This window comes from Grus americana, chromosome 4 (assembly GCF_028858705.1).
Source record: "Grus americana isolate bGruAme1 chromosome 4, bGruAme1.mat, whole genome shotgun sequence".
In the NCBI taxonomy this organism is placed as follows: domain Eukaryota; kingdom Metazoa; phylum Chordata; class Aves; order Gruiformes; family Gruidae; genus Grus; species Grus americana.
In genome coordinates, this window is record NC_072855.1 from 19234617 (window position 1) to 19378795 (window position 144179).

The window sequence follows — 144179 nt, forward strand, 5'->3', positions numbered from 1 at the left end:
AGATGGAAGTTTGTCATGCCTGTGATTGTGCCAAGCTAATAGTTTTCAAAAGTTAAGTCTTCCATATAAAACAAATTTTACATCTGTATTCATAGATACCACCACTTTATCTCCTCCTCCATCTTCCCAAATCTCCATATTCAACCAATCTTGGAAGCAGAGAAGGTATATAAACCTCATTTAAACTAAAACCTATAAACCTAATTTACACTAAAACCAAACTCCCACAACAGAACAGGTCCCCCTGTTTTTGAAAGCAGGGATTAAAAATCCACAGGGTGTTTGTTTAAACTAGCAGCTTTCTTCATGTTTTGTATGTTAATCTTGAACTACAGGAACAAAAGTATTTCTCACAGATGCCTATGCTATTAATCTCTAAGATCCAGAAACTGTGACCCAAAAAAGCCAACCAAAAAACACTGAACAAAACTGATCAGTTTCCTCCGAGATGTGAAAAAGGAGCAATACAAGACATAAGAAACAGCTTCAGCAAGCAGCACAGTGTAATACAGAACTGGTTAAAATGGAATAAAATAAAAATGAAAGAACTTAACAGAAAGTAATTGTTTCTTCCTCCCAACACCTGAAGTATTTCTTAACCTGTAGAAATTTTCAATAATTAGCATTTAAGGTGTTCTGATAACACATTACCTATGAACAACTAGTAATATAGGGAGCTCTTCATTCAGTAAAAGGGAAAATACTTGCACCTTCACATCTTAATCGTACCTTCAAGCAACAATTGTTTGCATGTGTGAATTTTGTGTGCAGATGTTCATAGAAACAATGAAGAAGTTCCTTTTGAAAACTTATCTTTTTGGTTATGAAAGACACTTTCTTCAGAGAGGTCTGTCTAATCAGAAGTGACTTGTATTTTCTACGTGTTTTTTAATGCATTCCCTAAGATTAGTTAACACCACTCTGACACAAAGCCTTTCTGCTACCCTATACCTGTGGGTGTCACTTGTATCACACACCATGAGGCATCACAGTTGCTGGAGATATTTTCCTCACCTGTTCCACCATAAACACTTGTTTTAGCTCTCAACTTGAGAGCTGTCAAGCTGGCTCTAATGATTTATCACATATGCTTCAGTCATCTCCTTTTACTAACACTCTGAACTTTTTTCCCACCACCATCCTTATCCTTGGTATCACCACCAAAACATGTTTAGCCATAAACCAGGGTGTGCTTACAGCCTTCTTCCTCCAACCTGTGACGCTTGCTTTTCAGTCTGCTTTTGTCCCTATCATGAATGGACAAATATACTGACTTTTATCACAGTGACAACCAGCACTAACTACTGCTGTTTCTAGTCACTACCTTTTTTTTTTTTTTTGTGGTAGAAAGCAAACTATTCTCAAAAAAGGCTGTTCCCACCTCAGTTTGCATTATCTACTCCCCTTACGTATCTGATTAATGACTGTAGTCACTTTCTCACTGTTCCACCAACAGGCAAAAATGAGGTTTTGTGTGGTGGTTTTTTCCATTGAAGTGATTTAAGTGGCTTTTCATGCAAAGTTTAATTACAACTCTGAAAATAAGCTTGCTTTACACTATTAGGAAAGAACATATGAAAAAGCTTGAAGATTGTTTCCAATTTTCTTATAACATATTGTACTTAACCCCACTTTTTCAGAGTCTAATAACCCATCTTCCAACTTTTAGTTACATAAATTCTTTCATTTACAATTCTTCATGAGAAACACAGGAGATGAGTGTATTCTTCAGTATTTGTCAAGACTATCTGAGAATAATGGCTTAATTTGTCATCATCTGAGCAAAAGCACTTGTTAGATTAAAAGCGAATGTAGCTATGTTCATAGCTGTAAGTGAAATACGCATGTTTATTGGTGTGGTGATTTAAGAAATATTTTTACATTAATAAACCCTGTATGTACCAAGGCTATTCATAATTTATTAGGTACTTAGCAAAGAGCTTATTTTTTTTTTAATCTCTTCAAAACTTAAGGCAAGCTATCAGGTTATGGAGAAGTATTACATGTAGAATTAATTTTAAAGGCATTTTTAAGATCATCTTCAAGAAAGACTAAATATATGTTCAATTCCAAACCCGTGCAAGTTCTAAAAGCAAAGAGCAAGCAGATGCTAAAGGATAACTGATCTTAGCCCAAGTCCCTAGCATACCATGTTCAGATAATAAGAAATAATCTATGGACTGTTTTGACATTTTTCCATATTATATATGGATTGTATTTTTCTAGATCTATAATTTTAAAGGAACCACAAAGTAGGCTTAAGTTATTTGCATTAGTACATATATTTGTTACTATAAAAAACCAGCACAGTATATATTCCTGATAAAATATAATTTAAAAATGTCTGGGTTTGGGGCTACAAACTACACGTGAAGGAACCTCAGTGATTATATTGCTGCTAGTTGTGTAATACAGAAACTCGGCTCAGAGATGAGTGCTTCTCTTAGCACATGCCCTTACTGTCTGCAATTCAGTTTTCATTCAATCTATCACTAAATCAAGGGTGACAGACCTTCAGCATCTGGAATGGAACAGGATCAAGTCACTAGTTTTGACTTCTAGGTCCAAAATGTATTTTTGCTACCAAGAGGAACCCCCCCACACACCAAATAACAACCCACATACAGGGGTTTTTTTGCAATTACAAAGCAGTGAGTTAAGATGCTTAAATATCTTGTCAAATAGCTTAAAATGTAAATATTTTATTGATACTTGGACATTTGTTTTAAATTATTTGATAATACTATAAATTCCTTTTTTTTCTTTTGAGCATCTATCCATACAGTAGCTGTATGGTTACAAGCTAAAAAGCTACCTATCTTGAAGCCAGTAAAATTGAATAGCAATCAAAGCTTGAGTTACACATTTGTCAAAGTGTTGTTTTAAGAATTCTTAAATGGCAACTACTCACAAGAAGCAAAAATAGAACCCAAATCCTAACAACACTGTCCTACTGGAGTAGTTGGATAGTCTGCACTAATCTTGGATGTGTTGTACAAACTGATTAGTAGAGGGTGCCGTAAATTTGGCAAGCAATAATTAAGCATCTCTCATGTTATAAATTATTTAACACAACATTTGCGTACTGAGAATGTTAGACCTCTATCTGTATTAAAACAGATACACTTAACTAAAACACTCAACTGTGACAAGTCTGAATTAGGTAACCACGTAGCCAAGTACATACAATGCAGTTCCATTTGTTGCTTAAAAGTTGAGTTGTGCTATCAGTACTAGATCATACAGAACCATTTTTTGCTATTTATAACACGTGGTTTTTAGCGCAATGGCCATCAGTACTGGAAACAGATAAAGCCCCAAGCGTTACTCTGCAACTACAACCTCAAATTTGTCACAGCAGCAGGATGACACAAAGTATGATCTTGTTTACACTGAAGTGTCAACAATTTAAGTTTAGAAAACTATAGTCATAATTGACAAATAATTGATTCTATAATATTTCATTTTACATAAAATATTTTGACCTTGATTCTAATTTTTGTCATTATACTGCAATTAAATTTGAGTTTAACTACAATGTTTATTTTTCAAGGTTTACATTATTGTAAAAGATTGCATGTTTTAGCTATTTCTACTGCAGGAATTCACATGCTTTTTAAAACTGATAACCTTATTAATATAGCTCTGCTACTGAAACTCTTTTTTTAAACACAGATGCTGTATAGTATTGGAGAAATTATTCTGCACATTGTCACATATAGGTGAGTAAAAGTGAACTTGCAACTCAAAACACTCTCTCAAAAGGCAGCTTCCACAGTGACACTGAACCAAAAGACCCTGATTTTGCACACTCATCATGCTCTTAACAGATTATCCCGTTACCACCTATCAAAATACCCGCGCTATTATTCTTCCACACTGTTACAAATGAACAAGTTTTCACAGATATGTACTGATGACCTTTGCAAATCAGCACCTGTGAACATTCATAACCTTCTCAACTGAAATAATTAAAAAAATTAAAAAAACATCCCAGTCAGGTAATTATGAGGGCAAAATAGAATATTATCCAAAAACATTACCAAGTAAACTAAAACTGTGCAAGTGCATTAAAATAAGCCACAGCCATCTGAAAATACAACTAGCTTGTGCAGCAAGACAATGATTTTGGAGTAAACAAGGTGCCTGTATACTAAAAATCTCTTTAAAGTGTAGCTTCTTCATTTCAAACAAATTCTAGGCCTTATACAAATAATTGATCTATTTGTATTGTCTACTTCAGACACCAAATATTTTCTTTAGTAATTGGAACTCCTAAGTTTCAGATACTGAAGTAGTAAAATCAAGATGACCTTCAGTGCAACAATCTTTAAAAGACCCAACAAGTGCAACATGGGGCTGCTGGGGAAAATACTATTTATTATACATTTAAATACAAATTTGAAATGTGTTGTGGACACATCTGCAGGGCTACAGGTAAAAAGTAAAAATGTACAAAGTTATGTTCTGCACCTCTCAAGATTGACACTTCGAAAAAATTCACAAAATACCAAAAGTTCATCTTCATAAGAACAGCGAAGACAATAATGCATACGATCTTTTGCTTGGCAGATTATCTTTGTTCCTCCCTGCATAAAGTACCTAGAGTTTGTAAACAGTCTTTTAAGAGTGTTAATAGCTTTAAGGAATGTGTAATCACAGTTCATATGGATTCATCCCGCAATGAATTATAATGCTACACAGTAGTTTCGTGTTTCCACAACCCAGTTCTAATATTACCAGTACTGTCGGCTGTGAGCAAAGGCCCATCCTGTCCACTGCTTTTAAGTGGTCCATTCTGAACAGCTAAATTTAAGCCATAAGATTTTTGTTGATTTTCGAGTTCAACCGCTATTGGTTTCCTCAGAATATCTTTTTTGTTGTTGGTAGCTATTGTTTTTTCAGTATTTCTGCTACTTTTTGGAAGTGTACTGCAAGCATCACTGCTGTCTTGTTGGGATTGGTTATACTGACGTTCTCTGTATGCCAAATAGGCTCTTCGGCTCCTTGAATGCCCTTCACCGTTGCTTTGTCGACTTTTAGGTAAGCCGTTTTGCACACTTCCTTCCACACTTGTGGGAACATCATACGCATATTCCCTCAATACTGCAAGCCTGCTAGCACGGTGTCCCTTGCTTCTATTCTTATGATGCCGACTTGGGTGTCCATTTGTCCGAAACTGTACCTCTAAGGGAGCTACATGCATTTTGATATCATTATCCACTGAATGTTCAGTAAGGCTGTTATCAAGTTGAGGACCTGTGTTCAATGGCAGAGAAGCAGGGTGGCACTGAGCTGCTGCAGCTTGTAAGTTAGTTAGTTTACAGCCTTGAGAAGAATTTTTTAGGCTCGATGCACTTTTATTTGTGCATGAAGATTCTGCACTACTGTTGGTGCACTTAGGGGCCTCTCCATTGGTTCCGCTAGAACTGGAGGGCTGAACATTTACTTGCACTGAGTACGTACTCCTTCCAGGGCAGCAAGTCGTTATCCAAGCATGCCGGACATCTTCCCTGTTAATGCAATGGTGAACCATAAGAAAGGCACTGAGGCTTAAACATGTTGCCCCGAAAAAACAGCTGAAGATCAGGTCCATGGGATAATACAGGGAAACTGAGAGAGCTCCAAAGATCCACAGAGCAACATACAAAAGCAAAGTGAGCCCGGCTCCCAGCAGCTGTGCTTGAAAACTGTGCTCATTCTCCAAAGCAGATGTGGAAACTAGTGACACCGACAATGAATCTTGATGAGCCAGTTCACCGTGTTCGTTGGTGGCCAGGCGCTGCTGTTCCTCAATGGGTTCCTTAAGTTCATATTTACGTTCAGGGTGACGTTTTAGTTGTATGAATATGCTGAGAAAATACATACAGTTTATGAAAATTATAAAGCTAGCTGGTCCATAAAATGCTCCTAAGCTAGGTTCCCAAGTCATCCAGCAACTGGAAAAAAGAAACAAACCAAAGAATCAAAATTAATGTCTTCTCACAAGTCACTTATGCTTTATCAATTCATAATGGTACTTTACAATGATCTTGGCTGTGTTACATTTTCTGGAAGAATCAGAACTAATTGCAATGAGTACTTCGAAAAGCAAACCTGTGAAATCTTATGACAGAGCTCTCAGTTCTGTGGTACTTACTAAGGAGCATTAGGTCTGCTGCCATAATTCCGGATGTTTGCTGCTGCTGTTATTCCACAAACTATGATAGGGATGCCTCCACCAATAAGGTAGAACCTGAAAAGTAAAGCCAGTATATCAGTGGCTGCTTAATGGCAATAGATTTTATTCAGTCACCATGAAGGAAATGAGAGTTTTCCAGGATTCTGGAAACGCATGCAAGTTCTTTAAGAAAATAGAGTGAATCATGTTTGGGCTTTGGCAAAATCAATTTTCTCAAAGATTTCCTCACTGCAACTTTTTTCCTCCTGTTGTAAACCGCCTCTCTCTCACAGCTGCTCACCCCCCTCGCAGGCACCAAACGAAGGTATACACAGTTAGAAGGAAGCAGCGAAAGCTGGCAGTCAAAAGTTGTAAACTGCTGGAAGAGAATACGGAAACTTAGAAGGAAACTAGTAAGTGGTATGTCTTTTGTTCCAGGGATGAACTTGCCTAATATTATGGACACTACGTCCAGGAGATCAGCCACAAGAACTCTTGTTGCTTGGCTTTTTGTGTGTGAAGGAGTTTAGGGGGTGGTGTTATTTATTTTTAATGGACTCTATAATTTCATAGTATATACCTCCTGCTTCCCTGTGGTGGTGTTAATAAAAACTATGCCTTCACAAGGATGAGGGCATATGTTGTTAGAGTAACTAACTTTTCATTACAATTTCTGTGAATTCACATTGAATTCATTAGTGACAGATCAATAATTACTGAAAAACCACTCAAAAATAAATGGCATTCTGTCCTGCATCTCATGTTAAACCAGTCCAAATTCAGATCAGAACATGCAGTGAAAACTACTACTGTGACATACAGATGGGTAGTTTGCTTTGTCAACAAGAGACACCTATTCCAATCGTCCCGGACCTTTCCACTGCATTTCAGATTATTCACCAGAAGTTACTGCTGTCTCAGTTGAGACACAGAACAGTCCAAAATAAATTTAACTCTTCTCTTGGAAGTCTAGGTACACTAAATATATTACTTAGTTGCTGAATCCCACAAAGATCAAATTCTGTCATTGGTTTATTCCGTATCTCGAAGCAGCAATCAGAAGCTAGCCAGATGAAACAGATCTTTGTGGCAGATTTTGCTCTACTTATCTTTTACTACAAATTACTAAATCACTGTGTCAAAGATGCACCACTACTCACACACGAACAGCTAAGTGAAGCTGGTTCTACACAAGGCAAATTGTTACTGGTGGGAGAGCGAAGCAACATGGAGTTTGCAGCCATAGTTCAGTCTGCTGTATCAAAGGAACATGTTTACAGCTGGCCTCCAACCATACCAAGATACCAAGTATCAACACAGATACACACAAAAGCACACTTGTTTGTTGCTGTATCTAAGTCTTTAGCAATTCCTAAGAGCCCAAATTACAAAACAAAATGATCATGCAGCAAGGAACTGTATGAACAGAATAGGAACTAAAAAACATCCAAAGCATGCTAGAGGAGATGCAGTGATATTAAGATTTTGGGGCAGAACACTGTACAAGCTGAAACTTTTCCTTAAGTTAGATCAACAAGAGAAAAACAAATGTAATGACATAGGTATGCAAGAGGTGTTACGATGGTAACAGAAAAAAAAAAGAGAAATACAATATTTCGCTATTTACAAGTAGAACATTCACCTAGTATTTGTATTATAGTAATACAAATATTTGTATTTATTTTAAATTACAAAAGACAAATATTTGCAATTTTATTTTATTTCATGCTTTACACAAAGTATCCCATCATTAAGATCTTCAGCAAGGTTCTTTGAAAAGTTCTTTTATGTAAAAAAAAAATTGAAATTGTTTCCTTTTGTCTTGTTTGGAGTCTGCTGAACAAAACACCGTTTCTGCACGACAAACTCCATTTCTTTCTTGTGATTTGCAGCTGAGAACCTCAGTTATTTTTACACCCTCTTGCCTGGCATGGCAATGCAATATACTTGGCATAAAGTTTTTAGCAGTTAAGAAATCTGAACCAATGCCAAGTGCTGCCCTGTAACATGGCCACTGAGAGTCACGGCAAATCTCCCCTCTAATGTCTATAGTGGCTTTCTGAGGAACACCAGATTCATTTGAAAGTCTTTTTCCATCTTGTTCATCACCTGTAAGAAAGTCTCATTAACATACTGCGTATCATCACCACCACCAAAACTGTCTTACATGCAATGAATTTCCCAAAATAAAGAATAAAGCTTATCTATGCTAGAGGGGAAGGAAACTTAATCGGTATGAAGTCCACCCTCAGAAGACATCTACAGGAACTGAAGATCAGTGTAAACGTCATGTCTACCTATTATCTGTAAGGTGGACTTCTTTAAACCCAAACAACATAAAGCAGAATAATTTATGTATGGCAAATAAAGAGAAAAATGTGTACCTACATACATTTATCAGGGCTTTTTTTTCTGTTCCAAAAGACCCTTTGTAATTCTGAAAAGGTATATGGAGAGGAAATATAAACAGCATGGAGGCAAACAGAGAATCAATTGTTTTGCCTCTCTAAATTCCTAAAACAGGCAGCCTGATAACCGTAGGTGACCACTTCTAAACGAGCAAGAAACTTGCACAAAACTCTTTGCCCTATGCCACTATGGGTAGTTTTGTTTTGAACAGAAGTTTAAAAGACAACTGAATGAAAAAAAAAAAAAATCCTTCGATAGCTGTTCCATGCAAAAACATCACACATCTATCTGACTGAGGAAATCCCTAATCTGCAAGAAGCTGGACACAGAAAATCTGAGAAACATGAAGCATGTTTGCTCTGTTCTGATACTTGTCTCCAGAGTTACTGCCATTGTCACAGATGAGGTTGTCCAGATCTGAAATGGTATGTGCACATTTATGTTTATGCAGAGCTGAGCCCATGAGGCTGGTAATTTTACTGGAACGTTTCCCAAAGCAAGAACTCCATGACAAATAATAAGGGATAGAGGAGGAAATCACAATAGATGTTAAAAAGGCTACCCAGTACCCTGCTGGAAGGCACACAGTTGGTGATGGGCATGATATCCTACCGTGAATCCAACAGATTTGCTTTCTCTTAAAAATAGTAAAAGTTAAGGAAAGCAAAGACAGCACTTAAGTGGTATAAATATTAAAACCTCTACTTCCTAACTTATCAATTCAATATTTCTATATGCTTGTGTATAGTACTGCAATTTTTAGTTGATGATATTCAGAAAAGCATTTCTGATTTTCTGCAGTCTATACTTTAAAATCAAGCTTTCTAAATATTTGCCTATAACTAATCAAAGTTAATCAACTTCTGCCACCTTGTGGAGAATTTCAGCTTAGCAGTTTTTAATTAATATCCAGAGGCTCAGTAAGCTACATGAACAAAGTATGGTAATGTTTTCTATTAAAAATATTCCACATAGGGTGAATTTCACAGATAATTAGTTTGTCCCATTTCAGTGATTTTAGAAATAAAAATTCTAAGAGGAATGCTTCACAAATAACACTATTTCATTTGATAATGAGCGACACCTATTTTTCAAATTATTTGTAAGCAATCTTTGGAAAATGTATTAAACTTTATTTATTTAAATTGCAGTGTTTGTTAATTATGTGATAACACAGTTCTCCATATTCTTTCTTCTGATAATTTAATGGGAAGTGTTGCTATCTACAGTCCTAATCAAAGCCCCAGTGGTGATACTGAAACACTACCGATTTCTTAATTTACAAATCAGGAACATAGCATTGCAACAGTAATATGCTAAGACAAATTGTCCTTCACCTCATCCTCCTTAACATAATGCTGAGGAACAGAAAAATCTCAAAGGGATTTTATGGACCTGGGAAGAAAATGTTCTATGAAAGGCAGTTGCAAAAAACAACCAGTAGTGACCCATTATATTTTGTGGTCACAGAATGTAAGCACAGCGACCTGGGAAATAATGAGTTGCAGAAACAGACAATAGGCTCACCTCAGCATTGGCCTGGGTGGAGGAGGTGGCTCATCAGGATCTTGACATCTTTTTGCTTTTTTGGTTACTTGCTTGTAAATATTACGAGATGTCACTCCCAGCCACAGTACTGTCGCAAGAGTGGAATAATGGAGAATTATCCCAACCTTAAAAAAAAAATAAAAATAAAAATGAACCTCCAAGCATTTCCTTTCTACCAAGTTAAAAAAGTAATTATTTAATACGCAACTTGCATAAAGCCTGAATTTTCAAAAGCTCAGTTCAAGAGAAGAGAAAACCCTCTTATTTTACTATGACTGTTCTAAATCCCAAGTCATTGTGGTTTTCAAAAAACCAAAATATGTTATGCAAACCCATCTTCGTATCAGTTGAATCTGGAAAGGCTACACAGCTGCAGTTGCCTCTAGTGGAAGGAGACCTTAATAATGCAGGAAGAACTTTGCTGGCTAACATTTTAAGATTACATATCAATCATACAGTTTAGGAAACTGTATTTTACAAAACACTTAACTTTAAAATGTCTGGTGTTACCGATACTATTCAAATTGAAACAAGGGAACAGCAAGCTAATCATATTATGGCAACTACACAGCAGGCAGCAAAATACAGACAGCTAATGCTCATCAGCGACTTTAACATAATGCAAAAAAAAGAAAGCATCATACTTCAGATATTTAACCAGCCCAAACACATTAATGCAAAGTCAGCCTCAGAGGCTGACTGGGTGTTACTGTTAAGAAAACGGTTGTTTGTCAGATCCTTTTGCATTTGCATTATTTTATAAACTGAACATTATTTTCTTTTAAGAAGTTCTGGGAATTCCCAAGTCCCTGGGGTTTTGTCAAGGCAAGGCACAATCTGGTTGTCCTGTATTTCCTTACTTACAAGCCAACATAGAGATGAAGTGACTGCAAGAAGCAGGTTTCATATATCCCTTAAATGACAGCACATGTGCATGAAAAAGGTGACACTTCAGTTTTTGTTAAGATGACTAGAGGTAATTTTTTTGCAAGTTTCAATCACCAGTAAAAGCACAACTCTTAAACAACCCATCCATATCACAGAATTTCTCTTATAGGATTACTGTCTCCAAAAGGCAAGAAGAAAGATTACAGTTTGTCAAAGTATTTCCTCATCTCCATATATACACGTGTGCACACACATGCATATGCACGCAGACAGCCTAGTATTCTCTTTGTATTTGTAGGAGAAAGATCAGGGACATTTTATTGCAACACACTGAACTGTCAAGCTAGTGCTATGGTGAGGGATTAGAAACTTTTATGAATCACTGGATGGAAAAAAAGAAAACATTAAAAAAAATTTCACTGATACCATTCCAAAGCAGCAACTGTTATTTTACTGAAACACTGCAACTGAAATAGAGAAGGCCAAATCCTAGAAGAACAAATCATTATAGAAGAGGAGTCTCAATAAAGCTAGTGATGTTTGTTTAGAGAAAGCATGAGGTTTTGACTTGAAACACTTCTCTCTCTCTCCCTCCCTTTAAGTTATACTGAGCAAATGGAAATAAATATTTTAAGATCTGTGGAAATCAGTTTTCACATGCTTTCTAAAGGCCACATACAGGCCTATACAACAATTTCATACTAACTCTCAAACACCAGAATTAATAGCTAAAATTTATTTTTTGAGATCGCATTTTGGGCAAAAAAAATTTATTGCATTGCTGAAATACTTTTCCAGTTTTCAAGTAATGAACTAGTTTTATCTTCATGGCTGGATGAAAATACAAGAGAAATCTTTTAAGGTTAAAAAGATTGATTTTTTTTGTCTAAATTTTGCATTCTGATGAAAATGCCCGTACAGTATTACTGTTCTGTAGCAGGCAAGGGGGACATATACATATATAGGAGCATGAAACTGGTAAACTCATTTTTTCAAGTGTTTGCATGTTTACTTACTGCTTGGCAAATGCTGGCATTGCTGGTCTGAGTTACACCTCCAATAAACATCACACAAGTCAGGAAAATATGAAAGCTCAGGTTAACTAGCATGTGCCAGCTTTTTACACTGATCCTGATCACACTGTTAAAAGAAACAAATTAGACAACGTAAAACACAGCTGCATTATTGTCTTTCAGAAACTAGCAAGATACACTTGTGATAAATGAGATATAATTACTGTTAATGATTGTTTGACTACCACATACTTTGTAATCAAATATAATCTCTGGTCTTCGTCACAAGAAATTAAAACACCCTCCTATTAACTAGCTTTATACAACTATTTGGGGCCTGATTCAAAAATTTTAGGCTTCAAGCTTTCACATCAACAGAAATGTAAAAGGCTGAACAGTTTGTTAAATTCTACCATCATTCTTGAGTGGTCTCTTCTTTCATCATGAAGCAAAAGTGAAGAATTAAAGAGATACATGGTTATGAGAGCTAAATTGTCATACTCGAGATCAGATGAAGTAACTACTTACTTAACTGTTAGTTTGCATCAACAAATTTTATAGAAAAAACCCAAATGCAGATTACTGTATCATGTTCCTATCAAAAAGAAAAAGTAGTCCTAAGCACTATGAAACTGATTTTTTTAGTCTAGTAATTTTGATGCATACCTGTGATGGTAAATGTAACTGACTATGATCATCAACAGGCACATTAGCAAAACCATGGCAGTGGCATAAATTACTGGATGCAAAAGATCAGCTGGCTGTGTATATAACTCAGCTCCCGTCAAGTCCTGACAACAAAAACAAAATTAACATTAGTCCACCTTATCTCTTCACTTTGTGAGGGTGGGGGAATGGCAGAGGAAACACAGATGAAGCAACAGGAACCTTCTAGATGAAATGTCTTCCCCACACCACCACCCCCTGCCCCAAACCCGACCATCCATTTATTATTTGATGTTCCTGGCTTTCTTCCACAATTACCTGCTATTGTGGCTGACGTTTATAAATGCAGTCACCCATCTTATAGAACACTTACACTTCATGTATGCTTGAATATACAGAGAAGTTAGCAGCTTACAGGCACACACCATTTTCTTCTTAAAATATTTATATGCATAGCATTTAGAACAACGGTGTGTTTCAGTTATTATTATTATTTTCTGCAACAACCCAAAGAACGTTACAGAAAATGCCCTCAAGCAAGTCTGCAGCTGATGCTACAGACTGGAGGGGACTGATCAATAGATTGGAGGATATTCAGAGGGATGTTGGTGAGCCAGAGAAACGGGCTGATAAAACACCATGTGATTTAGCAATGGAAAATGTTAAAAGATCTGCATCTGGGATGGAATAACCTCACACATGCAAAAATGCAGGCTAGGCAGGCACTGGACTGATTAGAAAGAAAACAAGAGAACCACTTGAGTGTAGACAGAAGTTGACCAGAAGTCAGCAGCGTAGCCTGCAGCCCAAGCGCTGTACTAGGAAAGCCACAGCGAGCAGGTGAATTGGGTATTCCCTTCTGTTCAGCTCTCAGACCAGCTCTGCAAAACTGTCTTCAATTTTAGGCTCCCCCAGTACAAAAAAGGCACTGACATACTGGATGGAGTGAGTCTAAGACTCTGGGATGACTAGCAGGCTGAAGCACATAATGTCTCAGGCTGAAAAAGCTGGGTTTGTTCATCTTTAAAAAGAAAAGAAAGATGGGAGAAATCTCACTGTTATATTGAGCTACCTACTGGGATGGTATAAAGACAACTGAATGAAGCTCTTTATGGAGCTGAACCATGAAATGATGAGAGGCAATGGACATTGTCAGCAACATGGAAAATTCTGATTAGGTGTAGGAAAAAAGTTCTGATGAAAGTGGTAACATACTGCCCAGAGAGGCTGTGTAATCTCTGTTCTTGGAGATGCTCAAAGCTTGACTGAACATGACCTGGAGCAATATGATCTGACTTTGAAGCTGATCAAACTTCAAGCAGGTAATTAGACCAAATGACACCTAGATGTTCCTATCGGACTGTTACTCTATGATTACTGTTTGACCAGAATAGATAGTAGATAACTCCAACAGAATTCAACAGCTCTTTAGCATCATTCAAGTTTTCTGAACCCACCCATCAAAATATTACTCAAGGAGTAAGCATGAAATGGAACCTTGGACTGTTAAAGCACGGCAGTATTTCAAATAACTTCTAAGGAGTGACATTTTCATTTACTAACAAGAATAGCCAGGGGAAGTAATTCTGGATGCAGTTACAATTTACTTGCGTTCCATTTCCATAATGGTAATGAACACTGAAAACAAACAACAAAACCACCCTTCAGTCCCTTGCAGCACAAAATAAAACAAGTTTGCTCAACTAAGATCAGTGGAAAAATCTATTAAAAGTAATTTTTCAGAACAGACAGGATGAAGAAACTTCTTTTACCTATAATTCTGGGTTAATCACTCTTAAACCTCTAGATTTGGCAAAGTTCAAAAATGCGCTGGTGGAAAGGAGAACAAATCTGGCATTCACAAAGAACAGTAGAACATTAGGAGGAAGTTTCAGTTCATTTTGAGAAAAGTCACAGTGATATACACTCTGTTTTTAAGGTTAAGACAGGTAATCTGATTTCATGGACAGAAGAGTTCTTGAATTGAGGCTTACAATTAAATTAGAGTCAGCAGTCTCTTCACCACTCCTTCAATTGTTCTTTCATCAGAATGTAAATTTGTTATTCCTAACTAACTCACCAACCTCATTTCAAAATAATTTAATCAGATTGTCAGTTTGATTTTTATGTATTTGGTTTTCTTTGGCACCTGGAAAAAAACACTTTGGAAAAGATCGTAAGATATTATGCCTCAGGCACCCAGCGTCATCTGATTTCAACACTACCCATGGCCTGGTTGATATCCAGCTGTAGATCCCTCAGAACTCACTGCTGTTACAAGCATGAGCAAATGTATTGTCACACATAGCCGGTGAGTATTGGAGAACGGAAACTGTAGGAGAATTCTGGTTGCTGCTTCCAGACTAGTGACAGGAAACAAGATATCAAGCACGTATTGGTGTGAACTTCAAGAACAAGAGCTACAAAACTGTAAGATTTACAATAATCTTCTAAAACGTGAGAAAACTCAATATGCCTAGCCTGGCTAGCAAAAGCCTTGATCTATTCCCCACTAAGTCAATGGAATTCTGACTGACTGCACTGACATTTTTAATCAGACCTACTGAAAGGAGTGAGTGGAGCTAATAATGTTATTTCTGAGCTAAACTGATCCTAAATAATAATTTAGTAAAAAAGAATGGCAGTAAAATAACAGTAGAGATGACATTAAGAACAACATTGGGGCATTTATAGCCAACTAGCAGAACTCTGTTTCTTCTCAACTACCACCACTGCTGGTTTTTGTCCTCCGCTGCAAGCCTATAATAATGAGATTTCAGCTGAGCCTCCTGGTTATCTATTATTAAACAGTGGTTAAAATAATTTCCAAGTAAATACAAAATTTTGTAACTGTATCTTCCTAAATCACTAGATTAGAAAACTAGGCACTCAGTTATGGGTTTCCTTATCAGAGAGGACTTTACAACATTATGTTCTGAAACAGGTCAGTACGTTACAAGCTGCTTTCTTCTACACACATACGTACTTCATTCTAAAAAAGAATGAAGTAACTCTGGTTAAGTCATCCACCATCCAGCCAGGATGGTGGAATATTGCGTACAGATCCCTCCTACCACTACCGTTCATGTATTTGATGTTAATGACAACTGCTGAATTAAAAGCCAGACTTCTAAAACTGAACCCAAAAGAATTTCCTACGAGCCTGGGACCAGGACCCAGACTGTCACAACACTATGAGAGTTTACAAAGGAAATATGCTATTATGGCTTTTTTAGTTAATATATGGGGTTTTTGCTCTAATTCCTCTAATTTTTTTGATTTCTGATTGTCAACAGTTCTCTGCATAACTCACAATAAGATGCTGATATAATCTTACCATGTATTAATTTAGAAATTTACAGCAGCAGATTGAATATGCTCTTCATTTTTCTTCCTCCAGATGGCAGAAATGTGACCAATATAAAGCATAATCTCTCTTCACATGCATACTACATGTACAAATGAAGTTTAATTCCATTTTAAATTACTTCAAACTGTTACAATCATATAGTTCCCTTTTTTGATATTTTTAAAATATATAATCCTTTCCTAAAACATAACAACATTCTTTAAAATGGTATCTTCAGAGGTAAAGTAAAAACTTACTCTCTTTAAGCTCTTTTAAAAAGCTTGGAGTGTAAATCTTGATTTTATTTATGTTTAGCTTTTTGGTATTCTACTATTTAATTCTCTTCAGAGGACGATTTTTGAAAGTCTGAGTTGCAAAACAAAAATAGCAACTTCTCCTGCACTGATGATCATAAAGGAATCCTCTTTCTTCCACGTACGATTACATAAAAATACATTTTTAATTCCACACAAAGCACACTAACTACAACAAAACCCATACCAAATTTACACTTAAGTTAACAATATTTTCAAAGCCTCTTAGCATTTCACTCAGTTTTCTACTAGCCTACCATTTCTATGTATCCCGTTTTATCATTTAGCATCTGTGGTGATTGACAAGCAGGGTAGTAGTCACCATCAGTAAAGAGGGAAGCTTCCCAGGACAAATTCTGAAATGAAGAGGTCTGGGAACAGACGAAGAAATCCTACTTCATAACTGAAGAGCACTAAAAGAAGGTGTCTTGCTCCCTTCTTCTTTAACTATCACTAACACAGAGAAGATAGGTTTTTTCCCATCACCTTTCTTTATTTTTAACTGTCATTATTAGACTAAAGTTCATAAAAGTCCACTTGATTAAGCAGCTCATTAAAATGGCTTCCTATAATATAGTACTTCTCAAATGAAAATACTTTTGTGTCTAGTATATTCAGCAATTAATTGCACTTTGACAGATTTCCACTTAAACCTCATCTTACATCAACATTTATATCAACACAAACAAAAACTGAAGATTTATTTCTTATGTTTAACTTTATGTGAAACGGAATGTAGAAATGCGCGCTTTCTTGGGGGGGGGGGGGAACAGAATTGTATTTTGAGTATTTTTAAGTTCCAGAAAGAGACATGTAATTCTAAGCGTCATACCATTAAAACGGCATAGTTGCTGAGGGAGTAGCACTGAATGGTAGTAATATTTTCATCGGACAGAAGAATGCGACAACCGTCAGATTTCCATCCCCCTTGTCCGTTCAGTAGATCAAAGTCCCACTGAGCTGCAACAGCATCTGCTCCATGCGCAATGCGCCGCAGTGTCACATTTATAGGAACGTGGTGACTGGCTAGGTTTAAACCATCTGTTACAAAAAAAAATGTATTTGCACATAAATTTCTCAACATGTAACACATTAGGTGCTAAAAACCTATTATTAGATATACACTAGTTGAAACAAAGGAGTGAAAAATGTTTCTTAAAGACCATTAAAAAAGTAATAATAAAAAACAAACCTATCTTGGTAAGAATAACTGGGGTTACAACTGTACGACGTTTCCCATCATCAGCCAGATTTGTTGAATTTCCTGTTGCTGGAAAAAGCTTTCCATTGCGAAATGCAATAAGCTGAAGCTTGTAGACAGATTCATCTGCTGGCCTGATTTCTCTTTTTTGCTTTTGGGTGAAAAGGGAAGCTGGCAACTGGATAGAAGCCTCTACAATTGTGTTCTAGAAATAAACAGATTTTTAAGGTCTTAAAAAGAAATTCTTTACAGAGATCAAATTAGCAGCAACTCCAACTGAACAGTGTCAGAGAGAAATAGATTTAACAAACTACGTATCATGACAAACCTACTTGACAGTGTTTCCAAGTAATCCATGATAAAATAGTTGAATCAGGTTATTAAAAGTCTTAATTTTTGGAAAAAGAAAAAAAAAAGGTTAAGATTCTGTAGTTACGTTACTTGTTACAGAGAGTAAAGCTGAGGTTGGTATCAGTAAAGTATTACAAGAGTTTTCCAGATTAGACTACTGGCAACTAGAAGCAGCAACCAAGACAAGCAGACAAAGAAATGCTGTAATTGTGCATTAGTACCACTCAAAATGAAATGCTGTATACAAGCAGGTTTTGATAACTTGTATATAAATTATACTTGGGGTGGGAAGCATGCATGTTATAGAATTACATAAATATAATTTCAAATATACACCCTGCAGTGATGTTCAAGCAAGTTGAGTGATAAAAGCAAACTGGTGTGTTGGGGAACATAACTGAAAAATACTTTTACAGAACATGAGGAAGTGTTTCCATTCTACACACATCCACATATATATATGTGTATGTGTGTGTGTCTTTACATGAACACACACACACAAAATTAACCTTTCAGGTCCATTTTCTATTTCATGCTTAATTACAGTATCACTCTGAACAGAGTATTTCAGATATTTATGGAGACTTGTAATATCTGATTTAATATGTAATGAAGATGAAAAATACAGCAAAATAAAGCCAAGTATAATTACAAACTAGGAAGCATTTCAATTTCCATACTTATCAAAAAGTCAGAAAGTGTCCTTCAACTTAAGAAGTTTTAATAAAGAAAACCACACCTACTCATTAAGAATTGCACCAATTAAAAAAATATTCTATAATCAAACTTTATTATCCTTTGTCATTTTAATTATCTCTTGTCACAGTCATTCTGGATCATGTAAAAATACTACTTTAACACTAGAAATTAATAATGTAAGATTGCTTTCCAAATTATTCATATTTAAGATATTACTACAAAGTCAGTAGGGAAACAAAGAGTATCCAACCTTTAAAGCCAGACTTGACAGCGTATTTGAAACGTTGCACTTAAAGCTTAATTGTTTATCTAGATTTCCATCTGGATCTCTTCTCCCATAATCACTGAGTCCTGTTCGGTCTGATGTAGCCACTTTCTGGAATACGGTGCATGTCATCCCAGTGAAACCAGCAGCCTTTATTACATAAGCCTCAAGAGCAATATTTGGAGAATACTGTGATGATAAAAAAAAACCAAACAAAACCCACACCACCAAAAATTAAATAACTTGACACACCACTGGAAGAATAATAAATAATCTTAAAGAGATTATCTGCCTTAACATAAAAAAACCACCCAGAAAAGTGTTTCTGTTTTTCTGGCAGGAATAAATCTGTTCAGAGTATTTCTCTTCTCCCTGCAGAAATAGTAAGCATTGCAGATAATGCCAACATCTATTAAGAAAAATAAAAAGCTATTGAAACTCAAGAGCCAGCAAAATGTCTTCTAAATAAATAAATTTATACTTACAGTAGAATAAACTTGAGCTCCATTTGCAAGCCGATACATAGCAATTTTCTGTAGACACTGCACAATTCTAGTGCAAGCCTTGGCTTCCCTTTGTGCCATCCACAGAACACGTTCATCAGCTAACATAATATTACTTGCTATGTCCACCATCACATCACCAAGCTAATGGGGAAGAGAAATAAGACTATTTTATACCTTTGAAAGCTTTCATCAAGTAGGATCATTATCAGAAAATACAAAGCAAAATGTCAGCACAAAAAGCAAAAGGAAATTGGTTGCTCCTATTTCAATCACTGCTTGTCACGTTGAGATACTGAAATACTTTGACTCTGACATTTACCTCCATTCAAGAAAAATGTTATGCCAATGTAATTTGTCTGTTTAAATTATACTTAGAAAACAAAACCATGAGAAATACAGACATTTCATTAAAAGCAAAGAATGTAATACTCCATGTTCTACTGTACTAGTTATTTAAAAGGACTATTTATAATCAACTTTAAACCTAAAATAAATAAAAATTAAATAAACTACAAAGCAACAATAATACAGTTTGCATGTATAGGGGAAGATAATAAGAAAAGAGTAATACAGGCAATAATTAGTACACAACCCTTCAGGTTCTCCTCCTTTTGCTGTGTCTGCCTTTTCTTTGATTCCTTCCTTGCTTGCCTCCAATTTTGCATGAACTGTTTTTAAGTCACAGGTTATATATGAGAGAGACAACAAATACCCGTAGGCACCAGAGCTGCTCTCAAACCCCCAACTACATTGTTGTAAGTTTATGCTCACGCTCCCTACCCTGTCTTCTGTATGACAGACAAATACAAACTATAAAGGAAACTTGTTTATTTAGGCCACAACTCTGCCAAAATTAATGAGCACCTACATTGACAACATTGACCTATACTGGGTTTTCCCAACAGTGAAAAAAAAGTGACAAATATTGGACCAAAGTGAAGGTGCATGTATTTTCTAGTGGAATTGGCTGAAATGCAATTCACAGTGCCTAAATTTAGGGAGTGGAATTTTCTGCATAGAGACAGGGTGGGGAAGACATCTCCTTTACCATCCAGGCTTCCCAATTTCTTTTCAGAATATTACTAACAAGGAAAGAACACAGTAGTTTGCTGGGTTTTTTTTAAAAATCTTTAAAAATAAAGGCAAGAATGGGAATATATAAATATTTTCTGTTTGAAGAACCTTCTCTTCTAGGGACAGAGGCTACAATCAGTAAACATTCTCAACAGCTAACACACAGCCCCAAGCAGCATTTGCAGGCTGTAGCCCTTTTCATTAAATTCCCAAGAGCAAATCAAAGTTAAATTAATTGAAGATGCTTATCATGATCTATTACTACTTGAAAAATGGTAACGTTTTACACATCAACAAATTGTGGGTTTACAATAAATTAGTGGTATTAAGATCCTGAAGTCACAGGACTTAAGTTGTTTCATACTTTTAAAAAATACTACACATTATTCTTTCCCCTGCTTATCAAGGTATGCACAAGTTTTTCCATCCGCATTCTAACTTAAGACAATCTGCTAAGAGCTTTCTGAACATTTGTCTTCAGTTGGTTTCTTCTGACATGAAAAAGCTATTAAATGAAGTTTTTTGTAATTTATAGTATTTATCTTTCAGAATAGCTACTGTAACACAAACTAAAGAACCGACAATAAGATGATATAAGCAAATAGTGTTAAGAAAAAGTTCATAGAGTATCACAGAACCATAGAATGGTTTGGGTTGGAAGGGACCTCAAAGATCATCTAGTTCCAACCCCCCTGCCATGGGCAGGGACACCCTCCACTAGACCAGGTGGCCCAAAGCCTCATCCAACCCGGCCTTGAACACCTCCAGGGAGGGGGCATCCACAGCTTCTCTGGGCAACCTGTTCCAGTGCCTCACCACCCTCACAGTGAAGAGTTTCTTCCTAATATTTAATCTAAATGTACCCTCTTTTAAGTTTAAACCCATTACCCCTTGTCCTATCACTATACTCCCTGATAAACAGTCCCTCTCAGAGTAATACCCTAATAAAAAATAACTAAGCCTTATTAATAGCTACTAAAAATTATTAAATGAAATTGCTCTCATGTTCCTTGAATATACCAGGAAATCAAAGGTTACCTTCAAATCAAATCAAGATAAAAAAATACATCATCTAAGATGGAAACAACCTATGAATTTAACTTAGATTTTTTCATATCATCTATTACCTTCAAACATGGCAAAGTAATGCCAGATTGTGTCACTCTACAGACAATAAATCACAGCTGAGAAAAGAATATCCTTGTAATGTAACAAATCATGCAGCAATCTAAAATACGTTTCTATTTTTGAGCGGGTACAAAACCAGCCATTTAATGAACTGCTTGTATAATTCCAAATACACACACACAAAAAAAAATCTAAGCTATGACTGTAAAAAGGAGGTTTAGCCTGAAAATTCTCCAAGGAGTTCTGCAAAGAATTTAGAACCAGCATTTATGGTTTGCTGAGGGTGGATGGGGAAAATTTGGCTTTTTTTTGCGCAAGTTTAAAATTGAGGCATTGCGGTCTCCAACTTCCCAACATGCACTGTACAGTGAGATCAATATAACCTCTGTTCAGCAGTGAAACAGAGAGTTCCTACCCACTGGTGGGACTACTCAACCATTCATGTTTTTCTCCCCAACAATGAGCGTTCTCTAAGATTTTATTTTAATGTCTTATCTTATATCCTGCAAGATACAGGAATACTGAAAACCTTAGAGATATAGCTCAATACTGAATAAAGACAGCCTACCATGGCGGGAGGGGAGAAGATAAGTCTTGTTTTATTCATTATTGAGAGGATCTCTGAGGCTTTCATTATTTGTATTTTTAGACAAAAACATACCAATGAAAACCTGTGTGACCCACTCCATATTAAATAAAAACAGACTTACTGTACCTATCTCCCTGCTCCAGTGCTGACCAGAGGTGTTACTCACATTACAGGTCCAGTGAATGCTGGATCATCTCAGCGCGAATGCAAAGTCTGTGACCATGGGTCAGCAACTTCAGGGACCTACTAAACAAACAAAAACATGGAATAGAATCTGATAATCCACTAACTCAGTGCCTGCATCTAATGTTGAGAAGGTTTCACTGCTCAGAATACTTAAGGACAAACACTTTGATTATCTTTAAAGTGATGGCAAATTATCCAGTTACCTCTTTATATTTTTCAGCAAATCTTCCAAATTTCTCTATCATTTCAGCCACAAAAATAACATCCATCTTATCAGAAAAATTTGCTGCTTCAACAGTGTAAGCCAAGAGCTGTCTTGCTGTTGCCACTGCATTAGTAAGGTTGAGCGGCATCTACATAGATAACAAACATAAGCATTTTGAAGAACTGAAAATTAAGTACATGACATAGGCAACACTTCAACAATTAATAAAAATAAGCATTTTCCCAAAGAGGACAGCAATTCCCACAGGGATCACAGTATTTTAAGTAGCCAGGGACCACCACCTTATCTGCTCGCAAAAACATTTCCTACAAGCCAGAGAACCAGCATTTGTACCTGCAGCCAGAAACTGGGTTCTGTCCTGTTGTCCTAGAAGACAGAGGTGTTGCACCAAGAAAAGGAGCAAAAAAGGACAGTACTGTCAAATGCTTATTTTCCTTTTAGAGCCCAGGCATGACAACAAGCTCCTAAAATATGGCATTTTATAGCAAGAGAAGCCAAAAGAAATTCAAACACATCACTGCTGTAGCATTCACTCTTGATTCTGTAATTACAGAAAGCATTTGGAATGGAACACGCACACAAAAAAAAACCCCAACCAAGACAAAGCATCTCTATGACAAAGCTCATTATTTCATTTCTGAAACAAGCACCATGCTAAAAAATCTTTCACTAAATAGTACACAACATCAACATGTCTGAGCTAGCAGGGACCAAAAATGGGAAATTTCACATAGTACAGTGGAAAGCTGTGCAAGTGTTATCAGTTCAGATGCTGTTTATCCATGATAATCCAAAACAGAGATGTTCCATCTCTCTGGTTTTTGATGTACAGATATCTAGTCTGCCCCACTGAACTTGCAATGTGCCACATAAGCACAACTATATGTTTATCCCTGCTGGTCTTACCACTTGAACATAGATTTGAATGCAATTAATAGAAGATTTATTTTTTTTCCAAAACACCAGAAGTCATGCATTTAAAGTGTAAATAAAGTTCAAAGTCATAACACACACTGAACAAAGTCAACTTTCAAATTCAGATAGTCTGTATAATTTCTTTGAACTTTTTCTTTAAACATGAATTTCTTTTCATCGATACCTGTACGATACACAAACAAGAACAGTTAAATATAAGTGTTCTTGTATAAATGTTACAAAGGTTTCACTCCATTTTAAACTTGGACCTCCGCTTGATTTAAATTGCTTGGCAGAGTTCTCATGTTCAAAACAGCTCAACTACCTTTGTGTTCAAAGGCTCTGAAGATGCTTATAATATTATTACATTTAATATTAGTCTCAAAGAGACAATAAATTTTTATGCAGAATACTGCTAAAAATTCCAGACCTACTACACACAAAAAAGAGGAAGGCTCTAATGAGTAAAAACAACTCCTAAACCCAAAACATGCTGCTTCTCCCTTTAAAAAAAAAAAATAATAAATTGAAACCTGTATTTCAGTGTAGCATACCTGTACACATGTATTTTTAAGCAAATAATAGGAAGTTATCTACTTCACACACACACACAAATTATACTTCTGCTTTTATGAAGATATGAATCTGACCCTCATACTTCAAACTCTGTAACAAAAAGTTGGCAACATTCTTCCACAACCTGATAAATGTTGGCTAACCAAAAGCAATTATAACAGGCTGAAGTAATGTAGGCTCTTGAGCAGTCGGAACTCTAAAGTTGGGCTATAGTACGTAGGCAGGAGTAGCATGGAGCTGTTACAGGCCTTGCAGGAAAATGTGAATTCCCAGTTGAGGAAAAAGCAAACCAGCAGCTCTCAATAAGCAAACACTGAACCTTGCTGTGTCCCACAAAGGGACAACAAAGGGATCCTGAGCACCATCTCCCACCTGCTGACCAGTTATTATGCATCACCACCCCCCCTTCTTTCAGCCCTCAAACATGTTTCTTGTGACCAAGCCGTGGCATGCACCGCTAGTGCTAGGAATGTAAAGCAGAAGAGCCCAAATAGTTATGTCAACCCCCAAGTTTAACTTGGGCCAGAAGAGGCAGTCCTTTACTTTCTCTCCCTCCCACCCTTTCCATCTTTCTTACACCAGTGCTCATCGGTCCTCAAGGAACCAGAGCAGGAAGATAAAAAGCTATGTCTGCATTAAGAAGTAACTGCACACAGAGGGAGCAAGTCAGCAACAATCCATCTACACAACATGCAGTTCAATGCTTTCACCTCAAACTAGATTGAGCCCAAGCCACTGGACATCAAACCTTCACCACGTGTATAAATTGGGGATGTCCAAACAGGAAATATCAGTTTAGATCCTGATTGCCCCAGTTAGGAGCTGTGGTGCTTCTGGCACACAGCGTGAAGTCCTCTCTAAAAGAATGTGAGCTCACACACTGAAACACTCCAAACACGCACTACATGCAGTTATCCTACCCTGAGGTCAGACAAGCACCGTGGCCCGTGTTTAACACGGGTGGTGCCACCATCAACTTAAGTGGCATAGCTGTATCATTAAAAAAAGAAAAAACACCCCAACAAACCAACACACCAAAAAACATTCTCGTATCTCCATAGTTTCACCTGTTCCATTGACGCTAGTAATCTGACAGCACACTCTGGAAAACACTAAGCATAAACCAGAGGTTCGAAGCTTTATGGAGTATTTTACAATAGAGCACCTAGGCATACAAGGTTGGGTACATTACTGCATGGGTATACCACTGCAGAAAAGTGTTTGCAAAAGTGTGCATTAATTAGAGATAAGCCTAAAAAGGAGTTTGGAGCTGAAAAATTTTGTTTCATAGCTACTTTTAAAATCTAGAATACTCTCTTGTATCCTGGTGAGTACTACCAGATTATAGAAGACTAGTTAATACTCACTACTTTTCATTAGTTGACTCTCATCAGCCACACTGAGTCTATTAAGAGGTTTACAGCAACAGAGGCAGAGTGACTACTCTCTCAAAGCAGATATTAAACCAAATTCTTAACATAGACCTACAAGTTCTAGTGTTGTCGTCAGAGGCATGTGTTCATCATAATTCATCTATACCACCAGTATTACCAGCTTAAAAAAATGGAGAAACGGATTTCTGAGTTTTTATTTTCATTCAAGAATTTGATTTTATAGAAATGCACAAATTACCTGATTGAACATATAAAGAACTCTAGTCACATCATTTGCATATTGGCACCTGGAGTAGTCCTCTTCTGCCCAGTACCCTCCCCTGTCACACCTGCGCCAGGCTCTTCTCTCATCTTGCGAGTTGCCAGGATATATCCCACTGCCAGCAGAATAACGTGTACACAGCAGGTATGCTGTGATGCCTGCCAATGTTCTAGGCCACCTGGGGAGTCAAAAGCAAAAAAAAAAAAAAAACACAAAAAAAAATTAGACAAATTTACATGACAAGTAAATAAAAGGATTAAGCAGTACAACATGAAATAAAGAGACATGCAAAACTAAGCATCTCTAAACTATTTAAAGGGCCACCTTGGCTCGCCTTCAGTATTTTCAAGCTGTTCATATTTGTGTACTATTAACAAAATGAGTTCTAATGCTAGGATGCTTTTTTTTTTTTTAATTCTTTCATGAGGTTGCAGGCGGAGAGAAAAAGATGCTTAGAAAAATCACTAAAAATAGTTTAAAGTTTTTTTAATAAGCAAACCTTGCCTACTTCATGAAAAATTTTGTATTAACACTATAAAAAGTTAAATACATAGTAGAAAGCCCTTGAAGCTTTCTACTTGTCCTGTTCACGTGCATCAATGTAACTTTAAAATGACTGCATTCAAATCAATACTAAACTGCAAAATATAAACTGAAGACTACATTTACAGTAATTAAGAAACAGTAGCAGTAGTACAACCACTTTGACCAATTTTGCAACCAAACATAGTACTAAATAGAAAGTGGGAAAAGAAAGTGTTCATGAAGTTAAGTAGGAAACAATTGCTTTCACTCAAGGTATGTGGAACGAAGCACTTTTAAAGAAAACTTCTAACATTCTCTGAACAACTTCTGTAAATTTACTGCATATTTTTACCTATATAAACATATTCACAGATAAAAATGAAATAAAATACAGAAAATTAAGTTGCAATACACCTTTAGAGCACTGTTCATTCATGAGATCAGAACCAATTCAAAGGAAACACAAGAATAGAAGGAAAACATGTGTGAATTAAGCTGCAATGCTGGGAAGAGAGAAGGACAGGGACAAGGAATGCCAGCCAGTCTGCCTGCCCCTGCTCCCAACCCTCTCCCCTGTTAAGATATGCACAAGCAGTATTTTATCATAATACTTAAAATTTTAAGGCAAAAAGCATACATACTTGGCATTCTGCAGTTTAGGTATGTCAAAACCAACAACCCAACATACAAGGTTTAACTAAAACTGAGAGCAAGAGAGAGCTTCATTTGATCAGGCCTTCTGTACCACAACTAAGTCAAGCTCCTTGATGGCCTTAATAGCTAACATACTTTTTCTCACTTTTAAGTATTTCAAAGGGCCTTGCATAAAGCAGTTGTCTCCAAAAATTGAAATGGTCAAACAAAACAAAAATCTGTTGGATTACACTGTGATATAAAATTTGCTTTTTTATCTGGACTGCATTTCAGTAAATGGCCATTTAGTCACCACTATCATCTAAATTAAGAGACGCTCAGAACATACCTATATTTGGAAAAAAAATATAATTCTGTGTTTGCAGGAGGATGGAGTAAACACCTTGAAGAATGTTCCCTTTCAGGAAATTAAAATATAAGTAATATTGCCAAAGCAGAGAAACTGAGCAAGTCAGCTCCATTTTCCTTCCTCATTCATCAGTTAAGTAACTTCTCTTACTGAAGACACTGGGATTTATCACAGTTCTTTCTCAAAGAAGAGACTAACTCTAGGAATGGACCAAGGCAAAAGGCTACACTTTTCAATTATATTAAATGATTCAAGAGATTAACCTTTTGGGGTATACTGAAAGTCTTCTCTATCTCAAATTCGTATTTATTCCTAATCAGCTCCAACAGAACAATTTCAGCATATTCAGTTATGGAAGAAAGACTCTTACTTGAGGCCATTTTGGCAAAGATTACTTAGGGTTGGGCAATAAGCAACTCAAAGATAGCTGCTGGTGGTACCCTTAAAATGCACACGTCATGACAACCACCATAAAAGAATTCAGTCAGTAAGGAATCTAATGGAAAAGACTAGACAATAATTACAACAAACCAAAATAGAAAGCAAAGCCTTGAATTTTACTACCTTTTATAACGGTTTTGGCATTACATATCCATTCTCCATATTGTAGTGACATCATTTACTTAAGAAATGGAGACTTATTATTATGACCATCAACACAGTATCTGAATACTAGAAGAGACAGAAGATTATTTGGGTATTGTAGCAGAGATTCATCCAGCCTATCAAATATGCGTACACTTACATTCAGAGCCTCAGCAGCCACTTCAAGAAATTAACGGAAGTGTCACCATTCAACCTTTATCAGAAAGGAAATGTTATACCAGAATTGGTGGCAATGAAGATGGTTAAAAGAAAGAAGAAAAATAAAAAAGAATTAGCAGAGTTTTTAAATGCCACGAATTATATACAGGTATTTTAGAGAATGTAAATTAATTGAAAGAACAAGTATAGATTCTGCAATGGTAATGATTTACCATCTTTTGTCCTGTATAGAAAAGCCAGCAGAAAGCACAAAAATCTTCCTTAGAAAAATCACAACTGCCTTTGTGAATTGCTGCAATCCCAGTAGTGACCTTAGAGTAACATGACGTGCACTCTAGCAAGCTAACAAAAAACATCACCTTGGATCATGTCTGGCCAACTCTGATCACAGACAGAGCAAGTTATGGATCTGCTAGGAAGGGATAAGGGGATACAACACATGTAAACTTACCTAAGTCTCTGAAATTTCTGTATGGACAAATTAAAATTAAGTCAGATCAACACAGACTGGGGAAAAACAAGTACAAAGATAAGCTACTCCTATGCTCCCACTTCTCATGGATACATAATAAGCCTTCAGAGAATGAAGCCAAAAAGAAAACAGGCAGATGAGGACAACTAATAAATCAGCTGGCACAGCTGTTAGAAGACATGCAGGCCCACAAATACCTTGCATAGCGCGCCCAAACCTCAGCTTCAAGAACAGAGTCAAGTTTCTAGAAACACTGACACTGGAGTCCCAAAACATCATTTCCAAAACAACTGTACAAAGTTTCCACATCAAAGATGCCACTTTGAAAGTGGTATCTGTCTCTGTCTTTACAAAGTTTTCTAAAAGTTGTATTTTTCCAACGTATTTTAAGTTAAAGTGTGGTCGGCTCAGTTTTGACTGAATCTATCTCTTTACAGACTGAGTGCCCCATGGCCTTCGGGTAATTTAAACTCTGCGGTCCTGACAGATGTTGTATGACACAACTTCCAAGACAAATATTTTCACTGAAAAACAGCATGTGCTATTCCATCCCTCACTATGCACACTTAGTGCTAAAGCATTAGAAAAAAAGAAACCAGAGTGAAACACTAGGACTCTAATGAAAAACAAGTTTTTCAGGAGAGCTTTAATTGCTATATTTTTAAACAAGGTTAATTTCAAAGCTACGTATATATCTATGTCTATCTATCTTCTGGAACTTCTGTAGCCAACAAATGGAAAAAAGTGACAGTTTCAGTGTTTAATGCTATTTCAAAGGTTATTAAATTATCACAAGATTATTTGCCTTCTCTCCCAGTTCTTCTCTCCACTTTCTCTATTTCTTTTATCCATCTATTTCATTTTTGTTACTGTCCCTTTATTCCTACTGCATTTATTTTTCACTCATCTCCCTACACAACATTTTATCATGATCTCAAAAGAATACTAGCAATGCCAGACAGTCATATAGTCTGTGCTACCTTTATAACAAATTTAGTTTCTACAGAAACATTTTACTAATGAAACTAATATATCAATCATCTAATGATTTAGAAAGCTTTCCATTAAACCTGACATAAAAGGTGGGCAACTTAAAACTCCAGCTTTCTGCCATAATTTCACATACACAAGAACAACACAAATGCACAGTGTCACTAAGAGAAGTGCTTTGTGGGGGACAGCATCCCTTATCATCTTTCCTCTCCAATTCATAATACCCCTTGTGCAGGTAACAAGTTTCTTTACAGCCCAGTGGTGAATGAGATAGGGGAACTGATTCCAGCTGTAACTACACTTCCCTTATTCCCTATTTTTGCTAAGTGAATGTTAACCTGGAACATTCTCAGCCAGGAACTGTTTCCTCCCAACACCTATACGAGATGAGCTGATGAGGCGCTCTCCACTTTCCATGAAGCCAGAGAAGACATTCCTCCAGCAGGGCTTAAAAGGTGCCTAACAAAAATTCTCATCATGCAAACAAAGACTACGTAAGTTTGGCTGCATTCTTGACTATCTTTCACAGTTTACCCAACTGCTAGCAGAAGTGCAAATTTGGACTGTATTAACACTCTTATTTCATCACTTTATAATTAGGTGTTCAAAATTTATCACATATACATGAGAGTAGACAGCTGTGGGGGAAAAGATGGTTCATTTACATTTAAGTACTGTAATTTCATTTCAGGAAAAAAAAGCCAGACCATGAGATTACAAAAGACTCCTTCCCTTCATGCATATTAATTCTGTTTTGAAAGCATTCATTTCTTTAAACCAACAATAACTTTCAGTTACAATGAGTTTTTTATATCATGATTTCATTAGCTTACAGGTAGTCTAGTATTTTTTCTTATTACATCTTAGTAATTCTCTAAATTCAGCATAACAATTACAGTTTTAAGATTAATTACACCCAGTGAGAAACAGTTCTCAAAAGGATAATTCTTATATTTAAGAAAGAATTCTATCAACTACCAGCATAAAATTATTTTAAACACAACAGCTGAAGGATTTACTGAAACAGAAGCATTAGGTTACATTTTAACGTGCAAACTGTATTTTCAATTTAATCATGGATTGTAACATATTCAGGGATATTATCTGAGTAAGACCTAAAAGAATATCTAAACTAAAAAAAAAAAAAAAAATCCATGATGAAGACAGTTTTTGCCTAATCTTTATAAACTCATGCTAAACTACTATTACAGAGCCAGACACTGAAGACAAACATCCACCTTCACTACATCTTGCTATCCCATCTCTGAAGGGATAAAAATCTAGATGCCAGTATTGAAACAGCTTCCAAGCTAAAATGACTAACCAGCTCCAACTAAAAAACTATAAAATCAAATTCACCTAGGATCATTTACAGCCATCTGCTCAGAACCATTTTCTCACTAGTCAAAGCCTTATTTCCATATGGTCTCAAAGGTGAAAAATTACTCTTTATTATTACTCTACCTAAACTACAAATGGAAGTCTGTTATAGTAAACCCAGACATAGCGAACTTTTTGATAAGCTGAACATTTCCTGAAATCTTATTTCTTTCTACAGAATTCCAGAGGGGGTAAATCCTATTACACTGAACAGTCACTGAACATCACAGGTTAATTTAATGGAAAACACTTTGAAATAAGCCTTTACCATCTGTTTTCACCTCTAATGGCAAATCAAAGGAGAACGGTTCACACTAGTATCATTAAAAAAATGCATAAGTGATTTAAATAGATGTGTTCTTTGATGAATACAGCATGCATCTGTTTGACTTTCTTCACCTTTTATCTTAAGCTGGAAGCTCTCATTTTCTAATGTAATGCTCATCCCTGCAGTTGAAACCACCACAGTGTAAAAAGATGATATGCACAAAGTTTCTTATATAATTCCTTACAATGTGAAAGTGAAGCTCTTCAGTAGTTCCAAATTGCCTCTGTGCAGCAAACGATCTTAACACTACTTCCCTTACTAATAGCTCCTCATACTCAGACACCAGCTACCCTTATATCTCAAATTGTTCAACTGATGAACGTAAGGATGATGAACTCAGAACAAATGCTCTCAGCCAGGACTTTACATGGATTTTTGCTACAACTGGAGAAGGCCTTCTGCACTTGAAAGTTTGTTTTCTCTTCCCTCAAAAATTATGTCCCAGCAACATGCTTTAACTTACTTTTTCATTTCTTAAAATAAAAGATTTATGGTCTTAGATTAGCTGTATAGAAAGAAGGTGACTTTAAAGAACTCTAGTGTACACAGGGAAAGTAAGAAAAGTTTATAAATATAAACAAAAGATCAGATCAGGCAGAAGATCAACAAAGCCAATCAGTGTAAGTAAAAATAAATGAGTGTGTAATAGTAGTTATTACAACATTAAGAAACCCTAGAAATTGTAGAAGACATATGCTATGACATACACTAATTCTCAGTAGGAGCTACTGCAGGGAGGTACAACACAGAGTAGTTATAAAGGGAATTACCTTACACATAGAGAATCTATACAGAAGCTAGCTGTTACAGCTGGCACCTCCAGGAGTAACGTGGTGTTAGTGACCAGCAGCAGAAAGATCAGAAAAGGGAAAACAGGTGAAGAGATAAGAACAAAAGATAAAACACTCTGCAACAGCCAACACAACGGAACATCAGAGCTACCACTACAGTCTCAACAATCATTAAAAGGAAGCACTATTCATATTATTTACTCTAATACTCACAGGGAAGAAAATATTACATGTTTCTTATATACTTATTTTGTTGTACAGAAGCAAGAAGGTTTTAAAAACAGAATGATAATCTGGTAGAAACCCCCCCATCAGTATGTGGTCCAACTCTAACTTACAGATGATCTAAACAGTTTTAGTCTATTACAATAATTTAATTTATACATTTCAAATATTTATCTTTGGAAGAGATAAAAAGTAAGCTAACAGGCTCAAAGTTCAGTATTTCATGGTATAGTTGTGTGCACTTCTTCCAACACATACTAATTTAGAACAGTTAAAAATCTATTACACATCATTTACAAATGAACATCCACATAGGTGCCTTTAAAGCAAAATACCTTAGTTAAAAAGAAAATTAAAGTGTACTTTTCTCTGGAGGAAAAAAAAAAACCACAACAAACCACAAACCACCAAAAATTAAGGTTACCAACCTGAAATCCCCTTTATTGTTCACAACCCTCTCTGGAGGGCAGTACTGCGCAGAACTTTCTAACACCACAATGTCTACTGTCCTTGTGTTATTCCCACGTCTGGTTTGTACATGGCAACCCCAGTTTCCCGTGGAGCCAGCCTGAATGTTTGAGATTGTCAGTGCACTGGGAAGATAAAATAAACAAATAAAACCCAACAGTCTTGCAATAAAATTTATATAAGCTTTTACCAAAAGATTAATAAAGTCTAGAAAGACAAATGGAAGAAACAAACAATTACATACAATGTAGGTGATCTTACAAAACCAGAGCTATCTATGAATCGATGTACTGTAATTAACAGAGAAATATTTAGTATTCTTCTAGCTCTCAATTTTGCCAAGGTAGGAAAGGAAAAGAAAAGCCATTGGAAAAAGTTCCTCAACTTCAGAAAGAAGAGATGAGAAGTTCAAATTCCCCAAATGTTATCATTGTTCTTCAACACGAAATTTTTATAGTAGTTCCAGAAAGGTGAAACTAAAGTAACTTTCCAAATGCATAATTTGTGATAAAGTTAGAAGCCCTAATTTACTAATACAATTACAGGATATATAACCACTCTGTAGATGCTGAATCAGTCAAAAATCTGTTGCAGACATAATAGATCTCTGTTGAAGAACTTCAATATTACGAACTGTGGTGTGCTCAAAAGGGAGAAGAAAGAATCCACAAGTAGTTCACTTAAATTCCTTGTTCCCATAATTTTAATGTTCCAAGAGAACAAATGTATCCTATCACAAACACATTTTACATGACCTGCATCGGCTAATTCTTGGAGATAATTAAAGAAAAATAAAGCCCTACAACAGTCCTGGGTAACCTGCTTAGCTAACCCTGTTTTAAGCAGCTGGGTTTGACTAATCAAATCTCTAGACCTCCCTCCTCAAACCTGGTAGTTAGCAACAGTGACCAAACCAAGGTATTTCAGAGATATGTGAAGTTACAGACTACTTCCCTACTTGGGACGTTTCTGTCTACATATGTTCACTCAGAGAGGATATAAGAGGGCTTTACTGGTTATGGAAATAGTGAGTAAATCAGAGCAGAAAATAAGGAGTGGGAAATACATTTTCCCTCTATGGATTCACCTTGCAATCAGTGAGCAGTTATGAATCATGTTTTTTTCAACAAAAATACCCTGGGACTCATCAGTTTCCACTATCTTTCCATCCTGATACCACAAGACTTGCATGTCTTGATCGATATATGAAGCCATACACTGGAAGGGTAGACTATCTCCTTCAAAGACAACCTGACGGTGAGATGGAGTCATATAGAAAGATGGTAATTCAAGTGGCGGTTCTAGAATTCAAGAAATAAAAGCACAATTAATAGCAAGAACCTGTTCTACACATAATTTTCAAAAGAGGAGAAACATACACTAACAGAGTATCGATTACTGATATAACCTCCTTGGAAGCTGCATCTTGCAAGATCTAAAAAGTACATTTGATGCACTGGATATCGAAAAATAAAAATTTTCATCATATTCTTTTCCAAAATGTGCATTCCTTTAGTGTAATACATTTCAAAAATCTTTTGCTAGCCCCCATCCAAAAGAGTGAAAAACATAAACTTGAATGAAAAATACATTTATGCATTTTATTTCTTCATAATTTTTCACTATTAATATTTCAAAATAACATATACATATATTTTATTATTTTGACAGACAGAACAACTCTAATACAACCAAGAAGTTAAGCAAGTTGGTCATGGTTTCATCGCAAAAAGGCTAATGAACAGAATCATCATGTAGGAAAGTTATGAAATTAAGACCTTTTTACTTCAGAAATTTGGGCTTGGAATAATTTACACATCTCAAATTGGGTAGCTAGACTTTGGAAAAAAATTATCAGTTTCCAATTCTTTTTGGGAAGTTTAGGTAAAAATCCCTGAAAAACATGGATTAGCACGAAAAAGGAGTTTATCTCCAGAGAACATGTCTCATCCTTAGTTTCCTACAGAATAACATCCACAATCACTAATTTATTTATTATTTATTTCCAAAAGCAAACAACCCTGTGTCCAGTTCTGGGCTCCCCAGTTCAAGACAGACAAGGAAGTACTGGAGAGAGTCCAGCAGAGGGCTACAAAGATGATTAAGGGACTGAAGAATCTCTTGTATGAGTAAAGGCGGAGAGAGCTGGGTCTGTTTAGCCTGAAGAGAAGACTGAGAGGGGATCTCATCAATACTTATAAATACCTCAAGGGTTTGCGTCAAGAGGATGGGACCAGATTCTCTTCAGTGGTACCCAGCAACAGGACAAGGGGCAATGGGCACAAACTGGAACACAGGAAGTTCCATGTGAACATGAGCAAAAACTTCTTTAATCTGAGGGTGACACAGCACTGGGACAGGCTGCCCAGAGAGGTTGTGGAGTCTCCTTCTTGGGAGATATTCAAAACCCGCCTGGATGCCATCCTGTGCAACCTGCTCTAGGTGGTTCTGCTTTAGCAGGGGGGTTGGACTACATGATCTCCAGATGTCCCTTTCAACCCCTACCATTCTGTGATTCTGTGTAAATCATGACTAAAGATCAGCCTTTGAAAAAGAATCACTATTACCACTATCACATAAGTGGTGAATTTCAGGGAAACAAAGCAAAAAAAGCCTGTTCACTAATATTAACAGAATATGGAATGTGTTAGAAAATACGCGTCAGTTCTCAGGAGTGCTTACCACAGGTCAGAAGCTCCTGCTTAACACCAGTCACTGTCTGTGACTGCAGTGACTTGGGATAGGCACATTTAGTTTCACGTACAGTTATATTTCTTTCTTTTAACCACTGATGCATCCACAGGATATTGCAATCGCAAAGAAGATAATCAGTCTGAAATTCTCTGCAACACAAAATAGGTATTCACAGTGACAAAATTTAACACTCAAAGGTCTGACAGCTTGACATCAACAGCTGTGCAATGCCTCTCACTGTCACAGACACACAGACAACAAGAAGTCAAACCCCAGAATACAGTAGAGTTGCCGACCACTACCTATTGGAAGATGCTCTAATTCCCTGCAAGCTGTGGTCTGAGAACAAAAGTACACTCCCTGAGAAAAGGGATCCTCTCCATAAATATGGGGAACATCTAATACCTGCGCATGAAAAAAATTTCAAGTAGTTTCTTTCATGGAGGGAGTTTATGTTATTTAAGTGAGCAATAACAAGGAATTGCTTGAATATGCATCACCATAACTTAAGAACATACTTCATTGCTTCATTTTAGCAATCGAATGCTTTAACAGTAAAATCAACAGAAATATAAAAATAGCCTTTCACCTATTTTTCTTTTCAGAACCACTATTCACACAATTTTAATGGTGGTTTTCTTCTGCTTTATATGAAAGTCATATAAGGCTTTCATTGATTCATAAAGTCTTCTCTATATAATACTTTCTACTAAAAATACATAACAAAACCCCCCCTAGGTTTCTGTTGTAGTCAGCTAAATTAAAAGAGAACATAAATATTTTATCTGTTTAGAAACAGTTAAAAATGTATCAAAACATATCACTGTGTCTACACTGTTTTTTTTTTTACCTCTACTGAAAACATAATTTATTTTTCTTTTTGCATATGTCTAGAGGATAACACAACATCACAGGCAGAACACTTCAAACACTAAATCAACATTCCTGTGAAACTCCATTTGGTCTTTGTTCACAGGAATTCCTCCAGACACACACATTTTTAATAGCAATGGTTATACCTGGGTTCTCTTGTCAGACCTGTGATGTTCTTGGACAGCAACCTTTATGTACACAGTTAAAATACCACGAACAACAACTTAGGAACAATTAAAAGAAGCTGGAGGAGGGAAAGAAACATTTGCCTTTATACACAAGAAATTAACTTGGTGTCAAAGCCAGAAGTCAGAGCTTTTGAGAAAGCCCAGTACAGTGAACCAACTGTCACGACTACCAGGGAAAAATGCAAGCTAAACATCAGCACTGCTAATTTTTTTCATTTACTTTCTTCCTTACACAAGATTACAACTCTCATGAAATGAGAGAAAAATAACATGAGATTGAGATGTGCCCACTGTTACTTGTAACAAAACTATACTATTCTTCAAGGACTAAGATCTTCCTTAAAATTATTTGTTCCCTTTATTAAAAAAAGGTGTAAAATGCTATGTATAAAGTCATAAGTGATGCATACAGACTAAAACTTTCAGAAGCCCAGATGCCGGTATAGCTTTGTTCTCTCAGAACTATGTAACAAATACTGAGCATCTTTAGAAGGAAGTTATACAAGCACCCAAACATCTGTACGTAACATTTCCTATGCACTTATCCAGACAAAGAAACCACTGTTACAAGATTTAAAAGTAAAAATGTAAAACTGTGGTACAAGCAAATGTATATAAAATGACTTTTGTTAAGAACACAAATGATCGTGCAAATTACATATAGATATAATAAGTACTTACAAGGACTTTAGTGAACCAAGATGATCAAAAGTTCCCGGTGTAAGTGTAGAAAATAGATTTCCAGAAAGATTCCTAAGAAATGAAAGTATCATGATTTGAACTCATGCGCAAGCAACTGACATTTGAAATAAAAGAATCCCTCTTCCAGATAACATTATTTTAAAACCTACAGGATACTACTATGACACTCTGTTGCAGTTCAGAAGACTGTAAGAATAATAATCAGGTCTGATAGCTTAGCAAAAATCCCAAAATAAACTGTTCCCCAATACTTCTTTCGTAGCTGAAGAATTTTAAGACTGGGAACAAAGACTGAAAGCAAATACTTTATTTAAAGAAACAACTAGCACATGTTGAGCGTACATTTCAAGAAGTTTAAAATTAACTTCATTAACTGATGTGTTGCTATTAACATGCTATGAGAAGCATGTTTGATCTAGCAAAATATTTTTCAAAAACATTATACATCCAACTTTATATCAGTGAAAGTACTGCATAAGAAGCTACCAACCAGGGCAAAGAAACTTTCCATAATCTTGCATGTTATTTTCTTAAAGTAAATGAAGAACTACAAAACATGGAAGAAAGTCAGCAAGACAGAACCATACTGATGCCGTGGTAGAAGGCACGGATATTAAAAAAATTCTGTAACCCTGAAATGTATTTCTAGGGACAGTATTTTGTAGTCTGCTACTCTCCCCCCACACCCTGCTGTACATTCTAAGAAACTGTAAAATGGTTGCAAAGCAGACAGATCAATGAGTACATGCTTTTGGTTGCCCCTGTCAAAAAAGCTTTGCCTTTTTTAAGCTTGCTACTGAGTAACAAACCACAATCACAGCCACACTGCATGTCTTTCAAGCTCACACTTAAACTACTCCCACTGAAAGAACGTTAACTTACATAAGACTAAACCTTACAAAGTGAAATTATACACAACAAAATTATACTTACAATCTAATAAGATTTACAAGTCCTCTAAATACATCTGCATTCAGGCAGCCTATTCTGTTATTAGTTAAGTCTCTGTAGATAGGAAAAAGCAAAAATCAGAATAAACTGGTTTATTTCCAAATGACATACAGTCTGCAAACAGAAGTATTTCAACTTAAACTCATGAGTAACAGATTGCACCATATATACATTTAGTCTCTTTCAGCAAAACTCAAAAGGTACTGCTATATGGGGGTATACACATGTACATAGGAGTCCTTATTCCATTTCTAAAGTAATAATGGTTTGCCCATGTGCAGTTAAATGAGCCTCGCCTTACCAGTAAGAATCCTTTTAGAACAGGTATGGATTACATTGCTACAAAGTAAATTTTCATACTTGTACAATATATTCGTCACATGCTCTACATCACTTAATTTTTTGACATGCGAGAGAAACCTATACCAGTGCATTTATTGTATATAAATAGGACCACTTCTATATTTATACTTATGCAAATATTAAATACTACATATTTTCCAATGTAGGTCTTAAATTGAATTGCCAAAAATTCTTAAAGGAATAAAAATTAATCTCATAAGTAGTAATGGTCCAAAATCAGTCCTTCAGCTTTATTTTTAATGTTTTCAAAAGTGAAATTACAAACAAAACTTCTTTTTAAGTGAGCCAGATCATCTGATCAGTGACAAATAATCATATATGCTACAAAAATTTAAGGAAAGCTGTATGTCAACTAAAGGCGGGGGGACAGGCAGTGAAATCAAAGACTTAAAAGCTGTCCCAGATATTCTGAAAATCTGAACAGTGTTTTAAAAAAAGAAAATGGAAAAAAGAAAGAAAAAAATAGGCCATCATGCTAAGGTCTTTTTTTTTTTTTTTCCAAGTTTCATCTGGGACAGAATTTTTACAGCCAAGGTATAAATCCCCGAAATATGTGTTAACGGGAATGTTGGCACAACCTTCAATAAAGCAGCATTAACAGCGATGTAACTTCAGTGCAGTATTAATAGCAAGGGACTCTGTGTTTCACTATGACCTTTGGGGGGTGGGGGAGGAATCACAAGGAGTTTAACATTTAACAAAGTAAGACTTGAATGTTCACCCAGTGGTGTTTCAAGTCACCGAAATACTAAAAGGGAAGAATAATACAAGAGACTGTCAGTAAGAACAAGTGAGACTGCCAAGCCACAAGCAGTGGATGTCCTTCAGTCATAAGACTGAAAGCAGACTTTGTTTTATACATACATATGTGTGTGTATAAATTTAGACAAGATATACATATTCAACTTTTAATATGTAATAGCTTTGCTGTCTAAATTTCCAGAACTTAAAGACTTACTCTACTCTCAGGGGTTTTTTGTTTGTTTTGTTTAAACTGACTAGCTAGAAATACCACTTACAGTCTTTTCAGAGATGAAAGCCCCAGAAAAGCTCCTGGATCTATAGTACTAATAAGGTTGTTCTTAAGGTCCCTGTGGAGAAAAATGAAGACATTACATTTATCACAAGCTACCCTTTAAAATAGATAAACATGCATGAAGATACACTCAACTTGTCTCAACTTGTTTGAGAACTGCCCAAAACCCACATACAACACATTTCTACTGTCTCTAACATAGTATCTTTCAAAATTTGAAAATTTGTATTTTAACTAGAAAGAAGAATATAAGCAGCATGTGTATTCTGTTAAATATTCTATCAGTTCCTATCACATGAAAGGGTATAGGGTCAAAGATAACTTCGCCACAGTGTCAGAACAGATTACAGCTGCTCAGGGTGTAACATTTGATCATTACACAGTACAATACTGTTCAGCAGTGTTGTCTTCTCCAGCCTACCCAATTTTAAATACTTTAGTAGTGACCAACATCTACCAAAAAAAGCAAAACAAGGTACTAAAAATACACCAAAGACACAACATTGAAAGTTTCCACCGTTACTGCCACAAAAGCAAAGCCCTGGCTGACAATCCCAAATAAAGCTGGTAAAAAAGCAACCTCACAGCGTAGATTTTTCAATCTGAAGTTTCCAAAATAGGAGATTATAAGGAGAAATGTAAAGTAACTATGTCATTAACTGTACAAATGATATAGGAGTTTTAACTCCTAACTCAAGATATTTCGCAGATACAGTTTAATTTGAAAGGTCACAGAAAGTGTCTGCCAGCATCTACAGTTTTGAACAAACTTTATCACTGCATGAATGCCAAGATTACTTCTATCTCCTTATTCATTCATGATTTTTACTATACTATTGTCTGAAACTTTGCAGGCACTTATTGCGACAAGGACAATTTCTCATTCCATGGTAATATGTGAACGTTCTGCATTTGAAAAGAAAATTAGTAATTTCAATTAAGAGCAAAGTTTTAGTAAGCAAGAGTAGAAAAAAAATCTCCTAAATCTACTACAACATTAATAATTCTGCCCAAAAGAGAACAGTACAAGAGGATTACATCTACCATCACACAGATATGCATGAGTGAAAATATAATTCATCCCAAGATTTCACAATAGCATTTCCTGCAGCCAGATTAACAAATCATGGTGCAACACAGTGTCATGGCACTGGATCACACTTCAATGTCATACCTAATAAACATTTTAAATACTTGAAATACTTTAAATATTTTAAATTTACCTTGCAGTACAGTAAATTAATGTTCAATAAAACTACAACACATACATGCTTCTCTTAACTTTCTTTTCTTGCCCTGTATGGTGGCAGGGACAGCCAACTACTTCTAAAACAGTATCAGGAGCCTGAAGAACCGTAATGTTTTTAAGGCTCTTTCAGCAGGCTTATAAACCCAGTACCAAGACCATGACAAATCTGAGAATACTAAATGCTAATCATCACTTATTTACCATCAGTCTTTAGGATGGGGAAGAAAATTTGTACTTACTGTTTATACTTTAAATTTCAGTTTAAAATCATGTAACTCCCACTCAAACTTAAAATCTCACTGTGGAAAGCACTCAGGGAGAAAAATCTTGACAACATCCCTTGGAAATCCGCTAATCTAGATTATCACTGATCTTTAATTTCATTACATAAATTCAAAGCACATTCCTCAATACACCTCCTTCTTAAACCCATTGCTTCAGTGGAAAGAAACAACATAGTTTTAACATTAAAAGCAAGGGTTTTACTACTTCCACAATACGTTTACTACTTCCACAATATGTTTATACATTTTGTCAGATTAGTTAATAAAACTCACTAGTCTATTCTTTATGTAATTTTTGGCTTTTTTCCCCTCCCCTTAATACCAGTGCCAGAAGGATAATTACACTAGAAATAATAAATTCTTATTAAAAAGAAATGCCAACAATTTTCATGTTTTAATAAAACTCATTCAGTGTATATTCTGTACTTTGTAAATAAGATAGAATCACAGAATGGTCTGGGTTGGAAGGGACCTCAAAGATCATTTAGTTCCAACCCCCCTGCCATGGGCAGGGACACCCTCCACTAGACCAGGTTGCCCAAAGCCCCATCCAACCTGGCCTTGAACACTTCCACAGGGAGGGGGCATCCACAACCTCTGTGGGCAAAGCATTAATGAACCAGCATACTAATGTAATTTTTAAAAAAACCAAACACCCTGAATGCCTAAAGTGTTAGCATTTTCTCAACAGTTGGGGAGTCTGTTTGCAGTTTTTTTCCTCCCTCCCAGTGGCAGTCGTTAGTAAGCACTAGCTATGTATTCACCTATCAAAAAGTATTAGCAGATGAAAACTGTGAAATATAAGAGATATTTAAAGATCTCAAAATTAACACAGTGCTGACATGTCTGGTGGCTCTTAAGAGACAGTAAAAGATGTTGATACACAGGCTGGTGCAACTGCCAGACTCCAGGATATGGGAGTTTCTAAATGAAATTATAGTTGTGGTTAAACCAATAGATAGATTGATAGGATTCTCACATGAAAGGGAGCTGGGGAAGACAATCTCATTAGAAAGTTGTGTTTGGCTTTAAAATTTTTGTTGTTTTTAACACTTACAAATACATTGATACAAACTACTGATTTTTAGCAACAGGAATTTACTCATCTCACCTGCTGATTTTAATGATTTTTCTTTGACAAAGCTCGACCAACAGGATATAGTTATAGACTTTTTTTTGTCCAAATAAAAGAAAATCTGTCCAAAATAAATCCATTAGAAGAGGGTTTCAATTAGGGTAATATTACAACTTCCCCAAGCTCTAGCTTATCAGTACACCTTTTATCTTACAGTAACTACATCTTTCATCTAACAATTAAAAATACTGCTACAAAAAAGTCCACAAGCCAGGCAGTAATCTTACACTGAGAACCTATTAAAAAAATTAATTTTCTCTTAAATCTAAATATTACTGCAGATGAGGATGCCCCTATATTTATCAGGGAAGGTGACTAATGGAGACTAAGATCGTAGAAAAAAAAATCAGGTTTTAAGGGATGTCTTGAGGTCATGTAGTCCAACTTCTGGCTCAAAGCACAACTAAATAAGATCAACTGTTCCGCTGTTATGTCCAGTGAAGTAATGAAAACCTCAAAGAACGCAGATTTCACTATCTCATCATCCAACTCTCTAAGTGTTTAACCATTCTCATTATGAAGAATTTTCTCATGTCCAATTGGAACACCCCTTTTTCAAATCTGTGATTAAGTGGGCAACTAGCAATCTACCAGCAAGCAAAAATACTTTTAAGAGCCTGACAACTGCACCTAATACTATATTGTTAAGATAAGAAAAATATCTTAATGAAAAAATACTTAAATGTAACTATGGTTTGCTATATAAAAAGCAAAATCCTTTCATTTCATTAGAATTTATAATGAAATGCTTCAGTGGCCAGTTGTCTATGACTTAAAAGTGCACGTATACATACTTAATAATTACTTACTAATGAAAACATATTACTTAGAATTTACTGTTTTCTGTCTTAGCACAATGAAGATTGTCTTAATTACTACTAGAGCATCCTGCAGGCACAAACAAAAGATGCAAATCTGTGCATACTGACAAGTATACATTCTTTAGCGCTCTCAACTACCGTTGGATAAAATATCTTTTCTTCCCGAACAGAACTTGAAAATAAGCATTGGACAAGAAACACATTAGTTACTATTGACTCTTATTATATGAAATGCCTTTTCAAAAAGGAAATAGGGGAAGACGACAAAGAAATTACAGAAACAGGTTAAACATTACATCAAGTCAGTCTATCCCTCCCACAGCTCTATGGGGTGTAGATTTTAGGCAGGCAGATCCAATAAATGCTTATGACTGATTAAACAATTTTTATGTTTCCTCATCATTCAATGAGTATGATGTAAATTCTACCCTATATATACACGTAGGTTTTCTCCCTAAAATATAGCAGGCTGTATTTATTTTGAGTTCTCACCATCAGTGTACCAAATATTTAGGGTACCACCAAACTGTTGATAACTAAAAGCCCAAGACTTTATTGCCTGTGGGTCTCAGATGTAGTATTCTGCTTTCAGGGCAACGTATTCAAACTGTATGTATGTATGATCAAGTGCTGTTAGAGCTGTTTCACCAGATTCAAGTAACTCTCTCTAGGAAAGGAAAACTGGCTCAAATCTATCAGTGATTCTGACGATATTAGAGTAATACAAGAATAAAAAGCAACTGGAGAGTCCAGATTTGTAAGGAACCACAAAAGAGGAGACAATTGACAGTTCTGAAACTTGGACATTTTCCAAATGGAAATTAAAAAGTTGTTACTAAAAATCATCTCTTAGCTTTTTGAAAAGTTCTTACATATGCTTTTGACATCCCCTTGCATCTAAAGAAATCAACAGCAACTTCGATCACTTTGTTTTGTTGTTTTGCTTACTCCATCACATCACTACATTGAACTACAGTAGTAAAAATTTCTTGAAAATGTAATGCAAAAAAGTTAAAAAAAAACACGCTTGAGACTACTACATTTCTGCAAACTAAACAAAAGCTAGAACCTAGACCAGAAAAACTTTTTGCTTCCTTCAAATAATTTCTGTATTTCCAACAGTTCAGAATACTCCTAAGCATTCACTTTCACAGCACACATTTTTCAGCAGAGGCTAGAAGCACTTTTCTCCCCCTTTCCTCCCACCAATCTTTCAGAAATTACTAGAGAAGCAGGTGAGCATGAGCAAAATAAATATTTTCTTAGCCTGACACTCAGTCTTCTCCTGAAAGAGCCACAGCTAACTAAGAGATGGAGCTTCTAGAACCAAAACCAGAACTACAGTTAGAGCAGAAAACAAGTTCCTGAATATTCATAAAACCATTCCTCTGCTCAGTAATATACAGACAAGAAATGCTGACACTTTCCAATCACTTCTAAAGATTTTAACAAAAAAAGTTCTGGTCCACTACTAGTACTCAGGTCCATCTTTTCACATACGCTGCTGCACTATCACAAGAAGAATTAAAATCAGAAATTGTTACTGCCTTAAAAAGTATTACACACTCCTATTTTTATTTAAGGTATCCATATATCTGTAGACTGGTGCTGTAAAAACAGGAGAAAAAAATGAGACTGTCTACAAATAACACTCCCTACACATTGCATATTTTCCCTTTTCAAAGGTATATTAGTGTATCCTAAGACAACATTGGTAAACCCTTATCATTATTTACAGTTCAATAACTGTCAAACCCTTCTTTTGCTATCTAAATATCTTACTGAATTCCATGCCTGTCTTCCTCCTCTCTCCCTCATGTACAATGAAAAACAGTACTTTATAAATATATAAAATAATCTTCCTTATCCTCACAAAAATCAACAGAGAGCATTAGCTAGCTTCCAGATGGAAGACACCAGTTTGCTTCAAAGTTGCTGGACTTTGAATAATCCTGTATAAAATCAAGTATCTACTAGGTGAAAAATTATCTGTCACAAATTAGTTGTGCAAGAAGTTATTTCGATATTTAAACTGCAGGAAATTCATAGCAAAACATAGCATTAACAAAGTAAGTAGAGATTAAAATATTTATCATCTTTTTGTACAGATACTTTAATTAATTACCACTTATGGCAGTAAAAATCTTTGACCTGCTTACTGTTATTCAGCTATTATTTGCATGAATCTTTTCCTACAAAAGTAGATCTAGACATAGCGTAGTCATTTTATACTATAATTAACACACCCTCCAGTAAAATAAAACTCTTATTTTGGTACCCTTATCACCCTGTTTACAAAATAATGCAATACTAAGTTTGATATTTTCATAAATTAACATACATGCACAAAATTATTAACAAACAGATTTGAAATTCCTACTTGGGGCCAGTATTTTTAATGTATTTCCCAACAGTTTTGGGGCATACAAGCAATGAATAAAACAATCTCTCCCTTTCAATAGTAACAGTGAAGAATTGTCCGACAGAAAAGAGGTCAAAAGATAACGTGTTTGAGCGAAAGGATAACCTAAAGGACAATAATTTGCCAGTTCCAGATACTATATGTCCAAGTTTATCTGAAGAAATTAAAAAAAAAAAAAAACCATTTAAAAATATGTAAAATTTCATCAAGATGTCCAAGAACTAAACAGGAGAAAACAAGTTTAGTGTGTTAACAGATGAATTATGAAGTTGTGAATCTATTTCAGGATTCAAAATATTGATTAAAATTCAATTAAAAGCAATTATTATGCAGGTACATATTCCTGACATATTAGTTTGATTTTTTTATTTATTTTAAGGCTTTGGTTAAATATATCTATACATCTAAACTCTATCCAAAAACCATTAAGCAGAAATGGCAAAAATGTTTGCTATGAAGCATAACAACACAAGAAATGAATAAACGAGCATTAAACACATGCAGAATCTCTCCCCTGGTAAGCAGTAGTGTTAAGTGACAATACTACTGTCCGAATTAACTATTTAAATGCTGACTGAATTTATTTCTTTATCTCCATTTCATCTCTTAAATTAGAAGTGGGGAAAAGAGTGTATCTACAAAGAAAGAAAACACTCATAAGGAAACAAGGGTGAGTATGAGTAGTAAGAAAAAATAAAAATAAGCAAGAAACTGTTAAAAAAGTGCAATTTCAAAGGAATGGAAGTTATCAGAGTGAATATTAAGGCATATGATTTGGAACTGCTGAACATAATGTTAATGGTTAAAATTGTTACTGTGGCTTTCAATTTTTTTTCCTTTTACTGTTGACTATTCATTTAAGTTTGTAAATTTATTTTAATTACAAGAGTAGCTTCTGTCCAAGGTCACAACAACATTTAAAGCAGAAAAGTTTATTTTTACTGTTGTTAAATAGATTTTTTTTTAAAATGTCTTACACACAAAAAAAGAGATGGTCATTAATGACTAGTGTATCATACTAGCTATCCCTTCCTTTATGATGACGACACTTAGCAATTAATAATAATTTGTTAATGTATTAACTCCTACACCACTGCACATAAATTGGGTTATTTCATTCAGATGAGTCTGCCATACCATCTAAAATATTACTATCCCAGATCACTTAAAATGCTCAAAGCATGATACCTTACGTACTGCTTTCTTTTCCTTTTCATGAAAGAAGATATTAAAATAACCGAAAAAAAATCCATACAAATGACAGGAGTTAAATGGAAGAAAGCTGGGTTCTTAAGATTTTAAAGAAAATTAAGATTTGGATTCATAGAGCAAATGTAAATCATCATCTCAAACTAATTAGAGTTTCAAGTATTTCCTGTCTGAAAATTGTAATGAGTTACAACAAATAACAACTGTCAGCAGATGCCTTTATTACCTAAGCAAGAATGCCAAAATGTGTAAAGATCTAGAATGCCATCACTGCTGATAACCTTGTTTCTTTGGCACAATGGCTTATTTCTACAATAAAACTCATCTACCAGTGCAGAAGACAAATCTTTCTTCTGGCATGTGGGAGATAGAACAGTGGTAATGTTTGAATGTATTTAGGCCAGGTGATCAGGACTGCAGCCTTCAAGTTTTAGAGGAAGAATAAAATACTTTTAATCCCCTGAAGCCAAAAGTCATTTGGAACTCTTCCTAGATGTTGCAAGATGATTATGAAACTGGCTGCTTTCCCAGTCAAATGGCCTAGAAAAATCCTTATCTCTAAAGTTTCTGCTTGCTCCCAGGTAGATCAACCTGCCAATCCTGACCTTCTACCAGCTGGAAAAAAGCTGACTGTAACAGAAGATACAATGCCGCTTCTTATCCCATAGGTGATATATCGTCTGAAAGGGAAAGTGAAAACAAGAAGCAAAAAGGTGTCCAAGAAGTTACTCCCATCAGACTCACTCCCATTTCCCCCCCCCAGTATATACCAAAGTTGTAAAGTAAGCAACAAAACTGTTAAAATAAATGTCAACAACAAACTTAGAATGAATCTAGCCTCTTTCAGAGGGTCTAATAGATCCGCTTCCCCTACCAATATACTTTACAACTGTTTGATAAAGGGTTTGACACTTTGTAAGAAAAGAAATCATTTTCTTTACAGCGTTAAGTTTTCATATTATGAGACCAAGAAGAACAAAGCAAATCTAGTTGTCATAGCATTCCAGTGAACTTCCCACTGAAACTGCCCTAATCTCACCCGCAGGTGAGATTATCCCTTTATGCTGTTACAAGACATTCATATTCATAGAGAGAACGCTTAACTACATTAATTGGTCAATCACAAAAAAACCCCAAAATAAAGTAAGAACACAGCTCTTAAGACATTTCGTTCTCAGAATTATTAATGAAACATAAACAGTATATCACTTATTTTTTAAAGTGAAAATAGCTTTTTAAGAAGTTCTTACAATCTTTCAAGAAGGTGTAATCCAGAGAAGGAACCATTCTTCAACTCTGTTATTTTATTGTTACTCAGAATCCTGTAAACAAAAACAGACAAGAACAATATATTATAAGTTTGCTAACAAAATTATTTGCTGCAGCTTACACTTCTAGTGTAAATCTTTTTGTTTAACTGCCTTTATAACAAACTACAATGCCTAGCTCATTCTCCAAGGTGTATAACAGCACTGCTTAAATATTATGAAGGAGAAAAAGAGGATTTTCTGTGTTATGTTGCCTAAGTATCATGCAAGCTTACATAATTAACCTATGAAAGAAAGTACACCCATATACGAATATCGTATTGGCGTAATAGAAAATAAAGTATTATTCAACATTCTATTTTTCCATATCCATTTTGGTTTTCAAAACCACACAGCACATCACCTGTTACCCATTTCTTCCGCTGCCACCCTCCTGTGTTGTACCACACTTCCCAGCTATCCTTCACACATACATCCTCCTCAATGCAATCTTTTTAATACATCTGCAAATAAGCTCAGCAAGCACTCCTTTATTTCTATCTCTCCTTTCTTCTCTTAAAGGACATTAAAAGGAACACGCAACAGCAAATTCCCTCTTCCACATGAATACCTGGATCAGGCCCATCTAGCCAAGTAGCCTATTCTCCAATCACAGCCATCTGCAGATGCAAGTTATCCTCAAGTTATGAAACCCCTTGTACAGCTGTATGCTTCCTTACTTAGGAGGACCTGCTTTCTATACAGCTAGATATTTCTCTGTCACAAAAAACCCTATTTTCCTTTTGAACCACATAAAACTTTGGCATCCACAATGCTTCTCACAAAAGGTTTCACAGTACAAAGCTTCATTCCATAAAGAATGCCTCATCTCATTCTTTTTGAACGCAGCTCCAGCTAGCTTCATTTGATGCTCCCTACTTCTTATACCGAAACAAGCAGTAATCAATCCCTCCCTACCATCTCTTTACCATGGATAATTATGTAGAAACCTAGATGGTCTCCTGCCAGAGGGAAGATTCGTATTTTACTTACTCTTCACATTAAAGTCATTTTGTGCCACCTTAATAATTTCTGAGCTCTTTCCAGTTTTACTAAACTCAAAAAAAATTCCAAGACCACCAGAACTGAAATAGTATTCAATATAGACAAGTCACAAATTACATAATAGGATAATGATGTTCTGTTTTGCTTCCTACTGTTTTCCTAATAATTCCTAACATATGATCTGCCTTTACCACTTGTACTAAGAATTGAAAACAGTGCCCATCATCTTATATATGAAGATAGAATTGTCATTGTCACCAGTACAATTTTCATTTTTCTACAATTTGCTGCTTCTGCTATTTCATTGCCCAATTATTAGTTTCATAAACTTCTTCCAAAATTCTTCACTTTACCCTCATCCTTATTACATCAAGCAACTCACCAAACTCTGACAACCCCCTACTCACAGTTTTTTACAGGTCATAAAGAAATATGTTGTGCATTATAGGTGTCTAAGACTCCACTCCACTGAGAAGGCTAACCATTTACTTCCACATCCACTTCTTATCCTTCAGCAAGTTAGCAGTTCATACAATGATTTTGCATTTTAGGCTGACATGGTATTTTCATCAAATGCCTTTGGCGAGGGATTGAGAGATGCCTTTTGGAAAAGGCATTGTATCAACTGGATCATCCTTGTAAATATTTTGCTGATTCTGAAGAATGCCAAATGTTTGTGGGGAAGACCATCCCATTACAGGAGATGTAAATTTTCCAGAGTACATCTCTTTCTCTTTATCCAGGTGTACAAAATATCTATCATAAATTCTACTGATTTGATCAACACAAACAACAGACTTGGAACTATGTAGTTCCCCTGAACTCCTGATGCACTTACAAAAAAAAAAAAAAAGGATAATAGTAATAAAAAAAAAAAATCAGCATTTGCCACCACTCCAGTCCTCAAAAATCAAGTTCATTCTCCAGCATGACTTCAGACATTCATCATTTGACTTTTTCATCCCTGAGTTCTTCTTAAAACTCTCCAGAGCACACCATCTTGTCCTGGAAATTTATTTACTCTGTTAGTTTGTTCCATAACTTCTGCTACAGTCACTTCAATTTCAGACCGGTCCTCTATCAAATGCATCCTGCAGATCCAACATGCCCATGCACTTCTTCATTTACACCAATTACAACTTCAGGCTGGATAACTACTTCTACATTTAACAACTGCCTCTAGGAGGTTTCTTCCCAGTCTCCTACATCTTTCAGATATCCTTCACAATAGCCATAAACCAAACACACATACACAAAACCCTCTTTCCTCCAATGCATAAGTTTTATTATCTATTGACAAGGATTAGTACTTCAAAACACATCATGAATAAGATAAAGCTAAAATACAAAAATACCGATCTATGAAAACAGCATCATTTTGACACAAACATATATTACACTAAGTAGCTTTCTTCTCCAGGTTTCTCAATGATTGCCCCAAGCCTCTGTGGTTCACACAAATGCAGGGAAGGCTTTTTTTTTTTCCTCACACACAGAGAACCAAGACAGCTGAACAAATTATTTGAAAATCTTTCCATTTCCAGTCTGACAGACAGAAGATTTGAAAATTCTTGAAGTTAAGATTAAATCACTCAACCAAGGTAACAGTTCTGATGCTAAGAGGAGCAGATCCCATTCCTTCTTCTCCCCTTACAGTCAAACCATGTATTTCTGCAGCTCAAGTTATCCCTGGTGCCCACTGCTCCATGAGCAACAAACATTAAACTACATTTACCCAAGAGATTAACTGATATGCCAACCACAAAAGCATGATCAACATAAAAACAGTCAGATAATCCTGGGTGAAGACAGTGGAAAGGATGAGAAAAAAATATTTAAAAGTATACTGAGAATTTGCTGCTGTATGTGTCTATGACGCCTGTAACATCCACTAGAGTTTCAGCTAAGAAGAAAATTTGCTCTTGTGAAAATACAGTTCTAGAGTCAAATACATTAAGCTGTCTTACAGGAAGAAAAGAAGGAAAATTGTCCCTTGGCTGCAGCTGTGATAACCTAGATGACAGGACACATGAAACACAGAGAGCATCTTCTAAAAACAGATGTACAAATCAAGGAAGCCCAGGTACTCTTCAGAAATTTACAGGTGTTTCAAGGAATCCTTGCATCAAGGAACACACAACATGTAACAGAAAACCACATACACATTTGCAAGACTGCAAGTTTGGTAAATAGTATATTATTACTATTAAGCAAACAACTTGGAATACTGACAAAACTAGTAAAATTTAACTGAAGCATTAAGATCACCCATCCCAAAGTCTCTGAAACTACTTTCACTTCTTCTCAAAGAGAAAAAGGTTTCAACCTAAATAGTAAGTACTATTTGTAGAAATGGTAGGTACAGGATTCATTCTGCAAACCAAATCTATTCAAAGTACACTTATTTCAATATCCTTCCTGGTTTCAGAAACATATGCAGGAAGAAAAATAATAATAGAAGGAGCTTATAAAAAAACTCATTAATAGTTAATGCAAACTGAACACAAGGCATAACAGCAGCAGTAAGAAAAAACACAGACCAATTTCAGACTTATGGATAAAATAAGAAGAAAAAACATGAGGTTCAGAAAACATCCGAGTCAACACAAGCAAGCAGGCAAACTACAATCCTTGGTAGCACAGAAATAATTTGTATTTTAGTTATAATTGACTTCATCTTAAGATTTATTGATTTTACCTGTACTTCTTCCAGAAAAAGGAGCTATTCAAAAACGGAGCAGAAACCACTTCAAAAGTGGCTATAACTGACCAAACTAAATTTAAACTAAATAAAAATTACAGTTCTGTAAAAAAAAAAAAAAAGAAAAAAAAGAAAAAAAAAAGAAAAAAAAATTTGTTTTCTGACATTGCCTATAAAATAATAGGCCTAAAGTAGAAACCTTTGAATATCTGTGCACTAGGTAAATTTCTCTCTGGAGTGTGATATACAAATTACAGTCAGTCTGATTTAGTATTTTCTCTGCAGAGGCTGTTAGTTGCTCAACCATAAAGGTTCAGTACAATAAATGATAGATTTTACAACACTCCATATAACCTAAGACATTTCATCACACTCAAAAATGTTGTAAGTGTAATCTTTAAAAAAATGCAGTTTAAAACTTGCTATTAATATATTTAGTCTATACATTATCTGAAGTGTTAAGGGACAGGGCATAAGAAGACAAAACGCAATAAAGCATTCACCTCAAAGTATACATTTTATAGTCATTTTCACAATTTCTGTGCATTAATGTACAGTGAAATGATGGATTATGTACCACTTAGAATTGATGACAAATAATTTTCTGTGTCTAAGTTACTAGTTTAACACCATATTTTTTCCTAAGAGGCAAGTAATTCTGAAAATACATGAACTTTTCCATCATTAAGAAGTTTAAAAGGAAAATGGTAGGGAGCTACAGATCTCCACTCATCCCCACCTTGTTCAACTCCCATTTAACAAGTGACTCTGCGACATAAGGATGTACCTGGAGATTTCATGAAGGGCCTTCCATAGCCCAATGTCACCGTTGCTCCGTATGTCTTATAAGCTCCAGATCAGATTTTATTCATTTTTTTTGTAAATGATCAAAACAAATGCATTTTGTTTGTCCAACTCTTACATAACTGAAAATAAAATGTGGAACTACTGCACACACACTCACAGCCAAAAGAATTAACACAAAAAAAACTTGCAAGAAAAAGCAGCAGCAAACTAGGTTCTAGAAAGCGTTACAGACGTCTACAGTCACCTTAAAGCAACACATTTCCTTCTCCTTTGACTGAGCAAAACGGTTGTAGAGAAGAAGGGGTGATCTGCAACAACGCACTTCAAGAAAAAAAAAATCCCGCCCCCCTAAAAAAACCCTAACCACCCCAGCTTTTCACCCATTCCAAGAACATTGCTGAAATGTTTCTTTGTTGAATATAGCTTGGATCTGAAAGCCCTGTTTCCATTTTGCTTCACAAAGTGGCAGAAGAATTTGGCAAAACTCTGCAAAGAAACTAAACACTGGCTCTGACTTATTGGCAAGACCTTTAGCAATAGATGCCCAGTTGCTATCATGCAAAACATACTATGCAGTCAAACCCAAAGTCTGTCTTTTGTACCTCAAAGAGTTTTAGCAACAGGTACTAAAGGTGATGCTATCATCCTTTTCCTCTTGATACAGCAGGAAAAGAAAAAAATATCACGGCTTGATTTGTTTTTAACATTAGAAAAAGGTGATAAGCACTGAGTGAAGAGCAAGAGGTGGGTCTGTGCAAACTGCATCACGATCAATAAGGCCAAGTGCAAGGTCAAGGTCCTGCACATGGGTCAGGGCAATCCCAAGCATGACAGGCTGAGCAGAGAATGGATTGAGAGCAGCCCTGTGGAGAAGGACTTGGGGGTGTTGGTGGACAACAAGCTCAACATGACCTGACAATGTGCACTTCCAGCCCAGAAAGCCAACTGTGTCCTGGACTGCATCAAAAGGAGCATGACCCGCAGGTTGAAGGAGGTGATTCTCCCCCTGTATTCCGCTCTCACGAGACTCCACCTGGAGTACTGCGTTCAGCTCTGGGGTCCCCAACATAAGAAGGACATACACCTGCTGAGCAAGTCCAGAGGAGGGCCTCAAAGATGATCAGAGGGCTGGAGCACCTCTCCTGTGAAGACAGGCTGAGAGGGTTGGGATTGTTCAGCCTGAAGAGAAGGCTCCAGGAAGACCTTATAGCAGCCTTCCAGTACCTAAAGAGGGCCTACAAGAAAGCTGGAGAGGGACTGCTTACAAGGGCGTGGAGTGATAAGACAGGGGGTAATGACCTTAAGCTGAAGGAGGGTAGATTTACATGAGATATTAGGAAGAAATTCTTCACTGTGAGGGTGGTGGTCAAGGCCAGGTTGGATGGCGCTTGGAACAATCTGGTCTAGTGGAAGGTGTCCCTGTCCATGGCAGGGGGGTTGGAATTAGATGATCTTTAAGGTCCCTTCCAACTCAAACCATTCTATTCTAAAAAAGTTTTGCTCTCTGAAAAAATTTTTGCTTAGGAAGTATAAAACAACCATCACTAAGCAGTCAACTAGACAGGAATTTAGAATGCATCTCCAAACTTCACAAATGATTCCTTTCATGGGATACTATTAAAATACACATATGTCCATTAACACTATGAAAAAATATTCAAAATGGCCTCCAAGAAGCCTCTATGAAGACTGAGACATAGTATAACTTTTGGCTGAATGCTGAAGTAGCTTCCAGAACACATTTTAAGAGACCCAAATAGAGAGCCAGGAAATAGAAAATAAATCAGATCATTTCATGATGATGACTGTATACTCTAAGGACCAGGCAAGTGGCCACCAGCAAAAATTGAACTAAAATAACCATCTGTACAACCAAGAAAAATGCTTTCTGCTGAAAGCCATGAACATGCAAAAAAAAAAAAAAAAATCACATTTTTGGAAGTTTACCTTGTAGAAGCTGTGATTTAACAAGGATGTAAAACCAGTATTTTTCAACAGTTAGTATTTTGCCTTCTAGTGAGTTACTGGTGTCAAAGGGAAAGAAACATAAGTAACATGAACAGTACTTGCTTAAAAGTAACCCTGAAATGAAAACATTCCACAAGCTATACACAAAGAAAGAATTACAAATCTTTCCAAAGCCCCTAACAAAAGGAGACAGCATTTTCCAATTTAACAAAAACATTACAATTGAGGAAGCTTAGCAATGAAACATTTGCAAAATAGAAGTCTGCAACAGATAAAAGATTTCCTGTGCTTTTTCATTATCGTGCACGTTAAACAATATTAAGATTGTAAACTAAAACACTCAGAAGTAATGAAATTACAGAATTAAGACTGCGTCTACTTATATCACTTCATTTTTACCTGGGAATGTGTTAACTTTACATGATGTAATGATGGGACTTTTTTCTCTATACAATCCCTGCATCATTCAAGCAACGACGCTCACTGTGTGCACTGCTATTCAGAATACTTTTTTCTTGTGGCCACATGCTTTATTTATTGCTTTTCTTTAAGGACAAACCGTTCTTCAAGGACAGACTTCTTTATTTCTTGTCAAATACAGTGCCAATCACTGGAGTAGCTCAGTGAATATTCTATGTAAAAGTACTACATAAAAATCATCTTAGAAAAAGGACAGAACTGAGGGGCAAAACAGATGCAAGAATGAGTAGCAATGTTGCTGAAAATGATACTACTATCAAAAGAAATTCTTGTGAAATTATAACCTCACCAACCAATCCTCTCTTTATAGTACTTACGCACGTTGGAAAGCCTTCCTAAAAAAAAAAAATTAAGAGGACACAACATAATCCAATTTCTTCCAACACTAACTCTGAGTTGCTGTTTCTGAAGCTAACCAAAAGCACTTGTAACCTACCCTTTGTGACCATAACATTCTGGGAAGTTTCCTCCAAGTTCTCTCCCCCCTCTTATCTCCAGCATATGGATTCATTTGAGAGATGATCATCGACTTTTTCTGTAGTAACCCTTCTGTCTTACTCCCCTCCTTTCTGCTCCCTCCTGAGTTTCCCGCTTCTTATCCAGCAGATGTACACTTTTTAGGGTCCTCCCTGACTGGCAGTTTAGTGCAATCTAACTCTTCCCCTCCGATCTCCATGCATACATGGAAAAGAGTAACTCACTTCACAGCAAATACTGCACACACACACAGATGCCTAGCCAGACCATTCTAACTTAAGCTGTTACAGACAATACATTCTATGTGTCATATCACGGTAGTATTAATTACAGCATATGCTGTCACGCCCAGTCTCACATGTATTTGCATTTCCTATCAGGTATATGCGCTCTCGAGAAAGTGCTTTGTCTAGACCTGTTAGCAAGCACTTCCTGTCAACTGTTGGCACACAAAGACACATTTTCACAAAAATTTATATCCTAGTCCTACAGAAGTCAACAGGTTTTAGGTAGTTTAGCTCCCTCAACTGATTAGGCACGGGGTCAGACAGCTAAGGGAGGGGGGAAAAAAAGAAAAAACAAACCCCATGCACAATGAGAGATTGGGAGGTGAAGGTACAAATGCGCCAGCTCCAGTTCAGGCTACAGTTTTACAGGCAGCTGGATGCTGATGTAACTTTATGCGCTCGGAGAGTGAGATGTCCTTTCCCCTGCCCTTGCTCCTGATTATACCTGTGTCTGACGCAGGATGAGAGGGTGGAAGGGGACTGCTCTTCTCCAGCACAGAGCTGTGAGATCAAGTCAATGCAACCCACAGAAACTTTAATGAGTCCATCAACACACAATTTTGAGAACTGGTTTAAATTCCTGTTAAAACCAGAGGCTGTTATCCTAAAACAACAGTTTGAGGTATTAGAATCAGTTGTTTGGGATGTCTTACAGGATTCTTTTAGAAATCGGAGCATAACTTGCAAACTCTGCTTGATACTAAGTTTCAACGTAAAAATCTATTCTGTAACACCAGTTAACTAATAATGAGTTCTTGTACCTGACAGAAAAAAAAGCCTTTATGTTCATCTCCTCACATGGAAATAGCACATCATGAGGATGATACCAGAAGAGTTTTCCCAGACCATGTTATACCACTACCATTGCCTTCTATGATCCATCTTCTCCTACTGGCATCCAGTCACTAATCCTGCCTTTATAGATTTTGTGGGTAGCTGCTGAATTTCCAAGAATTCTTGCCCATCTCTTGGTAAGCCAGTTCATAGAATCATAGAAAGTCTGGTTTGGAAGGGACCTTTAAAGGTCACCTAGTCCAACCCCTCCTACAATGAGCAGGCACATCTTCAAGTAGATCGGGTTGCTCAGAGCCCCGTCCGGCCTGACCTTGAATGTTTGCAGGGATGGGGCATCTACCACCTCTCTGGGCAACCTGTTCCAGTGTTTCACCACCCTTATCATAAAAAATTTCTTCCTTATATCTAGTCTGAATCTACCTTCTTTTTATTTAAAACCATTACCCCTTGTCCTATTGCTATAGGCCCTACTAAAAAGTTTGTCCCCATATTTCTTATAAGCCACCTTTAAGTACTGAAAGGCCACAATGAGGTCTCCCTGGAGCCTTCTCTTCTCCAGGCTGAACAACCCCAACTCTCTTCAGCCTTTCCTCACAGGAGAGTTGCTCCAGCCCTCTCATCATTTTTGTGGCCCTCCTCTGGACCTGCTCCAACAGGTCCATGTCTTCCTCGTGCTGAGGACTCCAGAGCTGGACGCAGTACTATACTCACCCTTCAGCACTTTATCCGCTCTGCCTTCATTCCCTCTGAGGTCCTCCTTATTTCCCACCTCCATAACCAACACACCTACTCAAAGAAACTCTCCCTCCCATCTCAACTTCTCCCCAACTCCCAGTATTAGTCTCTGCCTTTTATCCAACCTCCCTGCTTTTCTTCACTCCATATCCAGACTGTAACCTCCTTCCCTCTACCTCAAAGCATCTTTTTTCCCCTAGATTGAACTGACCTAGCAGAGGACACAGATTGTACTCTTAGACAAAGCACATGAAGATGGCACAGCCCACAGCCACCTAGAGCTGTAACGCTAGAGACTTGCCTGGATGAATCCTATAACACACCGTCCAGTTCAGACAGAGTTGTGGAATTAAGCTGCCTATTTCTTAAACATCTTTAATCAATCTGCATTTATTGTGTTTGGTTTGTTTGGGGTTTTTCCCCTCCAAAGAAGCTCGTAGTTGGCCTGCCTTGCCAAAAAGGTCAAGTTCCTACTACAAAAGCGACAACTCCGCAGCCCTGCTAAAACTGGCTGACTAGTTTGGATCACACACACCACCAAAGGAACTACACAACTTTGGGATCGAGCAGCTCTGTACTGCAGTGCACTGGCAACCCATTCACTCCAAGGTAGCTTGGAGACCTATAGGACACTACTGTACTGCACCACTGGATGCACCCTGTGTCATTACCAAAGGAGGAGTCACAACACAGTAATGCACATAAACAGTAATTAATGGATATGATCTGTCCCACTGCAGCACTAAGGGCAGCAAGACATTGCAGTTTTCATTGCTAAACAGCCAGTGAAATCCAAAGATTAAAATAAAATTCTCACCTATTTACTGTGTTAACAATTAAAGATATTTAATAGATTATTTAAGTTTTTACAAATATTTAAAATCCATTCATTATCTCAGTATAGAAAGCAAAACTCACAAAAACATATTTTAGTTATCTTCTCTGAAATTCTTAAATTTAAAAGAATTTATTATTACTCATGAAAAGAAATTCTCAACTGTTTTTAATCTTCATGGATTAACTACCGGTACAAAGAAAGCATTTAAACTGTATAGATTCAAAAATTACAGAGACTATTATGGTGAAGATAAAGACTAAATAAGACAGTGTGACAAATTCATGAATCTGCAACATATCTGGCCCATGCCAAGTACATACGGAAACATTAAATTCTGAAAAAAATCTAATCTTGCAGCTCTATACTTGTTTTTAATTACAAAAATAACCGTTGAAATGAGAACAAACTGCAAGCAAAAAGGAGTGAGCCACATGTAGTTGTTCATTCTTCATTTATCACTGCAGCACAAATTCTAGCTCTATTTATTTAACTCTTGACATTAACTTTTAAATTTTAATATTTTGCAGTTTTGCCAAACTGAAACAAAAACAGAAGTACTGTTGATCAATAAAAGACAATAACAAAAGAAAAGAATATTAGTCCTGAAGATGAAAATCTCTTTTCCTGAGGGTAGATACAGCATAATGCATTGAAAATTTAATACCCGCTGAAGAGCTAATGAACGCATAAAGGGCATTGCTTATATGGGCATACAAAAATTTTAGTTTGCTCTCCAGAATTTTGCAGAGCTTACCTCTGTCCTCCTCCCTTATTTTTAACTCAGCAGTAATCAATACATAGCTCTCATTCAAAATCTGAGCCCCAGGCTTATAACAACTGCCTACACTTGTATCTATAGTATAGAAGCTATATTTTTAACGGCTTCACATATTTAATCAAAAGTACAATAACGTTATTGTGAAAGGCACCTAAAACAAATAAAAAATGCTTATATAGAAGAATAATCTTAAAAAAATCACTATGCATTGATACCATCATTATTGCATGAAGACTATTACCAATTACAACCCATCATGTATGTTAAAGCCATTACTGCAACACTAAAAGAAACAAGAGAACGCTATTCAAACTTGACTGGGTATTGCAGTGGATATGTATTAACAACATAATATGATGTCTTCTGAAGTTGACTAGTTATTTAGGTAGAACAAAACATTGTGATTTAGAAGAAAACACTGCTCAAATTGTGACCTCAGAATTTTCATGCAATACTCAAATATACACAAAACTGTACACAACCACAGAAGAATACCGTATGTATTCAATATCCTATAATAACGCCACAATAATGAATCAGTATTGGAACAGGGCATACAGCAAAACATGAATCTGCTTTTGAATGCGGACTGCTATCTTCTCAACAAGGTAAAAGACATACACAAAATCTGATAGATATATACTGAATAGGTCTACTAGAATACAAGCCTAACACAAAATGAAACATCACTAATGATTTTTAGGAGTCAGACGCCACTAGTAAAAAGGCATGTCTGACAAAATCATGACTGACAAATTTGGTGGCCTTCTGCGATGGAGTTACAGCATGGTGGATAAAGGAAGAGCAACTGACATCATCTGCCTGGACTTGTGCAAAGCATTTTACGCTGTCCTGCATGACGTCCTTGTCTCTAAATTGGAGAGACAGCGATTTGATGGATGGACCACTTGCTGGATAAGAAATCGGCTGGATGGTTGCACTCAAAGAGTTGTGGTCAACAGCTTGATGTCCGAGTGCAGACCAGTGACGTTCCTCAGGGGTCAGTATTGGGACCAGCACCATTTAACATCTTTGTTGGTGACATGGACAGTGGGATCGAGTGCACCCTCAGCAAGTTTGCCAATGACACCAAGCTGTCAGGTGCGGTCGACACACCGGAGGGAAGGTATACCATCCAGAGGGACCTGACAGGCTGGAGAGGTGGGCCTGTGTGCACCTCATGAAGTTCAACAAGGCCAAGTGCAAGGTCCTGCACGTGGGTCAGGGCAATCCCAAGCACAACTACAGGCTGGGCAGAAAATGGATTCAGAGCAGCCCTGTGGAGAAGGACTTGGGGGTGTTGGTGGACAAGTTCAACGTGACCCGACAATGCGCACTTGCAGCCCAGAAAGCCAACCGTATCCTGGGCTGCATCAAAAGAAGCGTGACCAGCAGGTTGAGGGAGGTGATTCTGCCCCTCTACTCCACTCTTGTGAGACCCCAGCATAAGAAGAACATGGACCTGCTGGAGTGAGTCCAGAGGAGGGCCTCAAAGGTGATCAGAGGGCTGGAGCCCCTCTCCTGTGAAGACAGGCTGAGAGGGTTGGGATTGTTCAGCCTGAAGAGAAGGCTCCAGGAAGACCTTATAGCAGCCTTCCAGTACCTAAAGAGGGCCTACAAGAAAGCTGGAGAGGGACTGCTTACAAGGGCGTGGAGTGATAAGACAGGGGGTAATGGCCTTAAGCTGAAGGAGGATAGATTTAGATGAGATATTAGGAAGAAATTCTTCACAATGAGGGTGGTGAGGCACTGGAACAGGTTGCACAGAGAGGCTGTGGATGTCCCCTCCCTGGAAGTGTTCAAGGCCAGGTTGGATGGAGCTGTCTGTGAGCGACCTGGTCTAGTGGAGGGTGTCCCTGCCCATGGCAGAGGGGTTGGAACTAGACGAGCTTTAAGGTCCCTTCCAACCCAAACCATTCTAGGATTCTATGACTCTATGCACAAGCACTGGCAAACTACTAAATTATGGATACAACAGTTCTCAAGTACTGTCTCTGTACTGCCATGTGTTCATGAGTAAAACATATTTTGCATAGTCCATGTATCCACTGACTGAAGAAAATTTTAAGATAAGTTTTGACGGGAGTTATTAGCCCTTTGTGTCTTCAAAAATATTATCACTGCCCAAGTTGTTAGTATTCAGCACTTACAACAGTCTAAAATAGACTATTTTAATAAAAAAAGGGATTAGCTGTCAAGAGTACCTTCAAACTGATAATGGAAATGTACTTTAAAAGAAGAGGCAAACTTGCACAGAAGACATTTATTATGCCTATACTTCCTGTTTGTCAATGTTTTGGTAAAGGACACTTTTTTCCAAACACATAATAGAGAAAGACCCAACTAAGTAAAACAAAGGAAAACAGTTTAGCAAAGCATCAGATCACATCTCAAAAAAAGACTATTAAAAATCATAAATGTAAGTCACTACATAGTATCTATTTGCTTTCTTTTTAAAACTTGAACAGTAATTTTTCTGTAAGAAGGAAAAAATTATGTAATTACACATAACTCATGTAATTACAATGTAATCACACAATATGAATGACCTTTTGCTTTGAAACTTTTGGAATTCAGGGATTTGTGTTAGAAATAGGCTGCATAGATATCTGGAAGGCCAAATAAGCATGCCTTTCAGCTGCTTAACGGATGTAGACATAATTACATTTAGGAGCTGGACAAAAACTGTGACATTTTAAGATGTTTCTCAACAGCAACTCAGTTAAGCATATCTCTGAACAGTTCTGAACACAAATCCAGGCTAATGCTCTGGCTTGTAAATTCTAACACTTGTAAGTGCAAACACTGATACTCATATGTTCCTATCAGGATATGTGAGTAAGCCAAGATGTTTGCAGACCAGTACGGCTCCTGATTCAGAAACACAATTCCTTACTGAATATATATGCTTTTCCTCTGTTTATTTAGATTCCTATTCCTATAGAATAACCTATGTGTAACAGGTAATTAAAATTCTCAACAACAAGGATTACAACTTCACATGCTTGTATTCATTGGGATTACACATTTTCTTCCAAAGAACAAAGTAATGGCTACTATTCAACAAGTTATGACATCATCATTTGAGCTTGCATCAAAGAAACACAACAGCAACGGATATCTTATCTCAGACTTCTATTACAAGAGTATAGTGCATTCCTTACTTAAACATGAATCATGGCAACAGCTTCAGTATGTACTGAAATACAGAGCATGTCAGACAAAACAGAGTTACATTTATGCAGTTGTTATCTTCACACCAAAAGCATCTCATCTGGCCAGTTAAACCACAAAGGTCAAAGCCATCTCTGGTGTTCATGTAGATACACCCTTCATTTACATGCCATTCAGTTTTTATTATACATGGCTATGAAAAAGTCCCTTCCTTAGTGATAACTAAACTTGAATCCACCTTGGAATTTGACCTAACTGCTCAGTAAAGCATCAGCTAATTCTACCTGGATTCTAAAGGAATCTCAATTTACAGTACTGCAAGAAATCCTAAGCATTATTCTCCCATAGACATCTCTCTAATACTCTTCTTCCAGTGTTTGCTTTCCTTCCTCAATCATTAAGCAAACTTACTTTGTCTCTTAGCAATTGAAATCAAGTTAGAATATCTTTTCTGAATTGTAACTAAAGATTCTAATACTGACCTAAATTACTTGGACAATAAACTATTGTAGCAAATAAATACCAAGGCATTTTGCAAATTAAGTGACCTTGCTCAACTTATCAATATCATTGTTAACTGCTAACTACAGTGGTGTACAAGAATGAAAGAACCCGGCCAGCATCCTCAGATGCTACTCATTCATTCTAATTTCCACTATTTCTCTTATTTCCTCAGTTTTTAGAGACTTTTGTCCTCAAAAGTATTTCACTAGGGGGGGAAAAAAACTGTAAATGCTAAATGCACAGCAGCTGATCTACTGAAAGTTTAAGAGTTTGATCAGTGATAAGGATGTAATCAGGATTTCCAAAATGAATATAATCACTTCATTTGAGTCACTCCTAGCTCACTCAAAAACCAAAAAGTTACATAAAACTATAAACATCCTCATACTTAAAGCTGGTTTGTGCAAAGTAATTTTCTTTTATATTGGCTCTTAACTGAATTAAAATGCAGCTGATCTACACAACACTGATCTATTTTCAGCTACTTATCTCTGCGGTGATCCACTAATCCAAAAAGCTATAATAGAACTAGTACTTATCTTAATAGAAGAATCCCACAAGAATCAAGATTCAAGATAACTCAGGGCAGTTTGACTCTAATCAGACAACCTTCCACTATCCACGAAGTGCGGCAATTCTAAGTACCAGCGTGGAAAAAAAAGTAATTTTTTGGCAAAAGATTAGATAACGATTAACCCAGCCACTACTAATCAACATGTTAGTGAAATGGCACTTGGCAACACACCCCATAAATCACCAAAACTTTCTAACCAGGTGAACAAGGATTCAGTAAAAGAGTATCTCTCAAAGATATGGAAAGTCATGCCTCAAAAGGCAAACAACTTGAAAGATCCTGAACTACGACAGCTATTGTGTCCACTCTCTTAGAAGAAGCAAGAGCATTAGTTTAATAATCTTTGCCTTATATTTAAGTAAAATTTCAAAGTGTGTGTTCATATTAACTGTATCAACAGTTATGATACTTACTACAAATAACAATAACAAATCACATTTAAACTTTTTAATAGACATAGCAAGAAACAAAGGGAACAACAAATGTTTCAGAAGTTTTTATCAACTTCAAAGGCCAGTGAAAACCGAAAGCAACTAATTAGTGTATGTAGATATGCTCTAGATACACTCTAGATAATGAAGGAGTATAAAAATCAAGATGAAAGACAAACCATCTTTCCAAATTCTTCTGGCACTGCAATTATGAACAAAGGTCCATTCACAGCAAGGCTGCTGTGTTTGATATCTGCTTGTCTTTCACAGCAGAGCTGTGACTCCAAGTTTTTTGAACCAAAAGATCCCCACAGTCAACTTCTGTGTATCAACCATATTGACATCTTTTATCAAAATTTTAATGGATAATACTATATTTTTAACTGTTAGCCTCAAATGCTTTGCAGCTGATTAACTAAGACTAAAATGAATTTGTTAATCAAACAGTCATCACCTTCTACTTTTTGCTTTCTGTACTACGTCAGAAATTTCGCATATGAGTACTTCCGGTCAGTTCCCACAAGTCATTTAGAAATATACTCTGAACCCTTACAGATTGCCAAGTGAGAACAATTACTTTAGCCTTAATCATCTCCCTTTTTTTGGCTTTCCCTTTTCTCACAGGTGCAGATCCATGCACCTGCCCCTGACCGGGTCCACATCTCACTAAGACTTCCTGAAGGAAGCACCTCCTTGGTGTTCCAGTGCTGTCAAAGTTCACAAAAGCAGCAGTCAGATTGTCATTCTCATGACAGAACTATATACATTCTGTGCTTATTAAATGCTGATTACTGGTAGATCTTTCAACCTTGTGATTTCCAGATAAGCAGATAAATATCTTGAGCTAGACCCCATAATTAGTTTCTTTTCATTGATTTTCTTGCATACTACTTGGTTGCATTTGAGTCTTCCCAAAAGAGCACAGGCAGGGAGTTCTAAAGAAGGGACAAGGTTCAACTTTTAGAGCCATCCACCAATGAAATCCAGTGCTGCTGATGGCCTGCCCATGACTGGTGGATTGGACTCGATGATCTTTAAAGGTCCCTTCCAACCCAAAACATTCTATGATTCTATGAACTTCTTTGCTGGAATGACCAGTTTATGTCTCAGGAAGAAAAGCAACTTGCAAATGCTTTCTTTACATGTGAACGCTCATGTCTAAGTAAATAGCAAAGTATTTCTTACTTTGGGATAAGTCGCACATCCTGTTTGAAACTTGTTATTCAAATGGATGAGCTAGGATTGCCTCCTCATAAAAAGAGCACGCCTACTGCTACGTGGAAGCAAATTGACTTTTTTTTTTCCAAAGAAGAAACAAAATAAATCCCTTTGGCTGGTTTTATCACCAGCTGCAGCGAACAAGTTGCTGTTTGCTACCACAAAACTTCAGGCCCACCTAGCCTACCACACACTGAGCTCATATTCTCTATTAGCACTCAGTTGCTAAAAACTACCTCAAAGCACGGTACTCCGAAGCTGAGTTTCTCCTGAGATATAGAAAGTTTAGGAAAGTTTAAAAAAAAAATTGTGGAATTACTTTTAATAAAGAACACCTAAGCTTTCCGACCGGGCTGAACGATCTGATAGAGAGCAGCTCCAATGGGGAAGAAGGAGCAAGGGGGGGGGTGTAGGGATGCTGCTCCACGGGGTGGGAGGCGGCGCGGGGGGCTGCGCGGGGCGGTTCCGCCCCGCGCAGCCCCCCGCACCGCCTCCCGCCCCGCCGGTAACAGGACGCTTCCCCCACCCCTAAAATCACCATCCCGGGAAGCTAAGCGAAAACATGAAAAGCACAGCCAAAAAAACCCCCACGTTCCCATGGGCTTTCCCCGGCAGCAGCGGGGGTCAACCGCGCTCCCTCCTTCCCCTCACGGTTGACCCCATTTTACCTCAGGCCGGCGCTCCCTGCTTCCCCCAACCCCGTTCGCGTCGCACCAAGGCCGCCCACCCACCTCCCACCTGGGGACGGTACTCACAGGGTGACCGTCCGGTTAGGCAGCGCCTCGGGAGGCAGGACCTGAGCGAGCTCCAGGTTGCTGCAAACTACCTTCACCTCCACCGGGCCGCCGGCCGCCGCCGCTTTGCCGGCGCTCTTGGGGCGACCGTCGTACTTACAGCCCGGGGGCAGCGCGGCGCCGCCGCCCCCCAGCGCCGTCAGGAGTAGGAGCGCGGGCAGGAGCCCCGCCGGGCGGCGACGACGGCGGCGGCGCGGTGGGCGGCAGAGAGCGCGGCGGCCCTGGGGCAGCATGGCGGGGCTGCGCAGGGCCCCGCTCCGCTCCTCCCGCAGGCGACGGGGACGGACGAGGTCGGCCGGACCGGGCGGGAGAGGAGCGAGCGGGGCGGGGGGGGGCCGTGGTTCGCCCTGGCCTAGCTCCGCGGGGCCAGCGCCAGCCGCGGCCGCAGCGCTGCCGCCATGTGGTGCCGTGGGCGCGGTGGGCTGCGGGCGGACAGGAGCCACTGCCGCCACAGCCGTCCTCGTCTTTGTGTCGAGGCCGGGCGGGCTCCGTGCAGCGGCAGCAGCGCCGCCTTCCGCCGGTGCCGGAGCCCCGCGGCAGCGAGCGCGCCCGCCGGGCTTCGGCCCCACTGCGCAAGCGCCGCCGTGGCGGCGGCCGCCACCGCGCCTGCGCGCCGTAGGGTGAGGGGGCCGCGACGGGGAAGTGGTGCTCCCCGGCGGAGGGGGCGAGCGCTTCTGAGGGGGAAAAGCGCCCTCCCCGTGGGGACCCTCTGGCCTGTTCCACCGCCGCGACCTTGCCAGGGCCGTCGGCAGCTGGGCCTGCACTCGGTCTCGCCGCTCCCCGCAGCGGCGGCACTGCGAGCTGTCGAGGCTTTCCCCCTCCCGGCCTCCAGTGGGAGCTCTTTGCCCGGGCCGTTGCCTGTTCCCTGACGGCCCGTGCCTTTGGGCGCCCTAGCGGTCTGTAGAGCCGAAGGTCCCTTTGACGCTGTGTGGGCTCTGTCCCCCTCGCAGGAACGGAGTGCAGTAGTTTGGTTTCCTTCTGCTCTGCTTCCCTGCCTCGCCTCTTGCCTCCAGCTCCAAATCCTTGGTCTTGCAGGAGGGACTGTTGCCATTCATGCTTCATGGAGAAACAATAATCTCCTGCCTAGGTGCAAAATGGCTTTCAGTACTCTAACGCCAAGTATCTTCTGCTTGTAAGACATTTGTCCTCAAATAATCCCTGTAAAATGAGATAGCCTTGTTATTCCCACTTGACAGCCAGAGAGCCAAAGGATGGAAAAAGTTATTTCATCAATCTCAAATGTAAAAAAACCCCAAAACAGCTACCTACAATGTGCCTTTTCATTGCACACTTGGGACTGCTTTTCCGGGTGTAGTTAGGTCATGTTCTCACGTTTCTCTGCAGCCAGGACAGCCAGGCACAAATGCCTTTGTGCCGATGACAGCTGAAATTCTCAATACGTTCTTTGCCTCCGGTAGGTGTGAGGATAATAAAATAACTGTTACCTAACTCACAATCAAATTACAAGAACTGGCAACACCTACTTTAAAAATTTTAAGAGAGACTTTGCAGAAGCTATAGGAAGTTCTGGTCCCTAACCAAGAGCTCACAGTGCCCCGTCCTTACAGAAGAGCACTGGCAAATAACACCCTGCAAAATACCTGATATTACACAGAAATGCAATTTTAGGCATTGTCAGTAATGGCTGCCAAAATGAGTCTTCCAAAGTCTCTAACCTAAGGTGTCCTTGAATAATGTTGAACACTTAGGTTGGGACCCAGTTTTAAATGTGAGCTAGTGAAAGATACGGGCAAACAATGGGAATCATGGATTGGGGCAAGTGGAACAAGGTTACAGTAATAGCATCACAGTTTCCTGGGCACGTTGTAGATACTCTTTACCCACCATCATGTTTTCTGTCCTTGATTATATGGCCTCTTACAAATGAAGGTGGAACCTGTACCACGTACTGAAATTGTTGACCAGAGTACCAAGAGGACACAGGGCCTTGAACTTTAATATTGGGTTTGCGTCACTGAGTCACTCAGCAGGACCAACCTGATCTGTGTGAGATGCAAGGCTACTATTACACTTGAATTAAATTAGGTCAGGACACCAAATACAAAGTTGACAATGCCTTTGTGCTCTTACATTGCTGTTGCGCCAACCGTAAGAGAAGAGAGATCTAATTAGCATAAAATTCACCAGTGTAAAGTTAATTCTTCCATTTTGGGATTTGTTTTAAACAAATTCAAACTGCAGAGTGAATTTGTATTGCATCAGTGCTTTGTATCGTGGAGCCCCATCATTTTTGATCTGGCATCAGGAGTTTTAAAGCTGGGTTGACTATATCAAACCACGGCCCAAGATATTTTTCCCCCAGAAGTAGTGCTGGGTTAAACAGTCCTTCCCTTTTGCTACTTTCTTCCCATAGCCTTCATGTACATCAATAACATGATCCAATTCACGGCACAGCTACATAAAAAGTTGGTGCTGGGTTATAGATCAACACGGAGGTAGGGCATACAGCTGCCTCTTCTGGCAGCAGAGCCAGTTCATGCCAGTTTAAACCATTGATACCACTAGAATTTTGGCTTGGCATCACCACAGTTTCAGCATAGCTAAACAAGATTGCACTTCAGTGCTACTGCAGGGAACGTTTCCATGTTTTTCTGAAGCTACTTGCTCTGCTCCCTTGTCTTGCATTTGTGGCAATGCATATTTTTTGACCCCATTAGTCTCCAGTTGTATCATATAGATGATCCACATGGTCACTTAATCTAAAGATGATGATGGAAGTGGTGAACTTGCTTTTGGTGGCTGTGATCTTAACTCTCGATTTTCCCATAATCCTGGAGAGACAAATTTCTTGCCACTGCTTTTCATCTTAATGTCATGTCCAATTCCTTTCCTCCTAATTTATATATTCAAGTGTGTTACTTGCCCTTGATGTTTCTGAGCTATCTGCTCTGTTCTTTCCACTCCACTGAGACCACCCCTACTAAGATCTCTAACTATGGATCCCAGTTGCAAAGCTCTTAAAATTTTAAATGATGCCTCTGTTTAAACTGCTACTATTGAAACCTTGAAGTGTTGTTCTCTGTTGATTTATGTTCTCTTAGTTTGCTTCTGCAGTGAATCTAATTCCGGGGCATATTGTTCCTCACCTGTTTTCAAAAAGTTTGAAGGCTTCAGGCAACAGGCTCTTCTTGAAGGCTTGTGTCCTGACCCTCATCTTTACTTTTTCATGCAAATTACTGCAACTTCCATTCTGTGCCAAAGATATGAAAATACGTTTTCTTACTTTGGCTCAGGAAAGCTCTTAATCCAAAACATATGTCCCACAGGAGTCACTTAACAAATTTCATGTGGGTTTTGTTTTTTGAACCGTCAAATTTATTAGATCACTACTTTTATTTTAGTTGTAGTGGTCTAAGGATATAAGGATAAAGTTACATTGTATGTCTGCTTCAAAAAAAAAAAAATTCCTGTTCCTCCTAGCTTTCCAACAACCCCTCTACCTTTAGGTTATGTGCCCTCGCTCTTGCTCCACCTGTGGTATTTATCTGATTGTTCAATAAACCATTTCAACTCAACAACTAAGCTAACCTTTTTTTTTTTTGTTTAGTTTTCTGCCAGATTATTGAGTTGAATCAACTCAGGGAAGGGTTAGAAGAGTGCCAGAGCTGGAGGAATGCAGAGCACTAGCAAGAGATGGAACCTCCATCCTCAGCAGCAAAGTAAGCCATCGGTGTAACTTCAAGAAAGACAAGGTTTGTAGGGGGAGGCAATATCTTTTATTATACTAGCTGATATAGCTGCAAAAAAGGAAGCAAGCTGTTCCCAAATCTTACTGGCTATAGCTGGGGTAGCAGCTATTCATGTTTTAGAATAACTCTTTCTGCAATTTTCACTTCTTTTTCTGAATTGAAAAAAAATGAACATTCTTTCCCTCAATCCTCTCATTCTCCATCAGTGTTAGTAATCTGGTTGGTGCTGGTAATGCCTTACTCTAAGGTTAGGCATGTAACTTGAACTTTTTTGAATGCTCTTTGCTACCAGATTGCAAACAAGTATACTTTGTCCTTTTCTGTTGTTTCCCTTCCCTTCATAAAATTTGCCACTAGTACATTCAATTTTAAAAAATAATTTATCCTCTCTTCTTTCTAGTCTACTAATTGCTAACTTCTTGTATCCAAGATATTAAGAAGAAGGGTGTAGAAAAGAGGGGCAAAGGGTGTGGCAAAGAAGGTCTTATCAGTGTTTGTGTGAAAACAAAGGTAGCTTTGGCAGCACTTCAAATCCTTCATATGTCCTCAGGGCAGAGAGATAAATAGGAGCTTTTAAGTGATTTTTGTCTGTCTTTCATTCTGATTCTTTTCTTTGCTTACTCCTGTCTTTTGCTTTTATCAGTTCAGGTTTCACATCCCTGCACATTTTTCTGGGCTATCATCACCTTCACTGAAATGATTGCTCCCTAATTCTCCTCTCAAGGGACTCCCATGCTGCCACTACCTTCATATCTTCTCTTTTTTTTTTTTTTTTCCTCACTGCCACAGAGTCTTCTACCTACCACATTTCATTTTTTCCCTTAATGGATTGGGACATCATCAGTTATGTTTTGTTTACTACAGCAATTGTCAAGGAAGGGGAAGCATTTGGTCGCCCTCAGCTGTGTCTGCAATACTGTGGTTATTTGCTATTCCAAGTACAAGGAGGTGATGATAACTGCTGGCACATGCCGGCTTGCTGTTGGTAACCACTAAATCCAGGCAGGCAGAGAGTCACCTTTCTACAACAAGTACTTCTTACACAGCTGCAGGTTGTAGTATTATATCCCTGCCTCTGTCAGGCAGTTCACTGAGTTACCCCAAGCTCTGCTGTTGCTTGTGACAAATGCAGGTGTTCCCAGATGCTTGGCTGATGTTTGTCATGTTGGACATCCTCCGTTTGTTCTCAGATACAGAGATGTTCTCTGCAAGCCCCTCTCCCCAGTCTACTGCACTCAAGGGTCAGAGAACTTCAGTGGCAGTAGTGTAAAAGGGGGAGAATACATTTTTTAGACTTGCTTGGGAGTCTGAGGAGAAACACTATTTCCCTTTACCTGGTTGTTCCTTTAAGTAGACATATTTGAAGAGTGCTTTGGCAGATTACCAAACATTAGTTGGCTTAGTTTGTATACTTCTTATGGAAAACTTTTTGGAAATGCTTAAAAGGAGAATGCTCTCAAAGCTGTTTATTTAGAAGTCTCTGGGTTTGGTTATCAATAAATCCCAAATTAAGCCGGAATTAGACACTGAAATTTTGTATATTAAAACTTGAAATATCAGCAGTTGCACTTCTGCAGAAAGAACAGTCAGGCCCTGAAGATTTTCATGCTTGATTTTCATTATTTTCTTTGCCTTGAGTAAAGGAGGAAAAGACCATACTATGTGGATTCAGCAGACTCATACAGGGATCTCGCTCCTCTTCTGCTGTTCTAGGCTGTAACTGTAGATGGAACACTGACTTTGAAATACAGTCCCATTGCTAAATTTTAGAAAGCAAAGTACACAGCTTAAAACTATATGAAATACGTTGTGCAAGCTTTCTTTTTGACATGCAATTCCATCACTGCTTTTTCAGTGTTTGGCCTCCAAATAATTGTTTCATATAATTTTGAAACCTCTTGGCTTTCTATATATCTGATACGAATTTTCAATGAAATAAAAATAAAACTATGGAAATATATATTTGTGTGGAAGAGAAAGAGATAGTTTTCATACAACCTTGCATTAAAAATTTTGCTAAAATATGTAACTGTCATTTCAGCCCCTTTTGAAAAGATTGTCATCAGTGAGGCGCATTACTCAGCATTAATAAGCTTAGAGGCTTCCAAGCAATAATCTACTAATAAAAATGGAAATAAAATAGTTTTCCTTCTACTCCTTGTTATACTTTGTGAACTACTCTACTAGGTGTTATTAAGTAAGTGGGATCCAAACATACAGAGAGCTGTGGGGAAAAATCAGTAGGGAAAACAAAAGCTGAACTACTTCATTACTAGCACATCAGTGCTTATGGCTGAAAAGAAGGCGATGGTATTCCGAGGTGGTAGTGATTATGTCTAGCTAGATAGATGGGGATTTGCACTGTTGTGTGAACAATGCATATGAAAGAAAAGCTGTCTGATGCTTAAGCAATTCAAATGGTTCAGAAGTTAAACTTCCTTAACATGAATACTTTGAAGAGTTTCCTTCACTCCCAAATCTTATCACCTTAGATTTTACAGAACGTTAACTCTAGAAAAGTCCCAATTTTATTGGCTGCGTAATGGCGCCTGAAGCAAGAGATTCTCTTTCTCTTCCCTGCACAGTACCTCGAACTCAGGCAGAAAATTCAGAAGGAAAAACAGGAGATAAGAGGCTAATGCAGAAGTTAAAGAAAATAGCAAAGGCTACACTGGCCAGAGGCAAGCAGAAGCTGAGTCCCACACTGACATGGGACTGTAGCTCTGACAGTATCCTACAGGACTGAGCCTGGCCTAGACGATAGTCAAAAAAGCAAAAGGGGAGGATGATAAGAAGCACATCTGGGCTCAGAGGTGTGCCCGCAGCCAGCCAATGGAGCAGGAGTTACAAACACGTCGATGACAACAAGTAACATGTTGCCCTTGAGACAGAGGCTGGGGTCCTTGCTGTCAAGTAACCAAGATGCATCTACACCCTATATAGCATAAGGACACAGGCCACAGCCAGTACCATGCAGAAATGCAAAAAAAACCCCAGTAAGTGGATAAGAGAAGCAATGTGCCTTACCGTGGTACTCCTTCAGAACTCAAACCCTTACCTTTCAGCAGGTGGAGCCACAGCAGTAGGTTATAGCATGCCTGTCTGGTTGCACAGCTAGTGCTCCTATCATTAGAGAAGTGATCTTTGTGGCATCCTCAATTACTCCATAAAATCACGGTCCAAACAATCTGCAGTAAGACTCATACTGGTCTTTTTTCCCGGTACATTTTATCCATAGGATTACTTTTAGTTCTGGTAAGCAACCACAAGCCATACAAAATGAAGCAATAGGAAGCATAATAATAAATAGCAATTAATACATCATTATAGGTTTGCTTCTCAAGGCAGAAGGAAATGGGGAAAACAATGCATTTTGATGTCAACATCAGCAAAATTTCTGGATCCTGATTTTTGGATGCTTAATCATCCTGACATCTAGGCACTTTCATGCGAGTTTCAGCAGTGAAACTATCCAGGGAAAACTTTTTGTTCAAGCAGGCCCCACAGACTACTCACTTACTTACCTTGTTGTTTTCAAAACAACGTGATTTTGTCTTGATAAACACAGCATGGTAAACACATTCCACATTGTGGTTTGTACTTCCCAGACATTTTTTCATTTGAGATGTAAGTCTTTAATTTAGACTTCATTAAGCAGTTATTATATATTAAACAAATAGCAACTACATACTAAAACATATTTGCAGAGTATTATGGCTATGCAATAGGTCCATATCAATTTCACAGTTATGAATCTATTACATAACTTTTAATCGGTGAATGTTTAATAATCAGTATTCAAATAATATACATTAACTGTCCCATTAAATCTAAATTAATTGTGGCTCAAGGAACATTAATTTAAAAGGTTACCTATTTTCCCAGCAGATCTGATCTTTGTTTCATATTTTTCCATTAAAATTAGTGTTAAAGACAGAGTAAATTTGTTTAATTTAGAATATAGTTACTAGGTGCTCTGAATACCTGTGAATCACGTTCTGCCAACCGTCTCTGCTAATAGTGATATTAAAGATTCTCTTCCATTTTCTTCCAGTGTAATTAGTATTATCTGGAGATAATAAAATACCACATATTTGTTTAGGAAAAGTAATCCCTATTAACTGAAGGAACTGACATTCAGCAGTTCATTAAAATCCGTGAGCCCAAATTTGTCTGTGGTATTTGAGTATTTTGAGTTTACAAAATTACCAACTCTCCAGAAAGGATGTAAGATTGAAAATTTTTGAAATATTCTTCTTCTTTAAATGAATCAGGATCACCATAGAATTGATCTAAATGTGACTGTATCCCTTGCAGTCCTCTGCATAACAAATGTGAGAAGCTGCAGTAATGCTGGATTTAGACTTTGGATTCTGTTATTTGATGAAGACTGCGCAGCTATGAGCAATAACTGTTGTTAGAGTGTTTTAATCTGAGAACTGAGATGTTTCATTGGAGAAAGGCACTAGATTCCTTGAAATTAATGCCAGAGGAAACTGTTGAATCATATAGCCTAACATATACTGTAAAAAGCCATCAAAAGCCCGTATTGACCTCGGTAAATTGTATCTGAGTCAAGCTCTCTAGAAAGATATTTCTGAGAATATCCAGAGCTAGAGAATTCATTGCTTCTTTTTGTAATCTATTCCAAATGACTGTTCACCTTCATTTTTAAAAATAAATGCACCAAGTTCAACTCTTCTGCCTTCAGTTATGCTATTTTTAAAAGCTAGTATAAAGGCGTTATTCAGCACCCTGTATCTAAGTCTCATGATTGTATCCATCCATCCTAATCATATCACCTCTCTGTCTTTTTAAAGCCAAGCAATCTCTGTCATACAGAAGTCTTCCCAGCCCATTCTGTGGATCTTCACTCTCTCCAGTTTCTCAACAGCCCTAAAAAATGCAGTTGCCAAAACTGTGTACAGTATTCCAATACTAGTCCCCTCAATGTCATGTAACTTTTTTATTCCTACCTACCATTATTTCCAATGATTGTGTTTTGGTTTTCTGCCACTGCGCATTGAGAATCAGCATTCAGGACCCTGCTGAACAGTCTGTTGTTTTGTAGATCTACCTTGAGTTCTTTGTCCTATCTACATACCATGGCTAGATATATCTGTGCATGTGGCAATAAGAAGATACATGTAAATTTTTAAATATGAACAGCACAGGCTGCTCCACGTATTGCATGTTAGTTTTGCATGAATGACTCTATGTTTCTCAAATCAATTTTTTGATGTTCTACTGATAGACCTATTGCATTGATGCTATAATAACATCCAACATCCAAACCACAAGCACAGCAGAATAGTGGTGTGTCTCTTTTTCCCAAAACCATTCCCACTGAAACCTGCAATTTTCAAATTAGAATTGTGGTGTAATTTAGATTGGAAGGGACCTCTTTATGTCATCTGGTTCAGCTCCAGGTCTGACCAGGGCCAACTTTTAGGTTAGATTGAGTTGCTCTGGGCCTGACCTAGCTCTGTACAAGTTCTTAACCAAGCTCCAGGCAAAGTTGCCATGCTTCAGTCCTAAGGGATAAGTATTATTACCCCGTACATATTATCCAGCACTGTCATGCGGCATTATTTATTTCCAGAATTGAAATGAAAATGTTGGATAGTACCAGAACCGAGACTCTCATGAAACACACTAGAAACATCTCAGTATAAGGAATCTTTAAATGTATTATTTATTGAAGACTTAACCTGAAGAACACATATCCTGTTGTTAACATATAGCACTGATTTCTTTTAAACCAGAATGCCATTTGGTATGGTGTTACAGCACTCAGAGAAATCATGTCTATGAAGTTACCTCAATCATACAAACTTTGTGTCAAGAAAGAATGAGCTCAAAAATGTTTAAGAGGTGTCCTTAAAAAAATGATGGGTGTTAATTTATAATTTTTCTGTATTGATCAATTCAGTCCTGACGTTTGCTATACTTTTTGAGATTAAAAGTTCACACAGGTCATTATGCTTTGAATACTGGCACAACTGTAGTGCTGCTTCTGTTCTCTGGAATTCATTCAGCTTTGCAAGACATATTAAATTGAACATCTCTGAGTAAGAGAGATGCTTAGCAGACTTTCCTTGGAGCCTCAGCCACAAGATAACTGAGCATTGGGGAAAAAAAAAAAGTGCCCTTTATAGATGTTGCATGACATTCTCCATCGCCACAGCAAAGAGACAAAATCAAATGTGTTATTTTTACATGACATAAGACTTCCAAATATGAAATATATAGTTTCCAACTGTATTTTCTCCGCTCCTGTGCAGACCTGTTAAGTTTGTTCAGTAGTTGCTATTTTGCAGCATCTTGCAGCTGGGATGTGTTCCCATAAGTTTGCAATGCCATGTTGTAACTTTTCTCCCACTCTGTAGCACTGCATGCCAGATGTGTCCACTATCTACCTGCTGCTGGCAGGCAAAGTCACAGAACAGGATGGAGACTGGCCTGATACACCACAGCAGGTGAGCAGTCAAAGGATTGCTGTTAAAAAACACATTCCTGAAGTGCAAGCATTGAGCCTCTCTGGCTAGCTTCACATTTGTTGCATAAACTCTTATTAGAATTTGAGTCTGTATTTGCTGCATAGATAAAATAGTGTTGGTGAGGACTCTTCCACAGCTCTTTCTAGGGTCTTGATCATCCTGTGCTCTCTCTCCCATGAAAGCTGAATATTGAGGGAGCCAATGGCGGTCACTGCCATGAAAGATTGCAGGCCTCATAATCTTGTCCCGTATGAAAAAATAGGGAATGTTTAAAAAGAGTTAAATTGTGTTAGCTAATGAAATAATATAGACTGATTTACTACCCTTTATATTGTTTAGCTGTTTGTGGCTGACCACTGAGGTCCAAAATGTTGATGAGATTTAAATAATAAATGTCTTCATGAATGTGCTGGTTTTGGCTGGGACAGAGTTAATTTTCTCCATAGTAGCTGGCATGGGGCTGTGTTTTGGGTTTGTGCTGAAAGCAGTGCTGATAATACAGAGATGTTTTCGTTACTGCTGAGCAGTGCTTACACAGAGCCAAGGCCTTTTCTGCTTCTCACCCCACCCCACCAGCGAGTAGGCTGGGGGTGCACAAGGAGTTGAGAGGGGACACAGCCGGGACAGCTGACCCCAACTGACCAAAGGGATATTCCATACCATATGATGTCATGCTCAGTATATAAAGCTGAGGGAAGAAGGCGGTGGGGTGGACATTCGGAGTGATGGCGTTTGTCTTCCCAAGTAACCGTTACGCGTGATGGAGCCCTGCTTTCCTGGAGATGGCTGAACACCTGCCTGCCCATGGGAAGTGGGGAATGAATTCCTTGGTTTGCTTTGCTTGCACACCTGGCTTTTGCCTTACTTATTAAACTGTCCTTATCTCAACCCACGAGTTTTCTCACTTTTACCCTTCTGATTGTCTCCCCCATCCTGCCGGGGGTGGGCAGTGAGCGAGCGGCTGCCTGGTGCTTAGTCGCTGGCTGGGATTAAACCATGACAGTGGATTAGAACTCAGCTACTTAAGAACTAGATATTTTATGTTTCTCTGCACTTTTCAAACAGTATCCTTTGTCTTGATAGAACTCAATTTTTGTTTCTCATATAAAGCCAGAGATTACATCATTTCTGGCTCTTGCCATCGATTTCTTCCTGTACTGCCATAACGCTGATGCTGTAGCCCTAGCCCTATGTTTGGCTGGAGCAGCGATCTTTAATCTCAGCTGATTCATGATCCAAAAATACTAAGCAAACAACGGTGCCAATGTTTTACTTTACTGTCCCTCTCACCCTGAGGAAATACACACTTAATGGAAAACAAGAAGTACAGGCAACAAGAAAGGGTACAGTCTTGTGAACCAAAGATGGAGGCCACTTCTTTAGTCCCGTTTAAGCAGAACTTTCTCCTTTGCCCACTACAGTAATTTGTCGATCGAACTAGATTTTATTAGTCAGGTGTTACTGTTTACTGCTTAGTTTAATATGTGTCTCCATTTCTTTGCCTCTGGAAACCAAGGGGAGGCTAAAATTATATTACAATTTAAAAGAAGAGAATAAGTGAGGGTTGAGGAAAGATGAAGAAGAATTATAGGCCACTAAATTTAACTTCAATACCTGACAGATAACTAGAACAATTAGTAAAGCAAGAGCAATCAGTATGTAAACAGTTTGAAGAAAATGCAGTGATAAATCAGTAACACATTTGTAAAAAGCACAAATCAAGTGAAACCAAGCTAATTGGCTTCTTTGATGGAATAATGAATGCATAAGGGAAAAGTGACACAGAATTTCTTAATATTAGGAAGACAATGATACTGGTTGCACATGGCATTCTCAGAAAGAAGCTAATAAAGTTGGATTAGATGGAACCAGCATAAGATGAATACACAGGTAAATAAATCAAACACTGAGAAACTTTATGAACAATTGAGCTGGAAGCTGGGAGGAGATTAAAACTGCTTTAGATGATCAAACATCTTACATGGCTCAATTTAGACGTGAAGGGGTTTTGTTTGCTTTTTCTTAAAAGACCAAAAAACCCATAAAGCAGCATCTAGTGTAAGAAACACCTAAATAAAGAAACTGAGCAGACTAGCAAAAAATGACAGCCATTTTGGTCCTATGCCAGCACCAGAATAGCTTACATCAGCATTGTTTTGCTGCTACACAGCTGAGTTTCTTTATTTAGATGTATTAAATACCCCAAAGCATATCTAAATAGAGCTTTGATTACTGCAGGATTATCTCGAATTTATTTATTGATGTTGCTTCTGTTGACTGATATTTCTGTCCATTCATCTAAAAATCACACAATTCATGAAATGTTTATGCCTTTTTGTTGTGACTGAGTGAGAAAAGATGTCTAGTGGCATCACGTGTTTCTCAGAACTTTTGCTCTGTTTTCTGTCTAAAGGCTAATAAGGATTCTTATAATTATTAATTTGTTTTTACCACAGCAAGTAGGCATGCTTGTGGCAGTTACAGCCACCTAGGTGTTTTGACACCTACAGAACAAAAACTTCTTCTTGTCCCGAAAGCTGATGTGACAAGAGACAAGAGCTGATAGAGACATGAGAGACCAAGATCTCAATGAGAGGTGTTTTGTAAGCCTTATAGACAGCAACTGTAGCAAGAACATCAGCTGCCTCATCATTGTCAAGATTTTTCATAGCTATTAGAGAAAAGGAACATTTTTTTACAAGTCATAAAGGAGGATTACTGGGTTAGTTTTGCAGATTCTTCTGAGACCACCTTCCCAAGTAAGAAGAGCAGCACACACCCGAACAGAGAGTGAGCTAATAAAATCTGACAATGAAACACAACAAATGTATTTTAGATATTAGAATAAAAATATAGTGTTGAAAGGAGACATCAGTTGGAGAAAAAGATCAAAATGCGGAGTGCAGAGAATAAGCAGATGCAATTAACAAAATGTTTTACGCAAGAAAAAGCAAATACCATTAATTGTTAAACAGTTGATTTTGTCTACCCATACAGACTGCAGTAGTGTTTATTTTAACGTATAATGAATAGAACCAGTAAGATATAGGCGACAAATAAAATCCTAGTCAGTAAAACTTTTGCCACAGTAATTTCTGCACCCTTAATGTAGTCCAGATTGCATTAAATTTGAAATAAATGCAAAATTGCTTCTGACTTCACCAGGAATGGCTTTGCACTCATAAGCAGTGTGCCTTCTAATTTCAGCAAAGTACCACGTCTTGAATAATTAATTTTAAAAAGGGCAAGGATAAAATATCATTAGATATATTGGGATTACAAAATTGGGAGCTTATATTTAAAATAATAGAAAAATACTGCATTGAGTTTTTTCAGTGATAGTATCACATGTAAAGATGCAAAGAATAGGGTAACTCCGTTCTCCATAATGAACGTTACCTCAAATGTGCCTATTAGTACAATCACAATATTATCTAAAGATAAATTTAAGAGTTCAAAACATATAATAAAAATGAATAGATTTAGTTTTTTTCCCTTATAACTGCATTTCTAGGTATATTCACTTCATAGAAAAAAAACGAAAGCAACAATTTATAGCCTACAAATACGAATATATATTAGATTGCAAATACTGCTTGTTGAGAACAAAATGAAGAATAAAGGCAAACTACAAAGGGGAAATTTTGTTTACAATGGATGGACTAGACAGTAAACAAGAGTGACTGTGGGGTTGCTGTGACTGGAGACCCACATGGCTAGAGTTGGTGCTGCAGTGTCAGAAGAGAAGACATTTGTTATAGCATACCTGAACAGATTTATTCGTAACAATACTTTCACTAAAAAGAGCCCTACAGCATCTGATTTAGGGAGATCTAATCAGAGCTTATAGCTCAAAATATGTTTTTAGGAATGTTTCCTAGAAGATATAGAAAGGTACTTTTTTCCTTTTAATTGAGAAGCTGTAGTATAAACGTGTATGTACAAACAGACACAGATAAATAGTTCTCAAAGAATTTTAAAGTGTTTTTCAGATCTACCCCATAGAAATGCATTTGGCCATATAAACATAAGTAAGAATATAAACCAACAAATTTTAAGATAATTATACTTATGTCCTTTCTGAATGCCTCCAGCAAAAAAAGCGCAACTGCATAAGGCAATGGGGGCTGTGTGATACCCTGAAGGTGAAGAAATTTGAATTACAGCAGAATATGAAATTTCAGGCTCAGATGAATTCCTTTTTTCCAAGTGCTAGTCTACAGTGAGAAACAGAAAGGCTAAAATTTGTAAGATTTTTAAGAGAACTTGTAGCATAATTTATTTTTAAAGACATACCTCCCACAAATCGCTACCAACAATTTTTCCATCGAAGAGGTACAGCTTCTTCTGAGGTGTACCAAAGAGTGCCAGACAGTGGTCTACTACACAATGGTCTAAATGAAGAATCAAAGACAATGTCTGAGTAAGACTAGGTGGCAGGAACAGGAAGATTTTGAAGAGGCAGAATTGTATTACTGGATGACATTTAGCTAAGGGACATAGTACAATGCGTATTATCTCAGTTTCCTCAAGTGTAGTCAATCTAATTGACATTTGCAATCTGGAAGAAAGCATTTCTAACATAGCTGTGATTTGATCCTCTTGCGGGACATATATCCAAGATGTGCAAGACTCAAAACTTCTATGCTGCATTCAGTAAAACACCTAGAAAACTAGCTCTTGCAAATACTAGCTGTAGCAGAGGCAACCTACAACACAGCTGTGGACAGCTGTACGGCCATGGCAGCATCAACAAAAGTGCAGGCCTGCCATCCAAATATTTATGTGAATCTTCAGTAGATTGCTAAGCACAATTGCTAGCACAATAACACTGCTAACAGCACTTAGTACAACACAACTAGTTAGCTGAAACTGTAACCTCTGTGAACCCACAGAGCTAATCACAACCTTCATTGTAGCATAAATTTACTGCCAGAAGGAAGAGCATCACTCCTGACTTGGTGCTGAGACTTCCTGTTTCCTTAAAGTGGCTTCTTGTTCAGTTACTGGCTTTGCCTAATTTTGCATGGAGTGAACAGACTTAATTACATGCAATTTTGGTCCACAGGCCCTAAGCCTTCTCCAACCATTAGTTTAGACTGAGAGAAAGTTCATTTGCTCACTGGGGGTTCGTGTGCCTTCTTCTCAAGCATCTTGTGCTGATCGCTGCCACACACAGAATACTGACATAGGTGGATGCACTGAATCCAATCCAGTATGTCACGTTTTATGATCCTAGCTCATAAATAGGTTCCAGTGAAAGAGTACTAGTAGTGAAAATCCTAAGAGAAATGGGAAGTTCGGATGACCTTCTCAGGCCATGACAGCAGGCACAGGGAGGCAAAGCTGCCTGAATTACAATTAATTTATTCATGGCACAGGAAAAAGTAGTACTTAAGGTGCCTAAAAAGACTTTGGCTTATGAAAACTTAAACCTAATAATAGTATGCTAGGATCTAGATATATGTTTTAACATAGCATTACCTTGTTTGCATAAATACTAGCAGTGTGCTAACATAGGTACACTCATCCGAATTTCACTTGGGCCTCTGATTGCAATAATGTCATTGTAAATCAATGGTCTAATATTACCAGGCTTCCTCACTTTTCCCACTAGAAAAAGCCTTTTGTAATCCACTACAGCATGATGACTGTGGCCTTTATTTTTTGTAATATAAAGGTAATTCCTCCCGCAATATTTTCACAATGTAGATAAAGCTGAGTTTACCAAATGCTCATCCCCTTGCTTTCTCCACACCTTACCCCACCAGTCTGAGATAGAGACAGATTTTATCTGTCTCTTACTGGACAGGAAACTTAGTGTTCATATCTGTGATGGTGTGCTCCTCTCCCAACCTGACCTTTATTTCCCATAACCTTGCTCAACTGATAACCACCGGTGGTGGTGGTGGTAAGGGGTGTGTCTGGTTGTGATGGCTGCATCTACCTCAAGTGAATTCAGAGACAGATAACGACATAATAGCCAAAGGCTAATTTGAGCAATAGGCCCACCTAACCACAGTGCTGGTCAATGTCCTCCTCAAAGCAAATTTGGAAGAAACTAACATCTGTGGTTGGTATGCAAATATAACTATGAGTCACTCATCTTACCCCCATAAATAGTGAGCAGTCCAAGAGCCCTTTGAGCTCTCCTGTACAGCAGCAGGCTGCATGCCAGGCTCTCACCTTGAGTAGGGACACCTCTCAAGGTTACTCCTCAAGGTTGAGAGATTCCTTGCCACAACAGATTCTCAGTAAGTGACTAATAGCATGCTAAACTTTGAAATCTTATCTAAGTGATATAAAGGATTGACTGTGTGTATAAAATCCTTTAGACATAAACAGTTGACCAAGTCTGGGACTAGGATTGGATCCAGCCACACTAAGACTCCTCTCAGAGAAGGGGTTTAGAAAGCAAGGAGGTCCTTTCTGTACCTCATGACTCAATGGGAGGGTCTCCCTGACTGTTTTGTCTGACCCTGTCCTCTATGCAGTAAATAATCAAATGTACCTTGCCATCAAATCTTGTTAAACCACTGTCACGTTTACTGTTGAATTTTGTTATCAATGAAGTATATTGTTGCTTCTCTCTTATGAGTGTATCACTCCATTCATGATAATATTGTTTTGTTTTAACTAAGAGCATAACCATATCTAATCCATTCCACATATTGAATGATCTAATCCTTTGTGATTTTGGGGCTGAGTAAAAAAGCTGTAAGTACTAGCAAGTTTATATTTCTAGCTGTAAATGCCTGGTGTTCTTGAGCTGACACTGTACATCTGCCTTGCTTAGGTAGCATTTGTCAGTGAAAGACCCTCATCCTCAGCATTTGCGCCCCAGATAGTCTGGCAAGTCATTGTAGTCATATCTACAGAGTACGCTCTGATTTTCCTAGGCTCTTTTCTGAATAGGATATGTACTGTCTGGAGAACAATTCTTTCTTCATAAACAATGCCCATGTTGATGACTGTATTGTTTATAAAACTCACCTGTTTTATAGCCAAGCAGTATATTATATAAATGTGAAAATAAAATGCTTATTTTAGGGTCTTAAAGATGCACAGCTGAAGACCTCCTTCCTCTCCTAAATGCAAATGCTATTAAAAACACTTTTTCAGCAATTAAAGAGCATTAGGTAGACTCTCTGTTAAGATAAATTTACCTCAAAAATGTATTCATTACCCTCTTCAGAAGTAAAGCCCCAAAGCAAAATGCACATAGGTGCCAGCAGCTTTAGTTAAAGCTAAAATTAGCCATGCTGATTAAGTGTATTTTGCATAACCTTAACTATTAATCCTTCATATTGGTCTTCCTTTCTTTGAAAAATCTGGAAGTACCAATAACCTAAAGGTTTATAGAGTCGCTTTTTAATACTACTTAACTAAGTAGTTTTAAGATTTAATCCTTTGTATAATAGTTAACATTGGCACCATCTTTTAATAGCCTGAGATTTCTAACATGTACTTACTGCACAAAACAGACATTTTAAATTCCAGAGAAATAATGGCAACATGCATAGAGCAGAAGAACTTTGATTTAAAGAATTAAAAAATGTACTTACAAGAGATAAAATGGAGCTAACAGTAAATTAATCTCTCAGTTTTCACCCTTTCTTTAAATAGTGTTCTTTTCATGCTTAATTCTCTCCCCTTCCATTTTCTCTAACTCAGGTCCTTATTTTCTAACAGCTAGATTGCCTCCCATCCTACCTGGCTGAGCAAGGCATAAATTACATTTTCCAGTGAGACCAATATGGAATTTGACTCCAAGTCTCTTTTTGAAAGCGGCCCCTGTTTTACAGATACTTCCTCTGAAAAAGGCAAGATAGTACTAACTCTTGGGTCATTCTGTCAGAGGGAAATTAAATTGCCACCTTTCAAAGATGAAATCGTTCCTATTCTCAGATCAGGACAAGGAGGAATGAGGTAGGTTGTTCTTCGTGAAGTGGTGCGTCATTGCAGACTTGGCTCTTGTTTAGGGCTGATCCTGCTAACAGAGGGTGCTCTCCCCGAAGTTTTTATCTAACACGTTTTGCTTCAGATTTGCTTGAGGCTAAGAGTGCAAATATTGTTAGTTACCCAAGCTCAGCCGACACCTGGAAGCTCATTAGTTTACCGTAATTCCTTTGTGTGCCCCAGCCCTGCCTCAGTGTTTCATAGCATTTGCTCATCTGCCTTTTTTTACAAAAAGTAATCAACCTTCACATTTTGTAATAATTGGCATTTTCTGATATTTATTTTTTTTAGCACCAATAATTTGAAGGGAGTTTGGCATCCTCAGTGATCCTGTTTCCTTGACTTTAGAAATAATTAACAGAAATCCAAAAAATGAGCTAATAAAGGTAGCTGGTAATTATAGTTCACACCTCTGTTTTGCCAGTCAAACAATTAAAATAATCAATTATAAGGCAAATTATTAATTAATTGAGCACTAAACATTTTTACTCTTTTATATCAGTTAGGCTTTTTCCTTCTGTGTTCAAGCATTAATTCATTAATTGTTTTAAACATCACTTCATCAGCAGTAAACTCAGAGCAGCTGACAGTTGTGTTTTGTTTGTATATTTGATCAATACAACCAGCTGAAAACTTTCAGATCATTGATCATGTCACGTTCTGCTGAGTAATTGTCCAGTAAAACTGGATATTTGGAAAATGATGACTTAGTGGTTCAAGGGTCAATCCAGTAAGAAACTGAAGCTGGCTAAAACAGGCTTTCTTTTCCTCTTTGTCTTTTTCTTCAGTAGGTGGTCTTCTGGATGATCCATGATCTCATCTCCAGTCTTCATGTTGTTTTTCCTCTTTATTAATGACAGATTGTTGTTCCATAGATCACCTTACTCTACTGTCTGTACTGCATTGTAAAAGTACTAGCAATGGCATCCCAGATGGAGACCATAGTGACATTTATAGTTTTCTTAATGTTTTCTCTCTGTCCTTTTCAGTTATTTATGACTTTGTCAAACTTTCACCTTCATAGCTGAAATTTCTCAGATATGATCATTGACTTATTAAGTTTTAGGGGGGAAAAAATCATCCAGCTTTGTGATCTAAAGTCATGTACCAGTTTTTTTTTTCTTACATGAAGGGTTGTGCATTTTTTCTTACAGAGCTTTAAGCAACACTCGCATCTTAAGACTTTAAAATTTATCTTGGAGAACACTTAGTATAGACATGTTCTTTTCAGTACTTTATTACCAGTCTATTCCTATTTAGTAGAGTTATACAGATTATCCAAGCTATGTTTGTTTTTCAATGGCATGGGCCATGTGTGGAAAGAAACAGAACTTTAAGAAACACATGAAATTATGAGATTGCCAATATTTGGAAACTTGAATTATTTCCTCTCCTCTTGATGAGGTTCCTATCTCAGAATAAATGCACGCAAATATTTATCTCGCTAAATGATGCAGCGATTTCACATGGGAAACTAACACCTAGGAGGGACTCCACAATGGTCAAAGAATTATAAAGAGACGTAGTGCCTGAAGAGGTGAGTGGGATGAGTGAACTCATGGGTGGATGCAGGTATCAGATCCTGTAAGTGGGATAATGGTGTTAACTCCATAGATTTCCCTGAATTAGGCTCAAATAGCCAAACAATTTTTTGGCTATTTCCAGCTTTCAAAAATACTTTTCTTCATTTATCATAGTGATGAATATCTACACTATATATACACAAACATAGTTTGAGGAGAGTTTGTATTCAAGTTTTAATCATTGTTGAGAGGATAAATTTTAAAGTGCTAGGTGGGCAATGACAGAGAGAAACTACAATGGAAAAGTGTAGGAGTTTTTTAATGCTGTCCAATGAAAATGCTATTGTTTGCAGATAGATTTGCCACATCTGTTAAAATTCTAATCCTACAGTCAAATACTTATCCACCCTCTTAGTAGATTGTGATCACAACTCACTTCAAAAGCAGTTATAATTATGTCTTTTATAAAATCACCTCTTTCCCTTACAGATTCACAGGAGAAATTTGAATGATAAAGAGGTAATCTCTAATGTCATTAAAGTGTTCCTGTTTGAATTGGTTGTATACTGAACACAAGCCTTTAAGATTTCCTTCTCCATAGGAGCTGAGATTCTGTAGCATTGACTTTAATAGGCAATCATTCAACTTTTAAACTTTTAAAATACAAAGTAAATTTAGTACAGGAAACTTGGTATTGCAAAGTTATAGATGGAAAGATATGTTTCAGCATCCACTCAGCAGTACATACAGGTTACTGCATACAAAATGTTCAGAAGGGCAGAGCTGGGATACGTGATTTTGAGTTATAAAGCTACGTTAATGTCAGTTTTTGAAGGGACGTACAAAGTTTCATATTCTATTGAGTGTTTCTACAGGAATGCTTTCCAGAACAAAGCAGCACTCTAAACTTACTCTCAGTATGTACATAAACATAAAAGACAATTAAAGCTAACAAAAAACTTATAGATTTCCTTTTTTATAATTGTATATTGTAAAGCAAAACATCTATCTGCACGTTTTCCTAACTCCTCAGAAATGTGCTCAGTGCCAGCTAATTCTGCAGTAGATGTGAAAAGGTACAGATAGGCATTGTCCCCTGAAAAGAACATTTGCCTGATGAAAGATCTAAATGTTTTCCTAATCCTGATATTGATCTTTTGTATGGCTTTTGAGAAATCATTTCTCTTTCTCTAGGGACTCTGTTCTCCTTTATAGTGTCTTTTCAGGGACAGAGAAGGAAGATGTGTGCATAACAGTACTGGAATCTTTGCATTGAAATACTTACTGTCTTGTGGCAGGAAACAATTGGTATCAGTCGATGTTTTAAGGATCGTTTGTCTTTTGACAGTGTTATTTCCTGCTTATTGTGTTCTCTTTCCATTGTTCCATCTGTGAACTCTTCTCATTTGAAAACTCAGTACATTCAAGGGGAAAAAAAACATTAAAAAGTTCAGAAAATTAATATCGCGCTTTTTTTTAAGTAGAGGAGAGAATAAACAAATGCCTAGAGAAATTAATGGCTGTAAAGTATTCCAAGCAAATAACCAGATATTGCCAGAAACAAAAGTTATACTAATCACAAGATCTTCTCTTAAGAAAATATTTCCAGCTTGCTTTGTCATGCTGACATTCGCATTGAATTCTCCTAGGAGAAAAAAGGTTTTGTTTTGTTTAAACCTTCTCCTTGAATGGCAAAGGTATGCTTAAGGCACTAATCCAGCTGTATAACAATTGCAAGCTTTATAACCAATAGCACATGACAGAGCATGCTGAGAGATACACATCTCGGGTCTGTTCTAGGCATCAATCCAAGACTCTGTGCTGTAATTGCAAGAGAAATACAGAACCTGCAGTCTTTAGAAAACCCTTAGAAAACTTATATATAGCATATGCTAATGAGGAGTTGGCTAAGTTTGATTGGGAGAGGGAGAGTGAAAGAAAAAAATCCCAATCCCTTTTGCAATTCCCATTTAACATGCCATTGCCGTAATGGAAGTTCAGCCATGTTGAAAGAAGACTGAGAAAATAGCTTTTAAAATATCAGTTACAGTTATATGAAAAAAGACATTTTGTTGGAGGAAAAAATTTGGGTACCATTCATGTGTTTTATTTTCTTCTTTTATTCAGGTTGATTAAATGGTGTATTTTGGTGAAAGATAAGACCTGATCCAACTTCCAATAACTTTAATGGAAAGCTTGTATTCATTTTGTTCGTAGAGGTTGTGTCCGTATAGAGTCCAAAATGGGAATCTTTTTGTATTTTACTTGTTGGAAGTGTGATAGAATTTGCATTTTTCCACTGCCCTCTGAGGAATTCCACACTAATACATTTGAAAGGAAGAAAACAGTGAATATGGAAAGAAGGGGTTAAGTAAGCAGAGATTATTATGACTTTTTAAAATTCTTTTTTACTGTTGAAAACTGACAGTTCCATTAGAACCAAGAGATTTTGTCAAAATGCAGCATCGTGATACACTTTTTATCCATAAGATATCCAGAATGCCAAAAAAAAAGGAGAGGCATTTCTAAGTTCAGTGCAGGATAGCCAGTATGTGCTGCTTAGGACGCTCGTCTGGTTAGTGAGAAATGCACGTTCTAACCTGAGTCAGGCAAAGTTAAGAACTGGAGTCTTGCAAATACTTCAGCTAACACCTCTAATAACTATTGCATCTATTCCTCATTGTTTTGGACCATGAGTCTGACTGCTTTTTTCTTTTCAGTCTCAAGTTTGTCCTGGTATGGGTCAGAGGTGTCTGAAACATGAGATTTTTGCAGGAAGAAAACAAGATAGCTTTAGCACCTCCAGACACTGAAGGAGAGAATCAAAATTGGGACGTCAATGGCAAGTGCTTGTCAGCATAACCTCTCCTGCCATAGCTGTTAAGATCAATTAAAATTTGGACCTAGTATAAGCCTTGGAAGAAATACACTTTACATAAGCTCAGTGGAGAACTTGTTAGAGTTTGGTTGTGTAATCTGCCAAAGATTGAGTCCGCTTTGAGAACGCTTCAGCCCTTCTCAGCTTCTTTGCATTAACTGCATTGGGCCGTTCCTGCAGAGACTGAGCAGGCTCCATGCTAGAGTTCAGAGGCCAAACAAAACTTTCCCTGCCATTTTCCTACCGCTGCCAAAGGTTGTTTAAAAAAACCCCACCAGACACTAAGATCAGGAATGCAGGCCAGAAGCAGAGTATAAAAATAATTTATAATCAGTAGAGCACACTCCGCTGCAGAACTTGGAACTCGACATAAATTTACTCAATCTTTGGCAAGGAAACAAATAACTGAACCCAATGACAAGCTGTAGTAATAGTCCACATAAAAGGTAACAGCTTTCTATTGCTGCGACTTCTTGCCTTGGCTCAGACTGAGAGGAAAGTGATGTGGGTAGCAGCACCACCAGTGGACAGTTTTAAAATACATTTAATAAACTGCCATATCGGTTCTGCTAAAATAATGGTAATTTACAAAATCTGCTTTTCAAATGCTAGAAGATACAAGGTTGCCTTTGTTTTCCTCATCCCAATCTATGTCATAGATCATGATGTAGTCTTTTGATTATGTAAACATCCACTATTTTTCTACAAGCCTCCATGGGAACGTAAGGAACCAGAAACATTTCTGAGAGCTTGGTATGTATGGTCACCCATCCGTCATATCCTCACATCTTTAGGTATTGCTTCCTACTGGATGTTGATCACTCAACAGCCAAAAGCTTTAATACCACAAGCTTTACTAGGTGTATTCACCAGCCTAGTTTGAAAGAGGCAGTTAAGAGAGAGAGAGACACAAAGGAGTTGGCTACAAAAATAGACTTGCTTACCCAGAAACTCCACTTTTCGTTGTGTGCTTATAAAATTCATAAGTATTTCATCAGAAGTGGAAAAATGTGTGTGATTTCATCTACACTATGCAACTGTTCAGTTTTCTGTGCCAAACTAAAACATGAGGAAAGATCTAAAGAGCTTAAATTGGATGAGATGCTGCATTCATCCGTGTGACTTCTTTGTTAAGTAGACAACCTCTGTGATGATTAAAAGGTCAGTGCTGCACCACTATACCCACCATATCCTTTAATCTTTTTTTTATTTATGTGTTTAAATCAAGCAAGAGAGAGCTATGTTAAACAGATGTATTGATTTTTTTCTTTTGATTCTATTAGTTTAGCTTCAGGGTCAGGTACATGTTTTGTGATATTCCCAGAATAACATCATCCTAAAACATCACTGCACATCTCTAATACTGTTTAGAAGACCAAAAATATATATATAAAGGACAAGTTGTTTGAAAAATAACCTGTATTTACTGAATTCGAAATAGGTATTTGGATTACTTTGTCAAATTAAAGTACTGCTGTGCTACTTATCTCCCTTTCCAGGTGCAGGCAGTAGTGTTCACTAATATTTTGCAGGATAAAAATGAAGAGTACAATGGATAGTATTTCTTGCAAAAGGAAAAAATATTTACAGCATAATGGCATAGCACAAATCTTTTGAAAAGTAATATCAACTACTGTCTCTCACAGTGTGCTGCTGCTTAATAGTAGATAGTTCCATATTGCTGATATAGGGATGTGAATTTTATGTAAATGCACTAATATAACGGCATTTCTTAATCCTGACTGGTGGAAGAAGCTTTTCAAGCATATTTGCTAAAGTTGTAGTCAATGTCATTAGCCATAGTCAGTGACATTAGAAACAGCATTTCTGTAAGAAAAGGAAATGAAAGATACAGTTTCACTGCTATAAAAACTAGTCACACTATTTCTAGCTAATTCTGAAAACAAAATGTGGACTTTACAGGACTTAATACATATCATAAATGTTGAAATCATTTGGTTTAGTCAATATATCCCCAGTATAAAATTGGTCTGAGCAGAATTCTTTCCTAGTTTATTCTATGTATGTGTTAAACTAAATAATAAAAATAAACCTTGAAAGGAAAAAAAAAAACCCAGTGAAAAGTTTTAAGAACTTTTCTATGTTATTAGTGTTTTGGTGAGAAAACCTGCATAGAATTGAAAAAAAAAAAAAAGTTTCCGTGATCATTTGGTTTTAAAACCAGGTTTATCTGAGGGTTTTGATTTTTACTATTTTGTGGGTTTATGCATCTAGCTTGAAGCATTTCCTATAGTATCGGCATCTGTAATGTGTCTCCTCTGAGCATATTCCCTGGTGCCTCATAATTGCACCTAATTTTCAGGCTTTCCTTTAGTTGCAACAAAAATATCAGCCTATCCATTGATTCAGCCATGTATTCTCACAAATGTTAGTTTTCTGTCAAATTTGGTTGGTGTTGGTTAGTGATTTCCACTGATATCAGTGGAGGGTTGACAGACTGTGAAGACAAAGCTTCACCGTCCCTGTAGGTGTTCAGACTTCTCAGGAATGTTTTTACCCACTGTGTGGTGTGACGGGAATGCACGCCTCTGCTCCCTGGAGTGCAATGGGATCAGGGGCTATGGGTGGATGTGTGCATGGGGTGGGGGCTACAGTCTCCACAAGCTCTGCCCTGCTTTGGCTTCTTCTTGTTGATGGCATGTGGGGTCAGAAGCAAGCAAGCAAAAAAAAATCAGTGCTGTGCTGGCAAATATGTAAGTTGTGAGTGTTAGAGTGGGAGAATAATACTGACATAACATTTGTAATCTCCCAGGAATAAAGTTCAAGTGGTATTACAGGTTTCTAAGGGTAAATATGATTTAGCTGTTAACAAGGGAGAAGTTTCAGAAGCATTAAAACAACCAGATACTGGGCCCAGATTTTCAAGAGAGTCAGATTTGATCTCTAGATTTGTGTTCATATGGATGCTTAAGTGAAGTGTACATACTGTAAAAAAATGGGGCATACTGGTTTTAAAGCAGAGCTTGGTATGTGCAGCGAAGATTATATGTACATGATTTTGTAAATTCAGTGGTGTAGTAAAATAGCCTACAGATTCATGACATAAATAGGGAAACTATACTGCTTTTACACACGTGTAAGGCTTCTTTGCCTTCTATTTTAAAAATGTTAACGAGTTCAGTTTAAAATCATTCAGATGTGTCATTCTAACCAGTTGCAGCCAATCTGATAAGGCACAGCAGATATTTTCCCAGAAAAAACACATCGAGCAAGTTTGCCAGAAGGTAGCTCTACAAATGTCTTGAAACTCTCAATTTCTAGAAAACGTAGGCAGCTCTCCCCGAAACATCAGTGAAGGGACACTGTCCAAGCAAAAAAGTTGCTTTCACAAGGGACCAGGGAGTCTGTCTATGCTTATGGTATTTTTTATGTTGGTTTTCATATATATAACCTCCTTTTTTTATCCTGACATTTTTGCGTGATGGCTCATTGTTTTCTAGCTTGTTCACTTAGAAGGTGAACAATCCAGAAACGTGGAACAGCAGGACACGCTGAGATATAAATGAACAGAGCATGGTTTTACATGAAAGGGCTTTTGCCAGGTTTTCTACTGAAGTGTGCAAATTTAAAGCTGTGGATCAACGCCCTGCTCTCTGCACACTCAGTGTTGGGTCACAACATAGTGACAGTGACAAACTCCTGAGCACTCAGCAATAAAGGACGATGCCTTCAACAGCCAAGAACTACCAAGGACTTTTGAAGACTGATGACCAATATGGAATATCACTTTACATACGTACTATACATCCTAATGCTGTGCTGCGCAGAATTGCTGAAACTGTCTCTTGTACAGGGAGTGATGTAACGCTAGTTTGGCTCTCCTCTATAGCTTGTGTAGAGTTATTCCCAGAAAGATCAATTTGTGTGAGCTCCTCAACTGGAATTAACTTGCTCACAACTGGCTTTAGCTCTCCAAGATATTGTGCACATATATCTGGTATTGGAAAGCTCGTAGCAGCTGGCATTATATCGGCAGTTTCCTCAGCAATATGAAAAAATTCAAGCTGCATGATGCAATTACCAGAAGCGGTGGGAGAATATTTTATTTCTTCAGTCTCATGCTCTTTTATGGTTCTTTAGCCAGTGGCTCACTCTTATGTCATTCACTTCATGAAGGACAACGCTCTGTTTGTTAAATGGACAGCTTACTTTTAAGTTTTCTTCCTGGAAAAAATTCCGTAGCTGCAAAATTTCTAAACATCTGACTGATAGTCTGTTTTCCCAGTGCCCAGACAAAATGCAGAAGAGAGCTGAAGGTTGTAGAGCTGCTCTAAGATGAGTCATTACTTCTTTGCTTATTCTTTAATAGTTTTGCCCAAATTTCACTGTTTTTCTCTGCTGCTCAGTTACAGATTCTTGCCTAGTTTTCCTGATGTTCTTAATTTTAAATCTCTTCCAGTACTACAGCTCTCCAGATTTTTACCTGTTACCATCTGTTGATTTTTTTACCTAAATATTATTCCTCTGTTTTCTAAACTGAATCTCATTGCAATATTCTGCCTGTGTTTCTAATCTTCCCGTGACCCCTTGTATTATTTCTCCATTTTCAGCAGTGTGCTCAGCTCCTCCTAGTTTAATAGATCTGCAGATTTCATTAATGTACCATTTACTCCCTCTTCTAGCTCATTATTGAAGCTATTAAATGAGATCAGAAGTAATACTAATCTTTGTGTACTGCACTAAATGCCTCCCTTCAAAGTTATTGTTTATCATTACCCTTCATTGTTTGTCATCACCCTTCATTTCAGTCAACATGATAGTTCATTTCCAGTTTGATTTAAGTTTGGGAACAGAATTTTGACACATTGGAGATGGGAGAAGAAAGGCTAATCAACGATCCAGCAGAGGCTTCTAATTAAGGCTCAATTTAGAGGATCAAAGTTAGGAGTCCTCTACTGCAGCCACAGTGTAAGGTGGAAACTGTCTCCATAACTTAATTGAGAACACCTGAAGCTCAGTGCTACAATATCCTGAAGAAAACAGTGTACTGCTAAAATTCAGGCATGTGACAGTATAGCTTCTGCTCTCTATTCATTAATTTTGTATTACTATTAAAAAATCAAGTTTGTCTGGCAGACTTCAAAGTGTTTTAGTAAATTCGTTTTCTCAATAGCTGTTCCATTATGTTGCCAGGGAGGGAAGCTAAATTTATGAGTAGCAATTTCAAAGACAACTCACAGAATATGTGAACTTCTATCTTTGGCTGTTTCCGAGATGTACAGTCTTGCTTCCAAAGCAGCTATATCCTTCTTCAGTTTCTGCACAGTGTAAAATTTCAGGAAAGAGATTTTAATTTTCACAATCCCTTCAAAGTTTAATTTCTAAATTCCATAGTAAAGACTATCAAACATATTTATAACATGTCATTAGAAAACATCGATTCAGTCAGGAAAAACTCATTTTGACAAGATACAATTCCTCTGATAATAATCAATCCCACATGACTTAAGGGCCCAACACCAAAGCCTGTTCATCCTTCACCTTAATATAATACCTAGCATTTTATAAAGTTAGGTTGCCAGCCCTTAGCATCAGGGCCAATTACTCTTGGTCTTTATTGACTTGCCAAAAATATCTTTATCCAAATACATTTGGATATCCAAGAACTGCTCGATTTTTCCTAGGAATACTTGGCTCATTTAGTTACGTGTAGTCTGTGTCAGTGTGAATGTAAAAGCCCTAAACCTAGTCTGGAAGAAATGTGCCTCTAGGTAGAACTGAGATCTCTTACAGTATTGTGCTTATATGTGTTGAACAAAACAATGGGACAGTGAAATATCGAAATTCAGGTTGGGGTCAGGTTGTTTGTTAGATGTAGGGAAAATTATCAGAGTAAGAAGGCGGGTGCATCCCAAGGGCCATGACACGCAGTGGGTCTAATGGGAATATAATTGCAGGTCCCGCTACTTCAACAAGGAGTGGGATCATGAGGCCAGAAATACACCCAGAAGTGGGGTCACAAATCTAGAAATTGAGTTGCCAGAAGAGTTTGAGATCAGCTGCTATAAACTCAGCTTCTCTGAATGTTGAAGCTCTGCATCTTTCAGTATCTGCCTACTTATCTGACATAGCCTGCTATCTCATTACTGTGAATCTGCCTTAACCTCTGAGGCAAATTTTGTTCACTCTTCCCCAGACTGCTTATGGAATATTTTCCTCCCACTCAATCTCTCCTAAAACCCATCTCTGTCTCTGTTGATTCCTGCTAGGGAATCAGCAGTGACACTTTTTAGCCTTGTTTTTATGGTTAAGCATTTTTATAAAACTTTTTATTGGGTTTTTATTGCTACAATCTCCTGTCTGCCCCTCTCCCCCGATTATTGAGTTACATATTTATTATATCTCTTGTGAAATTGAATTGTATGATTTTCTGGGAAAAGATTTAATGTCACTTACATTTTCAAAGGTACCTACCAATAACATTTAATGATGTAAAAAATATGCATAATTACTCTGCTTCATTAATACCTATTAATCATGATTTAAGGTGTCCTTGATGAGTTTTACTGTTAACTGCCCAATGCTTACCTTCTTGCAAATGAAAACCTGAGGAGGCTGCTTCAACCAGAGAACATTAACTAGTTCATTCCATCACTTTTTAGTCATCTGTATAAAACACGTAAAGGATATGTATGTTTGCCTAGACCATGTGTCAGCATGTGTTTTGGGAACAAGTTGGTATGTTGTGCCTCACGTCCCCCTTTGTTCCTTTGTATTCAAGGGGCTTTTACCTTTCCTTTGAAAGACACTTGAGGAAATGCATGCCTGCTGTGAAAGCCTGATTTATTTTGCATTGCATCTGCACTGTCTGATTCTGCAATGTGCACTTTGGAATTAAATCAGCTTCTCTGCATCTCTACAAAGGATTATTTTTTTTCTAAAAGACGTTGACTCTTTCATTGGGTGTATTTCTGGCAAAAAGTATGTGCGTTAACTGTATCAGTGGCTTTGCTGTGCATGATAAGTTTTGTCTTATTTTTGTTGTCAAAGAAAATATCACTTATGTGTATAATGCTTTGCAGGAGTAGGTCCTCACCCAGAAAGATTTCAAAATCAGAAAGGTACAAGAGTAAAGAAGAAGAAAAAATAGTAGTCATCATACATTATTGCTTAGCAGTCCAACAAGTGCAGATATGGACCTTGGGCAAAAGCAGTGTGAATACAGTATTATAATAAATGGGGAAAAAACTTCTGTTAAGTCAAAAAACCAACCAAACAAAAAAAAATTGCAGTGGTGCCATCTAGCGTGCCAGGGGTTGCAGTTTTCTGGGAAGGGACAGTAAACTACTTTCAGCCCATCCCACTTGTTACAGGCATACCCTGACTCGTCCTCCTGCTGCTGTTCCCTTCCCAGCCTGCTGACAGGAGAGCAATAACAGCATTGACAGAAGGTAGAGGAAGAGACCTGAGGGCTCTTTTGCAGATGCTGATTCTGGCACGCATGCCATAAGGTTGTCATTGCTGCTCTAGAAAAAAATGAGCATCCATGGGATTTTAAAGAAGGAGAAAGATAGCTGTTCTGGTCTGTACTCCCATACAAATCTTCCTCTTCTACTCATTGGTTTCCACTGCTAAACATATAATGGCTAAAACATCCTTTCTCACCTACTGCAGGCCAGTTGTTTTGGTGTTGGGAGAGAGAAAATATAAATTTGATGCCAGAAAAGAAGAGGTGCTGCTGGTTTTTGAAGCTTACTGAAAGGGGCGGAAATGACTTTTTACCTGGTGGCTGAAGGATTTATGTTGAGTAGAGGGTCCACAAAGTCCTTTGGGCAGGAGGTGAGAGGGAAGTGAAGGGGAACAGGGATCTGTTCTGTGTACTAATGCTTTGTACTAGGTGGAGCCCTTTTGCCGTGACCACCCTAGGCTTTTCCACTGCTGCCTTTTCCACTTTCACTGTTAGCTGAACCTCTCTGCTTTAATCCCGAGATATGCAAAATGCATGGCTTGCCCTTCTGTGTATGAAGCTGCACAGGGTTTATTTTTGTCTTCAGTATAGAATCTGCTTGTAACAAGTGGAAGAGTGATTGAGCCAGGAACCGTTGTCTGCAAATGAAGCCCACATCTCCATAGCATCGCATAATGCTGTGTATTCGCCTGTCCTCTGCAGCTGGTGCCAGAGGATATTGCTTTTCCAGTTGGATTTGCTTGGGGTGCAGCTACAGCGGCATATCAAATTGAAGGTGTCAATTTTTAGCTGCCAAAGTGTTAAGGAAGTTTTAAGCGAATGAAAAGTCTGGATCCAGGAAGGACAGCGTTTGATCTTTTCTTGTTACATAGATGCTACATCTGATGCAAATTCATGTAGCACTTCTGTTTAAACACTTCTGGCCTGTGCAGTAAGAAGAGGATAAAAGATAAAGATGTTTCAAATCTCAGAAATACAGCTAGGTAATGACAATGGAGGAGGAACTTTGCACTAGATATTGGGGCGGGGGGGGAGCAGAAATAAGTAATTTTCCAACTAGTGCTTGAGTATTTCCTTTCTCTAGAGCTAATTTAAGTAGATTACTATCGACTACTCCAAAACTGGATGGCAGAACTACCTCATCAGACATTGGTATTCACAGAGGGTCCTCAGTTCAGAATTCATCTCCAAAGGGTATGAAAAACGGTGAACTGAGAGGACTCGTGGAGGCCCTCCCCCAGGGACATGTGTCACGTTCCCAATTGAACGGAGGTGCTGACAAAGTGTTTTTCCCAGCGTGATATGAAAATCTGTGGCAGAGTAGGGAATGCAAACCCGTAAGGGACAGGGACATCTACAGCCATAACCCCCCCTACCTTTATCCCTTCATAAATGTGTGTTTAGAGACCTTTAAAATACATATAGATCTGATTTTCTCATATTATACCCTGCAGCATACAGGCACTTAGCTCCCATTGATTTCAGTACCTAAATGGGAGCTGTAGATCTAAAATTGTCTTTGAGGATGTAGCCTTTAGTTCTTGGTTATTGCTGAAAGCGAGAGTACTTGCCCATGCTTGGTACCTTTTAACGAGCTCAGTTAGCTTCACCTAATAGACTGAACAGCTCGCTGTTCCCGGGGAATCAATATTCTGGGCCAGATTCTAACTCGAGTCCTGCAATGCGCATAGCTCTGCTAACTAATTTTTAAAATGTGAATTGTGTGTGCATATAGAATGACATTATAATTTCCTGCCTTCTGAGTGGCTAGATGGGCAACTTTAATGTTCTCTTAATGTATTTTTAATGAGCTTTCCTAAGGCTTCTGAGTGGGAGAAACGTTAAAAAAAAAAAATCTATAATGTGGTCTAGACACTACTCAAATGACCCTTTTCCCACAGAAGTAAGAAACTCAAGAGGGAATTCCTCCTCCTGAAAGCTTTGGAAGCTGTGCAGCTTCCGACTTAGAGGCAGCATGATTGAAGCAATAGTTCTTATAGAGTCCAAACTCAGTTGCTGCACATATCACAAGATACACAGTGGATGAGGCAAGGGCTGACAGGCTACTTTATTTTTTACTGTCAGCTATGTATTTATGCACAGCACAACCTTCTCCACTCTGTATATTTCAAAGTGCTAAAAAATCATACCAATTGTACTCTGCATGCTCAAAGTGCAGATTTCAAAGGTTCATGACTCAGTCAAATCAAAATCAATTTGCACCAGAACACTCAAAAGCACTTCTTCTTACTGAGGGCCATTTCTATGCTAAATTTCAACTCTCTGCTTGATTTTTTTTTTCCCCCCAGAGAGAGAGAGGGAAAAGGTGCAAAAAATTCTTGTAATGGTAAAAGTGGTTTTCTTCACTTCTTTCATATGCCAAATAGTTGAACTACATTAATTCAAACAAAATTTCACCTTTTGGGCAGAGACCAGGCCAAAAAAATTTCACTCTGAAAGGTGAAAGCACAGCTGAATTAGAAGAAAAGCTAACTTGGAAAAGTACATGGAAACTTAAATACTCTGATCAGTAATATTCCCGCTTCTCTAGCTTCACTTAAATGGAAGAACATTCCATCTTATTCCATTGTAATACTTGCAGAGAATGGGGAACATGCGTCACGTTTCATGATAATTTATATTAATCATTTGATGGCATGTTATGTGATGATTTGGTAGCTAAGTCTTACCGATGTGTTTGAAATGTAAAATCAGTTCCTCATCCCTGTTCTTTCCTGGCCCTGAAGCTCGCTAAAACCCAGGGTACGTCTACGCCGTGGACTGCTGTGTAGCGTGGAGGTTTCTGAGCAAGCTTAGAGCTGCAAGCTCAGTTCAGTGAAGTGGAGCAGAGCTCTGTGCAGACTAATTGTGGCTCAGCAGGGTACGTCAGTGTATGTGGAGCTCTCTGTTGCCTCAGCTAGATTGCTTCCTAGACTTCATTTAGCTAGCCCCGATACTCCGCGCTGTACAGAGAGGCTCTTCGACCAGCATGAGGAATGCTTGAAAGTGGGTCTGTTTGCCACAGCCCCAGTCAGGGCTTTATAGTGGCTAATGACCACTGGCGTAGTAATGTCATACTCTGCTGAAAATCAAATGCTTCTCCCCCTCCATCCCGCCTCCTTTGCTGGGGGGAAGGCAGACAAAAAAGAAATCGTTCAGTATCTGCACTAGCTGCTGATCCTTAAATGGAGGTGTGTTAGCTGCCAGTTATGGCAGCTTTTTGGCTTCCCTTCACTCCCACCGTAGTGAAAAAGGAGTTATATCATATCGAGGTGGTGCAGGAAGCCTGCTTTTAAAGGCTTCTAAATTCTAGGTACTGCCAAAGAATCACTGTTCTTTGGTATTTCCTGCACTTTTCTAAAATGACTGTTTATATCAGCTGGCATATTTGAAATTAGAAGCAGGATATAGAAAACTTCTAGTACTGTATTTTTCCGAGGAGCATACAGGCAGAGCACGAAGTCTGTGATAAAATCTGAGATTAAGAGAAACTCAAACTGAAATTTGACCTACTTTGAAGGTTGTCCCATATAAGAGTTTAATTTACTGACCAACCAAATGTAGATGTATAGGTGTTCATGTGCTGCAATAAAATTCTGTAAAGAACATGAAATGTGACAATGATCTTTGGAAAGCTAGGTTACAGAAGTGATATTACAAATTTTAGTAATGCTTTAAATTAAGTGTCTTCAATATGCTTAACCTTGCATTAAACTTAGATTTAATAAGACAGATGTGTATTAAGTACTGAATGTACTTAAGGGAGCAATCTTGCATTGGCAGGGGATGGACTCAATGACCTCCTAATAGTTCTCCTCCATCTCTAATTTCTATGATACTAATTGATTATTAAAACACTTTTATTGAGGATTGATATGTAGCTATTATATAGTTATTAATCTTACAACCTAACTGATATTTAATTTATACATGATTTTAACACGCAAAGTCATTTTAGTTTTTAAAGAGTAACCCTGGAACAGTGCATTCACTGGGGCTCTGAAAAATCTTGCTGGTAAATGAGATTGGCCATTTTGGGGTTATTTGGAATTTCATGATAAAATCACACTTTGCAGGGGGGTAGGTTTACAGAGCGCTCTGCATTAAAAATGAAATGTTTGCCTCAGCTACAGCATTGCTCTGGAAAGACAAAGCAGCTTGTCATGAAGAAAGGTGCATTTATTTGGTTTAAATACTCTGTGACGTTAGTACTGTGTATTCTCAAACAACAGCTAAATTTTGAATATTTTAAAGGTAATCTGTCCACCTCAGTTTTGGAATTTCAGAGAAATTTCCCAGAATTATGACAGTGAAGAAAATGGTGCGGGGATTCTGAGCATTCAAAATTCATTTCTGTGAACGTTTGGCTAAGCGAAAAGCAGAAATTTTGCAGAGCTGTGTTATTAATTCAGCTTGTATATGCCTAAGGCCATGGCTCATAATGGCATTCCTTTCTTTTTAACAGACTGTCAGGATTTTCAAAGGACATCCAGAAAGGCATAAGTGCCTATTTGTTGGATGTAGTTCTCATACCCTAAAGGCTTTCTTTGATATGGACTGATCTTTTACATTTATGGATGGAAGTTGCATTAGAAAATGCCCTTTGTGAAAACCTGTAATATCTCAAGAGTTGCAAACATCTGATTTCTGGCTAAGGAAGTATGAAGAGTGTCAGAACTCTGAATGCTCTTGGTTGGGTTTTTTTTGAAACAGGATTTTCAAATAATTAGCAGCAAGCAAAAATATGAATATATGCAAAACCTAATGCAAACATATACTAATGCTTAAAAGTTCCTAGTTACTTTATATGATATGAGGAAGGGGGAGGGAATACTGCTCGATTTGCTCATAGGATTCTGAGGGGTTTGTGCCTACTTTGTGATAAAAATTTACATTCAACATATGTCTTTTGATGTCAAAAGTGTAACGACCGAGTTTTGTTTTTCAAGCAGAAGGCTGGAATGCAGATGGAAAGGGCCCTAATGTCTGGGACACATTCACCCATCAGGGAGGAGATCGAGTTTTCAAGAACCAGACTGGTGATGTAGCTTGTGGCAGCTACACTCTGTGGGAGGAAGATTTGAAATGTATCAAACAGCTTGGATTGACTCATTATCGCTTTTCTCTTTCCTGGTCACGTCTGTTACCTGATGGGACGACAGGTTTCATCAACCAGAAAGGCAATTGTTTCTTAAAAATAGAAGGTTGCAGCTTTAATTCAAGGTTATTGCTGCAGTCTGGCATAATTAATCCAGTATGCTATTCTGCAGTGTAGCTTTGAAATTGCAACTTTTTTTCAGAGTAATTATGGGATGATTTTTTATAGGTTTGCAACAACTTACTAATTAATATTCTAGATCCCCTTGGATAGCACAATCTTTTGGGATAGGATTAGTATTATGTTTCCTATGTATCTTTTTGCTTACTCCAGTTTTTTTAATTGTAACTCTAAATCATTTTGCTTCATCAGAATGTTTATACTTACAGGGATCCTAGCCATGAGGATATTTTTGGATGGCTTACAATAGACAAGTATCTTATTTGGCAAATGCATTTAGATAGTTTATCAGTATACTCTGATGTACTGAACTTCACATCGACTATTTTGCACTCGGAGGGACATACTTTTCCGAGATGTTTTCTTTAGCAAATTAGAGGGGATTCTTCAGACTCAGACAGGAACTGTGCTTGGGTCTCTGACAAACACAAGACAGTCCCTACTCTGAAAAGTTTTCACAGTCTCAGCAGACAATGTAAAAGTGAAAAGGGAAACAGCTCATAAACAAGCTGTTCAGATTGCTAGATATAACATTTGTTGCATTGCTGATTTAATTCCATTGGTATGGACTGAGGGGAAGATGAAGGTGACTTACTAGGAAAAGATAGGAAACAGCAGGTTTGCCTGCAGAAAGTAGGGAATGGAAGAAAGAAGAAATAAAGAGAATTGTGAAGGATAAAAGCGAGTGAAGCTGAGCCAGAGAAGGAGAAAGGATGGGAGAATTAAAGTAGCTGGCTGAGGTGTCTTGTATGCTGGGAGGATAATGTTCCGAGGAGAAAAAAGCAAAGCAGATTTGGATGAATCTCTGAATCTCAGTTCTGCCTCCTACTCTTCTGAATCTTAGTTCTACCAAGAAAATATATATCTTTACACTTCTGGGGCAGTGTTTGCCTTGGCAATTCTGTTCTTCCCCTGGTTTGAAGACTGCAAAGATGGAAGGCTACAAAGGGAAAGAATTTCATAGGAAAATGCTCTTCAGGTTATCCTGATCTGTACTAGGAAGATACCAGCAGAAGCAATATTTTTCTGTAGAATTTTGGTCATGTAGAGTTTGGCTGTTCAATAGGCAGCCGCCTGTACTCTGCATCCTGCAGATTACAGTTTTCACCAGAGAGTGGAGGAGCCTTTGTTTCAAGAATTCAGAAAGGGGGGGCTGGTGAATCTACTGTAAACAGACCAACCAGCCATTTTCCCCTGCAGAGCATGACTGCAAAAAATATGCCAGCATCCTGGAGAGGCTTGAATGGAAGCCTTTCCTTTGCCACCAAAATTTACAATATGCGGCCCACTTTCACTGGCACAGTTTGTCCTTCCCTAGGAATGCTTTTTGCGGTGTGTTGAATTTAAATTTGGCTGAGTCCTTGTGGTTTCTTTCCTATACTGATACTCTTTCAGCTGGGGCTGCAGGCGCTGTACAACCCCACAGAGCTGCCTTCTAAACGGGCTCTGCTACTTAGACGTCAGAGTGGGAGATAGCAAGCAGACATTCTGAATGCACTTGGTAAGGAAAGCTAACATTTTGACAAAACTCAACTGTAATTTCAGAAAATGTTCGCTTGATCCCCAGTATAAGCAGTTGCCTGATTAATATTATGAACTTTACATTTAGCGAAAGGGCATTGGAGGAACTCCAAGTAGGCCAGCTTTCATTAGGCAGGAGTTCACTTCTCTTGTGCAGTGATCTGTTGAAGCAATTGTAACTGCATAGCATGGAAAGGCCATCATCTTCTATATAAACATTTTTACAAAGAGCATGTGAAGAATTAGAAAGCTTAGAGCAATGTCCTTTCATATAAAATCATTCACACCAACTGATTCACTACCAATTTCACACCTAAGACGTAGGACATTTGAAAACCTTTAAAACCGTTCTGTTTCTAACTCAGTGGGAGTAGGGACTTTTAAACCAGCGATGTTATAGGTGTATTGTTCCTAAGATGTGTCAGGTTTTAGGTTAAAACTTATACAAAATTTGTTTTTCAAGTATTTTTGTACACTTATTTTTAGCCCGAAAGGTGCCCTGAGCAGAACAAGTTAGCTGCTAAACACCGAGTGTCGGTGTGGAGGGAGACAGAAGTAGCAGTTGTGGGGATATTGAGTCTGGGAGAGTTTGATGTTATGCCTCTCTTCAGCATGAAGGTAGGGAATCAGAATGGGGAGAGAAGATGACAAGAAAGGAGAAAAGAACAATCCTTCACTTTCCGGTGACAAAATGCTCCTTAATGTCTGTAATCCCAAAATTTTGGCGTGTCTCCACAAAGCTCTAATATACACACTTTCTCAGAAGAACATTTTCTTCTGTATTTCTGCTTCTAGCTGACCCACAGATACAGCCATAGAAAGTAAATCAGGCTACTCTGGAAGGTATGAGACGATCTGGAAATTTGACTTGACATTTCCATTTTTCAGGAATGCAGTTCTATTTCTCTTAATTTCCTAACACAAAGCATAAATCTTTTCCAATATTGGTGTTTAATCGAGATGTAAAAAATGAATGATAGCTGATTGCACTTAAAAGGTATAAATTGTACAAAGTAATTTATAATCTGAAAACTAGAATGAGAAATGCTAGTGTCTTCTAGGCAAGCATTACTCTCAATATGGTAGAACAGGATCCTGTATGAGCAAAGTATTTCTTTTTTCCCAGTTTAAGCTTATGTAGTAAACCTTGCAGTCCTGTCAGCAAACAGTTAATGCATCTCCAGTCCCACTGAAGTCAAATAGGTCCTTGTTCAAGAGTAACAGTAAGGAATTCTATTTGCTCCTAAATGCTCTTGCAAATTGCAAGAATTTTCTTTTCAAAATTTAAAATTCTGGTATATTCCTTCCTCTTTTACAAGGGTGCATTCTCAGGCACAGGCACGTATCTCCTCAGAATTTAATGTGTTTTTCTGGTGTTGCATTTGGAAGGAAAAGCAAACTACCTGTGAGATTTATTGTGAATTACTTTGTAAACAAACTTATTGAGTCTTGCTGTGCTACAGGATGTGTATGCACCTGTTTGTTTAGAAGAAGTCACTGTCTAAATCTGGGGTTCATAATTGATTGCTACAGTAAATGTTGTCTTAAAAAAGCCATTTGACGGAACTCCTTATGATCAGTCATTTGAAGTTAGGATAATTTGAAGTCTAATACTGTTCTCTTCAGAAGAAAGTAGCATGAGGTTCTGTGCTGGAATTTTTAAATATCAACACACAGTAAGCTGAACCTGAAAATACCAGTACAATATAGTACAGACATATTTACTAATGAACAAGTTTCGTGCTTTGGATTAAACATAATCTCTGGTTCAGAAACTGTTAAGAATAATAATCTAAACCATACATAACCTCCTAAGCATACATGTTTGTGGGGGGTTGACCGTGGCTGGAGGCCAGGTGCCCACCAGAGCCGCTCTCTCACTCCCCTCATTCACTAAACAGGGGAGAAAAGGCATAACGAAATGCTTGTAGGTCGAGATAAGGACAGGGAGAGATCACTCACTAATTATCATCACGAGCAAAACAGACCAAACTTAGAGAGGGAATTCATCTAATTTATTACTAGGCAAAACAGAGTAGAGCAATGAGAAAATACAATCAACTCTTAAAACACCTCCCCCCACCCCTCCCATCTTCCCGGGCTCAACTTCACTCCCGGCTTCAACCTCCACCCCCCTCAGCGGCACAGGGGGACGGGGAGTGGGGGTTATGGTCAGTTCATCTCACGGTGTTTCTGCCGCTTCTTCATCCTCAGGGGGAGGACTCCTCTCATCGTTCCCCTGCTCCAGCATGGAGTCCCTCTCACGGGGTGCAGACCTTCAGGAGCAAACTGCTCCAGCGTGGGGTCCCCCACGGGGTCACAAGTCCTGCCAGCAAACCTGCCCTGGCGTGGGCTCCCCTCTCCACGGGTCCACCGGTCCGGCCAGGAACTTGCTCCAGTGTGGGCTTCCCACGGGCCACAGCCTCCTTCAGGTGCCTCCACCTGCTCTGGCGTGGGGTCCTCCACGGGCTGCAGGTGGAATCTCTACACCCCCTCATCCTTCCTCCATGGGCTGCAGGGGGACAGCCTGCTTCACCATGGCCTTCACCACGGGCTGCAGGGGGATCTCTGCTCTGGCGCCTGGAGCTCCTCCTCCCCCTCCATCTGCACTGACCTTGGTGTCTGCAGAGTTTCTTACATCTTCTCACTCCTCTCTCCGGCTGCAAAAGCTCTCTCTCTAAGTGTTTTTCTTCTTCTTAAATATGTTATCATAGAGGCGCTGATTGGCTTGGCCTTGGCCAGCGGCGGGCCCGTCTTAGAGCCGGCTGGCATTGGCTCTGTCAGACACAGGGGGAGCTTCTAGCAGCTTCTCACAGAAGCCACCCCTGTAGTCCCCCCCACTACCAAAACCTTGCCACGCAAACCCAACACAATGTTGTTAACCTTCGCAAATTCCTTGTCTTCGTCCTCCTCCTTTCTGCTGTGTTTCAACTTCTTCAGACCTTTCTCAGTTCTGGATTTCAATACAGCTAAACATTTCATGAGCACTTATGTCTTATTAGGATACGTGGTAGTCTGAGACCCACAAATTTTTTATGAATTTTAGGTTTTTAAGGTTCTTAAACACTTTGGTATATTTACCCCAAGTCTCTGAAGCAAAGGCTGGCTGACTTCTACATTCCACCAGCATGATGGAGATCTATTCCTGGCTGGAACCTCTTAGCTTAACAAATAATAATTCAAGGCCACTGCTGGCCTTTTCCAATTACCGCAGTAAACCAGATAGTTCAAGTAGAAGAGCAAGCTAATTGATACTCTTTGAACCAGAGCTTATGATGTGTTTTGCAATATCAAGTGTTTTCAGAAGGCTTTAAAGCAATGTAGTTGTGTTTGGATGTAAGCAAAATTAAAAATGCCTATATGAGAGCTTAAGGTATCCTAATATTTAAACTTAGTGACCTCTCAGCAGCATAAAAATAGTCCTTTACGAAACATATTCATGTCAGCCACTGCTAAATCTGAACAGAAGTTGAATTCCTTTTAAGCCTCTAGAAATACATCCCCAGTACTGGCCAGCTTTAACAACACATCCAGGAAATTAAAGTTGATCTCTGTCTTATCAAAGGGGGACAGAAAGGTTGGGAGTCATGAGCTTCTAGAGAGGTGAGCTAATTCCTTCTTGCAGCTAGAGGGACTGAGCAGTCTGCAGCAGTGGCAGTGCAAAAGTAAGAGATTTGGTTTCTTGGATAAACTATTGCCAAGCCTTTCCAAGTTGGTGGCTAAAGACACCAGTGCCCTAAACTCCATCTAAAATCTAGTAGAGCCCAATGTAAAGCTTTAAACGTTACATAGATCTAATGAGGGGACCATTGAATTCACACCATTGCAAAATATTGAATTTGCATATTGAATGCATTGTCAGTATCTTCGTCTTGATGCTCGACAGTGATTGAGAATGGAACAGTCTAAGGGAAAGAGCTTAGTTACCTTGCTGAGTGCGGCACTAAAGTTTTTAAAAGAAACAGTTCTCAAGGAGAGCAATGCTTTCATTGGAACAAATCTACCTGTCGGGCTCTCGAGTGTCAGGATTTTTCCAACACGCTTTCGTCTTGTACATGCAGCCAGGCTGCCATTCAGGCATTTAAATGAAAGGATTATATTTTCATGTGACCAGCACCCATCAGAATTATGTTTCTCCCGGGGAGCTGCTGTCCACTGATCTATTCTGAAAATTTGCATCCTCATTTCATTTTATGTGCCTGGTTGGAAGATTTTGTGTGCTGAGCATTTTTGCCAACTCTGGGGTCTTGTAACAGTAGTCAGCATGCAGCTGAGAGGAAATATTTGCATCTCTCATCAGAGAAAATGTGCAGTGAGGTTTCTTCACGTGTTAAAATGTAATAAAGTTATTAAGTTAACCCTTTTTTGTTTCCTTTAATGTTTTCAGGAGTCAATTATTACAGCAAAATCATTAATAACCTGGGAAATGGCATTCTGCTCCCTGTATCATTTTGGCTTACCTCAGTCCTTAGAAGATGAAGGTAGCCGGAGATCTGAAAAGATCAGTGAGACCTTTGATACTCATGCAAACTATTGCCTCAGAACATCTGGAGACTGAGTGATCACTGTTAATAAGCCTTGTGTTGTTTGTATAGGTGGTTGTGAAAAAGATACGGCCCCAGCATTGGTACCAGAGCTTGCAAGACAGCTTATAATGTGATAAAAGCTCATGCTAAAGCCTGACACAGTTGCAGTAAGATATTTGGAGAAAACAATGCGGACTTTTGTTTATAGCTCTGAAACCAGATTGGTAGAACCTTTACGAATTCTGTAGCAGAATTACAATTTGTTGTAAAAAGCAACTAAAGGGTACCTGTCCTTTACCTCAGATGGGTTTGTCAGGACAGTATTTACTGATGGCAAATACCCAGCTATCATGAAGTCTTGGATTTCTGCAATGCATTCAAAGCAGGGTTACATATCATCAAGGCTTCTGGAATTTACTGAAGAGGAAAAAGTGACGATCATGGGTACTGCTGACTTCTTTGCTCTGAACTGTTAAACTTAAGACCAAGAAAATACAGACAAGAGGCTAAGTGTTTCAATGGACTGTGAAACTGAGCAAATAATGGATCCTTCTTGGCCTGTTGCAACTGGGAGGTTATGGCTGGCTGTAGTAGCATGGGGTTTACACTGACTTCTGTGTTATATCAAGGAATGACCTAACACTCACAGGACCGTTTTACCACTATTAGCTGGCCAATGAGGGTATCTGAGGATCCAATGAGTAATACTGGTGATTTGGGTTTTTTTGAGGAGCCCATCTGGATGGCATAAGACATTGTACAAGATATAAATAAACAAGTCACCTTGGGATTCTTAATTTAATTTTTGCATGCTGGCTATAAGGAGTAGAAGCCTTAGTGTTTTCCTATTGTCTTTGTACTTGATAGCTATTTTACAGTTTGAAATGACACACCAGTGTTATATCATCTTTTGAACTCCAGAAATGATCTTTCTGATGCCAGCACTAAGGCGTTCCTGGCATGCATCTACTCCTGGCAATGGGACATGTGGTGACTGCCAGTACCAAGGGGTTAAGGAGCAGTGACAATAAGCAGATGCTAATGCAGGAGAGATATTTTAGTCTTCTCATTAAAATAAGTCATTTCACTGTCTTCATGGATATTTGCACAGTTTTGCTTTTCCATTGTTAGTCATAAAAGGTCAGCTCATGGAAAATTAAGTTAATAGGGTCAGTGCAATTTGATGAAAACTAGTTTTAGTTTGTAGCTTAGAAAAGATAGAGGGTAATGCATCTGATTTTATGGGCTTTCTTACATCTGTTCTGAATAAAACTTCTGCTCTCTTGTTCTAGGTTACATATAATAACCCTATAATTTACATCACTGAGAATGGGTTTTCCTAAAGTGACCCTGGTCTACTTGATGACAGTCAACGACGAGAGTATTTCAGGCTGATTTTACAGGAAATTTTAAAAGGTACCATTTAAAATGATGAAAGATCAATTGTGCAAACTTAATATAATTTTCCTTGGTGCTTATTTGCATTCAGCAATGACCAATGATTCTTGAAGCTAAAATTCATGTAAATCAGACTAACGTAATGTGATTAGAAAAAAACCTGTTTAGCTGAAACGAAAGCAAGTAGTTCTAATCCTGCTCCTCTATCTTGGGGTGGAAACAAATTAAAAGATGTTCCATACATACATTATTTCTAAACTCAGTTCTGTAGAGCCATAGTTCTTTGTTGAGCAAAGCAACTACATTGATCTTCAAAAGTGCTCATCATTCATACTTCTCATTGTGAAGGATGTAAAGTTGAGTGCACCTGAAGCTGACCATTACATAATATCCGTACAGAATAAAGCCTCCCATACACAATGAGGTCTGTATAATAATTCATTCCTGTACAGGGCTGTTAAGTCATTATAGCTCAGCATCTGCCTTTATGTCAGGATGGCCAAAAGTGTTCAGCACTGGTGAAGCTCTTTCTTTTAGAAGGTGCTTTACCATTAGTTCTGATAGAAACAAAGTTGGTCCAATTTCCAATCTTCTGGATATTCCTTCCCTACCTTTCTTCTGTTGGTACTATTCTCTGAGGTAGTTTACAGGGAGCAGATCTTCTCGCTATATCTCAAATGGACTGTATTTTAAAATGCCAGTTGTCGTGGTTTAGGCCCAGCCGGTAGCTGGGTGCCACGCGGCCGCTCGCTCACCCCTCCCCCAGCGGGATGGGAGAGGAGAAGTATAACAAAAGGCTTGGGTCGAGATAAGGACAGGGAGAGATCACTCACTAGTTACCGTCACGAGCAAAACAGGCTCAAGGTTGAGAAGAGATTCATCTAATTTATTACTAGGCAAAACAGAGTAGAGCAATGAGAAAATACAATCAAGTCTTAAAACACCTCCCCCCACCCCTCCCATCTTCTTGGGCTCAACTTCACTCCGGCTTCAACCTCCTCCCCCCTCAGCGGCACAAAGGGGCAGGGAATGGGGGTTGCGGTCAGTTCAGCACACGTTGTCTCTGCCGCTTGTCCTCAGGGGGAGGACTCCTCTCAACATTCCCCTGCTCCAACATGGAGTCTCTCCCACGGGCTACTACAGTCCTTCACGAACTGCTCCAGCGTAGTCTCTCCCACAGGGTGCAGACCTTCAGGAGCAAACTGCTCCAGCGTGGGTCTCTCCCACAGGGTGCAGACCCTCAGGAGCAGACTGCTCCAGCGTGGGGTCTCTCCCACAGGGTGCAGACCTTCAGGAGCAGACTGCTCCAGCGTGGGGTCTCTCCCACAGGGTGCAGACCTTCAGGAGCAGACTGCTCCAGCGTGGGGTCTCTCCCACAGGGTGCAGACCTTCAGGAGCAGACTGCTCCAGCGTGGGGTCTCTCCCACAGGGTGCAGACCTTCAGGAGCAGACTGCTCCAGCGTGGGGTCTCTCCCACAGGGTGCAGACCTTCAGGAGCAGACTGCTCCAGCGTGGGGTCTCTCCCACAGGGTGCAGACCTTCAGGAGCAGACTGCTCCAGCGTGGGGTCTCTCCCACAGGGTCACAAGTCCTGCCAGCAAACCTGCCCTGGCGTGGGCTCCCCTCTTCACGGGTCTACCGGTCCGGCCCGGACTTGCTCCAGTGTGGGCTTCCCACGGGCCACAGCCTCCTTCAGGTGCCTCCACCTGCTCCAGCGTGGGGTCCTCCACGGGCTGCAGGTGGAATCGCTACACCCCCTCATCCTTCCTCCATGGGCTGCAGGGGGACAGCCTGCCTCACCATGGTCTTCACCACGGGCTGCAGGGGATCTTTGCTCTGGTGTCTGGAGCGCCTCCTCCCCCTCCTTCCTCACTGACCTTGGTGTCTGCAGAGTTTCTTACATCTTCTCACTCCTCTCTCCGGCTGCAAAAGCTTTTCTTTAACTCTTTTGTTTTCCTTCTTAAATATGTTATCACAGAGGCGCTGATTGGCTTGGCCTTGGCCAGGGGCGGATCCATCTTAGAGCCGGCTGGCATTGGCTCTATCAGACACAGGGGAAGCTTCTAGCAACTTCTCACAGAAGCCACCCCTGTAGCCCCTCCCGCTACCAAAACCTTGCCACACAAAACCCAACACACCAGTTCATTTATGTAACTAGTCCCCCTGTTATATTTGTCCAAAGTGATCACAATCATGAATGTCATATCATAGTTTAATAGTTTTTCATAGCCATTCTTCCATCTTCATGCTTCTTTTTAATTTTTGCTATGTTTATATTCTTTATCATTACTTTCATTGAAATGTTCATTTAAAAGCTACCTTTTTGTTTTCATTTAAAGTTGCAATTTATATTTGTCATCCATGCCAAATAACCTTTTTTCTTCAACTAAGTAGAGGATGCAAAGTACCATTTTCTGGCACTGAAACCAAGTGGTAGGGCCTGCTTCTGTCTGAAGCAGGCAGACCATCTTCTAGCTGCCTTTGGAGAGCACTTACTGGGCTGTTGCATATATGGCTCCAAGCCATATCTGGAGAGTAATAGTTAGCAGCGGACAGCAGTTTTGTCAAGGAGTTTTGTTTACTTATAAGGTTGTTGACAGGATATCTGGTTTTGACTTTCTCTGAAGATATGAAGAAATGAATAAACATTTGATTCTTACTGTTTGATGAAATGGTATTTACCAAATCTAGTTGTTTTATAATGTAAAATGGCTTATCCTGGAGTAAATGCACCTTAGTGCATTCACTGACCCAGTTCTCTTCACGCATAGTAAGGAAATGAAGGGGACTCTGAGATAAATGCCTATATGGGAGACATGAAAAGCTGGGTAAACTGAACCTTTGCCATTTGTTCGGTCCAACAAAGCTTTTAAACATGTATGTGATCTGACTGTAATTAGTACAGCCTTACACAGGTTTAGTTATATACGCAGTTTGGCATTAAGTTGGATTGACATTTATCATTTTATCCAGTAAAAAGCATAGAATCATAGAATCACAGCATGGTTTGGGTTGGAAGGGACCTTAAAGCTCGTCTAGTTCCAACCCCTCTGCCATGGGCAGGGACACCCTCCACTAGACCAGGTCGCTCACAGACAGCTCCATCCAACCTGGCCTTGAACACTTCCAGGGAGGGGGCATCCACAACCTCTCTGGGCAACCTGTTCCGGTGCCTCACCACCCTCATTGTGAAGAATTTCTTCCTAATATCTCATGTAAATCTACCCTCCTTCAGCTTAAGGCCATTACCCCTTGTCCTACTACTACTGTAAACAGTCCCTCTCCAGCTTTCTTGTAGGCCCCCTTCACGTACTGGTAAGCCGCAATAAGATCTCCCCAGAGCCTTCCTTTCTGCAGGCTGAACAATCCCAACCCTCTCAGCCTGTCTTCACAGGAGAGGTGCTCCAGCCCTCTGATCATCTTTGAGGCCCTCCTCTGGACTTGCTCCAACAGGTCCATGTACTGCTTATGCTGGGGGCCCCAGAGCTGAACACAGTATATTGCTGGGTCATGTTGAGCTTCTCATCAACCAACAGCCCCGAGTCCTTCTCCTCAGGGCTGCTCTCAATCCATTCTCTGCCCAGCCTGTAGTTGTGTTTGGGATTGCCCTGACCCACGTGCAGGACCTTGCACTTGGCCTTGTTGAACTTCATGAGGTTCACACAGGCCCACCTCTCCAGCCTGTCAAGGTCCCTCTGGATGGCATCCTTTCCCTCCAGTGTGGTGGAACACTGGTTGAAACAGGTCCCTGTATGCAAAGATAATATAAATATTAAATCCATCGGCTGTAAGACACTCTATGAAGAAATGCCAGTAACATTATCCCCATGTAACTTCTCTCTTGCTGCTCTGAGTAAATAGTTTGTTAAGGCCACTCCGTATGTACTGACCCACAAATGAGCAACCCATTTCAAGTTTTCAGCTCAGATATCCTGCAAAGGAGGATATTCAAAGATGTTCGCTTTATTCAATGCTTAAATGCTTAACCATTTATTAAGTGTTTTGTGAAGCAGAACAGTTTAATTGCTCTGCAAACAGTATCTACTCTACAATAATTCCTTATCTTATGAGCTAACTTTTGAAATGATTAGTACAGGCTCATTCATGCAATGAGCTCTGGGTCCTGACAGGAGCCTGCGTGGATTCTGCTGTGGGATTTGGGCATGCCTGCTTACTTTTTTGTCTAAGCAAGAAATAAATATGCTTGACTACAAAGGAGGGTATATCTACAGCCTGTTACTGTACTTGTTAATAGAAATATTTTAATATGTTATAACTGGATTGATAGTATCCTCATTTATCTTTTTGCATTAAAAACCCTCCTAGCTTTTAGAATACATGCTTGCACTAATTATGTTAATTTTGTCAGCCAAATTTTTCAAAATAATAAGGAGCTTCCCTTTTCAAGACCTTGTGTTTTAGAAAGAGCTATGCTCTAGTACTCTGAAAATCTGATACTTCAATGGCTCTTGAGCTAGGTTGCAAGAATGCTGGTGTCCAAAATTCCTAAAATTTTTACTATCATCAGGACTGTTTAAATTACAAGATTTTGGAGGGCAGGAGCAGTACTGAGCTGGTACAGCAACTTTCACCCACCAAGACTGTGATCATGCAGTATGGATAAGTAATAAAACCACTGTATGTTACCCCTATGCTTTATTTTTAGAAAAATATTCTGATGCTGTCAGGGAAAATTGAGATTTTTATTTTTTGGGCAGTGTTAGTTAATAAGACCAGAAAGAGCAACGTAAATATGAACTGGGAAATGGAGAGTGAACAGCATGAAGCTACTATAAATATATCACATTATAGCTATTATAGATGGCAAACAGTTTTTAAAAGGGTACAACTGCTGCCATGTTACTTCTGCACTATATGAATAGATAAAAGCATCAATATTTTAATAAATGTGGATATACATATTTAGCATCTCTACAGAGCCATAAGCATGCATGGTGCTTTACAGATAAATGAAAATGATGTCTTCTTACCCCAAGGAACTGAAAATCTAATTTAGATACAACGCAAGACGAGATGACGAACAGAAAGCTGGATGAGAGGTAAAAAGAAAACTTGGATCAGAGTTGTGAAATGCTTTTTACTACAGTTGCTTTTCCTTAATTTTATGTAATATATGTTAAGGATGACATCTAGACCAAAGATGAAGGCTGCCAATAAAAAGGTAATTGAAACTACTTAATTTTGAAAAGTGGAACCTTCTAAAAGAGGTAATAGAGTTTCATAAAGTCTATGGAGGAGAACAGGGCAAATAGTGGGTAAACTATTGCCCAAGACAGCTGATGGAGAAGAGCAATGAAGTTATTCCGTAATCTGGATGGTAGAAGATTATTAATAATGCTGAGGGGGAGGAAAGAATTAATTAAATGAATTGTAGGTTGCAGAGGGCTGCAAGAAGTAGGCACTGGAAAGAGAGTTGAAGTTAGCAGGAATAGAAAGTAAAGAAGTTGAGGATGATGTGATGTGATACAGGCAGAGGCAAATAAGAGGGAGATGAGCAAGAATAAATGTGAACAAGCAGGACTAGATTTGGAAGTAAATAGAAAACATATGAACATTTAATTTGGAGTCAGCTAGCAGGTCAACAGTAAAAAATGCAGGGCAAATAGGAGAAATTATTGCGAGGAGAAAGGCATGGGTAAAGCTTAAGATTCAGATGGTGTTAATTTTCTCCTTAAATATGCTTGAATGAAGCAGAAGAGAAAATGAGATACAGAGAATGCTGACTGCAATGGGAAGTGCAAAGTAGAACTAAAACTGACAGTAGGCAAGGTGGTGCAGTTAAGAGGATTTAAAAAAATGCACCTTAAGTTAAATGCAGTCCCTTCTGGACAGCTTTTTTTGTCCTTTTTTCCCTCAGACTTCTAAGAGTTGTTATAAAACCTTTTATATATTGTCATCGCTGCACACTTTGACCTTGCTCTCATGAACTAACCATTTACTCAGTGTTGTAGATACATATAAGCCTGCTTTTGCTGCATTCCCATGCACATAAAACAGTGAGGTTATAATGCAATACTGTAGTTCATGAAAATATGATTTATTGTTAAATTAAATATGGATGTCATAATGTGAGCCCCTCGGGTCAACTATAAGCTTGAATGTTATTGAAAGAGCTGCAGCAGCAGCTCTGTTTCTTCATTGCCGCTGACAAAAATGCCTCTACAAATAGAACACAACAATGCAGACATCTTAAGGAGTCTGTGAGATGTGCTGTCCCTGGCATAACATTGCCATGTGACATTTTCAAGAACTATAAATACATTGACTGCATTATAGTGTAAAAGTTAAGAAGCTTTGCAGTAGTCACTGCAGAAGCGTTAAAATCAAGCTGAATTTGTTGTGAATACTATGAGGGATTCAAAGCTTTAAAAAAACCACAACCCAAACAAAACAAAAAACCCCCAGAAATCCCTAAAATCATAAAGATATATCTAGCACAGAACAATGTCTTTATCAGATTTTTATATAGTTTTAAAAGGTCCAGAATACATAAGTATGGTTGCATAAAGTTCCAGTTAAATGCCAGTTTTATAATTTCGCGTTATGACAAGAAAAAAACAGCCACACGTAATTTCTTAGGAAATATGTCTAAGACCACCTCTAGACAATAGAAATGACCACTTTGTAGCAGTATTTTCTTGTTACTGATAGTTTATATCTCATTTTTTCACATTAATCCTTTAATCTGAATGTTTTAATCTGCAAAAGTAAGCACTTTTTTTTTTTTTTTCAACTCTTAAGCAGCAATTTTCCAATGCAAAATTATGAAGGAACATTTTCTTTCTCCAACATGCTCTGTAATCTGCCTTCAAAGTATCTTCAGTGAAAATAACAAAACACAGTTCTGTGCTCGTGCTGGGAAATTTTCTACTGGAACCATGGTAATAGGAGCCTGGTCAGTACACCAACAGAAGAGGATCGTTTCTCTGAAACAAAGATATATGAGTGGATTTCTTGCTTGCCAGTGTCTTGATTTTGACTGAAAAATTTAAATTAAAAGCGAGATTATGCAATAGCTGCTAGCTGTCTCTGGGCCGATCAGATGGTCCCTGGGGAAAGGGCTGCAGAGAATGCAGGAGCTTTGTGTGCAGTGTTAGGAGGAGGGTAGCTAGACTGAGCGTTGCAGCCATTTGTTCAAGTTGTAGGGAAGCTGGATGTAACCAGTACGTCACATCCCCACACAGTACCTGGGATGTGCTTTGATTCAAAAGTGACCAGCCCCCAGTGAACTGTTAGTTTTCAACAGCATGAGCGACTGCAGCGCAGGAATAGTTCCTGCTCTGTAGGGGATAGATACTGTGTGGGAGGTTTTGTGACTGCTAGTTACCTCAGAGAGGAAAACCTAAATATTTAGGCACTGTGGATGTTGTACTGCTGCTGGATAGCTCATGATTAAGCCCCTACTAGAACGTCCTTTGGGGTATTACTTTTGTTGTAGGCAGAGGATTTGCTATGCTTAGATAGAAGTATGACCACGTTGTTGCAGCAAAATTCAGGAGTCCAGCTTTGTTGCTGGTTGCCTCAGTTGTGCACGCAGAGATTGGGGATGTCAACAGCTAATCAGTGTCTAATATCCAAATCATATCTATGCGGCCAGAAAGTTAGAGGCAACTATTACTCACCTGCACATTAGAGATTTCCCTTAGGAAATGATTTGTACGTATAAAACATAATCCCCACATCAGAAGTAGCTACTGTAGGGTTTTTTATTCTGCTTTTTTTTGTTGTACAAGATGAAAGGTAATGGCTTCTCCACCGGAAAAAAACCTCACAAATGAAAAGGAGCGATTTTGGCCTTTATGATGAATAAACAGACTTTTATGAAAATTGTGAGTTTAAATTCGTCAGATGTGGATTGCACATAACATCATTGGGTTTGATATCAGTTCTAAGCCACATGCTTCATTTGGAGTTACCTTTCAGGAGAAAATGTACTGAATCCACAGAGGCACATCATAAAAAAATACTGTGCTAGTGTTGTGTCTTTGAGATGGGTTTTAATTTAAATCTCCTCTTTTTCAAGATAATTCAGTTTTAAATAACTCAGACCCATTATGTGCATTCTAAATGCCTTTCCTAGGATTATATATAGGATCACTCATAGAAGAAACTAAGTTAATATATAATACAGTTTGGCTAAGCTTTTCCATATAGGCATACATCTTTCCTGGAGTTAAGTCCAGTTTATTAGAATAAACATCTCTATTTAGATACCTATCACTTCTTAGTCATAGATTTCTATTCCAGAAAATGAGATTTTGCATTTTAATATACAACAGGAAACATATTTCTTCTTAGGGCAGAGCTCATTACCAAAAATATTATTAAAATTGATTCAAAAGGTATTAGAGAATTAGTGAGAAAGCTATTAAATGTAGTAGTACTGGTACAACTTTTATCTCAAGAAGTTCCTAAATGATGATTCCTGAATGTTTTCCATGGGAAGTATGAATGCCCTGTTTCTCATCATTCTGACTAAATATCTACTGTTGACCGTTTAAGTAGATGGACCTGTGATATGATTGTCCTTATGTTCATTTGAGAGTCACTGATGAATGGGTCTTTTCCAAGACACATTTTTAGCCATGCAAATAGGAGAATGAATAAGAAGAGAACCTTAGTTAGTGTCTACTATATTAAAAAAAAAAATCTGCATTTTGAAGTGCTTGGATAGCTAATATATTGCTATCCAGCTTTCAAACTAGTTATTTTTCATGATGTTTCTGTGATAATAATAGCTCATCATTTGATTTCATGGGAGTTATTGTCATTCTAAAGGGCTGAAAATGATGTAAATGCAGCTGTACAGGGAATATTACAATGTCAAATGAAGCAGTGTCATTGCAGTTCTACGTATATGCTGCTACAATGTCAAGATAAAAGGAAAGAAACCATATTGATCAACAGAGCAAAGTATCAGAAGTGATTGGATAAAATGCTAACAATGCATTATCTGTTATAAAGTCTTATTAAATGAAAATGCAACTTTCAGGCTATAACAGTGCATTGAATTTGAACTCACATATGTCTGAGTGTTTAAAGCCACTGCAGTTTTTACTGAGCAAGTATATGTTCCTTCAATGCATTAACACATACATTCAATATGACCTACTTTATAATTGCTGTGGGAGTTTGCCTTTGCATTTTTTGATAGCTCTCTGTTCAGATTCTCAACCATAGCATTGCATTAGTTTATTTGCATTGAATCAATTTTGCTAAAGGATCTCCCATTTTTATATAAAGAAATACTTAGCTTCATTACACAGGGAGTGAAGTATCTCGATCTCAATTTTAAACTAGGGAAATTGAGGTAGCACAAGTTCAGCGTAATTTAGCTAAGGTCAAAAAGCAGATGGGGTAATAATAGGAATAGTACCTGGATTTTTCTGCTCTCCTGTTTTGATTCTGCTGTGCAATGTCACATTCCTGCTGCTAACAAACACATTTTGAAATAAACATTCATATCGGAGAATATGAAGATCTACATGAATGCACAGTATACATCTATCAAAAACACTAATGGGAAAGTCATCTACTGAACTCATATAGTAGCTGGAAATTAAATACAAGATGTTACTATTTCAAATATATTAAAGACGCTTATCCTTAGTGAGGCAAGTCTGATGTTTGAACAGAAGATTTCTGAGGAGTTAATAATTCTATTATATGGTGGAATAATTTGCCCAGGAAAAAGGTGGACGGTTATATTTCTGGGAAATGAAAAATCAAACCATCAAATAGTAAAACAAGTACAAGGCATTATTCCTCTATACAAATGATGCATTTATCTGATGCTTATATTTAGAATATATAAATTGGAAAAAAACCCCATGTCTTTTACTTCTTCATGCGAGGATGACAAAAGAACAGCTACATGAAGTTTTCTAGACTACCCTAACAATCTGCCTTCAGAAAGAAGTAAATGTAAGAAAATGCAGTGCTCAGAAGGAGAATTAATTTTATCATGTTCATGAATGCTTGAAAAGAATTTACTTTTACATTTAATTTTCTTGCAGTAATGTAACAATTGAATGTATTTTCCTTGTTATTCCCTGAGAGGAGGAACCCTCTGTGGGTGTCACTATTTTATTTTGGAAAAGTAACACCTGAAATTAAAGACCTTTGTGATATTTATAGCCATTCTGCGTTCTGCTCTCCAATTGTGCATCCTGGCACATTTACACAGTGTAGAAGTGACTTGGAAGCATCAGAATATAGGGGTATTTTTACCATCTTGCATGGGAGATAAAATCTGGAGTGAATTGGACTTGCATGACAAGTATTTGTTAGTGTTGGGCTTAAGGGGTTAATTGCCATTTAAAGGAAAGAAGAAAATGCCCTGCAATGGCTGTTTGCAAAACAAGGGAAGGATGTCTGGAGAGGTTCCTTCTCCTGCATCCCACATCATATCTATCTAGTCTGTGTTTCAGTTGTTAAGAAGCCTTTAAGTTACTTCCATGTTAGTCTTCCTATGTTTGTATTGCCTTGGTGACACCAATAGGTTAGGCATAGCAGACTTCTGAATTCCTGGAAACTGCCTGTCTCCTCAGCTAAAGTGTAATTTTTGCTGCTGATGTTCTTTGTTTTCTCTAATTTATTGGAATTCAGGCAACGTTGGTATGGAATGATAAAGTTTATATGGATATTAGCAGGGGCTATGGGAGCTTTAGTAAAGGGCTTAAGCAAAAAAGAAAAGCTTTGATTTTTCAGGAAGGATCAACTGTAGTTCATATGCGCCTTAGGTATTTGAATGTTTCTAAAAAAAAGTCAGATGGTCAAAACCCAACAACAGTACTTTGCAATCTCCTTTCTTGGAAGTGTAAGAAACTATATGAAGCATAAGTTTACAAAAAGTGTTCAAAATGACGTGGTTTTAAATACCGTGTGTCCTTTATAATGAATTCTTATTGATTACTTGGATGATTAAAAAAAAAAAAAGGCAAAACAATGCTTGTGCTACTGTGAATACAGGGTCAGCACTTAACAGTGAAGAGCTCATGCAGTATATTTTCTGCCTGGGCTAATACCTTCACAGTAGTAAGTAGCCTCCTGCTGTAACAACTGCAGCTGCCATGCACTTTTCAAATTTATTTCTCAGTTACCGTGCATTGTAGAAATCCAATCCGAAGATCATAAAGGAATGAATAAGCATGGCTGAATGCAGAGCCAGAGACAAATGCTTTAGTCCTTGCAGAAGGGGGGGAAGAGAGTGCTTTTGGCTTCCGCAGCTTCTGAAAGTCATTCGAAAGCTCTCTTGGACTTGCATGCCTTTTATATCTGCAACTCAGACTGTCGCCTCTGATCTCAGCAACCAGCTTTATGCTCGTCTGGCAGTCTTTTTCTCATGAGCTACCCCAGCAGTTATGATCAGCTGGGCGCATAAGTAAACAGTTCCCAGGTTCTACATCCCTCCCTTTACTCAACATCTTTATAAGCTTCTAAAAAGGATCTTTCACTAAGAAATACAATTTGTGGAGTCAGAGTGGGGCAAAATCATTAGTCTCCTCTCTCAGGTGTCGGCTCTGCAGGGCAGGCATTGACTTGAATACTGGACCTGCATCCTGAGACTTCAGTAATCCCATGCTTTATTAATATAGGTTACGACTTCAATTAGGGTCATGAAATCCCAATTCTTTTTGTATTCTTTTGACTGTTGTGGATTTTTTCTGTTCTTATTTGACTACCACGGCATTTCTCTTCTTTTTTATTCCCTGCTTGCCTTACCCCAGTTAGTCCTGTGTTTTCCAGCAGGCAGATGCTGATTCTCCTCATCCATGTGTAATCCCAATGAAATTTTCATTTTCCATATTTTATAGTCTGCCGCTATTCACCTTTCTAAACACAGGCAATAGGAGTCCAAGGGAGAAGAATTCACTAACCTCCTGGGGAAACTAAAAATGATCATAGTCTAGCAAGTCAGTCTTTAAATGTCCTTTGCCCATTCCACCCTCCCCTCTGCTACTCTTTAAGTATTTAAATCTGCCCCCTACCAGTCAGACTTCCTCACCAGATGGTGCCTTCTGGAGCTCTGCCTTTCTTCAGAGGATGAATAAGTACAGCAAAGAGCATAAGGAACTGGTGAGACAGCTACTGGAATATTTTATCAGTGCTAGTGTCCACTTTTTTAAAAGGATGGTGAAAAATGGGAGACAGTTCAGGAAGGAGCCGCAAAAATGATTTGAGGGCTGGAGAAAATGCCTTACTGTGGGACTCTAAAAGACCTCAATCTGTCTAGCTTATCAAAAAGAAGATTGAGAGGTGACTTGATTACAGTGTACAGGTACCTTCATGGGGAAAATATACTAGGTACTAAAGGGCTCTTTAATCTGGTGGAGAAAAGCATAAAAAGAGCCAATGGCTGGACTCCAGACAAATTCAAATGAGAAATCAACCACATTTTTTAACAGTGAAAGCGATTAAACATTGGCACAAATTATCAGATGGACTGGATTCTGCACCTCTTGCCTTCACATCAGTGCTGAGTGTAGTTTGGAAGATGTGCTTCAGCCAAACATAATTCACATACATTCCAGGGAAAGCAGTGAAATTTAAGAGCTTGTGGTTCACTGAGGGTCAAACTAGATGATCTTATGATCTTTCGGGTTTTAGTTCTATAAATTTAAAAGTGCTGATGACAATGACTGTCCATACATCATGAAAAGCAAGCTGGTGTGAGGTGTACCCTTGGAATATTAGACACTGCTTTTGTGGAAGTAGATCTGTATAAATAATTATTTTATTGGCCTAAAGACAAAGCTAAAACAAAAACCCAAACCAACCAACCAACCAAAAAAACCCAAAACAAAACAGAACAAAACAAAACGAACAAACAAAAAAAGGAAAAGAGTGGTCCAGAGTATATAATTTTAATATTTTGATTATTTTAAATTATTATCATTTTTGAAGTCAGGACAATTTGAAAATGTATACCTCATTTTTTAAAGAAAAGTCAAGCTGTTTCTTCGGGTAGATTTTTGATTTGAATATTTGTACTTTCCCCAATCTTTTCACATTGCTTTTCTTTTGGCTGAAAGAATTCTACCCATCTCGCACCAAAATTGTTTTTACAGTATGCTTATTTTCAATGAGAAACCACCCAGGATTTGTCCAGAAAAACAGGGAAAGATGTTCCATACTAATGCTCATTGGTTGTTCTCACTTGTTCTCCTCTCTAAGAATCATTATCATTTATGCAGGCAGTGTTAGGTTTTTAAATGATGTAATCATATATAGGTGTGAAACAGTAATGGCTTTATCTTCAAAGATAAAGATTTTTTAAAAGGTTAATTATATTCCACAAATCGTTTTAAAAGTGGAATGTTAATATTATTGTAAGGCTCAGACTTGGAAAGAAATTCCCCTGGCTAATATACACCATCTAACCCCAATATGCTTCCTTCTTTTATGCCCATTATTGCTACTGTTTCCAAGTCCTGCACGAGATTATTCCCCTTCCTTTTGTGTTTATTCGTACAGCTGTCAGTAACCATGTTTCCTCTCCTCTGGCCGTAGACATGGCCCTCCAGGCCATGCATATTTACCTTTTGTCTTGCTCTTAACTCATAATTCATTTTTTCCATCTCTTGATCACTTTGGTTTTTCTTTCAACTACATTCAATTTCTCACTGTCTCTCCAAACAAATCACACCCAGAACATGAGACCGTACTAATAACAAGTGTTGCACGGTTGTGATTACCGATCTGACAGGCAATACGTGTTTCAAGCAAACTCCAGTGAAATTTCAGACAAGGAAAAGACAAGGAGCAGTCTCAGGTCTAAGTCTGGGGAAGGGATGGAGGTAAAAATACCAGTCTGATGTGGAAAGCGGAGTTGCGTGTAGCACGGCTTAGTGGCTGAAGCAGGAAGACAGAGGGCTCGGGAGCGGTAAAGAGAAGGAGAGTGTGGCAGCAATGAACCTCGGCTACATAAAAGTTGGAAACTCTGCTCTAGCCATAATGCAATATTAGGTACAGGAATTTTATGAGATTTTAGCCACCTGGATTTCAGGAGATGAATTCTCACACTTCTCCGCATGTTTTACTGGTATTACCTCTTTTCACCACCCATATAAATAGTGGGAGCAGCAGCCGTAGTCATCCTTTTTATCTCACCAGCTGCAACTTTGCCCTCCTTGTTTTACATGTATTTGGATAATGCTTCTCCTTCACATTGGCAAAAAAAAAAGCCCTGCATCAGTGCAGTCTTTCAGTCTGAACCACCACCTCTATTTTCTGTGGGTCACAGGCCCTCATGATTCGGCCTGGACGTTCCCTCCCTCTGTGCATTTTCGCATGTCATAGGCTATCCCCCAGAATTTTCTAAGTATTCAAGAAGTAGTTCATCCTAGACAACTAGACAGCAAGGACGTATGGAAAATGGGAAGACAGATTCCCTTTTCTCTATACCGAATGTAAACAGACTGGGGAAAGTATTGAAGTTAGAGATTAGAGTCCTTAAATGAACAGTCCCTAGTCATAATAATGTCACTAACATGGCAGCATGCTGTTACTAGCATGTGGAGAGCGATGGTTTATTTGTTTCTGCGGTATCAATTTTTGTTATTATTTTTTTAAAAGTCAGCTGTGATCAAAGGCTCAAATGTGTATGTGCCTCTTCGCTGGCAGTCAGTCTGAGCCTGTTGCCAGAGCTCGCGCCTGTTTTGCATTTATTCTGAGTAAGTGTCTGAATAATATAGGCAGTATATTCTGTGCGTGATCTGTAACTGGAGGTGGCAGTGTTCTGCTACATCCTCTCCGTAGTCAGTTTTAGTCATGGAAAGTCCATTTTAATTCTCTCGGTCTTAATCTATTGCTTTTAAATAAGCAAAGCGTGTGCACCTGTTTGCAAGTTGTAAGAGAGAAGATTAATCTGATATGAAAAATGTCTTTACTTAAACAAAAAGGTTTTCCAGAACCTTAGTTTTATTAATTTATAAGCAATGTTTATAAATTACATACAAAACGTACTGTAGGCTAGCATCAGTTCTGTGTGCAACAAAGGCAAACCGTGTTCCAACACAGGAGACATTCCTCTTTGTCACGGGTAGCTGGAAGTATGAATATGCTGCATGGTTGCTATAGTTATGCAAAAGATTTCAGCAAAAAAACGCAAGCTAAGCACTGTGAAACCAAACCCTGGGTTTAGCTCCCTACTAGTAATAACCACAGCCCTGCTCCAGAGGTGACCTTTTTTCTTTCCAGGGGTGAGAAGCCGTTCGCTTTGTGGAGCAATGAACACTTTGCTAGTCCTGCAGAATTTGACAAATTGTGGGAGATTTTAGAGGAGCAGAGGCCTGGCTGGAGATGAGCTGAAGGAGAGAGTCTGCCACAGCATCCTGCTCCCCTGCACTGGTCCCAGCTGCAAAAATGACACTGTATCTGTGTATTGATTTTTTTACCAGCCAAACCACTGAGTGTACCTGAATCTGTAAAACAATGGAATATTGATCTATTAAAGAAAATGATCTATTTAAAGTATCTATTCTCTTTACTAGTCCAGGGTGCAGAGAGACATCTATTTGCTGGTGTAGCCAGGCATATCTGCACTGCAGCCACCAGTTTGCACCATCTGGGTGTAAATTTAGCCCACACCTCCTCTTTAAAAATACCTAAATACTGGTTAAATCTCCCACTGTCAGTTCCCAGATATGCCGAGTGGGTTGCATGGAGCCAGAAGAGCTATTAACAGGCAGAATTGGATTTTTTTCCCAACTAGCAATTTGTTTAACAGGTTTCCACTGCAACTCCTAAATGATTTCACTTAAAAGGACACTGTGAATGTTAATTAAAAACATTCATTAGAGTTTTAATAATTCCTTAGAGGCTTTAAACACAAATCTGTTTCTGTACCAAAAATGTTTTTCTTCTTGTCTTCATCCATCTATTTTGGGGAAGCCAATGTGTGTTGCTGGACTGTTAATATCGCTTCGCCTCCTGCCCCTTCCTTGCTTTGAGGAAAAAAGTATACATTTGATTGGTGATGAGGAAAATTCACACTCAAATTTAAATTGTTTCTTTTACAATGAGAAATTGGAAATCAGAACTGAAGCCCAGCCTTTATTTGATTAGAGTGTGGTGTAGGTACGTAAGCATGATACGGTAAATCTGTCCTGTTACACCAATACAACCTTGAAGTCTCCATTAGAATGGTATCAGTATAGCTGGGACAAAATTTTCTAATTTACCTGAGTGTGTATTGATCTTTTGTGAGTGGTATTGCTAGGCGTAAACTGTGGTCTGAAGATGTCGGAACATGCCGCATCATAGGTGAAATTCAGGATTCCAGAGTCAGTGGGAGGTTTGCCATTAACTTCAGTGTGACCAAAATGTAATTCTACATGAATATACACTCCATTTAGTAGGAGGTCCTGAGCCCCCTCGTCATTCACAAAAGGGAATGGATATCTTTTGAATCTCAGTGAATGTGCGGATTTTGAAATCTTTAGGTATTTTTTACAGTATTTCTTGATTCTTTCTGCATATTTCCCTACAGAGAAACATAATTCAAATATTTAGACTTTTGTAAAGTGTGACAATTGTGATGCTGTATGGCTGTCTTTGTGTCATGCTTCTGTGTTAGCATCTCAGATTGTCACTCATATTACTAGAATTTTGATTTCCTTTTTTGATCTTTCTCTTGTTCTTTTTTAGTTTATGCTGTAGAAATCTAAGCCTCAGTCTAATCTCATTCCATTGTTCAGGTCAATTTTTTCCCCTTTGTGTTTCTGTCAGATTTGCTAACTCTGTCCAGGTGTGAGGCACAGTAATACACATGGTATTAAATTAATGTTCTTTTTTATTCTCTTGATTATTAAACATCTATTTAAATCCATATATATCATTTACCTGTACATTTCATTTGCATGATTGAATGCTTTTTGATAGTGAGACAGATTCTGTATACCGTAATATGGCAGTTGCAGAAGTTTTCAGAGCAAAGTGTATTTCATAGTTTTCACTTTGTGGTCTATGAGGAATCTTATTTTTTGAATAAGTATTGATTGCATAGTCCAAAGTACAAGTCTTCCTTTTATTCAGAAAGAATGAGCTTGGTTGATGATGAACAAGAGCATTCATGGCAATCCAATAGGAAAAAAGTACCTTGGCACCTGCAAGTTAGTAATTGTACTCACTGTAAAATTAGGTAAGTGCAAATGTTGATGTGCAATGACTTCTGTAAAATCAGTATGAAAACCGAGATTTGACATTTTCATTTTAAGTATGGGACACTGTCTATGGGTTTTTAGTTCTCACAAATTTGGGTGAAATAATCCAGTATTTCTAGTTGTATTGGTAAGGGATAGCCAATCCCTCCTTAAAAGGACCCCAAAGGGACAAGAAGAGATTAGCAGTGAACAAGTATTCTTGTATCAAACACTACGTCCTACCATTTTTGTTAGTATACTAAATGCAGAGTAAGCAAGGGAAATGTAACTGCCTCTCAGATTAAATCCTTAATGCAGATGAACTCAGGCTGGGCTCAGTCCAATGTTTGTTAATAGTAGTATCTTTAAAAACTGGGAGCATTTCTAAAGACACGTTAAGGTAGGGAGAGCAGAAAGTACTTTACAGAGAAAAATGACAGGTTGTCATAGTGGGACACAGTTCAACCCTGAGCATCCCTAGCCCTTCCCCTATAGGTTAGCCCTCCATGCTGGTATTCACTGACAGAAATTTCCAGGTTTGTTTTCAGGGGTTTGTTGTTGTTGTTTGTTGTTGGTTTGTTTTTTTTTTTTTACACTTGTAGGCTCTACTATAGATTCCTGTGCAGTCAGAGCTTGAGGTCAGTCTCTTTATCCATGCCTGGATAAAGGGCTGCTACCCATCTGTTCTGAATATTCATGGTCCCAGCCATCAGTGGCCGTGCCCGGAGCACTTTCCAGTTAAGACTCTAAGCAGATAAAAGCCACAGAGTTGTAATAACAGGTTTATTACATTATATCCAGGGTTTCCCCCTATTCTTTCCCTTACTAACATGCCAAGTGGTTCATTGATAATGTTTGCTTTGATGCTTACTAATCTGCTTGTCCTGCAGACATTAGGTGCTATAAAGTTGTCACTCTCACCACATCACTTTGAAAATGCTGTTCTCAGGAAATTTTCACTATTTCTCATTACCCTTCTTGACTGATCTTCGGTGTTTAACTTTGCAGTGCAGCTCAGAATATGCAAGCAAAAATAGAGGAAAGTGGAAAATACTTAGCTGTACCGCTGTTTAAAATCTCTGAGCAGTCACCAGTAGATTTTCAGTATTTCATACCTACAAAGCAAGTCAGCTGGTTGCTGAATTAACTACTAAGACAATGATTCAAATCTGACTCAATGTGCTTAAAATGACAAAACATTTATTCACCAATTACAAAACTCCCTGTTACATGTCTAGATACCCTTGTCTGTCAGATAAGTCATTTAATCAACTGTTTCCATTCCTATGCAGCTATATAATTGCATAAGAGAGGATTAAAAAAAGGGGGTTTTGCCTATCTTATGTCATGACTGTTGCCATTTGCAAAATAAAATGTTCTCCTATATCTACCATCACAGAAGCTGGAAGAGTAGTCAGATGTGGCCTCTGAGAACATTTTCCTCCAATATGTGACACTTGGGTTCGAAATTCATCCCTGCTCTCTCGTCAGTTTTGGAGGACTAGACAGAGATATCTGCTTTGCTGAAACTTCAGGCTGGAAGACAACATTCCCAAGTTACTGGTTACTAGACCTGTAAGTTCCAGATGAAAAGAATTAGAAATTACTCTAAAACACATTGCAGTTGAAAAATTTATATCATGTTCATGAAGATATGAACAGTACTATCACACACTTTGCCACCATAGTATAAAGTAAACATTTTTGATAGTGTTTCAAGTACTCATTGTGTCAAATGTTTTGATATGATGGCTTAAAAATATACTATATTCTGAGCAAATAAAATCTACATTTTTCAGATTTTGTCTCAAAAGACTTTAGCATACGCATATGCTAAATTTGCTGATTTTGGAAGGAGGTAAGGAATAGTCTTGATAAACGAGTTTTATAACAAATAGAACAGGAGACAATGCCAAAGGACAATAGAGACAATAGGTCAGAGAAAGTTCAATTTAGCCCATTGAGAAAGAACTTGAGTAAAATTTAGGCAGACCAAATGGAAGAACAGTGATGGGAGGTAACAATAGTTTAGAAGAAAATGACTGCAAGGAGATAGAACTGAAGGAGTAGTCAAAATAACCGTGAGCCACATGCACGAACTGGTGATAAGGAGAGTGGCTGCCATGGGTAAGGCTGCACATTCATCCTTAGGCATGCAATGTCTAAGGAAGCCATGGGGAGTCCAGCACAAGATACCAGAGAAGCACAGCTGGACAGGAAGAACAGATTTAAGAGTCATTAGTGCTGGGAAATAAGTGGGTCCAGGACAGCTGGCAAAGGCACCTGGGCAGTGACTGGGAAGAGGGAAAAGGGAATGATGAGAGAGCCTTGAGAGGTGCCAGCAGAGATGGGGGAGAAATAGAGGATCCATCAGCACTAACTCTCTAATGCTGTCAGCCAGATGAAGAAACAATAAGTTGGTGTCACATAAACCTAAGGGTGGGAGTTTCTTGTGGAGTAGTAAGTGGCCTGTGGTGTCAAAGGTAACAGAGCTATCAAGGAAGAATGAGCACAGAGGAATGACCCTACGAGAAACAGGCACTTAATGTGAAGGATGACAAGACAAATGAGATACTTGGCAGTATACCTAAAGCAACTCCTTCAGCTACTGCGACCACCTACATTGGCAGAGTAATTAGAAGATCTTCCAAACACAGTGATAAATGGCATGATAGGGGCAGAGAGATCTATGCCTATTTATAAAGTGCCTGTCATCATAGTATCCAGATATCACAACAGCCAGTTAAAGAAAGACAGTCACTATCCAGTAGTGGAATGTTTTCTTCAGTTTGGGTTAGATAGGTATAAAAAGATATCCCAAATAAGTGAAATTTTGTCAAGCATGACAAAAGCAGGAATGGCCTCTCTACAGTGACGTACTGTGTACATTTTCAGGAACAGGAAGTATTCACACTTTGAAGCTCAAATAAAAACATCTTTTACAGAATTTTGTAATTGTGACCCTCTTCCTGAAGAAAAAGAAAAAAAGAAGTCTTGACCTATGCAGACAAGAACTGGTGCACAATTTAACTAGCAGTGTTAGAAAATCGTGCTTAGGGCTTAGAAATAATGAGCTCCTAATGTGTTTTTCTAATCAAAGTATCAGCATGAAATTCACTGTATTTGGAGACCATCCTATTACCAAGGCAGCAGTGCATCAAAAGTTCACTGTGGATATTATTTTTGTGTCTCATCTTCGAGTTAGGTTTGCCCTTGCCCCTCCCTTTTAATAGTTTTAAGTCAAAAGCTGTAGAAACAAGAGAAGAGCGGTACTTATCACATCTGTTCCAGCTTCCCTGGACCAACAGACATCCCTGTCAGTCTCAGTTATCTTTCCATGCAACTCTGTTTCGAACAGAGGTTTGATACGCAAAAGTTTTTTCCCCCAAGATTTAGGCACATCATAAATCAAACAGACAAGTCATATGATGGCACTTCTTTCCCTATTTAGTCTATTGGACGCAGACAGGCGTGTACTGTATGTTCCTCAACGGCTTATTTTCTAACAAAAGCATAACATTGTGGAGTTCACGTATTACAGCAGGCTTTTCATGGATTTTACCCAGGCAATATTTTCCTGTCACAAAAATAGAGCCATATTTCCACTACTGAATCCACATAATTGTAGCAGCCGTGGACCCAGTGGAGTTTTTAAGGACTCATTTTTTCTGTTTCTCCCTTTGCCTTACGGTAGCAACATCCTTTATTCTTGAGAGATTGATTTTCTGTGTTACATTTTGTTAAAAAATTATGCACATGTATAATTAGTGACATGCATGATTATATTTCTCAGACTACGGAAGAGAGAAGCAGATTAGGTTTGTTTTATCTTCTTAGTTAAACCAGCCAAAGGAATCCAGGTTTTGTTCACTTACTTCTTGCCTGGTTTTGATTACCCAAGTTATACGAGCATTGTAAAGTTTCATGCAATTTCTCTTGATACTTTTTCCAAGAAAATTCTCCAAACAGCTATCTGGGAAATTGTTACTTTATCATTTTTGTTAGCCTTGTCTCACATTTACCCTCATATTTATGTAGACAGACAAATACAGATATGGCCAAGCCTCTGACATATGATATGGGGGAGTGCAATACAGTCTGGTATTAATGAAAGAACAAAGATCTAGAGAGTTGCTGGAAGCTTTTTAAACCCTGCCTTAGTTGTCTAACAAAATCTGCACCAAAACATATGTAAGCAAAGAGAAATCAAGCCATAACATGGTTATACTCATTTGCTTCATGGCATATGTGTATTACTTAAACAGCAATTTGATATTTAGAGGTTGTACGGAGGCTAAATCATGCATGCTGCTTGTCTAGTGTGCTGCAGAATGTAACTAGGAATTGGTGTGCCACCTTGTCCTTAATAGATGCACAGTGCACTTTAGATGGGGATCCCATAAAAGCTGTCATGTTGAGTGGAAGTTGCAAAGGTTCCCTTAAAATACCCCTGAAATCATGTGCTTTACTCAGCTTGAATTTCACGACACTAAGCCATTGCCCAAATTAGGCTCCCAAACCAACCCTTCCTTGAAAAACATGTAGCTTGGAAGAGGAGGAAACGCTGTCTTGTAGTCATTATCTTACAGGACAGAAGTGGAAGGGTGCTGTATAGATTGGTTTTAATAGACAAAGGTGAAGGAAAGAGAGCGAAATTTAATACCTTACCCAATTTAATGTCCTCCAACCCATTCTACACCAGAGCATGTGTAAGTGTAGAGAATGAGAGTTAAATAACCACCATGAGTAAAACAATGTTATGGTGAGGTCTGCCAACCTTACTGCCACAGATTCCTTATGAACAGCAGGGAAAGACTAATCCTTGGGATTACATTCACAAAAAGACAGGTTGTCAATCCTAAGTGTTGCATTTGGGACATTGACTCATTTGAAACTGAAATATAAAAACGTGAACCCATATACACTCCGCATTCGCAATTATGTGTCATATTTTAATTCCAGCCATTTCTTTTGATGTTGTCCAACTTATCGTATGTTTTGGGCGATCCCTCTGATAACTTCAATAACGTGTTCCCCCTTCCCCAGAGAAATTCTGTGAGAAAGAGCAGCAGAAAACTGGGACAAACCACCACTTCTATGAAATGCCAGGGTGGTACCAACGTGGGGTCTCATAGCACCAGCAGCAAGTCACTGCCCTGGCTCTTCGCTTTCTTTGAAGAGGGAAGAAACAAGGGAAATCTCTCTCAGATGAGCATTCAGGAGCATTTAATTTCATGGAGCACCAGCCTGGCTTAGGGCCGCCCAAATTAACCCCAATTTAGAAAGGCACAATCTAAGCTGAAGTAGGTAAAAAGTTTTCAGACAGAAGCAACCCAGAAAAAGTTGATGTTCCACCCCTGTAAAATATACTAACATAGATTCAAATTTTTCATCAGTGACCCCTTGCTTTAGCACACTCTTATGGTAAGAGGTTCATTGCACTAGCTAAGCAGCTGCTGCCTTCTGACAATGGAGAGAAAAAAGTTGAACCTTGTTTTTAATGAAAAGGATTTACAATAAGAAAAAGTAATGTGAAAAGACTGTAACTTCCTAGGGGGAAGAAAAAAAAATCACTTAGCTCTGATGCATAGATTAAAACTTAGTTGTTTTACCCTTATACACAATGCTTGCAATCTGCAGCTGTTCACAAAAGACCAGAAGACTTAATATGTAAGCAAGTAAGGTTGTTGGCTTTGTTCCCTTCTTTACTTATAAAGGACATGTGTACTTCAGCTGTTCCAGTGTTACATGAAGGTGCTCTCCTTGAATCAAGGCTTTCTTTTTCTCCTTTTGGCATTTGGGAGGGAGGGAGAGAGGAAAAGGCAATAATATTTTGCTTTTACTTTTTGAAGAATCTTTCATCCTTCATCTTTAAAGTGCTTTTCTAAGACTCAGAGTGCTAAGTATCCTGCATTTTACAGATGGGGAAGGAACTAGATGAAAAATAAGTGCTTTACATTCAGATCTTACACTGATGGTTAAACTTACAATTGCTCTTTCTTTTCCAGCAGCTGGCACGTATCACCTCTATGCAGTTCAGTTTCTCAGGATCTAGGAATCAAATGAGCTACGAGCTGCAACAGTATTTCAATATTTGGCCAGCCTCTCTCATAATGTTAGCTTCCTGACCTTTGCTACAACTGATGGCAGAGTTGATTTTACCACCTACAGCTTGAGGTTCCTTGGCAACAATTACTTTACAGCGGTGCGGGGATCAACATGAGACTACATGGCTGTGGTTTCCTCATCTCATTGTAAAATCTCTTTTTCCCTGACATTTTTGCTTTGTTCTTTGCTTCCCCACCTCCCACACCCCTTTTTAAGGCACATCACTTCCAAGAATGTCATCAACACTATACCTTTTTCTGTTTAATATTATGCCATTGTTTAAGTTTGGTTCCATGGGTGATTTCAGCATTAGAAGACCTACAACGGGCCACGTAGCCCATGCTGGCAATGGTATTGCCTCTGCGTACAGTTTTATAACATACTGCCCATCTACCTTTCCCTCCTGTGTTTCATATGAGGCAGTTACACTCTTTCTTCCAAACAGGACAACTGGGCAGAATATCATCCTATAAAGGAAATTTACATGTTTTACAACAGGAAAAATGGGCAATGCATTTTTCTTTGCAGAAATTAATATTCTTCATTATAAACAATATAATCCATCACGTTTGGTGTATGTGGTGAAGTGAATATCCTGATAGTTAGCATGAAAGCTTACTGAAAGTACAGTGACCATCTGCATCTCTCTGTTGGGCTTTAAAGGCCAGTTCTCTCTTCTAAAGATTTATAATACAAAGGGCAATTCACTAATTAGTACTGTAAATTAGTGTTGCCATGAGGTTGAAAAAAAACCTAACAGCCCCTGCAGTATTTCAATTAATGTTATTTTTAATTGCTTGTATTAGCATTTGAGAACAAGATTGATTAGCTTTTGACTGTCAAAGAAACAGAACTTGAAGCTCTTAAATACTGAAATGGAAGGTGTTAATTATACTTAAAAATCCATAGATACTGTACATGGAAATCTGGAAGGTCATCTGAGTACTAAAGAGGGTATGTTTCATTTCTGTTCTGTTTAAATAAAAATTAAAAATGTTTGCATAGAGCCACATGTATTTCTCATGCTCTCTACTAATTGTTCACGCAAATTAACATCTCCAAAATCACTCTAAAAACAAAACAGCTTTAATAGTGCATCTGTTTATAGAAAGTAATTTTAGAAGTTGTTTAACTTTAAAGTGATTAGTTAATTCTCAATTTGTGATTAAAGTGGCAAGACCTGAAATTTCTCCTAAAGCTGTCATGAGTTTTCCGCTGTGGACCCCAATTCAACAAATAGCGGCTGTTTGCTAGGACTCGAAGGGTAGCTCCGAGACAGAACTTCTGCTCCCCCATCCTCAAGTTCAAGGCCCTACCTGAGGTAGATTTGGAGACCCCAGAACGGGACACAGCAAAGCCAGCAAGCACAGCAGAGATCCTCCTGTATCCAGCAAGCCGGTAAGGATCCTGAGGCAAGCTGTGCTGTGTAGCACCTTGCAGAGCTGCTTGTGTCCAACAAGGTAGCCACAGGCTGATAATCTTTCCAGAATACATCTGTAGTTATTGTTTAAAAGAAACAACCAGTGTCAATATTTTGTCGGTTATTTAATAGGCCCTATTAGAGCAGTATTTATGTCCTTCCTCAGCTTGAAAGGATTTAAATACATCACCCATCTCACAGGGACATATATTAACAACCAGACTATTAAGGACAGTGGATGGAGGAAAAGACAAAAGTTTTTTCATCTAACCTGGTGTCTGAAGCTGTGCTGTTTTGCAACAAACCATGAGTGATCCACTAAACCTAACTATTTAGCCTTATCTAGTTCTGTAGCTCCTGAGTCTTGACTGGACTTTGGAAGAAGTATTTTTTCAAACTATATAATGTTTAGCTTTAGCCCTTAAGCACTTGCTTAAGTCCCCTGTAGTTAATGGGGCACAATTTCAGTACAATGCTAGCTCTTCATCAAGTGCATGTAGAGGTCTGCTTCCTTAATGACTCTTGGATGTGTGCTTAAGTGGTTTGCTGAACTGGAGCCTTCAGCACAAGCGGAGTGGACCCTGTAGTTCCACATCTGGTTTGTCAGCAGCTGGTCAGGTCTACGCAAGTGCTCTGTCCTCAGTGCCTTGTCCGCACTGCTCACTTGACCACAACAACCATACTTTGTTGAATAAGATTGTGGAACTAATGTGGCTAAGAAAACTCCTTTTCCCTCCAGCCCAATTATTTTTCAACAATATTATCATGAGTGGAGGGTTGTAGTCATCAAACATACTACTTCAGCTTCTGCTTTTAAAGGCAGTGGAACTTGGTACTCTGACCTTGGTCCCTTTGCTGCATTAAGTCTCTGACATAAGTTTGCTGGAAGAACATCTAACTAGATTCTCATTGGCCTTAAGCATAGGGCAGGTATCAGAGAGAACTGGTGCACACTGGGCTGCACAACAAAGTACAGCTGTCAATGCATGAGAAACTTCAGTAACTAACAAAAATTGTGGCACTTAGGAAATTCATGTATCTAGCTTAGGTAGCAGCCAAGTGGCACACCTGAAGGCTGGTACTTCAGATCTTTCTAAGTCCTGTTTTTTAGTATATCTTAAATATAACAGATGGAGGACCTGGCTCCTACCACTACAGAAGCAAAGAATATGGATATCATCACCTTGGTAGCAAAGACCACAGTACTAACTGACAACACTGCCCTGACTTCCATGTTTTCCCTCTCTCTTGCCTTTTGATTCACGTCCCCTTAGCAACCTCATTCTTCATCTCATACACTTATAGAAAAAAATTACTGCAGATTGTAAGTAATGATATACTAGCAATTGTAACATGAGGGAACTGCTGCCTGGCTTCTTACTGCTTTACATCTTCTAACTAGATAACAGTAAGAAGTGAGGGACACAAAAGAGAGGGAGATTAATGTAAATGAAAATGAAATTTAAAAATGAGATAAGATAAATAAAAATAAAATTTATATCTTTCACTGTTAGAAAAGCAAAACAAAACCACATTTTAACTGAAAATTTTCATTTTTTTATAAGGATTTTTCAGCTGAAAAAGCTTTCATACAAAAAAAAAATTCAGCTACATGTGTCAAAACAGTATGTCAACTCATCAGAGGACCAGGATTTTTTTAGAGGCAATTAGAAGGTATATTTTAGAGCTAATTTGACTATCTAATGAGAATATCGCAAATGAAGTGATTCAAGATAGCTCAAGTACTAGTGATCAGAGTTTGTCAAGGTCAAAAGTTTCAGTTATTAATATTTATACATATATACAAGTGGGCAAATAGTTTATTCACAGTTAATATTTTTAAAAAAATCTGCAATGTACTGACCAACAAGGAATTATCATACCAATCTCTTCTAACATGCTGTTGAATTACTAACTGCAGTACACATGTCAAATAGAACACTATATTTAATTCCTGGAGAAACAGATGATAAATCAAACTAAATAGAATTAATAGTGCCTAATTACTAGTTATATACTTCACCTGGAGTATCATATTCAATAGTGATCACCATACTTTAGGATATAATTGCCCTTCGTGGCTTATAATACAGAGCCTGAAGTACAATAAACCTCAGAGAAAAAACATTAAAAAGAGAGATAATAAAAACAGTACTTTATTTTTAATATTTGAATAAAAATCTTAACGTTCAAGGAAGTCATCAGACACGGCATTTTTAGTAAGTCATAAGACAATGAAATGTGTGTGACTGGTGCAAACACATACTGCTGATCTCTGAAAAGCAAAAGTAGCCTTAAAATGTTTTAATTTCTTTTTCTCTCTCTGGGAATATGGTATTAAGTCTGCTTGAAGAATTGCTTTCTTTTTTAACAGAATACTTCACACTATGGCAACTTTACCTTGACTTATTTGTGTTGTAACAGTGTTGTGACATGATTTTTGGCTGAAAAGGAAGAAATATATAAGCTTTCCTTTCATATAAAACTGCTCTAGGTGTACACAGTCTGTTTCTTCTTAACCTGTCACTTAAATCAGCTTAGAACAATCTCATGTTGAGGAATTCCACAAATTTGCAAATGGACATTGCCAAATGCTGGATAATTGCTACATTGTACTTGAAGTCTTAAAATAGAGTTGAAGACACCAGGTTCCTGAAGACTTTACAAAATGCACGTTACTTAGTTTTAAATATTTTTTTCTCAAAGAGTGCCTCTTGAGGGTTTGATAAGTTATCTCCTAATTTATTGTGTCAGTGAGGAGAGTCAGTTAACATCTGTGTCTTATTTTATCTATTTGTATAGTGGGAAAATGTCTACCTACTTCTATGTGTAATCAAGATCTATTTCTCTATGGCCTTCACTTAAAACATAAGTACCAATTTACTGTTTTACAAGTGGACAAAATGAGAGAGAGGACATTAGGTATAATGCTAAACATTTTTCTGCTTTCTCTTCATTAAAATTAAGGACATGAAAATACTTCCTCAGGCTAGACTTAAAGATTAATTTCTAAAGGGCTTTCTAAAAGCATTGCTGTGTTAGGGAAAGATGGTGCAGCAGTTAAGGATGTGATTATCTTTCTGATCACTGAAATTTTCATATGTATGCAGCCTTAATTTTTGTAGACATCTATTTCTTTTGGCTAGTAAAAGGTGATCTTTTTCTTGGCCGTCCCACTAAGTGCAATGATCCCAATATGGCTACATGGGGGTTTTTCAGTTTCAGAAAGAACGACAATGACCCAAAGAAAGAGAAAGCTTAACTCATTGTCTGAGAAGCTACAGAAGGAAGGTGACGGACAAAGATGGCACTCTTACTTCTTTTACAAATGAAACAAAAATCAGACCTTTCCTGTTGGAGAATTTTGCTGATGTTTTTTTCCTATCAACATTTGAACATGTCATGGTTTAACCCATCCGGCAGCTAAAACAACCACACAGACATTCACTCACTCCCCTACCCGCAGTGGGATGGAGGAGAGAATTGAAAAGAAAAAAAAAAAGGTAAAACTTGTGGGTTGAGATACAGACAGTTTAATAGGACAGAAAAGGAAGACAATAACAACAACAATGACAGCAATGATAATAATATAAAAAACAAGTCATGCACGCACAATTGCTCCCCAGCCGAAGCCAATACTCAGTTAATTCCCGAGCTGAATTGCCTCTCAGCCCAACCCTCAGTTATATGCTGAGCATGACATCACATGGTATGGAATATCCCTTTGGCCAGTTTGGGTCAGCTGTCCTGGCGGCGTCTTCTCCCAGCTTCTTGGGCACCCCTCACCTTCTCGTTGGCAGGGCAGTATGAGACGCTGAAAGGTCCTTGACTGCTTGGCAACAACTAAAACCATCAGTGTGTTATCAACGTTAGTCTCATCCTAAATCCAAACCACAGCGCTATACTTGCTGCTAGGAGGAAAATTACCTCTATCTCAGCTGAAACTAGGACAGAACAGCATGGGCATTCCTCTGCTGGGAAGCTGTTAACTTCCAGATTTTGCCTTGCCAAGTGGGAGAATGCTGTTCTAAAGAATGACCATCTCACAAGCTCTGTTGAACATACAGAGAGTCAGATATGAGGAAGATCTCTGCTGAATATTACTGCTCGTGAGTCAGGAGCTAGGAGCTCATTCTAGGAATCCAGCCTCAGGTCTTTTCATGCAGCAGGTTTTACATGCCTTTGTATATTAAGCTAGTGTCAGACAGAGCTGAAAACATTTTTTTTACCACTACACTAGAAATAAATGGGTCTGTGATGGGAACTCTATATTATATTTTCAGTTTTCTTGTAAGTGTATTTTTACGATATACAGTTCTTATTACTTTAATGGAATGTGAATTGATTTGCTTGCACTATAGAAATAGTGAGAGTACAGCTCTGAGAATGACGTTTCTTGCAATTTCATTTTTTACAATACAATAGGTTACTGAAGCACTCTGCAATCATATAAGTTTTGATAAACCATTCTCCTATAATCCTTCCTAATGTCAATCTTTACCTTATTGTCCATAAATTTCATTTAACCCTGTTAGGACTGTCTTTATTGAAAGACAAAGATGCACTTATCTGAAGATACTGAAAGCCTTCATGCACCAAGATATCACACTCAGCAAAATGTGAATCCATTTTTTAACTTTTTCACACAAAAAGTTTGCTACATTATCATGATGTGTGGGACCTGGCTGGCAGTACTGGTTTGTTGTGAAGAATGAATTCCTCTTGCACTGGAAGTGTGTTCTGTACCGTGTTGGATGAGACTTGATAAGTCCAATGAGAATCTATCCATGAGCCATTCTTCCGGAAATGGCATGATTCTATTAAAAAGGATACCTCATGGAGGGGAAAAGACTGTTACATCCATTGCACAAATTAAAATACCATGGCCACAGGAAAAACTATCCATATAGAAGATTTTGTTGCAAGAACGCATGATAATAGCCTTGTTTGGGCAATGAGGTTTACAGAGCTTCCCTGGTAAACTTTTGTGTTAGCAGTAAATTTTGGGTTGGATACTAATTTGATGCATTAGAAAACTATGCCAAAACGCACTTTTGTTCTTGTCATGAAAATATGGAGAATAAGGTCTACATATCACTGCTGTGGCAAGTTGACATCCAACAAGATTTATGCTATTTGAAAACCCTATTCTTTCTAAATGCATTGCATATGTAAGTTCAGTGTAATTTACTTGGAACTTTGCTGCTACAAATAATGTTAATATCTCTGTTTTGATATGACATGAAATTTATTTAATCTGGTACCTCATTTTGAAATATATTCATTAAAAATGTTGAACAGAGGAAAAATCTGTCAGCGCAAATGGTGTTCATTTTCAATGTGACAGTATTCACAAGTCCCAAGAAATAGAACAGTTGAATAGATAATGTCACATATCATAGCATTATTCGGATGGCGTAATCTTCTTATTGATTGGACAGCAGTTGCAAATTTAGAGCTTATGCTACATTTCACTAATACCATGACAATGAAGAACATGAGCAATGGTCTGTCAAATGTGTGAAAATTGTGCCATGCAAGTAAATAAAGACACAGTTTATAATTCTCTGAAAGGAAGAGGATAACATTTGTTCTGGAATTAAGCAATAATGAAACAGAGGCTCTGCTTTGTGCTTTAAACATAAAATGGGGTTATAATGGAAGAGCAATTCTTTCATTACCGATATTATGAAATAGCTGAAATGGTTAGCTTCCCTATAGGGTAAAAAGGCTACTTCTCAAGCAGACAAACAGAGACAACTCTATCGAAACTGCAGTTTGTAATCTCTGTACCATTATCAGCCTTTAAGACAGCAGGCATTCTATCCAGGTTTTATTGTTGTAAATAATGCTGAAAGCTATTTTAATAGAGTTCTTTCCTAGTAAAAAAAATAAAATCAAACTCGGTTCGTATGTGAGCCACTCATTGTAGCTTGAGTCCAAAGGGCCAAACTAAAAATTCTACTTGGATTCTTAAATCATCTTTCATAAAATTGTCTGGGAAGTCCCAAGATGTGGAACAATTAAACGAGTAATATCTCATGTTCATAGCATTATTTGGATGTGTGAATAGTGATGCATCAAGCAACAGAACTAGAATTTGTTGCATATGTCTGTATTCCATCCCTCCCACTAAAAGGGGCAGACAAGGGAGCAATTCAGATGTGTGAAGACAGATGCTCACTGGCATTTTAAATGTTGTAGGGTATCCCACCAGGCCTCACACGGGCACTCTAGAAAGGCACAGGTCTTTCACAGATCCTCTATAATTTTTCCTGGCCCAATGGAGAAGACTGGAACACTCTAGATCACCTCAGTGGCACTGTGTTAAGGGTGTTGACTTTCTCTGGGAGTCTTTCTGGGCTTTATTGTGTGTTTAAACAGTCAGGAGAAAGCCGTAACGGAGAAAGCAAAAATATGTAGTCTGACCGTCAGCGAGAGAGTCAGGGACTTTGCGCTTGGAGGAGGAGATAGAGCTGAAGGGGTCTACGTCTCTTGGGTTCCCAGGAGCAGAGTGAGAGGTGTGTCCTTGCCCACCTGAAGGCTGTATTTTAAGAGCAGTTTCACAGTCACTGTTTACCCTCTGGAGGGCACTCTGGAACAAAATTAGAGCAAATCAACTGATAACTTCAGGAAGGGGATGAAGAGTTGCCTTTAAGTGAGCCTTTAGTTTAGGCTGTGTGACCACACGCTTACTGCACATTGCACCTAACTTGGCTGTCTCTTTGTAGTTCTTCATCCTTGTGGAGATACTGCTTCACCAGCATTGGCTATATGGAAGAACCTGGTGGCAAAGAAGAGCCTTAAAAGGATTTTTACATTGCCTTCCGCAAAACCAAATATTTACAGCCTGTAGGCTGTCTGTGAAGATAGTGTACACATGAATAGTGAAATCTCCGAAGAACCAGCACACTCGGGTACATATAGGGTTATTTATTCTTCTGATCTAGTGCCCTATCCACTAGCCTGGAACTGCATTGTTTAGGACATAGATTTTGTTTATTTTCACTTGTTGAATTATTTGCTGAACTGAATTTTTCACAGCGAGCAGACAGCATCTTTTGGAAGCAGGGCTGTGCACAAGACATACCTTCTGTTTTGCCAGGTATCATGGGTGTGACTGCCATCATTGACACAGCATCCTCACTGGAGCTGGCAGGGCAAAGGAAAAAATTCATAGTTGTCTATGTTGGGTTTTCTTTCTCCTGAATATTGCTGCTTTTAAATTTTCATTTCTTTGGACAATTCTGCTGAAAATCTCCACCTATCAGCCAGGTTTGCATTTCTTTTTGGCATGCGACTAGTCTCTTGCCATATTTTTCCTTATTGCTATGCACTTTGGAAAGGTGGGAGGGGAGGTGCCAAAAAGGATTGATTTCTCCCAAAGGTCAGCTTGGGGAAAGGGTAGGCCTACAGGTCTGATCCCAGTCACACTGACGAATGTCAGGTATAGCTCTAGACCTTTTCAGCCTGGCAGGCTGCATACCCTTGTTTCAGCCCCAGGGGAAGCCATGTCCTGGAATATTCCTCATCACTTACTGTCCTGTTTCCAAACAACATGTCCTGTGAATGCCTTATCTGCATCAAAGTACTGCACAATAAAGTCAGGCATTCCTGCCCTTACTTGCAGTGAATGTCTAGCTCCCAGGAAGCACTAGATTCCCATAAATAATGATGAACTTATATCATCAAAGTGCATTTATCCACGCGTTCTTTGCATGCACAGAATTCACAGAATCACAGAATGGTTGCATTTGGAATAGACCTCCAGAGGTCTTCTGATCCAATCCTCCCTCAAGCAGGGCCACCTAGAGCCAGCTGCCTGGGACCATGTCCAGACGGGTTTTGAGTATCACCAATGATGGAGACTCCACAACCTCCCACGGCAACCTATGCCAGTGCTCAATCACCCTCACAGTGAAAAAGTTTTTTCTTATGTTTAAATGGAATGTCCTGTGTTTGAGTTTGTGCCCATTGTCTCTTGTCTTTGGACTCTCTCTTCAGGTATTTACATACATTGATATGATCCACCACTCCCGCCCCCGTGCCAAGCCTTCTCTTCTCCAGGCTGAACAGTCCAGCTCTCTCAGCCTTTCCTCATAGGGGAGATGCTCCAGTCCCTTCATCGTCTTTGTGGCCCTTCACTGGACTGTCTCCAGTATGTCTATGTCTCTGCTATATTGAGGAAAGAGTAATGTCCACTGCTCTCTCCTCATCTACCCGGCCAAATGCAGGAGGCATGGTGGATGGAGGCTCCTGAACAAACTTCTGTTAATGCCAGACAATCTGTCTGCCCACAACACAGAGTTGCCTACAAGGACCTTTGAGGGTGGACATTGGGTGAGCTAGGTTGCCCTAGGAGGTCAAAATGTGGTCTACGGCCCCCAGCTGCAGTGATTAACAGTACGAAGTTAATGGATAGGCAGGACCAAGCTTCATCAGACACAGTCCTTTATTCTCCCTAAGCCTTTGAAACTGTATATCTCAGTCATTCCAGCACAAGAAATAGGGCTGAAAACAAGTTTTTATATATATAATTTCAGGGACTGTGCTTCTAGAATGACGAACTGCTGCACAAGGAAAACAGATGAAATTATATGACATAAATTTGTGGTTTACAGAAAACCAAAATAAGCAATTTGAGTCAATTAGGTATGTGCTACAAGTCATTCTACTGTGTGTTTTACAAGTGAAATTTTCAGTCTCCTGACACAGTCTATATATTCTGCTACAACTGTTCAAATGGGTTATGACTTTCTTTTCTGAAGCAGTAAAATACGAATCCCTCAGTCCCCGGCAGCAGTCCCGTATTTCTGCTGCTGTCTGCCACTCCACGTGACCTGTCCTTAGCGCAAGCAGTGCACCAGTGATGCTGAGCAGCAGCTTCGTGAGAAGCAGACGACTCCAAACCTCAGCAAAACCGTTCAGCTGTGTGTGCCCTGGAGTCACAGCCGTGGAACATGTCGGGAGAGCAGCAAAACATTGCAGTTCCTCTACGGGATATCAAGGGATCCTTTATCTGGTTACAACCATTCATAGGCCCCTATCACTTTCAGATGATGGCAGAAAATCGTTGGCACTGAAGTCCCTACTGTCCGGCAATGACAAAGAAAACGTCACCGTGTATCAATTGTCTTGTAGCAATTGTCACTGAGCCCTGACAGCATGCAAAGTGCACTGCTATTCCAATTATTAAAAGGTCTTTTAGTCCAACCTGGTTTTCCCAAAGGTAATTGATATCAATTTATTTATCTAGTTTTCCCTAATTACAAGAAGAAGAAAAAAATGGCTTAGTGAGATGCATTGGCATTTCATAGAGTTTTCAGGGGAAAAAAAAATCCCCAGCAAAGTAGACAAAATATGTTTCTGTAGGAGAATGTGATAAGTCATTCTCTATTGATTTAAAAACTTCGCATAAGGAAAGTTTTGCAGTGTTTAAAATGAGATTGAAAAGTGAATGCATTGGAGGTTTTTTTTTTTTTTTAATCTGTATTATCAAAGTCTAGGGTTGGTTTTGATTCAGTCTTTTTTTTTCCTGATGAAATGTTTCATGTTGTAATGTAATAGAATTAATAGGATCTGATACACTGACTTTTAATGAAATTTCATTTTTCAAAAATAGGCACATAAAAATGTCTCCATAATAAACTTAATTAGAGAAAATAGAAGATTGTATTATTTCATCATTAATACAAAGAGATGGATAATTAGGAGGATGCGATATGCATATTGAGTGAAATCAACCCTCCTGCAGGAGGCTGGAGTATACAAGCCCTTTGTGAGAAGTTACTTAAACCAGGGAATGGGACTCCAAGCCCCACCACGAGCAGGCTTGCTAAGGGTATAGTACACAACACTCTTCAAAAGTACTTTTCAAACTCAATGCTCTACTGCCTCTCTCCTGTGCTTTTTTATTTGTTTTTCTTTTTGGTGATCTGGTACCCGTTCTCTGTAGTCTAAATATCTTTGTATTTATTAGCCATTTTGTTTCAGTTCCTACTGAAAAAAGCCCAGAACATGCTGGATTTTCCATATTCATTCAGTCTCCCCTTAAAGCTCTGCTTTCTTGGTTTCAGTAATTTTCCTGACATTTTTCTTCATTTTCTTCTGTACTAGTATATCTTCATGTGCCTCAACAATGTTATTGTCAAGGTCTTATTTCATTATATAACTCCTACTTACATCAGTTGATACACTGCACATGTCAATATTTTTATTAACCAGATTTTACCAAGGAAACAGCAAAAGTCCTCAACCTAGCCCAAAACCAGATTATTTGTGAATGTAGTATAAACTGTGTTATTCAAAATACTGAGCTGATAACGGAACCAGTTTCAGTTTTGCTGGAGTATGGAGTGAGTTAATTTTCTGATGCAATCAGAATGAAAGGTAGTTTTTCAACTGTTTACGGTGAAATGCATGCCTGTTCACAGGGTCCGTACAAGGACCTCATTTAAGTTTAGCTGATGCATGAGACCTTGTATGGGTACTCTACACTGACGGAAATTTATAGAGCTGATTTGTTCAGTCTGTTATATTAGTACTGTTCTGAATAGGCTAAAGCTCTCATTGGTGGATTTCCCCCTGTAATTCCATTCTTTTTACCCTGTTACCAATTTTACGATTGGTATTAAATTAGTCCTGTCAAGGATGGTAACTTCCCAACCTGTTCTAAAATATCGTTAACTTGTTTAAAAAAGTACAGCCAACATATTTTGAAATAAATTTTCTAAATGGTGCTTATATTGAAAATTGAGATTCTCAGTGACCAACATTTATAAGAAACTATATAATAATAAAGCAGTGTAACAGAATCTGGAGGAAAAGTAGCTAGTAAAACATTTGCATTCCAAGCCTACAAACAATAACGATATTTTGAGAAGTATTACTCACTGTTCTTCCAAATTAAGGTGCCTAAGGTGACTCCTAAAATCACCTGAAATCAGTTTTTCTGATGGAGGCAGCATAGTTTGGTCTTACACTTTGAAACAGATCTGTCGTGTAGTGGGATTATTTGTGTGTGTTTTGGAGTGAGGTGGTGTTTCTTTTGTTTTTAAACAATAGCTTCCATTCCAGGCAGCTGCAATAAAGCAGCATCCTGTACCCCCTTCTTACAAAGCCTGGCCTGAGAACTGTTGTTCAAGGAAGCATGAGGAACTAAAGATGACTTCAAATGTCAGTGAAGCATATTCCTGACTATGCGTTCCCAGAGTTAGGATTTTAAAAATGAGCCTCTTGGTTTCATCCTGCCACAAGGTTTTCTGTAGATGTGTCCATGCCCTTACTCCCCAAGCCA

At 38.2% G+C, this 144179-nt stretch overlaps 2 protein-coding genes across 4 annotated transcripts; one reads left to right on the forward strand and one right to left on the reverse strand.

Annotated features, from left to right (window-relative positions):
* Positions 1-4365: 4365 nt before the first annotated feature.
* Positions 4366-65999, reverse strand: ADGRA3 (adhesion G protein-coupled receptor A3). 3 transcript variants are annotated; one of them, XM_054824464.1, is made up of 19 exons: positions 65431-65999; positions 47847-47918; positions 39460-39531; positions 38060-38131; positions 37106-37177; positions 35352-35512; positions 33757-33970; positions 32630-32794; positions 25696-25897; positions 22550-22699; positions 19349-19510; positions 18849-18974; positions 17540-17753; positions 17180-17388; positions 12685-12809; positions 12022-12145; positions 10097-10242; positions 6140-6235; positions 4366-5939 (listed from the first exon to the last, which is right to left on the reverse strand). In XM_054824464.1, the coding sequence occupies exons 1-19, from the start codon at positions 65700-65702 to the stop codon at positions 4697-4699; spliced, it is 3897 nt and encodes a 1298-aa protein (XP_054680439.1). In that variant the 5' UTR covers positions 65703-65999; the 3' UTR covers positions 4366-4696. The 3 variants fall into 3 exon arrangements, with proteins under 3 accessions (XP_054680439.1, XP_054680438.1, XP_054680437.1); XM_054824463.1 differs by having other exon boundaries at positions 18849-19028; XM_054824462.1 differs by having other exon boundaries at positions 18849-19052; positions 65431-65996.
* A 25724-nt stretch (positions 66000-91723) lies between these two features.
* LOC129205753 (cytosolic beta-glucosidase-like) lies at positions 91724-107269 on the forward strand. Its single transcript, XM_054823885.1, is given in 8 exon segments — positions 91724-91861; positions 96171-96243; positions 100421-100648; positions 106655-106700; positions 106702-106889; positions 106892-106969; positions 106972-107054; positions 107057-107269. Coding segments are annotated over 8 exon segments (1047 nt in total).
* The last annotated feature ends 36910 nt before the right edge of the window (positions 107270-144179 follow it).

Excerpts from the sequence above, each read along its gene's own strand:
- ADGRA3 (XM_054824462.1), bottom strand. The coding sequence starts at position 65,702 with ATGCTGCCCCAGGGCCGCCGCGCTCTCTGCCGCCCACCGCGCCGCCGC. Across the intron at positions 22,700-25,695 it reads TTCTTTATATGTTCAATCAG|ATGCCGCTCAACCTTACTAA; the intron begins GTAATTTGTGCA and ends TTATCTATGTAG. Across the intron at positions 5,940-6,139 it reads AGCAGACCTAATGCTCCTTA|TTGCTGGATGACTTGGGAAC; the intron begins GTAAGTACCACA and ends TCTTTTTTCCAG.